This window comes from Terrapene carolina, unplaced genomic scaffold, assembly GCF_002925995.2.
Source record: "Terrapene carolina triunguis isolate 2854851 unplaced genomic scaffold, T_m_triunguis-2.0 Scaffold190, whole genome shotgun sequence".
NCBI classification, from domain to species: domain Eukaryota; kingdom Metazoa; phylum Chordata; order Testudines; family Emydidae; genus Terrapene; species Terrapene triunguis.
The window spans coordinates 2,954,234-3,059,646 of NW_020664541.1; the positions used below are offsets into that span (position 1 = coordinate 2,954,234).

The 105,413-nt window shown below is 43.4% G+C and overlaps 2 protein-coding genes across 4 annotated transcripts; one reads left to right on the forward strand and one right to left on the reverse strand.

Moving 5' to 3' along the window:
* Nucleotides 1–33: 33 nt before the first annotated feature.
* On the reverse strand, nucleotides 34–16,390 carry CCDC77 (coiled-coil domain containing 77). Its single transcript, XM_024224489.2, has 12 exons — nucleotides 16,310–16,390; nucleotides 15,558–15,612; nucleotides 12,554–12,770; nucleotides 10,718–10,860; nucleotides 9,309–9,405; nucleotides 7,734–7,806; nucleotides 7,331–7,428; nucleotides 5,121–5,269; nucleotides 4,548–4,794; nucleotides 3,309–3,434; nucleotides 3,027–3,179; nucleotides 34–1,712 (listed from the first exon to the last, which is right to left on the reverse strand). Exons 2-12 carry the CDS (start codon nucleotides 15,593–15,595, stop codon nucleotides 1,566–1,568), a joined length of 1,488 nt encoding a protein of 495 aa, XP_024080257.1. The 5' UTR covers nucleotides 15,596–15,612; nucleotides 16,310–16,390; the 3' UTR covers nucleotides 34–1,565.
* A 10,960-nt stretch (nucleotides 16,391–27,350) lies between these two features.
* Nucleotides 27,351–99,123, forward strand: KDM5A (lysine demethylase 5A). Of its 3 annotated transcripts, none has more exons than XM_024224490.2 (28): nucleotides 27,351–27,933; nucleotides 30,971–31,048; nucleotides 33,247–33,369; nucleotides 36,118–36,288; nucleotides 36,771–36,905; nucleotides 43,860–43,965; nucleotides 45,436–45,524; nucleotides 49,694–49,852; nucleotides 51,010–51,129; nucleotides 55,275–55,433; nucleotides 57,353–57,534; nucleotides 60,776–60,938; nucleotides 62,494–62,613; nucleotides 63,444–63,638; nucleotides 63,768–63,949; nucleotides 64,211–64,335; nucleotides 64,613–64,763; nucleotides 70,254–70,371; nucleotides 76,891–77,246; nucleotides 77,798–77,936; nucleotides 78,917–79,096; nucleotides 79,469–79,624; nucleotides 82,757–83,308; nucleotides 84,042–84,185; nucleotides 87,837–87,996; nucleotides 88,321–88,541; nucleotides 91,263–91,673; nucleotides 97,250–99,123. In XM_024224490.2, exons 1-28 carry the CDS (start codon nucleotides 27,769–27,771, stop codon nucleotides 97,460–97,462), a joined length of 5,073 nt encoding a protein of 1,690 aa, XP_024080258.1. In that variant the 5' UTR covers nucleotides 27,351–27,768; the 3' UTR covers nucleotides 97,463–99,123. The 3 variants fall into 3 exon arrangements, with proteins under 3 accessions (XP_024080258.1, XP_024080260.1, XP_024080259.1); XM_024224492.2 differs by having other exon boundaries at nucleotides 83,081–83,308; XM_024224491.2 differs by lacking the exon at nucleotides 36,771–36,905.
* The last annotated feature ends 6,290 nt before the right edge of the window (nucleotides 99,124–105,413 follow it).

A 105,413-nucleotide genomic window follows, 5' to 3' on the forward strand; every position in this document is an offset into this window, starting at 1 on the left:
TCCAACTTCATTTTTAATTTTAAAAGTCTGGATTACAAAAATTAAAATCACAAAAATTGATTCTTTGTCCAGTAAAAAAATAAAATTAATTAAAAAAAAATCAGGAGCCCTGGTGGAGTATGCCAGAGATCCCAGAAAGGGATCAGCTTTCTGACATCACATTTGGCAAGAATGGTATAGGGTTACAGCAAGAAACTCCATCAAGGCACTGAGACATCTTTATAAACACGGTAAGTCTTCTTCCCTTAGTTTGTGCGTAGGAGGTAAGGTGGGGAGTTCAAGTTGCAATATGCTGCATTACAAGTAAAGGACAATATACCCTGCAAATACAACTAGGCTTTAGACTAGTTACAAACCACTGCCAAGGTCTAGCCTATGCTCCAAACTGAAATCATCTTGCTACTTGGTTTGGGGACAAGGGTAATGCAACCAGGGTTGTATTTATAGTATAGACAAGCTCTTTGGCCTCATCTGCTCTAGCCTTTATGCTCCTTCAAAAGTTTTCCACCATTGTTACTGCCCATTTATATCCAGCAGCAGTCAGAGGTGCCAGTGGCTGCTAGTAGTTTAACTATCGTGTTGTTCAGAGCTGTAGGGTTAGACAACATTGGCAGTTAAAAAGGCAATGGCTGGTCTATATCAGGACTTCCGCCACTGGTGGAGATGAACTGATGGTGCCTTCAGTGGGATCTTTCAGTGAAAAAAGTGTTAGAGGGAACACAGCTTTGGAGTGGGGGGTAAGAGAAGGTTGTGGAGGTTTGAGATGAAAATCTCACAAAAGAAGGAGCTTTATAATGTGACTGTTTCTCTTTCTGGCCTGTCCAGGCTGGCAGAGAATCATGCGAACAGAAGCAATTTGAAAACACGCTTATGCTGCCCAGGATATATAGGATTTCAGAGTGTTTAGGCAGAATTAAATAGACACTTTCTAGATGAAGTAGGGATCTAGTTTAGAAAATGCAAATTATGTCCTGGGTGCATTAGACATCATAATAATGTTTAGTCTTTGTTTAAAAACGGCTTCTCTTAATACAGTTCCCATGACTGTAGAACAGGGCTTTATACAGTCCCTCGCTTCTTGAACAGCATCAGGAGAAAATATTTGAGTCCTGGAGGATTAGTTCCTCTCCATGATTATCAGTTACACATGTAGCTTTTGTTGTGTTCAGCTGCATTCTGGACAGCAGTACATTTTGCCCTGTGCTAATAGTAGGTGAAGGTGCCTAGAGGCTGTAAACATGTCCTATGGAAACACTATAGAAGTTACAAGATGACTTTGATACAGTCTACAAATGATCTCATCTACTAGGAAAGGGCAGTAGAGCAAGGCATGCTAAGATGAAAGGAATTTCCCCCCCACACACAACCTAGCATTGATTTCCACAAACTATCCAAGCCCCACAGCACACTGATATACCCTTGATTCACAGCAGGTTACGTGTTCTTAAGTTTCTGTCACAGGATGCCGGAAAGCAGATTTATGAAAGTTTTTCTTGAAAATGTGACCTTCCTAGCCTAGCACTGGCCATGTTCCGTGCACCATTGTGCTGGGTGATGCATCTGTGTCAGCAAATCCGTAGCTCGTTCTCCAAGCCGTAGATTTTTGCCTTCAGGTTTCTTAGCTCCCCTTGAATTTTCCGGGTTCGTCTGTTCCCTTGGCGGACCTCATGCAGAATTGCGAGGTCCTGGTCTGGTCCAATGTTCATGGTCACCTAGCGAGAGAGAGAGAGAAAAAAAAATAAAACCAGAAAGACTTAGTCTATGGTGTATGATCTGGAGAAAGTTATGAAGAGAGCAATCCTGTCCAAGGAGATTCATTGTGCCTAGCAAGGGGGAACTACAACCACAGTGTGTCTGAGCTGCCCTGACATCATACATGGAAAGGAGCCCCAGGATGGAGTGTAGATAATGTAGGTGTCTTGTTAGTACCATGTGGGTGTCCTGCAAGTGCAATGGAAGAGGGATTTCTAAAGTGTAATTGGAAATGTATCAGTAAATGGTCAGTTGTTTAACAAATCATTTCCAGTACGATTTAAAAGGACTCATTAAAATGTGACAAATTATATGTTTCTTATTACCCAGCTTTTTTGTACTTAAGTCTCAATTGTAGTCCCAGGAGACATCCTCTACAGGTGGTACTGAAAAGCATATCTTGCCTTGGTAGAAGACTGCATTTGGTTATCGAATAGTTCTTTTTGATCTAAAATAACCAGAATGATTTAGGATCATGGTTGTTATGTCTAGCTTGTATGTTGTATTTTACTCATGCACCCCCTTGTGGTCAAGTATGTAATTTGAACAGGACAATACAATTAGGCTGAAATAATTAACTAGGTATTGACATGGATTTGATTAACCATTTCCTTTTCTTTTCTTAATTTCTGCAAATTAACCATTCCTTGTGGTATCATGTGAATAACCCTTCCTATGCAGGATATTCCAGAAGTCATTATATCCTATACACGACCACCTGAACTTACTTCTGCACTTTGAGCCCTAATTCTTTGCACCAAGTACTCAGGTCTGCTCACACGGAAGTTGATGACAAAGCTCTCATTGACTTCACTGAGAGCAGAATCAATATCTAGAACCATCAGGAGAAAAGCCAAACAGGTCTGCAACACTCCATACAGAATATACTTCTGCAGTTAATACTTGCTTCACAGTGGCATTGGGAGAATCAGATTTTGTAAAGTGCTTGGAGATATCAGATGAAAAGCATTAAAGAAGTAGCATAACTCAGTGCCCTAACTACATCCACTGTATAATCACACCAATCCCTAGCAATCTGGATGCCTATTCAATTAACAGCTATGAATATTTTTCTCTTCACAATATACATATAACCTGTAACTTTCCATAACACTGAAAGGTACCATATGTTACAAGTATCTAAAGGCCCAAGTGAGGAAACACAGGAATTTCCAATAACTTAAGCTCCAAAGATCCGAAAATTCAACCCTCCCCTCACCCGCCCACAGGCCAATTCCATCTCAGCCCTTGCCCCAAAGGTGATCAATTATTACCTTGAAGAGCTGTTTCTCTATGTCCTTCAACCTCTGCCGAAGTTGCTTGATGTCATTCTTGAAGCCCTCCACCTCCATGCTACGCCGTTTCTCCAGGGCCTCATATCGTTGGGTCATTAGCTGCAAACGCTTCCCCATCTTCTCTGAGCGCTCCTGGGGATAGGAAAGCACAATAGAATTTGTAGGGAAGGGCACCATCGACAACACAAATATGGAGAAGGGGAAATCAGACAACTCCAAGAGGCTGCAAACCCATCCTGCAGCAGCAGACAGAAGATTTACCTTGAAAAGCTCTCGGCCAACATCTCCTTCTTCACGAATTCTAGCCAACTCACCCTCCAGAGCAACACACTGTTCTCGGTACATATCTGCCAATCGGTGCGCCTGTGTTAGCTGCTCCTGTAAGGACTGGAGCCCAAGAGAAAGGATTAGGATTAATAGATGCTGGAGGCAGGTAGCCAGTACACACAGCATCTCCCTCCCTAAAGAACAAAGGTGGGACGCAAGGCAATTGTCACAACTCTGTGAGTGCTCTTTGGTGGAGATATCATGACAGAAAATAACCAAATGAGTAGCCCTAGAAATTGGAGTTGGTGCAGGTAGCCAGACAAGAAAGATTAGAGATCTAAGAATGCAAAAACTCCTTCAAATTACAGGAGCAACTCTGTTCAGATGAGACATTAAAGTACAAAACAAGCCTGGTTCTATCCACCGTGTAGTCATCAGAACCCACAACACTTTTTTTAAAAAATAGCAAGAGTTGGTCCCACTGTCCTCAGTCAAAAATTCCCCATCTCACATCTGTTTGGTTGCTGCTCTCCATCTCAGGGGTGGCTGCATTTCAATGGTGGATAAAGCAATTCCTTTAGGTATATACTGTGGTTAGTAAACTATTATGGGTACATGTAATATGAGGGCAGTACAAGTTCCCATGGTTCTCCCTGCAAGTACATTAGTTGCTGAAGAAAAAAAACCATACTGCTGGATGGGAGCAGCAGAACTGTGAGCGACATTATTCCCAAAAAAGCAGTGTTCTCACAACAGCAGGCAAAACACAGAGTGTGTTCTTCCTACCAGTAGTCAAGAGAATTTGTTCCAAAGGATGGCTGCCCATTTCATGCTTGGAAATACCTAGTCCTAATAAAGAGCTTGAGAGCTGTGCAACGATATGTCACTTGGCAGGTGGAACAAGCTGAGGAGCGACATGCTTGTTTTGGATGTGGAAGGAGTGGGGGATATTAGTCTTGTGAGACAAAACCCCGTGGAGCGCTATTCTAAACTAATAGAGTTCTAGCTACATAGCATTTTATCTTTAAAGTCAATAAGCAACAACATCCCCTGTAAAGTGAATCTTTCTATGCCTCAGACAGCATAACAAATGTATCCCGGTAGGAGAATTCCCGCTCTAAAACAGGGAACACCAGTTTCTCAGTAAAGCACCATGGTGAGATCCAATCCTAGACTCTCTCAAACCTCCATCCATAAACAGGTGGATTTCTTTTCAAAGGGAACAGCAATTACCTTGAGTTCTCCACTCTGTGCTTTCCAAATTTCACTCTCTGCTTGAGAAATTGGCTTGATGTCTCTCTCCTTCTTCTTCTCTCTCTCTGGCTCCCTGCTGATGATAAGCTGATCCCTGCTTACATCAAGCTTCCTCAGCAGACAGTCCTTCTCTGCCATCCATGATTTCTCATTGGCTCGTGCATCGAACTTCAGCTGAAGGAAGTCACGCGTACTCTCATACAGCAGGTTTTGAGTCTGATGGAGCCTGAAGACAGGGATTGCACTAGAGTAATAATATCACTGCCTTCCCCAATTCCCTTCATCTTTCACCTATATTCTCACTGGGAATTTGGGTGGGCATGGGATGAGAGGGGCCAGGAGCTTCCCTCACATATTTTCAAGGGCCAAGCTCTCCAGGGATGAAAAAGGATTTTTAGTTAGTAATTTATTCAATCAATCAATCTCCAATTACATCCCAAGCAACTGATCAAATACTCTGCTTTTCTGCCTATTAGGTTGTAAACCTGTAGGTGATTTTTATATTCTGGGTTTCCTGCCATGATTAAACCAGAACCATTTTCTTGCACTCACTTATCTGTTAGGGTTTTGATCCTGTCCTGGTCCCTCTGATGCTGGACCTGCACTTCCTCTATGTGAATCCGCCTGTCCTCTAGCAGTGCATCAAGCTGCTCTTTGGATAACCGGGTCTGCTCTTCCATCTGAGCCTGCAGGGCCTCCACCTGGATTGGCACACAGGGAAGGCATAGAGTGAGATCCTGCACCAGGAATGCTGCCCTGCTTGAGAGCAGGGCCGGCTTTAGGGCGATTCAGCCAATTCCCCGGAATCGGGCCCCGCGCCCCTAAGAGCGCCCCGCAATGTCCCAAAGAGCTGCCGCTGAAGTCCCGCCACTGTCTTCGGCGGCAGCTCAATCGCTGCCGCTGTCTTCGGTGGCATTTCGGCGGAGGGTCCTTCCTCCGCGGCAGCAATTGAGCTGCCGCCGAAGACAGCGGCGGGACTTCGGCGGCAGCTCCTTCGAATCGGGCCCCGCAGTGCCTAAAGCCGGCCCTGCTTGAGAGTCCTGTTTAAATTCCAGGTTAGGCACAGACACAGTGAGAAAACACCCCCTGCCCTAAAATGCTTTATTATACAGGTCTAATTTCTCTGCAGGACTTGAAGTTAGGAGCAATCTGCTTTGGCGCTCTAGAAGTTTCCTGTAACAGATTTCCCTACCTGGTGTGAGAGAGACACTTTACAAAAGGTGGGTCAGATTCTTCATTCATTTCCTGCATTGGGCACAGGAAGGAAAGTGGAAGGGCAAAGGTGAATTTAAGTCACTTTTGTGCATCACTAATTCTGACCACTGTTGCAATTTAGAGCAGCCCTAGGGCTCTCATCATCCAAATGCTTTTCTTGTTTCATGCCAACCTTACCCCCCTTGTAAGTCCACCGCAGAGAGAGCTAAATAGATTGGGAGTAAGTGGGAGGCACTGCCAGGATAGCATAGAGTGGAGATGGGCAAGCCCAATGTAGGGATAGAGGGGATAGGCAAGCAGTATGTTTGGCTGTCGTATAAACCCCTGTGTGACACTGTATGGAATATGTGGACCACCATATGTGGGCACCAATATTATAAAATTGCAAGGAATCTGATCAGATATGTTGTGTGAGGTATCTGCAAAAATGTTACAATTTGCCAAGTATGATAATCTGGTTTATGTTTGTATCACCTTTGTATTAGGAGTTATAGATATGTACGGTATATCTGTATTTCAAACTGGTGCTATGCATCTGGGTGACATCCCCAGACAGATTGGCATCAGCACCACCTAGCCTGCTTGATGGCCCACCAAGGGACATCAGCTGTACAATAAACCAATTAAAAGATCGGGGACCACACCTGATGAGTCAGCAAGTCATGTATGGGCATGCCTATGGACAGAGAACTCTAAGGTTTTTCCATGTGCTGTGAAGCTTGTGTTTGGAATACAGGAAGTGCAAGCCTTATGGCAAAAGAATATAAAAGGCAGCTGCATCTTCTCCATTTTGTCTTCAATCCTGCTTCCTACCTCTAGAGTAACTTTTCTATAACTGAAGCTCTGAACAAAGGACTGAATGACCCATCCAAGCTGTGGATGTGTTCCAGAGTGACTTTCAAGCCAGCCAACTCACCAGCACTGCTAAGAACCTGATACAACATGGACTTTGTAGTCTGATGTATGTACCAAATTGCTTTACCATTTAACAACTCTCATCTTATTCTTTCTTTTATAATAAATCTTTAGTTTTAGACACTAAAGGATTTGCTGGTAGTGTGGTATTTTGGGTAAGAGCCAAACCTATACTGACCTAGTAAGGCGACAGGTTTCAGTGGTAGCTGTGTTAGACTGTATCAGCAAAAAAAAACGAGGAGTCCTTGTGGTGTCTCTAAGGTGCCACAAGGATGCCTCGTGGTTTTTTTTGACCTAGTAAGGTGGCTGTCTCTTTGGGTCAGAAGAACATTTTGTATATGTGAGCAGAGTTTTGAAATAACTCCTCATTGTATTGGACCGAGGTGCTGATTGGGAGCCAGAGAACTGGAATGCAGTAAGAGGGCTGTGTGATTCCTCCCCCCCCCCCTTGATAACTAATGTGGGGGATCAATCAGAAGCACAGTTTGTGACTGATTGGTGAGTGTTAACCACCAGTCTTTGGGAGAATCTGCTCTGACCTTGCCATTTCCAGTGAAGGCACCCCATGTCACCACAGGTCACACCATGCACAGGCAGAAGTTGCATCTGTTGATCAGTAAATGCTCTTTTACCTGCAGTAAGAGTGTTTGATTGTCTCTGTGATATCTCTCGGGACTTTCTGGTTTCTCTCCTTTTGCTGCTGGCTTTGATGTGCTTCTTTTAGTGCCGGCTGCAGAGAACAAGATTAATTGAGATAACTACTCTACTCCTTTCTTCTAGCCTGTGTGTGAGACTTTGCCCAGCAGGGAATATTGTAGGTGTGCTGGCTGGCCTGAAGGAAAAGGAAAGGAAGAGCTTGCAGCTACTGCACCACAGCATCTTCCGGCAGGAGTCACTGCAGAAAACATTCTAGCACTGGCTTTGGGGAGCTCATGGCGACTGCACCCTTTTTACACATCCAGCACTATTGTGATATTTAGCCACCCTCCAGGTACTTGTCTTCTTGGGTGGTATGGAAAGTCACTTTTGGGGTACCTGTTCTGGAAGTGTAAGTATCGCTCCGTTCATGTGGATCCCTGGATTTGACTGGTTTTTGAGGAACGGTGACCTAGAGGAGCAAAAACAGATCTGTTACCTGAGCCCAGTCATCAAGAATGAACACTAGAGTGTGTGAAAAAAGACTTAAAAGAGCAGCATGCCCATCGGTGCAGCAGGAGCAAGGTAAAGACATTTGCAAAAGAAATACCAGCATTGAGAGCAGATGTCCGCTACGATGGGGCTGCTTGAACGTTACATTTCCCACCTCTTACACCACTGTATAGTTCTCAATGATTGGGGATTGGTGACTTCAATGGGAACAGGATTAGGCCTTTAGCAGAAGATCCAGCATTCAGACGTGTGAGGGAAAGGAGAAGCAACAGTGTGCTTTGTTCTCCACTTACCCTCTTGCCAGCTGGCGCACTTAGAAACATATGTGCAACAAATCTATGTATACCCATCCACTTAAACCCAGGAAGAAATCAAAGGCAAGAACTAACTGCTTGGTGCAGCTATGGATCCTGATCAAACTTGTGTGCGGAGATCCACTCAATGCAAGAAAAAGCGGCCATTAGGGAGCTGACACAGTTCCCTCATTCTCATGGCACTTCTGCAATGGCTCCAGCTTCAGTGTTTACACCAGCTGGCCACAATCCCCAAGACACTGTATGCCAGTAAGGAATTAGCTCTGGACATGTCCCTTCCCCACTCCCTCTGCCAGGGAGTTAAACTATCAGAACCAACTGAGAGCTCCCGCACACCAAAGAAAATTCAGGGCTGCTTTCAAGGACTTTTGCAAAACCTGAGCAGTGCAGATGGCAGCAAGCAACCTTTTAAAGCAGATTACGCATCTGGGAGCCAATCACGCTCTCCGGCGGAAAATTAAAACAAAAAACAAACAAAAAAAAGCAGAAGCCCAGCCCCCATGGGCAAGCCCCAAAACAAGCAACACAACACACTACTTAAAGAAATGAATAGGCAATTACATACACAAAAGAAGCCTATATAGGCTTGCTGGGCGCCACTTGGCAGCCTGCAGGAGGGACTAGACAACAGCAGAGAACGTGGCCCATTATTTCAAGTCTCACTCTGCACCCTCACATCACAGGATGCCCTGTTTTTGCCCCCCCTTCATGCCCTGAATCACAGTCGTGACCTTTCTGGTCAAACAGGACTTGTGTATGGGACTTCAGATCCATATACATACTGCTGCTGAGAGTCACCACTCTTGAAATCTGTCACACTTACTCTCCTGGAGAACAACATACTTCCTTTGCAGCTCTCCTGCGCAGGAAATGAAACCCGGATTTCTCAGCACTAACTACCAAGACAGAGGGAAGGCCTCACTCTTTGTCTTGAGTCCCAGCACTAGTTTATTACAGCACATATCAGACCAACACAGAGCCAGCTGAATTTCAAACATCTACGTTTTCTGGCAATACTCTCCATAGTTCTGTTTTGTCTCTTTGGCTCCTCAGTGGCAACTCACTGTGTAGAGCTTCTAGGGACTGAACCCAAAGCAAAATCTGCCAGAGAAGTGGCAAACAGGCTATTCCCAATGAATGGTCTTACCTTGTGTGGAGGCTCCTTATGAAAATACGTAATTTCTCCTGTGTCTGTTCCCACCAAAGCCAAGAGATGCTGAATCTTTTTTCTGTCTTCCAGCTCCCTGGAATTCATGGAGAAGCATCAGCACATTTCTATTCCAAAATGCATCAAGCCTGTACTCTCTCTAGAGGTTGTTACTGTAGTTAAAGGAGCAGCTCTAACCTGTTCTTCAGATTGTCACAGCCCATGAGGCAATGTTGTCCTTAAGCCAGACTGCTAGAGACCCAGTTAACACTGAAGATGCATGGGAGGAGTTTCCATTTCTGCTGGTGCAGTGAGGAATTCCCCTTTTAGTACAGCCTGATAGTGGTACATGGGCTTATATAGGGATGGCAGATGCTGAAAGGACAGGGTCTGTGAATTTATTAATAAAAGCTCATAGTCCAGGGGGAATATGACCTAGTTAGGAAGATTCAGAAGACTGAGAACCTCCTTTGCCTTAGAAGCCCATGTATTCCACCACAATGTCGAACTCGATGGATATACAGGGTTTTAGGCACCCCTTTGAGGGTACACAAGAACACTACCCACCACACATAAAAGGAGACCCCATCAAGCCAACCAAAAACTGCTGAGATTAATTCCCAGCCAGAGTTCAGTAGCATCTTAGGGAGGCATGTGCTACTGAGAGCTAATTTGGTGCAGCTGAGCCTATTCAGGCTCATTACCTTAAGAAAGACAAACAGGGGGTGTTGACCAGAAGACAAAACAGGTAGCTCTAGGGAAAACAGAGGAGTTACCCTCTTAGAAAACACAGACCAATGAGTTTCCTGCTTCTAAAACTGCAGAGGAAATGCAGCTAAAGAATTATGCCAAGCTCATGTTAAATAGATAATTTTGTGATCGAACCTGACCCTTTGGTAAACTTTTGCTCTTTGTTATACCCCAGCCCTGTTTTGTGGGCCTATATTCTGCAGCAAGATCCTTGGATCCTCAGTTTCTCAGGTACAGCAGACTAGGAGTCCTGCAGCACAGTCATTTCACTTTTTTTTAAAAAGGAAGTTTGTAATAATTGAATAATGGTCAGTACAGTAGATCTGCATAGAAGGGAGAAGCAACAGCAGCATTTCTTTTGTTCAGTTCAGCATTTGGGAAGATTTTATAGGGCCTGATCCTCAGAAGTGTGGCACACCTGCAATTTCCACTGACTTTAGACCCATAGTGAGAATAACAACAACTTGTATTATAGTGCCTAGGTGCTCCAATTACAGAGCAGGACACTGTGGAATGTGCTGTACAGACACAGAACAAAAAGCTTTCAAGATGGCTCTACTAATTCATGTGGCTTCCAGAAACACTACCTGCCCATGAGAAACAGCTAAGAAAACTCTTCCCCCCACCATCTCCATCCCTATCCCCTCCCAGCTCCGCACCTGATTTTCAGCCGGTCATTCTCAGCATAGAGGCGCAGCACATGTTCCCTCTCCTGGAAGAGGTAAACTTGCATGTCACTCAAAGCCTTCTGTAACTCTGCAATCTCCTGTTCCCGTTGACGCATTTCCCACTGTAGTTTGTGCTATGGAGAGAAAACAGGGCATGTGAAATGATACTAAGCATCTGACAACAGAGACAAAGAGCAGCTTTTGCCTCAGATGATCCTAGCCTGCATCTAAAACTAGCAGCTGTTTGTGTCAAATTACTAGGATTGGCAGAATTTGCCTTTTTTTTTTTTTTATAATTGATGAATACTACTGAATTTTATTTTTATCAATTTAAGTTTTCACGGTTGAGCAAAATTATGTTTTAAAGCATTTTTTCAATTTTTATCACTTTTAAATTTTCACAGTTGCAGGAGCTTATGGGGATGGGGCAGGTCAGACAATAAGTTGATGACAGTAGACATTGAGATTCGAAACATTCAAGCTTTATAACCATTAAAACATCAATGATCATCATATGTCAAAACATACAAAGTAAACAGCCTTAAATCAAACTAACAAGTTCTCAAGTGGCATTTTTCTTACTTTGCCTATCTGTAAATTTTGATCATTGATGGAAATATTTTTTTCATCGGTTTGTGTGTGTACCCTGAAATAGATTTATCAATATTTACTGATAAAAACCCAATTCTTCCAAGTTCACAAATGCCTGACTTAAATTGGACCACCAAACTTTAACCAGCAGAGGGCAGTATTGGCAGCTTGTCTGGAGAAGATTTTTCAACACTGAGCGACTCCCACCATGCAATGCTCTGCCTTGATGCTTGATGGAGCAACCTATCCTAGATGTTATTCTCAAAAACCTCCCCTGGGTTAAGGTTGGAGTACTGCAGGGTTTAATAATAAGCGTTCTGACCAATTACAAAATTGGCTCAGCGATCATGGTTTTCATGGGGGAGAAGTAACTAACTCATCAGAAGAGCATTCCTGTAGGAGAGGGACATGGGAGACCTGCAATGTTTGGCGCCTTTCCCCACTTTGACCCAGATGTGCAGCTGAGATATTTCCTACATCTCCTGAGGGTTCTCAGTCTATTTCAGAGATGGCGGATTCACGAGCAGCTCAGTGTATAATGTTTTAAAAGGTGGTCACTCCTCTCCCAGCTACCTCCTCAGTAGAAAAAGTGCCAATTTTACAGGACACAGCAACACAACCACTCTGTGACTGATGTAGTGAAGCATTAGGAGATCATCCTGCTTGTTAGAAGAGGCTCCATTTTGTAGTATAGTTTTTACTTAGATTATAAACTCTTTGGGCCAGGAACCACTTTTATTTTGTTTTTACAGCACCTAGCACAATGAGGTCATGGTCCATGACTGGGGCTTCCAGGTGCTACTACAATATAAATAAAGTCTGTCCCAATAAAATGCTCATTAATTTTGGCCAAATGACCATTCACAGGTCCACTGTGGAGTGCAGGGCAAAGGAAAAGGGTAGTGCAACAGACCAGGTGAACATCTTAAGAAAACTCCAAACAGCGTAAAGGCTTCCCACAAGTAGAGCCCAATAAACTAAAACAAAAGGACTTCTCTCAGTAAGCATTTCTCCTCCACTGGCTCTTAAACTGGGAGACCAGATGGCAAGAATTCACCCACTTCTAGTGGCTCAAGACATAGTGATTCCCCTTCAGCTCAGTCCTGCCACATTCCCCAGCAATTCCCTTCATGAATTATGTCAGCGATGTTAAATCTTCAACTAAAGGAGAGTATTAACCCTTTCTCTGCCAACCAATGGTGTATATATATAGTCCATCACCAGTAAGCTATTTACCTGCTCATCATATGTTCCTTTGTATCTCTCTAGCCTTCTCAAAAGGTCCTCGTGTTCTTCATCAAACTCAGCGATCTTCTTGCGATAGTATTCCAGCAGCTCCCGGGAGGGACGGAGGAAGGCCAGGCGCTCACTGATGGAAGGGAGAGGAGTAGAATCCCCCTGACTTGGAGTTGGAGAATTGGTATATCTGGAGGAGACACGGGGGGCTGCCAATCTGGACAGAATGGTGGAACACACACACACGAAAATAGGTTTCAGAGTGATAGCAGTGTTAATCTGTATCAGCAAAAACAACAAGGAGTCCTTGTGGCACCTTAGAGACTAGGGTTTTAGCCCACAAAAGCTTATGCCCAAATACATTTGTTAGTCTCTAAGGTGCCACAAGGACACAAAAAAATGCTGCTAAAATAATGAAGATGAAGGAACCAATGGCCATTCATTCATACAAGCTCACAGTACCTTACAATGGTGACTGTTCTTGTAGCAGAACTACTTTCTCAGACAAAGTTTGAACTCCACACAATAACTGCACTAGGATAATGTTAAAAATCTGATTTCAAGGAAATAACCTTTTTTTTTTAAAAACAAAACAAAACTGTATTTAGCTTTAGTACTACAATACATTTAGTTCACATCTTCTCTGCCTCCAACAGTCTGAGCTCAACATTACTAAAACAGGATGTGTGGCATTTTGGAGATACAAAAGCTTATGCCCAAATAAATCTGTTAGTCTTCAAGATGCCACCGGACTCCTTGTTGTTTTTGTGGATTCAGACTAACATGGCTACCCCTGATACTTAATGTGGAGCTATGCAGTGTTGTTGTAGCAGTGTTGGATATTAGAGACAAAGGTGGGTGAGGTAATATTTTTTATTGGACCAATTTCTGTTGGAGAGAGAGAGAGAGAGAGAGAGAGAGAGAGACAAGCTTTCGAGCTCCATAGAACTCTTCCTCAGGTGTGGAAAAGGTACTCAGGATTTATGGTTTATTACAATAATCTGTAAACGACTAACCCCCCTTTCTGTGTTATGGCTACAGGGGTGTTAACAGGCTGCTTCACCTTGAACGGTCCCTTAGAATATGTGTTAACTTCTTATGCTAAATTATCAGTTTGATCTTGTATTTAGTTGTGAAGCTCTTAGTACCTTTCCCAGACATGAAAAAAAGACCTCGGTGTAGCTCAAAGGCTTGTCTCTCTCACCAACAGAAGTTGGTCCAAAAAAAGATATTACCTCACCTACCTTGTCTCTTTAGGCCTTGGCTACACTTGCAAGTTACAGCGCTGTAAAGCCTCTCCCAGCACTGTAACTCACTCCCCGTCCACACTGGCAGGGCACTTACAGCGCTGTATCTCCCTGGGTACACCGCTGCAGGTACTCCACCTCCCCGAGAGGAATAACAGCTGCAGCGGAGTGGCTACCACTCACGGGTGTGAGTGTAAACGGCTTGCAGCGCTGCACTAATCACCTTGTCAAGTGGCCAATCCTCTCCATTGTTGTGACTGGCTGCAGGAATGCGGAAGTGCCGGTTTCAAAGCTCGTACCACAGAGAAAAGTAAACAGATTGCAGCTTGCTTTGAGTGAGTGAGTGAATGAATGAGCAGGGGGCCGGGAGTTGGGAACTTGCAAAATAGAGAGATGACATGCTCCAAAAAGCACACTCTCTCCCCCCACACTCCGTCACAATCCACCCCACCCGTTTTGAAAAGCACGTTGCAGCCACATGAATGCTAGGATAGCTGCCCATAATGCACCGCTCCCAACACAGCTGCAAATGTTACAAGTGTGGCCACACCACTGCGCTGGCAGCTGTCAGTGTGGACAGACTGCAGCGCTTTTCCCTACTCAGCTGTACGAAGACAGGTTTACCTTACAGCGCTGTACAGCTGCAAGTGTAGCCAAGGCCTTTGTACATTCTCAGGGTCCTACTGGATTATCACTGCTCCTTGACACAACAGCAGCTAGAAATGGCTTTACAAGTTCCAGTTCAACAGGAGACTGCATCCTTTCTTTTAAGCTGCACAGAAATAAAACTCTCACACTCTGACAGCGTGGGAAAGAGAGAAACTTTTAAATGTGTGTATTTGGCACCTAAATAGGATATTTAGGGATACACTAACATCACATATATATATATATATATATATATATATGTCGGCATGCAAAATCCACCTGCAATTGTGATTCTAAATTTTGGCACAAAACCTGAGCTTTGTGAATCATTAATTTGTAAATTTGGAATGTGTTTGAGCAAGTGCAAGTGTAGATGTGCATCTATACACAAACCTCAGGCTTCGCTCTGAAAACTTGGCCCTTAGTAGCCATATTGAGTAGACTGCCTTGGTTTTCAGATGTCAACTCTAAAAGGACTAAGAATAAGAAAGCAGCTTAACTAAGTAATTATTTGCTAAACAAATCCATTGCCAGAACCTGGCTGGATGCTTAGACCTCAAGAGCCGGCCAGATGCCTCATGAATGCATGAGACCAAAGTGATGGTGACGCTAATGGGAACATCTAGAGACCTGTTATCACTATTGCTGCTCACATCAGGTTTTTGATATATTAGAAACCTGAGGAATTCAAGACCTTTAATCTCCAGACATCGTAGGTGAGTGCTGAAGATACATTAATACAACCATTTTGTATAGCAGCTTTCACACCAACTGTATATGAAATTGCTTTAGAGTTAAATAATAGTTATAGACAAACAATAGCAAAGGGAGAAAATAAATATAATTATGGGTAAAAAAAATGGCTTTAAATTATTTGAATTAGAGTACTGTTGAGGAGTTGCAGAGGAGAAGACTCTCACAGCAACAGTGATAACACTATGGGATAGCAGAGATTGGACGCTGGCGTTAGACCAGTGTAACGAGTGGAAAAGGAAGATTGGAGCTATGCAATATGACGGAGGTTAGAGCTAGTCCCAGGAGAGCAATTTAGAAGCTAAATGAATGGGGAGGCAATGGAGCTGTTTGAGGATAGCAGCAGTCATACTCACCTTTTGGAGGTGGGGGACATTCCTGGAGAGGAATCCATGGTGCTCACTCCACCACCTACAGAAGTGACAACAATGTACATTTTAGGAGCAGAGAGCATATGGCCAGCTAGGCCGGAAAAACATATTAACACCTCTCTAGTGACCTGTATGGAATCGGGGTCCCTGGTAGAACAATGACTAAGACTGGGCCAAACATGCCCAGTGATGTTTAAAAACCACTGACTGGGCAGGATTTTTGCAGTTCCTTCCCAATTGCATGAAACTGGTCCCTAGATTCCTGAGGGGAGGGAGGGAGAAACCCCAAACACCTCTGAAACAGTTAGGATTTTCACTCAAAAAAAGAAAAAAAAAAAAAAACCCTATAGCTATATTGAGAGCAAACACCTAGCACTTTCTAGAGTTCTGAACTTTCCTATATTTCAAATTGCCCTGTGCTGCCCGGCCAGCCGGTCCCTGCCCCGCACCCCCAGCCAGTCAGTCAGTCCCTACCCCGCGCCCCCAGCAGCGCCCTGCCAGCCGGTCCCTGCCCCGCGCCCCCAGCCAGCCAGTCCCTACCCCACCCCGCAGGCCCAGCCAGTCAGTCCCTACCCCGCGCCCCCCAGCAGCGCCCTGCCAGCCAGTCTGTGCCCCGCGCCACAACAGCGCCCCCTGCTGCTCCACCAGCCGGGACGGGTCTACAGGAGCCAGGCCCCCGCTCCCCCCGCCCCTTTGCCGCCTCCCAGCAACGATCCCAGAGCGGCGCTCTCGCCTACCGAAGCGCGAACCCAAGCGCCAGCCGCTGCTCAACGGAAAAGAGCCCAACCAAACAGCGCGGCAGCGCCAGCCAACCACAAGCTGCTGCCGCGTTTGGGTCCGCTCCGGCCCGCTGGCCGCGCGGCGGGGCCAGCTCTGCGCAAGGCTCTCTGGGAAGCGTAGTTCTCAGAGCACTCCCTGGGTGCGTGCGGGAGACCGGTCCTCACAAGGCAGAACTGGGAGCTGTGTGTGTACTTAGGAATCATATGTTGGGGCTGCGTGCGGACCTTATCTCTATTTGCTATTTGAATGTGTTGGAACGGACAGGAAACGTTGGAAATGAAAACACTGTAGGTGAAAAGAAAAAACCTGGAATTTCTGTTCCCATTAGTGTGTAGAAATTTTGAACTTTTCCAAATTTCCTGATCAGCTCTAATTTATGTTAAAATGTTACCATGTACTGGTCGATGCAGGCTGTGTTGTGATGATGATCTCTCGTGCCTTTACATGCACTCACTTTATTTCTTGAACTGGGGTAGTTCCATTTTTAGAACTAGTTACCAGCCAGCCTTGCACAAAATACATGGTTTCAGAGTAGCAGCCGTGTTAGTCTGTATCCACAAAAAGAACAGGAGTACGTGTGGCACCTTAGAGACTAAGGTCTTAGTCTTAGTCTCTAAGGTGCCACACGTACTCCTGTTCTTTTTACAAAATACATCCTAGCTTTAATATATATTGATTCAGTGTCATATACACTATACTATTAAGTATATTATTATTAATACCATACATGAGTAGTGTTGTCTCTATAAATATTAGTGATTAGGATAAGACCTTCATGAAGAACAGATTATCCCACCTCCACGTATTGGGGGCTTTTTTAAATACTTTTCTCTTTCCTTTTATACTTTCATGGGTCTGATCCAGTATGGCAATTCCTAGCAAAGCCTTCCAGTTCCTAACAAAGCCATCAGTTGTTTAAATAGAAAATATTACTTGTGTACATGAGCAGGATAAATCACAATGTACACTTACTGTAGCATAATGTATCTCACCTACTATTTCTTTCAAAGTGATAAGATGTTAATTATTAAGGCTGCAGAATTGGATTCTTACTGTCTCTTGACAGAAAAAGCTGATCAGTTGCATGGGCACTAGAACAATTTGTACAGTGGGGATGCTGGAAGCCCATGTACCAAACTGTAATCCCTGTATATGATGGAAACCATTTCAAGCCAGGAGGTGCAGCAGCACTCCTAGTTCCAGCACCTGTGGTCAGTTGGTAAAAGAGAAAAGAAGATTGTAATATCCTGGCAACATTTGTCTAAATGATGCATCTCTGTATGCACTAGCAAAACCCAGTGTATTTTAAACTTTGTGTATTAGAGGCCCTAGACTCTGGAGGTTTTCGAAGCTTCTTCTGAAAGCCCCCCAAATATTCTACACGTAGTTTTCTAAAAATCAATCTTGTTGTCAGTTGGAGGCCCTGGTCCATTTTGCTAGGAGGGAATCTGAGGTGCTGGATGCTCCCATGATGGAGTATAAACTTAGGATAGAGACTGACAGGGGAAGAGTTAACCTCTCCTTCTGGGTAGAGGCAGGACCACAGTGGCCTGTCATGAGCAGAGGGTTTTACATGGTAGCAAGGCTCAGCCTTCTGAGGGGAATTAATGAATACAAGAACCATGATGGAAAATCCTCACCTAATCACTAGCAAACAAATTATATAGTTTAAATTCAACTCAAAGAGGAAAGGTTCATGATTTCATTGTCAGAGATCCCAAGTTCAAATGTCATAGTTTATGGATTGTTTAGGTCATTAGTTCTCAACTTTTGTACTGTGACCCTTTTCACATAGGAAGCCTCTGAGTGCAACCCCCCCTTATAAATTAAAAACACTTTTTTATATATTTAACACTATTATAAATGCTGGAGGTAAAGTGGGGTTTGGGGTGGAGACTGACAGCTTGTGACACCCCATATAATACCCTCAGGGGGGTTGAATCCTGACCCCCAGTTTGAGAACTCCTGATTTAGGTGTTACTCTTGCACCCCACAACCAGTGCTTTGTGTTATTTTCACAGTCTGAGGCTCACTTCATATAAAATATTTAACCTTCTAATGTAAGTATGCAGGAAAAATTGCAAGTTTCCAAACCAGCTTTGTTTCTTAACACCTTTCTTAAATATTACAATCAAAACTTTCTTAATGTACTTACAAAACTGAGTTTTGTCAGATCACTTTCCCCCACCAAAACCCAGACTGACAAACATAAACAAGAAGACAGGAAAGTGGAAGAGGAAGAAAGAACAGATGCTTTTTTTAACGGTCCACTATTAGCTGGCTAGTGATTGTTGCCAGCTGCAGGCTGGAGTTGTGGCTGTCCCTCGGATATGCAGAGTTCTCTAGGTCATCGGAGGTCAGGTTGGAAAGGCTAGATCAGAGATGAAATCCTACAGCATGACAGTTTCCTCTTCTCTCCCAGGGGAAGGAGACAATGCAGGTAGCCTCACATGAGCAAAAAACAAACAAAAAAGCCCACAAATGTATCACTGGCTTGTGTGCATTGATATTTGATCAACACCATGGCCTAAGGTTCAATAAGTTAAACACACTAAATTGGAGGAGAAAGTTAGGGGAAGCAAAATTAAAAGAGAGACAAGGCAAACAAAATATAAGACAAACTGCCCTTTCCAAGTTATTCTGGGGTTCATACATCTCAGTCCATCAATTTAGAACTGCTATGCTGCTCACAGCAGTCTTTTCCAGAGAGCTCCACTAGTCTTTTAACCCAAACATTTTAAAATCAAAACCAAAAACAACCTTGAGCAGTCTCAAAACATATCCACTAGAAACCAGCTCTCAAAACAAGGTTCTCAAACATATTGGGTCCTATCTAGCATGATTTTTAGTTAAGTGATTTTAGACTTTTCCCCAAGTGTCCCAAGGGCCTTTCATCTATTATATTCTCTCTGTGAGGTCAGCTATGTTGGTTGGTCCGTTGACACAACAGACCCCCGGGGGAGTAGAGAATGATTCATCTATACACCCACCTCCCAAGAAAGCATCTAGTGTAGCTCCTGAGGGACAGCTAAGAAGCTCAACAGAAGCACCTGCACCCCCCTCCCCATGGAACGGTTTACTGGGGTGGGATGGGGTTGTTTCTCTCTCTCGAGAGAGACAGCTGATGGTGGGTGTCATATACACAGCCAAACTCATCAGAAGTTGGGGCAGCCTTGTGAACGGGGGAGGGGGGGGGGGGAGGGAGATGGGAAACAACCCTCTGCAAAAATATTATAGGTAGGTAGCAATGCCTGTAGTTAAGATTGCCTAACATTTTCTATTATAAGATCTTTATCCAGTTTAACTGTTTGGACTTAAATTTTCTGTCCCTGTGGAAAAAACACCTATACCCCGACATAACGCAACCCGATATAACATGAATTCAGATATTACACGGTAAAGCAGTGCTTGGGGGTGGGGGCGGCGCGCGCTGCTGACTCTGGCGGATCAAAGTAATTTCGATATAACGCGGTTTCACCTATAACGTGGTAAGATTTTTTTGGCTCCCGAGGACAGTGTTATATCGGGGTAGAGATGTATAGGTGTTTTTTCACAGGGACAGCAAAAAAACACATTCCTGGTATAAGCCTTTCAAGGTATAAGCCTTTCAAAAAAGTCTCCATATGGACATATTCAGTAGAGACCTGTTAGAATTTGGCAGCTAAATTCTGTGAAGATTCCGTCTCAGAATTCCATCTGTACTGAGCATGCTCCAGCCCAGGATGTAGGAGGCTGAGTAGGACTACGTCTTAAATTGCTGTTCCTGGCTGCAAGGTGACTGGGACCCAGTGTGGGGAGACAGATTGGATGAAGAGCGGGAATAGTGTTGTGGGGGAGACTGGGACTGGCTAGGTGAGGACCCCTGCCTTATTCAGTGCACAGGATGGATGGTACTCTGGGTAGGCATCAGGATTGTGTAGTGAAGAAAGTTGTCTATAGGACCTTGCCTCCTGTGTTGCAGAAGTCAGTAAGTATATAGTCAGGGCCGGCTTTAGGCCGATTCGCCCGATACCCCAGAATTGGGCCCCGCGCCTTAGGTGCCTTTTAATTTTTTTTTTTTTTTTTTTTTTAAAATACACTCACCCCAGTGGCGGTCCGCTCTGGGGTCGTCGTCGGCCCCGCTCCCCTGGCCAGAGCGCCGGCCGGAGCGCGGCAGGCCTGTGGCCCCACGACCCTGCCCGAAGCACGGTTGCCCCACGGCCCCAGCCAAAGCGCTGCAAGCCCTGCGGCCCCACTCTCCCGGCTGGAGCGCGGCAGCCCCACGACCCCGGCTGGAGCTCGGCAAGCCCCGCTCTCCCGGCTGGAGCGCGGCGGCCCCACGACCCATGAGAATAAAACAAAATACTGAACTGCTCATTCAATGGGCACTCTCAGTCCTGTGCTCTAAACGAAGCAGGGAACTGACTGGTGGAAAAAAATAGTATGTGATCACGCAATTAAAATTCTTTATCATGCATATGCATAAGGGAGCCAAATTAAAGTTGGAAAGGCAATCTTAATTCTGGCACATCCTAGCTTTTGAGCAATTGATAGAATCCCATGAAATTTGTTATTTTAAAACTATTCATTCATTCTTGAATTTCATATTATTTTGTTTTACCCTGCCCATAGGGGGCCAGGTGGCTCTGGAGGTGGGAGGTAGGGTGACCAGATAGCAAGTGTGAAAAATCAGCAGATGGCGTGGAGGTAACAGGTGCCTATATAAGTGCCAGCAAGTTAAAAAGTATGGATTGGATGAATGGACTATAAGGTGGATAGAAAGTTGGCTAGATTGTCAGGCTCAACGGGTAGTGATCAACGGCTCCATGTCTAGTTGGCAGCCGGTATCAAGCGGAGTGTCCCAGGGGTCAGTCCTGGGGTCGGTTTTGTTCAATATCTTTATTAATGATCTGGATGGTGGGATTATTTGCACCCTCAGCAAGTTTTCAGATGACACTAAGCTGGGAGGAGAGGTAGATACGATGGAGGGTAGGGATAGGGTCCAGAGTGACCTAGACAAATTGGAGGACTGGGCCAAAAGAAATCTGATGAGGTTCAGCAAGGACAAGTGCAGAGTTCTGCTCTTAGGAAGGAAGAATCCCATGCACCGCTACAGACTGGGGACCAACTGGCTAAACAGCAGTTCTGCAGAAAAGGACCTGAGGATTACAGTGGACGAGAAGCTGCATATGAGTCAGCAGTGTGCCCTTGTTGCCAAAAAGGCTAATGGCATATTGGGCTGTATTAGTAGGAGCATTGCCAGCAGATCAAGGGAAGTGATTATTCCCCTCTATTCGGCACTGGTGAGGCCACACCTGGAGTATTGCATCCAATTTTGGTCCCACTACAGAAGGGATGTGAACCAGTTGGAGAGAGTCCAGCGGAGGGCAACGAAAATGATTAGGCGGCTGGGGCACATGACTTATGAGGAGAGGCTGAGGGAACTGGGGTTATTTAGTCTGCAGAAGAGAAGAGTGAGGGGGGATTTGATAGCAGCCTTCAATTACCTGATGGGGGGTTCCAAAGAGGATGGAGCTAGGCTGTTCTCAGTGGTGGCAGAGGACAGAAAAGAAGCAATGTCTCAAGTTGCAGTGTGGGAGGTCTAGGTTGGATTTTAGGAAACACTATTTCACTAGGAGGGTGGTGAAGCATGGGAATGGGTTACCTAGGGAGGTGGTGGAATCTCCATCCTTAAAGGTTTTTAAAGCCCAGCCTGACAAAGCCCTGGCTGGGATGATTTAGTTGGTGTTGGTCCTTGTGACAGGGTTCGGACTGACCACTGTGGCGCCTCCTGCTGGTCATCCTCAGGAATTAGCTCAGTCCAGTGGAGCGCCCCTTGCTGGTGGTGTCCCATCCATCATCTGTTCCTTGCTGGTATCTGGACCCGTGTTGCTCCCCGCTCGGTAGTGTCCTCTTCAGGCCACTGCCCTCCAGCAGTGCCCCCTAGTCCATCCTCACCCCCTTCTGGGGGGGGTTGTTCAGCAGTCCTTGCACTGGCCTCAGTGGCCAACCACAACCTCCAAAGTCTAGCCCCTTGTCTCAAGGGCCAGTTGCAATTTGTCTCAGCCACCCTACTGCATGGCCAGGTGCAGTACAAGAGGGGGGAGAGACCCAGGCCCACCCACTACTCTGGGTCCCAACCCAGGGACCCTCTAGTGGCAGCCTCCCTACCCTCCTTCTCTCCCCTTATCCAGCTGTCCCTAGGCCACTTCCCCTCTGGCCCCTTGCACCCTCTAGGCCCTTTCTCTCCAGGCCCACAGTCTGGCAGGTTTTGGGCCAGAGCCCTACTGTGCTCCCCCTTAGCCTGCCCAGCACTGCTCTGTCTGAAGTGCTAGTCTCCTGCTCTGGAGACAGACCTTCCCCCAGGAAGGTCTGGGACAGACTACCTGCTGCTCTTCTGGGCAGCCTTTATATAGGGCCTAGCCTAGCCCTGATTGGCTGGCTCTAAGGTCGGCCCTGATTGGCTCTCAGTAAGCCCTTTCCAGATTGGCTGCCAGCCTGCGCAGCCGCTCTGGCCTACTCTAGCCCCCTTCACATGGAGTTGGGGCACTCGCCCCGCCACAGTCCTCCTGAGGTCTCTTCCAACCCTAATATTCTATGATTCTAAAACAAAGCCCCGAATATTGGGACTGTCCCTATACAACTGGGACATCTGGTCACCCTAGTGGGAGGCCTGGGAGCCCTGTAGGACAGGAGCGGTAGGAGCCACAGTTGTACGATGAGTTTTTCATTTTATGAGTTCTCTTTCATTTTATGTCACATTTGCAAAAAACATGATGCTCTAGTGATTGATTTAGCAACCTTACCGTTCTCTAATGTAGCTTTTTGTGTTTAATGGGATAGAGGACAAGGGACTATGTGTGACATACTGCAGGTGAGCTCAGATGGTTAGTCATCTACTAGAACTCTTGAGGTCTCTACTTGCTTGTTGGATTGAGAGCTACTAGCAGTCCTACTTTGCTCCCCACTTGGCATCCTTTGATCTACACTGAAGGGAAGGAGAGAGGAGATGGGGCCTGTGAGTGTCCCCTTATCCGCCAGGACCTCTCTCTCTTCTAGGCTGATCTTACTCTGGGAGAGGACTTGGGGGTGGGAACACTCAAAGGATTTGTCCCTTCTACTCTCAAGATCAAAGGGCAACCAGAAGGGGAGTGCAGCGGGGCTGTGGTGGCTCAGACAGGAAGTAGTGGGAAGGGCAGGGAGCTCAGCATTCAAGGTCAAGGTTGGTATAGCTGCCAATAGACCTGGCATATTGACTGAAACATCAGTTACCTGATATAGGTTTTAAAAATCCAAGACTATGCTGGCCAAAGCAGGGCAGTTGGCAGCTATGGCCACAGACAACCGCTGTTCTTTGGCATCAGAAAGATCCTCTGGGTATTGCAAATGTGGAATAATTGTCCATTGGGATGTGCAGGCAATGGGCATAGCCTAGAGGAATAAGTTGGAGTTGCAGACCCAGGCTATGTCTACACTACCACTTATGTCAGTATAAGTTATGTCGCTCAGGGGTGTGAATAAGCCACCTCCCTGAGCAATGTAAGTTACACCGACCTAAGTGCTAGTGTGAACAATGCTATGTTGGGGGGTGGATTAATGAAATCAAGGGGAGAGCTCTCTCCCATTGGCTTAGAGCAGCTGCATGAGAGAGTTTACAGCAGCGCAGCTGCATCGGTTCATCTGTGATGCTGTAAGCTCTCTATTGTAGCCATAGCCCCAGGAAATCCTGATTCTATTACTTGCTCTGCCATGAACTTGTGTGGCCTTGGCAAGTCATTTAACATCTCTGTGCCTTTGTTTCCTCATCTGTATAATGGGAGTAATTTTTCCTTATCTCGCAGTACTGCTGTGACATTTAGTAAATGTTTGTACAGCACTTTGAATATATAAAACACAAGTTCCTTAATATGGATGCATGTACTTGGGACTGGTGGCCTGGGTTGGGCAGGCAGTGGCACCTAATGGCCGATGTCCTGAATTCCAGACAGAAAAGAGTGAGGCTATGGTTACACTAGAGAGTTTACAGCGGTGCAGCTGCACCAATGCAGCTATGCTGCTGTTAGCTCTCTAATGTAGCCGCTCTAAGACAACAGGAGAGAGCTCCCCATCGGCTTAACTACTCCAGGCCACGTGAGCGAAGCGCTGCCCACACCAATGCTTATGTCGGTGTAACTTATGTAGCTGAGGGGGGTGGTTTATTCACACCCCTGAGCAACATAAGTCACGCCGACATAAGCTGTAGTGTACATATGCCCTTAGTAGCCCATAAGCACCCTTACAACCTAGCGAATATCTTAGAAGAGGCGCAGGAAGTATAAAACAGGAAAATAGATTAAGAATATGTAGAGAAGAGAAGGAACACTAGTTGTTATAAAGGCCTAGGCATACTGTTGCTGGTGTAGTATTTGGGGATAGAGTGAAAATTAGAAACAGGTGTGTTTATACATATTTTAAAGAGATGCACAGAGTTTCAGATCAGTTTTTGTCACTTGCGAGGACTGCAGAGTTAGTGTTAGTTGATAATAATCTCTTCACCAGTTTTTGAATTTTCAGAGTTGCACACATTTACGTTTTCAGCTTTAAAAATAACTTAAGGCTTGTCTGTGCATGGCAAACTCGAATACCTGAACTTTAAAAACTGAAACTTTCTCTGTGGTTACTCACTGCTGAAGACTAGTTTCCTGACATTTTTAGTGGAAATATGGACTAAATTAAAAAAATTATAAACTACTGAAAAATTCCTTCTGCTGTGTGCAGTACAGAACTTCTAATTTAAGGGATATTTTATTATTTAAATGACTGACACACTGTAATAGAATACTGGCCTTTTAAGGCCAGAGGAGGTAGTTATCCTGTTCCATGTGTCCAGGGAGGCCTTGAAGTCATCATTTGGAGAGAGGAAGTTGGTTCTGGGGAAGTCACTTTCTGAGAGAGGGAAGGTATAGGAAAAAAGTCCAGATTACCATTCCTTTAACAGTCTTTGGACCAGGAGTCTTGTAGAGTGGGCGAGACAAGGCTTCTCTTTCTTCCAATTGGCACAGGTGTTTGGGGTAACCTGGGAAGGGTCAAGGAGTGGTCAGGTGATTGGGGATGCAGGTGACTCAAAAAACAGCGTCCAAGCCCAGTCAGGGAAAGAGCCATTGAAGCTAGTTGCTAAGGAAAAAGCTCAGCCTCAGTGCCCAGCCTGAAGGAGAACTGCAGAAGGGAAGGTTAGGGTTGAAAGCAAAACACCCAGCACCAGGAAGAGGGGGAGGCTGTGAAAGCCCCTGAACTTAAGGGGACAAGAGTTGGAAGCTAGGGAGGCCAGGACTTAAAGGACACAGTCCCTTGAGGGAGGGCTGTGAAATCCTGGACTGTGAGAAGGGCGAAAAGCGGCTCTTTAGAGAGGTGGATGGTGCTTTTTGCTAGAAGCTGGGAATGAGCAACAGGAATGGATCACCTGTTCTGTTCATTCCCTCTGGGGCACCTGGCATTAGCCAGTGCCGGAAGACAGGATACTGACCCAGTATGGCCATTCTTATGTTCTTCTTAATAAATTAGACCCTGGGAGAATGGGTATATTACCCTAAATACTTCTTGCTATGAGTAAATTATTTCTGGGGACCACAGAGGGAAACTGAGGCAGTGCCTCTGCAACACCACCCCAGGCCACGAATGGGCACCTGGGAATGACACCCATTTATATATACAACCACTACAATAGGATTGTTGGATAATGACATATATGCAGTTTTTGATGTTTTACTGCATAATTTAATAGGTGCATGTGCTTAATGTACTTTTTGAAAGCATATGAGAAATCAGTAGAGAGAGAGGAGTAATGGTTGCCTTTTGTTTTTCTTAAGTATCTACAAAATTAGGTAACTAAAGTCACTAAAAGGTTATGAAATGAAAAAGTTCTAGGAATTTAAGATTGTTCAGATTACACCTATAGGGCCAAATTGCAGCTTGGTGCAGGCAGATGTAGCTCCTATTGTCTTCAGTGGGAGATGCCGCCGCTGCTGATGGTGGTGCTGAATGGTCAGTTGCTTGTTTCCAGTTAGTCTGTTAATTACACCTTGCTGTTTATAAAGGTTTCTAACTTTTGTTTTTCTTTGACTACTAGCTACCTTTGCAACTTTACTTTTTTTGTTGAATTGGTTTATACCCATTTTATAGATGGGTACACTGAGCTACAGGGAGGGTGACCTGTTACTAGCTCCCTGTCACCCTGGGCAAAGCTGGAACTAGAATCCAGCATTCTTGACTCCCCTCCCCCTAGCGAATACTCTTTAGTTTATAGCTAAGAATGAAGTATGAGTGGGAGCTACTTGGATACCTTTGGTAAGAGGCACAGTATAAGACACTCAAGAGTGAAGCAGCACCAAGTGGACCTCACTCCCCACCTTGCAAAACTAAAAGGTGCCTAGAACACCACTGAGACTTCAGGCCCCATTTTGGATCAGTACAATCATCATGGGATAATCCCAAGGAGCAAGAGCAGGTAAAAGTCTGAGCAGAGACATTACTCTCGGGGGCAGGAGGCAACTAGAGTTGCCAATTTTGATTGGACGTTTTCCTGGAGATTCCATCACATGAGATACTCTTTAATTAAAGAGTATTCTTTAATTCCTGGAGACTCCAGGACAATCCTGGAGCGTTGGCAACCCTAGAGGCAACTCTGTTTTCAACCAGCCTGGATGACGCTGGCCCCCTCTCAGCCCTTCCAGCCACACTCTGCCGGGAGCGAGGAGAAGGGGCTCTGGCCGGGGGGGAGGGTTGGGTCGAGTTTGGGGCGGGGCTGCGGGCGGTACTAGAGGGGAGGGGCTCTGTGGGGGGAGGGGGAGGGGAGAGGTCATTCGCTCCCTTGCATTCGTCCAGACAATGGGGGAAATGGAATGTCGCCACCGGAAGTGAACCCTTCCAGCCTCTTCACACATTCCTCCGCGCCGGAAGTGGATGCGGCTGCCGCCGTGGCCGGTCTCAAGGGCAGGGAGCAGACTCTAGACCGGGTTTGTCCGGATCTCTGCGCCCCGGAAAGGGTGTGAGGTGTAAGGTTCCGAGCGTCCTGCTGGGGTCAGGGACTCTTTTCCGGGTTGGAGGCGGAGGGGCACCGTGTCCTTCGCTTCCGGCGGAGGGATTTTCTCGGTACACGTAACTTCCGGCCGAGCCAGAGTCAGAGAGGAGGAGGGGAAAAAAAAAAACCCGAAGGGGAAACAAAAACAAACGGGAGGAGCCGCCGCGGCGGGCACCCGAGACCCGGTCTGGCCAGCGAGACCGGGCCCCTCCCCAGCTTCCTGCCCGGCTGCAGCCGGGCCCCGTAGGATGCGCCTCAGCCCCCGGCCCGGCCGGCCCTGGCTGTGACCCGTCCCCGGTGGCGGAGGAGAAGGAGCCCGTAGCCCCCGTCCCCGGCTGTTCCTGCGGAGCCGGTGCCCACCGCCCCCCCCCCAGCGCCGCCATGTCGGGGGGCGGCGGGTCGCGCTACGCGGCGGAGTTCGTGCCCCCGCCCGAGTGCCCCGTGTTCGAGCCCAGCTGGGAGGAGTTCAGTGACCCGCTCAGCTTCATCGGCCGGATCCGCGGCCTGGCCGAGAAAACCGGCATCTGCAAGATCCGGCCCCCCAAGGTACCGTGCGGAGGGGGGGCGGGTCACGCCCACGAGCAGAAGGGGCTTGAGGTGACTGTGGAGGGAGCCGGGCCCCCAGGGGTCCCGTTTCCTATGATCTCCCCCAGTGGGTGTGATAGGCCCCGAGGGCACCTCCCCGTCGCCCCGGGGCTTTGCTCAGCCTCTGGAGGCGGCTCCCGTTCTCTGGCTTCGTGAGGCCGGGAGCAGCCACGGACGCTCCGGCATTTGCACTGCGGCCGGGGCGAAGCTGGCCTTTGGGTGCCCGGCAACCCCGCAGGTGATACTTGGGAGAGCCTTTCGCCGCTGTGTGCGATGTAAAAAGCAGTTGAAGTAATATGCCTGATAATGATGTAAAACTGTTCTTCATCCCCCGCCCCGGAAAAAAACATGGCTGGGATTTAAAGCCCTTCCGCTTGTGTTGCCTTTCGGGTAACAGATCAGTAAACCATGGTGTCTGTGTCAGGGACACGCAGTTTCTATGTATTTTTTGAGCCTCAGAAACAGGGTTGTGACAAGCCCGTGGACTCATTAATACTGGTGAATAATTGTACTCACTGCTGATGTCTGATACTTCATTGATCTGGTACTCTTCAAAACATCATTTGTTTGGATCTTAAACTTGCAAAGGTGGCTCACATGAAAACTATAGTTTATTCTTTAGGGGGAAGAAGGATTTTCCATTCTAACATACTACTGTGTATCAACATATTTCTGTAATTATCATTAGAACTGTCAGTGATCTGTTTTCAAACAGGAAAATTGGTATTTGTGAATTGTAGTTTAAAAAATAAAAGCCTAAAAACTAGGTCAGAGTAGCCAGATTATGTCTGCAGCATTATTTTATGACAACTTGCTCTGCAGAGGCTTCTGGTAAATGCAGCAGCTTCTCAGTAGAATGCACTTGGAACAATTTCACATTACAACACAATTCCTAGGTGCAGACAAGAATAAATCAACTTTAAAATAGAGTAGCAAAAATAAAAAGATTAAAATAGTTGAGGGAGGAAGGAGAGGAGAACCCACAGAGCTGGTGTAGCAGTGAAGGTAATAGTGGCAGAAGCTATTGCTTACATTTTGTGTTCCTCAGGTTTTTTCCTTCTGTTCTCTCTGATTTGCTCGAATCTGCTTAGTTGGCTTTGTGACATGGTGAAAGCTAGACTTCCAAGGAGTTACCCTTTCTAAACTAAGCAGAATCCTTTGGCTTGATTATGGAATCCAGGAGATCTGAAGAAACCATTCAAGATTCTGTCCAGTAAAACAGCTTGTGATTTTTTTGTTTTTGTTTTTTTGTTTTTGTAGCTGAACTCTTGGTTTTGTCTTTGTATGATTGATTAGCAGGTTGCATTGCAGTGATCTTCAAGTTGAACAGTCAGGTTCAGTTTAAAATCTGCAGTAATGAATAGATGAAACACTTTACGCTAATCTTACTTATTCATTATTCCTCTCTGTTATTTGAAGTTGCACATATTTTATAGCCCTGATCAGGGGCCTTTAAGTGCTACTGTACTACAAATAATGAACAATTTTTAGTTTGTCAGCTGGAATATCTTATTCTCATTTTATTGTAGATATGTTGTATAATTTCTTAAATGTTTCTTAAAGTACTAGAAAACATATTTTGTTTCCTTGGAAGTTAACACCAAATTTGAGTAACAAAGTTGGGTTGCACTGATTTTTTTTCTGCCTGTTTGACTTTTTTGGCCTGTGATGCTCTAAGATCCCATTTATGAGGGTTAAAATTCTCATCTTTATTACATGTCTAGCTCCCTTCACGTCCATATGTGCCAACATCCCTGCCTCAAGCGCTGTAGTTTATTTGAAGTTAGTTGCTTTTATTAGTTAGACTTTGAAATATCCAGGGTTTACAGACCTTTTTTAAAAGTCCTACAAAGTGGTAGCCCTACCATATGGTTCTGTCCTTGAAAGCCTCCCCTATGTTCTAACTCAGTCTAAGGCAGTGGTTCCCAAACTGGGGTTTGTGAGCCCCTGGGGGTTCACGAAATGTTACAGGAGGTTCTTGGGGGAGAAAAATCCATAATGGTGGATAGAGCTGTCCCTAGGAACCCCGGGCAGCATGGGGCCAGCAGCCCGGAGCCCCTGGACTTCCAAGAGCTAAGCAGATCAAAACAAGCATATCTATCACACCGAGGAGATTTAAACTTCAAGACTCCTTATAAGAAATGGAAAGGGAGGTGGATATTTTTTGCTGTTTTTAAAATTAAATAGGCAGCTAGTATTGTTTTTAAAATTGTTTTGAAGAACAAGTTTAAGCTTTGTTGTAATGTGTGTTGTTTGCCTGGACTGCTCAAGACCTGAATGCTTGTGTAGGAGGAACTCTTTGAGTTGGCTTCTTAAATACCTTCGTGCTGTTTCACATTTGATACTCCTTGATGAAACATAAGAGTCTTGTCTTATAACAGGCTTATTCAAAGTGATACAAGCTACGAAAGTGAGATCTTGGAAGAGTGTTGCCGTTTTCATAATGTAATAAAAATACTGTAATGGTAAATAATTAGTAGTGTGTAATAAGCATGTCATAAAAACAAATTTTATATTTCCAAGATCACTGCTTTTATAACTTACACTTGGGTAAAGGAGAAGAATATCTGGAAATATTCATTTTTAGGAGGGGGTTCGTGAGACTTGACATTTTAGTGAAAGGGGTTCATGGGCTGTTAAAGTTTGGAAACCACTGGTCTAAGGTAATATCAATCTAAATATTTTAAGCTATGATATAGTTTATATTTCTACTTTCGTGGGTTCCGTATTGAGGCAACTCAATAGCTTTTCCTTACTCCTAACTCAAATATTGGGAGAAGCTCATTAATTATGAAGTTGTTGTGCTTTTCTAAAATGGAAAATTCTCAGACAGATTAGAATACTAAAAAATCCTTGATTTGCTCTTTCTGTGATCAGCTGCTGATTTGCATTGTTTTGAAATTCTCAGGAGACTTTTTTGCATTTGTGGGAGAAGTTATGGCACAGTCCTTATATCTTTGAAGCAGTAAAATCTGTCTGTCTGTCTCTCTCTGTTTAGGACTGGCAGCCTCCATTTGCATGTGAAGTACAAAGTTTTCGTTTTACCCCACGAGTCCAGCGCTTGAATGAACTGGAGGTGAGCTTTTGCACCATTGACATAATTCTGTATTCACACACAAAGCAATAGGTCTCCTTGCTTGAGTTTTGCATCTTGACTGGTTTCTGGATTGGTAGACTTTAATATCCCACAGACCACATGAGTGCTTACAATTGGCACTAGCAGAGTTTGGATAAAGTAACTCTCAAAGACTTTGAGAAGTCTGGTTTTTATTTTATTATTCAAAATAACCACAAGAAATTTTTTATCCTCAGCTGGAAACGTCTAAAATGAATGCTAAGGACCATGTTGTGTAGTAAGAGTAGCTAGTGTTCAGAACTCCCCACTGTTTTTTCATAAGGTATTTACTGCTGTTCTTAATCCCCAAATTGCCTAATATTTAACCACTTTGATAATACCTCTTAAATCTTTAAAAACAAACAACAAAAACACCACCACTAATAGTTCCTTTTATAGGTCTAGCCAGGTTAATTTTTAGGACTAAAAATTAACAGAAGTCTTTTTAAAAATTAGTACAAGTTCCTTTCTGTCCAGATTTTTCCAAAGGTATCTCTCCTTTCCCCACACTAGTTTTTAAATCCCTGTCCTATTCAGATACCAAACCATCATGAGCTAGGTTCCCAAAAGGACATAGGGGCCTTATTGCCACTTTAGTCGCCTGAGTTCCAGAGTCAGGCCCCACTGGCATTCACAAAATCCCTGCTCAGCTACCGCCAAACCTTATAGGTTGGTAAACTGGTTTGGTGCCTATGTTTTTGCAGTAAAAGTTCCCTAGGTGCCTATGTTTTTGCCTCTGTGTATGTGCACTGCAGCCTCACTCTAGGCGTCTGGATGCCTAAGCCCCAGAGTGATACATGAATCGGGAAGATAGGCATTCCTCTGCCTAACATGCTTGCAGGGCCATATCAAGGTAGAAGAGGACCTCCCTCATAATTTTGAGCCTGATGGATAGGGTACTCACTTGGGATGTGGGATACCCCCAGTTCAAGTCCTCCCACCACCTGAGTGGGAGAAGGGATTTGAACAGGGATCGGCCACCTCTCAGGTATGTGCCCTAACCACTGGCCTATAGGATATTCTGATGTGGGACTCCCTCAGTATCTGGGATAAAAGTTAAGGGAGGTCCTGACTCCCTCCCGTCCTCCTCCTTCAAGCTCCCCTTCCCCCCCCCCCCCCTCCTCGCAAAAAAAAAAAAAACCAACCAACCAACCAAAAAACAATGTAGGTGCCTAATGCCAAAAGAGGGTTTGCAGCTGAGAATCCCAAACAAATTGGGGTGCCTCCCTGTAACTGGAATTAGGTGCTGAACTCCTGGAGAGTGGTAGGGCTGAGGACATATCTCCCGTTGGCTAGCTTGGGCAAGGAGCCACTCAGAGTGTTCGCTTTTGTGAATCCAGTTCTGACGTGCCTATCTCCCTTCATATTTAAACCTCTCACTGCCATATGCTGGGACTGCTTGACAGGGGATGGATCACTTGATAATTGCCCTGTTCTGTTCATTCCCTTTGAAGCATCTGGCGTTGGCCATTATTGGAAGACGGTACTGGGGTAAGTGGACCACTGGTCTGACCCGGGATGGCATTCTTATGTACTTCTTTGTTGTATGGGAAGTCTGAGTACCTAACCCAGGCTTTGTGAATCCCAGTGATTTTCTAGACACCTAAAAGTTAGGCAAGGTGATGTTGAGCATCACCTTGCTTAAGTTCTTTTGTGAATCAAGCCTCATTTGTCTCTTGGCTTGTGAGTGAGTTTCCTTGTGCAACAAAGGACACAGAGTGCTCCAGAAACGCTCCAGGGGACCTTCTGGCACAGCCCAAGGCATGTAGTAGGTCTGCTGTTCCTCAATTTTTTTTTTTTTAGTATTAACAAGTAATTTAATAGATGATCTTACATTCCTGCCTAGAATGTTTGTTTGTTTTTTCACGAGTTTACATCTTGGCTTTAAAAAGAAAAATTGTTCTGGGTAGGAAATTGTCTCCTAAGATACCAACAAGAGTGCAAAGTTTAAAACAAAAGTTTATGAAGATTTTCTCCATTATTGACATTTCTGCCTCCAGTTGTTTTACAGGGCAAATGAATAGTAAATTGTCACATTCATAGTTGTATTATGAACATGTAAATACTGTTGTCCTTTGAGTCCTTTCTGTCTAGATTCTAAGCATGTCTTTCATGTCTGACTAGGGTCAGACCCATCTGTATTCTTGTTGTGATTATAGGCAATGACCAGAGTGAAACTGGACTTCTTGGATCAGTTAGCAAAATTTTGGGAACTTCAAGGTTCCACTTTAAAAATTCCTGTGGTGGAGAGAAAAATCTTGGATCTGTATTCTCTGAGCAAGGTGAGTAAGATTCTTCGGGATTTGGGGAAGCAGGGGACTACCTGGGGTGATAGTAGCAGTTTTGTGCAGATTGTGTGCTGGATATACCGTGAAAACAAGGAGATACTTAAAATATTTGTAACCAGAATGATTATAAGGAAATGGCGGACAATTACAAGTACAGATAACAATTACATTTGTGTTGGTGGCTCAATGTGAAAGTCCTGCAAAATTAACCAGTAGCTTTATTGGCCAGTTCTTCTCTTAGTTGCTCTCTACACATTGTAGGGCAGAGCTGTAGGAGTGTAGAGCTCTTTGCAAGATTAAGGGCATGTCTATACTTGGAAATTTAACAAAATAGCTACTCTGGAATAATTATTTCATCGGGGGCAATGTGTGCCAGCATAATAGGTGCCAGCCTCGAATCGGAAGGAGAGCCTAGAACAGCTATGTTGGTATAAGTTGGAATAAGAGTGCCTTTTTCCAATTTAGCTGTTAAAAGCAGTATTTTGCCAATATAAACTGCATCTACACCAGAAAGGTTTTGCCTATATAGCTGTAGCAACAAACCTTTTTTAGTGTAGATTAGGCCTACAAATGTGTGGTGGTACTAGCACTGCTAGATCAAAGATCCAGTTTCCACTTACTCATCAAAATGTACTTGTCTCAGGTGAGTGGAAATTTGTAGGGTGTGCAGTAGGGTAAGTGGCGTTGAACAATTTGTAGAGTGAGGGTGCTGAAAGCCATTGAATAAAACTTGTAAACCCTGTATATGATGGAAACTACTTCAAGCTGCAGGTGCTGCTGCATTCCTCGTTCTGGCACCCTTGGGTAGGGTACCTTGCTTTAAAAGATTATGCTTTAGAAGAATTTGTTTTTCATACACATTGCCCATAAGGCTGTCTATGTTTAACTTTGCTTAGCTGTCTTTGGAAAGCATTGAAGGTTTATTTCCATGTCTGCCATGGTTTGTTAGGAAATGATACAATAGTATTTGCATAATGCCAGTGGGAATGATATTTGGGACACTGGCATGAGTTAGAGCAGGGACCTCAGTTCTGTATGAGTTAAAACTTTAGTTGTCTACCTAGTTGATGGCACAAATTACTTGCTTTGTTTAGTGGAAACTCACTGTCCTATGATTGCGAAGATTGTTTTTATTTTGTTAGTGTCTAGGTAATTGGCCATTACTGTTCAGAATGAGTGGGTATAAATTTTGGTTGCTTTCACTATGTTGCTCATCTTAGGGCTGGTCCACACTGGGGCGGGGGATCGATATAGGAAACGCAACTTCAGCTACGAGAATAGCATAGCTGAAGTCGACGTTTCCTATATCGAACTAAAAGTACCTACTTCGGGTCCACGCGGCGCAGGCAGGCTCCCCCGTCGACAGCGCTTCCTCCTCTCGGCGAGCAGGAGTTCCGCAGTCGACGGGGGAGCGCTTCTGGGATCGATCTATCGCGTCCAGATGAGACGCGATAAATCGATCCCAGAAGATCGATCTCTACCCTCCGAATTAGGCGGGTAGTGTGGACCAGCCCTTAGAGTGAGTCACAGCTGCATTAACTCATTATGGGCACTCCATAAAGCTTGGTTATTCTAAGCTAAGGTGTAATCCTAGCTTTACATAATGGATTCTCTAATTATTTTTAAAAACTGAACTGGAGAATACCTTGTAATGTGAAAAAACAAAGGAAATAGAGGAAAGTGTGATTTTAATTTTTACTTGTGTTAAACGATTATAAAAACTGATTATTTAAAATCTAAATTACTTTTCACTTAGGCTGTTACACTTTTGTACTTACTCAGTTTAGAAGCTAAATTGATAAGGTTTTCACTTTTTAGTTCCACTGCAGTAATAATGCTTTGGTGTCTGCGTTTCCATCAGTCCCTGCAGTGTTAGGCATATAACTTGGGCTCTTTGAGGAGGGAAAAAGTTTACCACCAAACTTAAGATGTGTAGAAATGTTTAGAATCTTTACAAAATTTAAATGAAACCAGGATTGGTCTATTTTGGTTTTAAACTGTTTCTCAGTGACCCTTAAAAGGGGGAGAGAGGGTAGAAATGTGGTCAGTGTTCAGAGGAAGCATTCCCTGTGCCACTATGACCTTCATTTGGAGACAAATGGACTGTTTTTCAGGTTAAATAAATTAGTCATATGTAGCCAAAGAGGACTTTGTATGTGAACTGATAGACTCAATGGCTATTGAAATAGTGTTGCTGCGGCAGTACTAATCTAGTTGGAAGGTGAAGTCAGTGTCTCCACTTTTGACAGTAGTTTCTGTTTCATCCAGGGTTCTCTGAGAATTTTGTAATTCTGGAGTCCTGAGCTTCAACGCTTCCTTGTGTATTGGGTCTGTTAGAATTGACTCTGCTTCTGGCCAGACTCTTGTGTTTTTCATCAGACTGCACATCTGATGAGAGCTGACTTTTTATTTTGTTCTGACAGTGGGTTTGTATTCTTTCCAACATGTCTGAGAAGTGTTGCTTGTTTATACTCTGCCACGCAGAAAGAGACACACTTTTTATTCATTTCTGAGCAACGCAGCTCTAATAAATGCATCAGGTGACAGAGACAGAGATGCGTTTGTTAAAGTACTGCCTCGGCAGGAAAAATCCCCATATCATAACTGTGGGTCTCTGAGTTTCACAGAACCTTTGAAGGTTTGGTCTGTATAGTCATGTATGGTTCATACACAATGGTTAAAGGAACCCAATCTTCCTTTAAAAAGTTTCTAAAAAAAAAAAAAAAATGTGTTTTGTTTCAGATTGTTGCCAGCAAAGGAGGCTTTGAGGTGGTCACTAAAGAGAAGAAATGGTCCAAAGTAGCTAGTCGGCTAGGCTACCTGCCAGGAAAAGGCACTGGATCACTGCTGAAGTCTCACTATGAACGGATACTGTACCCCTATGAACTCTTCCAGTCTGGGGTTAGCCTTATGGTGAGAGACTTGTTCCCTTTCATGATAGAAAGATTCAAACTGCGTCCGTTTATTGCTATATACTAAACTGTCACATGTGGTTCTGTGCTCCTGAAAGCAGCAACTACTTTCATCAAAGCAGCACCTCTTCACATTTGGAAGAATAGAATTAGAAGTTGCATTGTGATCTGGAGTAGTGATTGTACTTTTAGGTTTCTTTTATAGGTGTGAGATCAGTTTTGTCGGGAATGGGAAACAGGGCAAAGAGTGATGTACCTGTTTGGGAAGGTGTCTTTATTACTCTTTGTTAGGCAGCTGTCAAGATTCAATCTTCTTATTTCAGACTGCATGCAGTGATTTCTGTCTTGTCCAAATGGCATGTGTACTGCAGTATGACTTCACTGGTAGCCCTATTCCTCAACAAACAGGATGATTCACAGACCATAGAGAGTCTGATCCCCTGATCAATCAACCCAGTGTCCTTCTGTGCTCTGATCCTTTAGGGCATCCAAAAGCCAAACTTGGACCTTAAGGAAAAAGTGGAGGCAGAGGACCTCGGCTCTGATGCCCAGGCTTCCCCAAAGCAGGGCACAAGAATGAACGTTGTGCTGAAGAGAACCAGACGCATCAAATCCCAGGTACCCACATTACTTGGCCACTATAGACAGAGTGCATTTATTTTTTGCACCAGTGCAATAGCACTGAGAGTGCAACAGCCTTTGTCTGGCCATGGGAGCCCACTCAAACGTGCCACGAGGAAGCAGTCCTTTTGTTAAACTCCAGAGACATGTATCTCTTAGGCCTGGTCTATTCACAGAAATCATATCAGCTTAACTAAAGTTTGCTTTTATAAACAGATATAGTTAAACTATTTTCATATTTTCAACTGGTTTATATTGTGTTGGTTTGCATCAGTGAATGCACCAATGCAAGCGAAACGGATATAAGCTAGTTGTAAATTGATATAAAAGTGTGTCGACATGGGGCTTGCATCCATTTAACTAAATTTTGATTTTAGACACACCTTTAGCTAAGCAGATGTAAGCGTGTGTGCAGCTAAGGCTTTGCAGTCAGTCGAAAACTGTGGAAATGGGACCAATTATCACAAGATTGACGGACAGTTTTTTGTGAAGAGCTTGCAGCTGGGAGGGAAAATGCAGAGTGATGGCTGGGAAATCTGTTCCAGTTCCACAGCTTTTCTCCTGAAAATAAGCGGTCTCTTTTGTGTGGGTTAAGGCTATTATTGCTACAGCAACATCTGATATTTTACTAGGCAATATCGAAATTCCACAAAGACGGCCAGTAACTTTCCCTTCAAACTGAAACAGCATCACTTCACATGTCAGTACATCAAAAAAGACCTTGCAGTCTTGGCCTGATTTTCCTCCTCTTTGTTTCTTTCCCTGCAGTCTTGTTTAAGCAGGCCATCTCTGTTTCTTATAAAATAACATGCTCATTGTGAAAAGAGAATCTCTGAAAGTTTTTGGATGGGTCCATGTGGCACGTTCTAGTGGCTTCTTGCTGGCCAGTCAGTGGGACGTGGCTGAAAGCTGGGTTTTAATTTAATCTTTTTTACTATTTGCGCCATGCCATTCTGGACATATTTTAAGCACAATGAAATTTCTTTTCCATATCTAATGCTATCAAAAACATGTCTGTCTTTTTCTAAAGTGCACATCTCATGCCACTCGGGTTTCTCCTCACTTTTGCTGAGTATCCCTCCGCTTTAGTAAATAGTGTGTTTTGTTTCTCTTAGGTTATGGTTCATTTAGACAGGGTTGTCTTTTATCTGATCTCCTCACTTTCTGGCAGACTTTCTACATTTATTTGTATAATGTAACCATATTCAAAAACATCACAGCAATAGTCCTAGGCTGTGATCATGTGAGATCTCTCAAACTATGTTGTCTTGGGTGTGATCAGTACATGGACGGGAGATACCTACCCAAGAAAAATCCAGCACGTTACAGAAACTGCTGCTCCTCACTAAGTATGTGGAACTCTTCTGAGTTGGTATTGAGCCATTGTCTAGGGGGCACTATGCTATTGTGTCTTTTTCAGATGAGGTATAAAAGAGACACTACATCATTAAGATCTCATCGCTCTTTTTACAAGACTGCTTTCAGTAGTTTCAGTAAAACAATGGTATTCCTCACTCTCCCTTCTAAAAACTGTTCGTAGTGTTCCTGTCACAGAACAGCTGCTGCATTTCATTGGTGGGTGAGTTATCTTTACACATATAGTCTGCAAAGCTCTTTATTGTTGACTTATACAAAAATGATTTATAAAATCTAAGCATGCTTTCAATTATTTTAGCACTTAATAAAAGAAATGAAAGAAGTGAATTCTCCAACCTATGAGAAACTCAGCTCACTCACTTCGCTTAATCAGGAAAAGCCCAAATATTTTTTATGATGCATTCAGAAGGTCTAATAAACTTGTTGGACTAACTGGGGAACTGAATTCAAAACAGAGACCTGTCCCTTATTCTCCTGTTGAGAATGCCCTGCTGCCACCTGCAGATAGCATGACTGCAAATCTACGGACTGTTTGCAAAATGTTCCAGGTTTTAGTTGCAGGGCAGGTGCTTATGGGGAGAAGCAGTCTCTACTGTAGGCAGGAATCCAAACCACCTAGCCCTTTGTAGATTAAAGTGAACACCTTGATTTGTATCTAAACCAGCTGGGGAGCCTCCAGAACCTTCATATTTAATATGCCTCAGATGTGAATATCCATCAGATCAGGGATAGGCAACCTATGGCACGCGTGCCAAAGGCGGCATGCGAGCTGATTTTCAGTGGCACTCACACTGCCCGGGTCTTGGCCGCCGGTCCGGGGGGGGCTCTGCATTTTAATTTAATTTTAAATGAAGCTTCTTAAACATTTAAAAAACCTTATTTACTTTACATACAACAATAGTTTAGTTATATATTATAGATTTATAGAAAGAGACCTTCTAAAAACATTAAAATGTATTACTGGCACGCGAAACCTTAAATTAGAGTGAATAAATGAAGACTCGGCACACCACTTCTGAAAGGTTGCCAACCCCTGCATCAGGTAAACATGCTCCTGTATTCTGCAACAGATGAAGATGACCTATGTAGAGTATGTTGCCAGTAATCCAACTGCAGGTAACAGTTATGGTTAACTGATGATCTCTTTATCTGAGAAGAGTTTCTAAGTGAGAGGCAATATTACATTCTAAAAAGCAGAGAAAGCATTGTGGTCCTGTTACTTACAGATCAATTAGCTAAGAATGAGACTAGCAACAGTTTTGAACTAGCGACTGCAAGTTACTTGAATTAAGTATGGTACTGCTGCATTTGTGAAAGAAAGGTACTAGATTTCAGGAAAGCCAGATTTTAAGAAATTTAATAGAGATGTGAGAGAAGGATATTTTAAAATTCTCCATTGTAAAAGAAGGCTGGGAATCTTTAGATACTATAATTAAACCAGAACTGGCTACAAACCCTCTGGAAAAATAACTGAAGGAACAAGTAGAGGAAGATTGGTTTTGGAAAGACTTCTCAAAGATGTTTTAACCAGTCCTATTATTTTTCCCATTATCCCAAAATAAAACTCTTGTAAATGGGAATGGTGGGGAAGGCAAGCAATAACTTAGTAAAGGCGTGCAAGGAAAGGAAGAGAAGTAGAAAAGATTAACACTAGAAAATAAGGATGGCTTTACAAATGTTGGAAAGCAGGTCACTTAGATGAGGAGTGATATTAATAACTGAAAAATGGCTTAGATACATTTTTCTTTTACTACTTAATTTAACAAAGTTTTAAGGGAAATCCTGTTTAAAAACAAAAAGCAGATTGGGAATACTGGAAATTATGGAGTAAAGACAAATAAGACATAAGGATGCATTCTGGACTGTTAAGGGATTTGACTAATGAGCTTACTGAACCGCTGATAATTTATTTCTAAAAAAATCATTGAACTGGAAGGAAAGAAAAGCCAATGTTGCTCTAATCTTTTAAAAGGTGATACTATTAAAGTGACACGAACAGCTTCAAATCTAGAGAAGTTTTTAGAAAAGTTAAAAGTTGCAGGCAACACATTTGCCCCGAGTTCCTGTACCAATTTTTGTGGTTTGACAATCCCACTTTAATATTTTGAAAACATTTCTGTGTTAGTGTGGGAGATAATTGCAGTGGAAACTGTTAAAAAAAACCAATTTGACGTACTATATAAAAAGTGCTGGGAAATGCACGAAGTAATAAAAAAAAAGTTACGTTATCAATTATAATAATCTTAGGTGCTACTTGTAATAATAGAAGTTTAAAAATACACCTCTACCCCGATATAACGTGACCCGACATAACACGAATTCGGATATAATGTGGTAAAGCAGTGCTCCGGTGGGGCGGGGCTGCGCACTCCGGCGGATCAAAGCAAGTTTGATATAACGCGGTTTCACCTATAACGCGGTAAGATTTTTTGGCTCCTGAGGACAGCGTTATATCAGGGTAGAGGTGTATCTCATAGAAGTGACTTTTCAAGTTGATGGTGTCCCTTGAAAGGATGAAGTACTTAAACCCATAATTGGATCCTGTTACAGTGTTTTCCGATATGAAAGAAAAAATACTTGATTTTTCAGTTTAGCAATTGTGGGATGATGGATTAAATAGAGATCTGTTAAAATAGTAGAGGAAAAAGATGGTGATGACAAGTCTACTTCATTGCATGCTCAGTCTCAAACCCTAGTTAGGAATAATAACGTGCACTTATTAAACCACAATGTTAAGGCAGAATAACGTCATTAAAAACTTGTATTGTGTGACTGTTGATAGAAGTGTGTCTGAGGTTGTGTTTTTTTTTTTTTTTGTCTTGAGTGCAAGTTTGAAGTTGTGATATATATGGCTTTTTGGTATCTGTTGGAGATGGAAGTGAAAGCCTCATGGAAAGTTGGAGCACGTTCCGCTGTAAAAGTGGCATGAGACTTTTCCTGTCCTATCCCTTTAATTCCATGCTTTCACAATTTTGAGTTTGGAAGTGTCTTGATGCAACCTTAAGCGTCACTAAATGAAGTGTGGGTTTTAATAATCTTGAGTGTTTTTGATATTTATAGGTTAGTCTGTTTGTAAACAAGTGTTATTTGTTCTATAGGCATTTATTAGATTTTTTTTTTTTTTTTTTTGTATTTTTCCTTCTGGTCACATAACTTGTACTTTTGATATATGTGGTGTTTCCTTTACCTGATGAGAGGAATTAGTGGTTATAGATGAACTCATCATTACCTTTTAAAATTGTGTTCACTTAGAAGTATAATGGAATTAGAAGGAATAAGAATTGAGAAACATGGTTTATATTAAAAAAAAAAATAAACTAGGCAGATAAGCTTGATTTAATTTTATAATTCTATCAAAAAGCAATATGAGAAGAGAACTTGATAAATGTAATTTATGGATTTTAGTAAAGAATGATATTCAAATTAATTTTTCAAATGAAAGTAAGGATTGGGATTACGACAGGCAAATGGACTAAAAATTGCCTGAAAATCTGTAAATAAAGAGTGAAGATTTAATGAGAACATTGTGTTGTTTGGGGGAAGGAGGTAATCTGATACCACTGGGATCTCTCATAAATCCCATTTTATCTGTTTTCATTAATCATATGGAGTAGTGGGAAAACAGTGTTCCCATAAAATTAAAGGGACGCCAACTTGAAAAATCACATTTGTCTGAATGGTGTACCTGTATACTAAAATGGTGTACCTGATTGCTATCTTTTGGTTTATGTGCTTTGCATATTCTCATGGACATCAAGATCAGTTACACCATTGTCCAATGTCAATCAGTTTTTCACTTGCTAGAAAGATTTCTATAAAAATAAAGAGGTGAACAGAAAAACCCTTTAAAACGTAAGGAATTAAAAAAAAAAATCAGGACGTATTACTTAGAGTGCTGTATCAAACTGGATTTTAAAGTCAATTTTTAAAAATTCAGGTTTATAGTGTCCCTTTAGATTATAAGGCATTGCCATTACTAGTGGGAACAGAGGCATAACACAGATGATCTATAGATATTCGAACATGAATAGAAAATAACTGATATTCAGAATGGAAAGTTACAAGTTAATATATTGGTGACAAAACAAGCTCAAACACAGAATCCAGTCGGAGGGAAATATCTGGATAGCAGTAGTGCTTAAAACAAACAAAAAAACCCATGGTGACTAGCAAATGAGACTTGCATTTCAGTCCATTTTGGCATCCAACTAAAAGAACAAATGAAAGTTGACACGAATACATGGAAATTATATTATCTGTTTATAGCAATATTGTCACTGCAGATGGAGTTTCTCATTCAGTTTTGAGCACCGCTTACCAGAAAGCTTATTTTTTGTTGTTGTTGACGTCACCGAGGATTGTGATAGGTGCCTTGCAGTACCAGCAGAGACCTGATTCATACCCCCAAGGAGCTAACAAACTTATCTCAGACATAGTACAATAAGAGTAATAAGTTTGTAAAGGGGAGCAAGAGAAGGAAGTGCAGGGTAACATCAGTAAGATACTGCAGTTTCTCAGTGAGCATTAGTGGGCAGCGTGATGGATTAAAAATGTTTTAGTTGACTGGCTTGAAGGCTTTGTAGGAGCAGCAGGTCTTTAGGAGAGACTGGAATGAAGAAAAGGTACTTTCCTTCCTGAGCTGGTACACCAGGCCATTCCAAGAGTAGGAGGTAGCATAAAAGAAAGTTTGTGGACTAAGTGAGAGAGTTTTTGAGAAGTAAGTGGACAAAAGATGTATTGAGGTTCCCATCTCTGGTGGAGTGGCGGCAATGATGGAATAAAACAAGGTTGGATAAGCCTATAGCACCTAGTACAATGGAATCTGGGTTCATGACTAGGACTCCTAGGCACTATGGTAATACAAAAATAATGAGAGGCTCGGAGTTATGTAGGACTGTAAATGAATGGTCAGAAAGGGACAAAACATTAAAATAGAACAACCCTGCATTGTCAGGGGGATGGCCTGGATGACCTAATAAGTATTTTTCATTGCTTAATTCACATGATTTGAAGCACACCATGTGTAGGCAGGGGCTGTGGGGAATAGTAATTCTGCCATTGCATCTGAAAATCCAAGCCCAGTCAAGGATTCAAGAAGACCTGTGAACATCATTAATAGTTTGTGGATATAGCCACCCACTCAAGGGAGCAGATGAAAGGTGCCACATAAATAATGTATTTATTAATATCAAACTTTTCCTGATCCATAGTAACTTGGAAAGTGTTGCATTGGTGATTAATTGTTTTTGCCAGAAGTCAAACCTAGTTCTCTGTGATCACTTGTTGTATAGATCAACCTTTGTAACAAAACTCTTTAATGCTAAACGTGGAGACATCTGTTTGGAGAATTGGAAGAGAAGTTCCAGTCTGTTTCATTGCATTCCCGTTCCTGCATCTGGATACTGGGTTTGGGGATGAAAAATCAGGCCTTCCATCTTCTAATGGGTAAAATGGATGTTGTGATTGTGAATGGGGCAATGAGAGGAAGAGAGTAGAGATACATGTGTACAGTGAGTAGTGGAGACCTGGAAGGTAAATGCTGATGGTGTTGTGTTGATATGGTCTTGTTTTCAGGCAGAGGCAGGAGAGATGAGTAGAAATACTGAGCTGAAGAAGCTGCAGATCTTTGGAGCTGGACCTAAGATGGTGGGACTGGCATTGGGATCAAAGGATAAAGAAGGTAAATAAGACTCTGGCTTATCCTGTGGGTAGGGGTGGGAAGGACACAGTAGCCTGTCTCTAGACTCTAAAACAGTCTTTTGAACCAAACCTCGCTGCTCTCTCTGGAGACAAGTGGGAAGAGGTAAAAATGAGCCACTATGATGTGAAAAAGTTAAACATTTTGGGATTTAATTCATGGGGAGGTTGACAGAACTCATGGTGGCTAACCACATTGGGTGGACTCTCTTAATTTGATAGTCATATTTCTTTATTATTTAGGAAACATACTGTACCAGTTGAGAATTACTGGACTTGAAAAAAGGGTTGATAAATGTTGACACCAATCATGCTAGATAAGCACCCAAATTATGAGGGTAATCCACTTTGCTTCATGATGTTCCTGGATCTGCTGTGACGATCAGGAAGGGAGGGTTTACTCTTTCCCCAGTCATATACAGCTTGATACAACTGGCAGTTTACTTCTGGGGAAATTCTGTGCCAAAAATTAAAAATTATGCGCACATTATTTTAAAATTCTGCATATTTTATTTGTCAAAATAACACAATATAATCACTCCAGTTTCAATTATTTATTTCAAATTTATTTCAAAATACCTGTCAACAAGTATGTGGTCAATACAGACAACAGCAAAAAAGATTCCCCCATGAGTAAAGAATTAAAGAAACCCCTACAGCAGCCCAGTTCCAGTTGGGAGGTGCTGGAGGGGGGCTGTGTGGGGCCTCCAGAGCCTAGACACCTGTACTTCCATTCGCTCAGAGCCCAGCTGCGGGGCACCCCCCTGGCCCAGACACCCACACCCTCTTCCTCCCAGAGCTCAGCCACAAGGCACCGCCCCGCCCAGACACCAGCATCCCACCTCCCCCACAGAGCCCAGCCACAGGGCACCCTCTGGCCCAGAAACCTATACACCCCTCCCCACGGATCCCAGCCACGGGGCAGCCTCCGGCCCAGAACCTGTTTCCCCCCCTCCGCCCCCCCGAGAGCTCAGCCGTGAGGCAGCCCCCAACTCACACACCAGCACCCCCTTTATTCCCCCCAACTTCTTTACTGTCCCACCAGGGGTGTGGTGCAGCCCTGCCCTTCCTCACCCTTTGCCAGAGCTGGCTGGGTCTCCCAGGCCTCTCCTGTCCCAGGAGAATGAGGATCCAAGAGCGTGCAGCCTCAAGCCCTTCCAGGCTGGGCACTCCACTCACTGCAAGCTGGGCTCTGCAGAGTCCAGTGACCCCCTAGTGGCGGCCAGAAATTCTCTGGGGGAAACAGGGAATTCTGTGAAATTCTGCAGTGGCGCAGAATTCCCCCAGGAGTAAACTGGTCAGGTACACCAAAGAGTTCTGGCTTTCTCTACAGCATTAAGTAGTAGTTGCTGCCAAAGGCAGGGTAGCAGGCTGGTCTCTACATGGTCCTTGTATGTGGGATCTTTCTTTATGCTATATTAATGAAATGTATGTAACTTTATTTTACTTCAAGACGAGGTCTCTCGAAGACGCAAAGGCACCAAGTCAGAAGCATTTGGCATGCAGATGAGGCAGCGCAAAGGGACAATTTCTGTCAACTTTGTAAGTGTGATTTCTTTGCTCTGGAACACATGAGCATAGGAAATGAAGCTGTCAGCTTGGGTTACTTTTTGATGTATTTGTGCCATTGGGAAAATAGGGCACTGTAACAGATATTACATTATCTGCTGTAAGGTCAAAATTTGAATTAATCACAGTAAAAATGTTCCATTCTAGGTTGCAATTCCCCCCTAGTTTATCAGAAAAGGCTCATAAAGCCTGAAGAGACTGGCCTGAGACTCAAGAGATCTAGGTTCAATTCTCTGCTCTGCCACACGTGTTCTGTATGCTCTTGGGCAAATTGCTTAGTCTCTCTGTGCTTCAATTCTCCATCAGTAAAATGGAAATAGCAGTACTTTCCTTCCTTAGTGGTATTATAAGGAAAAATACATTAGATTATGAGTGCTCATATACTACAGTAATGGAGGCCATATAAGTATCTAAGATAGTCTAAACTTTTTGATACAAGGGACTGGCTTGCTGCCACCCTAAGCTGTGTCTGGGAAATCTCTGGAACCAGTGCCAGTCCATGGACTGTTCGTTGAGAAATACTGGTTTAAACTACAGAAAACCAGACTAATTTTGTCTCAAACTCTGTCTTGAGTTGAAACATCTAATTTTTATTAGTCTACCAGGGAGAAAAATAAAGGAAAGAAATAAAATCTATGTAGCTGTTTGATACTTGAGCATGGAAAAACAGGGTATAGTTTCTTTTATTTTATTGGTTAACTCAAATGGCTTTATTTAAACTGTCATACTTGGTACATGTACAGAGTCCTGAATAAGGATTAATACTTCTAGCATGTTTGAAGAAATTAAGTTCTGTGCACTTCAAAAACAGCATACCGAGCATGCAGAATGCATTATTTTCCCTTAGCTTCAGAAAGTCTTCCCAAAACTTGTGGTGGTTATTTGAAATGTTAGTTATTCCCAGTTCCAGGAGGGGCCGTGGGACTTTAACAAAAACTCAAATGAAATCTTTTAGATGAAGAAATGGTTTCTGAGTTAAATTATGGGGGTCATAAACTGCAATTTAAAGCAGCAGCAGCTAGGTGCTTGGAAGCAGATGGTGTTACCAGTGTGAATAGGCCCAAGCTTGTCTCATTTTCAAAACTAAAAGCATTGGATCCCTTTAGTACTTAGATGAGTTACTTGCTGAGAGCACATGGTATTTCTAGGCTTGATGTTTCTCCGTGACAGGAATGGCTGCTATTAGTGATTTTCATTTTTTAAATAAGATTTTAATTGGAAACATTTTCTTACCTAGTCAGTTTTCACTCATCAGGACACCCGAGTTTGATTCCTGTTTGTGTTATCTCTCACTTGTGGCAAGGGTTCAAATAAGGTAGCAATAAAACCAGAAGCTTGCAGCTATATTGCCTTGGCTGTGGTTTTGTAGAACCTCTATAAATGAATGCTCGTTGAGCATGGATAGTACTTGAATGAGAGACCTTCAAGGAAATGAGTCTCTGAAACATACACATCTTGTACATCAGTCTACAGTTGTCATCTGAAGAATATACTACTGTAGTTCTGGTTGTCCTTCTTCCCCACCCATTTATTATTTTACCTTTGTGTAAAATGGTAATTCTGTGCAAAATATGCACAAATGCAAAAACGTTGAGGATTTAATTGCAAAAAAGTCACAAGATTTGAGATTCCCACAGCAACCATAAATCTGCTTTTGTATGTTTGCTTTACAGTATGGCTTTGATATTTAATCACATGTTAACTGTGCTGTAATATAAAATGTTGCATGTGTTTATGGAAAAAGGGCAGTACCTTAGGATCATAGTGATTGCTTGGTGACAGTTGCTATAGTAAATGTGGTAAACCAGTTTCAATTGTAATCCCCTATTTCTACACACTGTGTTTCTGAAAGTAACCTGTCTGGGTGATGCCTTCCATCTAGAGCCTCTGCCATATCGTTTTCTTGAGTTTGTTTGAGATGAGGGTGTATTTTTCCTCCCCCCGCCCCTTCTCTGTGTTTATAAAATAAATCCCCAAAACAAAATCCCACCACATTTTTAGACATTGTTAGAACACAAATAGCTTAAGTTTGAAACTTGGTCTGGATGTGATCTTCCATGAGGACGACTAGTGTTTTCACTAAATCTGGAAAATGGTGGACTTTTGCAGAATTTTGATGAATTGAACATTTCCTGTCAAGCGTGTGTAATTGAAAATGGTGAGATTTTAAGGCGCATTGCATGTTTGCACACCTAGGGGGTGCATACTCTCCTAAACAGGGTGAAATAACAGTAGGGCTTTGCCTTACGTGATGCATTCCTATTGTGTTTCAGTCACTTAAAAGACTTAATATTGTAGTGACAGCCTGACTTAGTTAAAACTAGTGTCATCCTGTCTTGCTTTTTGGGCTACATAATAAAAAGTTACAATCTGGGTTCTCTCTCATCTGCTGGGAATAATGGGGGAATTTGGATCAAGTAATGTATTAAATTTGAGTGCTTCCAATAAGTGATTATCATTCTTCAGATATAGTAAGTGAGTAACGGACTAACGTATTTAGATTGTATCACAGCTCGGTAGTTTTCTAAAACAAACATTTTAGGGGCTTCAGCTATTTTTCTCCCTAAAATATACTCATCTTTACTGATACTGGAGCTATACTTCTGTGACAAGCTCTAGCACAGGGGTGGGCAAACTTTTTGGCCCGAGGGCCCCATCTGGGTATGAAAATTGTATGGCGGGCCACGAATGCTCATGAAATTGGGGGTTGGGGTGCGGGAGGGGTTGAGGGCTCTGGCTGGGGGTGCGGGCTCTGGGCTGGGGATGAGGGGTGGGGGTGCAGGAGGTTGCTGCGGGCTGAGACCAAGGGGTTTGGAGGGTGGGAGGGGGATCAGGGCAGGGTTAAGGGGTTCGGGCGTGGGAGGGCGTCGGGGTGCAGGCTCCAGACGGCACTTACCTCAAGCAGCTTCCAGAAGCAGCAGCATGTCCCTCCTCCAGCTCCTGCGCGGAGGCGCAGCCAGGCGTCTCGGCGTGCTGTCCCATCTGCAGGCGCCGCCCCTGCAGCTCCCATTGGCCCTGGTTCCTGGCCAATGGGAACTGCGGAGCCCCTTGGCTGACCCTATGCATAGGAGCCAGAGGGCGGACATGCTGCTGCTTCCGGGATCCGCGCGGAGCCATAGCACGCGCAGAGCGGGGCAAGCCCCTGGCTGGAGAGCCGGAGCAGGGCAAGCCCTGGACCCTGCTCCCTGGCAGGAGCTCGAGGACTGGATTAAAACGTCTGAAGGGCCGGATGTGGCCTCTGGGCTGTAGTTTGCCAACCCCTTGCTCTAGCAGGAGGGAATTTGTGACCTTGATTGTGCAGTAATCTCCTTGGTTTTTGAGACAGTTCTTCAAGTCAGTGCTTTTCTGGTTGGGCAGACAGTGAATGAGGAAGTGGTGTGCTGGAGCATGAATTCTTACACTTTGCTACTTGGAATCCTTACCTTCGTGTAATCAAAGAAGAGTAAAGATCAAGGGGAAGGACTGTTAGCACTAGTACATGTAGCTTTTGCCTTTGGATTCTCAGCTTGTAATTTGCAATGTTTCTCTGTTCCTGGCCTGGTCTGTTTTTTGTCCCTGCATTTGAGAACAGCTTCAGATATAATTACACTTGTATCATGGATACTGATGCAGTGCCTATTTTTGATCCAGCCATGGGGGCTCTTGCAGAGTGCACTGTGCAGAGATCTAATTTGAATTAACCTTCATCATTGGGGTTCAGAGAGTGGAGAAAGCATTCATACTGAGGATATAGCAAGGATGGAGCCTCATCTTCTCAAATTAAAATTAATGTAAATTAGTTCTAGTTAGAGTAAATGTAAATGAGTTCTTCAAGTTATCTATCTGGAAGATACTTGATCATGTTCTTCCTCCCCCTATAGCTCAGCTGGATGGATATTCCCTAGCTCCCTACCATCTTGTGTTTTTTCAGATTCTCAGATGTGTGGCTGCCTTGGGAAGCAGGAGCTCAGTGGAGGTTTATCAGTGCTTCTCTTGTGGGGTAAGGGGGTGGGAGGGAGAGGATTACCTAATGTCAAAGTATCAGATTTCAGCACTGTGTTATATAGTTAGTAAGACTCTAGCAAGGGAGCTTATGGAAGGCAGCATCTGGGTAATGGAGACTGATCATAACATTACACTGACTTTTTTTTTTTTCTCCACAGGTTGATCTGTATGTTTGCTTGTTTTGTGGCCGGGGAAACAATGAGGACAAACTGCTACTGTGTGATGGATGTGATGATAGCTACCACACTTTTTGCTTGATTCCCCCTTTGCCTGATGTGCCCAAGGGTGACTGGAGATGCCCGAAATGTGTTGCTGAGGTACAAGAACTACTCAACTCTCTGCATCTATTCATGTTATTAGGAAGAGCCATTTACAATGGTAGCTCAGCCCTTTGAGCTCTGTCCTCTTCCTCTTGTCATTGGAGCAGAATGTGTAATTTTATATTTAGTTTGGGATATTGTCAAGATGTGACCTGTGACTGCTGCTGTGACTGAGTCTCCAGAAGCCCTTTGTTGAGCAAACAAAGCTGTTGAGCAGCATAAGAAGGAAGAGCGTCTGCCAGAGGAAGCCTAAAACTCTCTGGGCAGCTGAACTCTGCATATTAAGAGCTGGGATTGAATTTGAGTTATTAGAGGGTGTTAATAAAAAAGTACTAGCCATCAGCTGTCTGGCATGTTTGCATGTTGAGATATACCTCTGTATACATAAATACGGTCAGAGGGCTCTATTGGTGTTGAAAGGGGCGTTGTGGAAATAGGCAAGGTGGAATAGCCTGTGATGTGACCCCCTCTCTGTGGATAAGACAGTGAAAGAAACTCCTCTGAATCTGTGCATGTCAGATGACTGAAGTTACTAACCAATTAGCATAAAACTATTATACCAAAGCAGTTATCTGAATAAACCCTCTTACCCTTCCCTCCCTCTCTCCACATAAGCTTATCTTCTCCACAGCTAAACCAGCTACTGACTTACTAAGACATGGTGGGTGAGGTAATATCTTTTATTGGACCAGCTTCTGTTGGTTACCTCTCCCACCTTGTCTCTCTAATATCCTGGGACTGACATGGCTACAATTACTCTGCATTACTAAGACTAAGGCAGTTATACGTTTTGGTCTAGTGCAGTTCTGCTACAGCTGCTTGTCTTAGTGCCCAAATCTCACATAATCCCCTTTTAGCTTAAGGCTGTCTCAGTATCTTTGCTGTCCCTTGTTGTTCTGCCTACTTCAGCAAGTGCTGAGATGGTGCCTTTGGTAGTGCAGGTGAAGCTGCATGGCAGTCGGCTTGAACACGTTAGTTTGGCTGCCCAACTGGTAGTTGTGTGGTAGGAGCTGCCCCATCTGGAGAAAGCAGTTGAAACCAGTATTTTGCGTTTGTATTAGCCAAGGAAACTGACTTCGACACTGACTTCCTCCAGTAAGAGCCTGGCTGCTTGTCATCAGCTGCAGGAGTAATATTTGTATTGCCTCTCCTAGGAATGTAACAAACCGCGTGAGGCCTTTGGATTTGAGCAGGCTGTCAGGGAGTACACCCTCCAGAGCTTTGGAGAGATGGCAGATAACTTCAAATCTGATTATTTCAACATGCCAGTCCACGTAAGTATCCCTATTTGTCAGGATTTGTTACTGGGGAAGGCACTGAAGTTTTAGCTGACACACACAGTTTTTGATGGGCATCTCATGATTGACAATATCAGTTTGAAATATGTAAACAAATGGTTTAGCTCTCTGGCATCTGGTCACGTCTCCTTCAGTTTCCCATCTTTCTGCTGGTGGTCTGCTGTTTCCTTCTGATGGATGGGTGACTTAGGCCTATACCCCAGCAAAGTATTTTGGTCAAACTATTAAATTCCTTCCTTTTTCAGGGTTCAGCAAACCAGACAGTCCAAATAATGTATTTATTCTTCCTTGTTGGCCCAGGGTTCTTCCTCCAGCCCTTCACCTTGTATAATCCTTTTGACTCAGGCATGGTTCAAGTCTTTTGACCCCTGTTACAAACGTGGCCGAGTGTCCTCCTCACCCCCTCCATGGACGGTCACCAGACTGCTGTATTGGAACCAATATTTGAATTGCACATGCTTCCATATCCATTGGGTTTGAGCAGCATCCAGACACACATTCTAGTTCTTGCTTCTTTGGCACGCTCCTGGGGTGCAGACTCCCTGTCTGGCACCCTCCCCCTTAGGATGTGGGATCCTGCAGTCCAGCTGCCTTGGGCTCAAAGTCAAGTGTTGAGCCCCCCCCCCCCCCCAATCCTCCCACTTAAGTCTCCCCACCAGCTAATGCACATTTTTCCCTAGCGATCAGCTCTCACGGACATTCTGGTATTCAGTTCAGCTCTTTGGGGATGCATGGCAGATAAAGTAAGGTACACCAGTTTTGTAAAGGAACTTTTTAACCACACACAGACACAGACCCCTTTACTCTTAGACGGTACAGGGAATATACATCTCTATGCGTAAACAACAAAGAGCTGAATGCATTTCCCTCCTTTGGTCCTCTACTTCTGAGACCCTTTTAGGGTTTAGTCTGCCTCCTTCAGGGGAACCAGGTCCCTCTGACCCTCCACTTCTTCTGCTCAGTCTTCTGGTTCTGGTGAAGGACTTCCCTCCTCTTGTCAGAGTGTGTGTGTCCCTTTTAAAAGCAAGGTCTGACACTTCTTCCTGCTTCTTTTGTCATACTGGGATTTTCCCTTCTCCCAGCTTTCAGGTAGGGTTGCTTAGAGAGGGTCAATAAAATCAGTGCCACAGACTGTTGCCCCCACGGTACCATCTGGGAACGGCTCTTCAGTTGTTGATGGTCCTGTTTCAGATTCTCAGACCTGGTCTATCTTCTACCATAAAATGGAACAGATTAGTCATATAGAGTTCATAAAATCAAATGGAATTCACACCTTTCTTGAGTTCAATCAGTGGTCTTCACTAGGATTAACCAGCTGATGCAAGGCATAAGGAGGACGTTGTCCCTCGCTGGAAGCCCCCAAGCAAAAACCAATCCCACCGGGTCTTGAGCTCCTACTAGTGATGTGCTGCCTCAAGCCTTTCCTCCTTATTTCACCCCATCCTGAGACCATTCTATGAACTCTGTTCTTGTTTACAGCCCACTTTCTGGACTTGGTGTTCTCTTGATGGAGAGCCCTTCAGTTTTCACTTCCTGGTCTCTGCAGTCACCTTCTGCTCCTTGCAGATATTTGGACTCTGGATAGCCTTCCTCCAAGTCCTACCCTCCCTCTTCTTAACTGAGCCATAGGCTTCTTGTATAGTTCAGTCATTTGACTCCCCACCCTCCTGATCACATGAGCCTCTGGGACTACATTGCTCATCAATCCCTCCTGGGGACTACCTCCCAGCATGTTCTTCTTTAAAGGGCTGAGCTCTATAAGATTGGTATTAGTGGCACTTGCTCTTAAAGGGCCCAGTATACTCTGTTACCCTAGCCGGTTTAACAAGTTTCAGATACCTCTGCCCTCAGCTCCTCACCAAGTTTTATTTTTAAAAACTACTTTTTCTTGTTTATAAAAATGTCTCCGATGTTGTGTGTGAGAACCATACAAACTGGAGAAACAGACTATGGTCTGATTATACAGAAAGATCTGTCAAATGTGTAATGCACAATGTATAAGCCCTCAAATGAGAGAGAGGTTTCCCCAGTAGGCTTTTTTGCTGTAATAATCTTGGGATGGAGTTGTGATTCAGTAACAGGACTGAAATGGAAGCTCTAGGTTCTGTTACTGGTTCTGCTGTAGATTTCCCGTAGCATGACACTTTTTGAACAAGACACATAGGCTTGGTCTACACTTACCCCCCAAGTCGACGTAAGGTACGCAGATTCAGCTACGTGAATAACGTAGCTGAATTCGACATACCTTACTTCGAACTTACCGCGGTTCAGACGCGGTCCACACGCGGCAGGCAGGCTCCCCGTCGACTCCGCGGTACTCCTCTCGTTGAGCTGGAGTACCGCAGTCGACGGCGAGCACTTCCTGGTTCGATTTATCGCGTCCAGACCAGACGCGATAAATCGAACCAGGAAGTTCGATTTCCAGCCGCCGAACTAGCGGCTAAGTATAGACCAGCCCATAATCTCTCTGCTTTGTTTCTTCCATCTGTAAAAAGGAGATAGTACTTCCTTAGCTGATAGGTTATGTGCAGCTAAATTGTTTGTGAAATACTGTGGTGATAAGCACCGTAGAAAAGCCAATATAAAAAATAACTTCAGTGTTACTTTCAGCAATGATAGATTTAAAAAAGTTTCAGACAAATGTGATTAAGTTTATGGTGTCCCATTAACACTCCAGAATTAGTGAATAGTTTCCTTTTTGGAAAGGAGCACCCTTGCTGAAGTAGAAACAAAGAATCGTTCTGCCTCTTGTATTTCTTATAAATCTGTGGGTGGCTGAGAATTTAGGGGTTGGGGGAAGAGGACATTGGTCTGCTTGACCCAAATGGGCAGCTGTTATCCAATTTTTGTGATAGATGCACAGTTTGGTTCTTTGTTCAGTGAGTATCAGTCTGTTCTGAAGATCCGATTGAATTATTGGATATGTCATGGTTGCTGTCTTCCTTTCTGATGGGTATGTGCATAACCTGGCCTGGTGATAAAATTACATAAGAACAGCTGTACTGGGTCAGACCAAAGGTCCATCTAGCCCAGGATCCTGTCTTCCAACAGTGGCCAGTGCCAGGTGCCCCAGAGGGACTGAACAGAACAGGTAATCATCAAGTGATCCATCCCTTGTCGCCCACTCCCAGCTTCTGGCAAAACAGAGGCTAAGGACACCATCCCTGTCCATCCTGGCTAATAGCCATTGTTGGACCTATCCTCCATGAACTTATCTAGTTCTTTTTTAAACCCTGTTATAGTCTTGGCCTTCACAACATCCTCTGGCAAGGAGTTCCACAGGTTTACTGTGTGTTGTGTAAAAAATTACCCCATAGCATGATGTAGTAGTCCTTAATGGACACATTTGGAGTACAGGGCATTTGCTCACTTTTTTTATTCTTACAGATTTATGGGGCTATTTGTTTTTATTAGTTTTTCTAACTAGAACTATATCTGGGCACTTTGCCTCTAATCATCCTAGCTTTCTTTTCCACCTACTCCTTCCCACACAATGTGACATCCTGCTTCTAAAGCCTGGTTTACACTACAGAGGTCAATGTAAGGCTCCTTACCTTGTCCTAACTCTGTAAGCATCTACATTACAATGTTGCTCCTGCTGATATAAGTTGCACACTACACCGACCTAACAACTCCACCTCAGCAAGAGGAATAGTGCTTAGGTCGATGTAGTTAGGGTGACGCAGTGTCCGTGTAGACACTGCATTACTTACATTGCCTGTTGATTATCAGCCTCCAGGGCTGACAGCTGGAGCTCTCCTGGCCTGGGGGTGACAACTGTCAGCCCCTCCACACTATCCCACTTAAGTCAGTGCAGGCACGCACTACCTGCAGGAGGAAGGTAGTGTGGACATGAAAAAATCCAGTAATTACTGTGGTGGCTGTATGTCGACCTAAATTAGGTCGATTTAATTTTGTGTAGAAAGGTGTAAGGAATGGCAAAAAAAAAAAATCATATGATTTCCATGGAATTTGATTCTTGTGTGTGGTGTGGGAGGAGACTGGATTTAATGTCTGATCTGTGAGGTGTTGGGGAAGGTACATTACCAGTTTTGGGTGGGTTTTTTTTTTTTTTACCCTGGGATAATGCTGTATGCCCTGGAATGCCTTTGTCTTTACAGATGGTTCCCACTGAGCTGGTGGAGAAGGAGTTCTGGCGGCTGGTGAGCAGCATTGAGGAGGATGTCATTGTGGAATACGGGGCTGATATCTCATCCAAGGACTTTGGAAGTGGTTTCCCTGTGAAGGATGGCCGTCGAAAGATGATGCCAGAAGAGGAGGTGTGAACGGGGAAATGTTAACTGACCCAAACTTTGCAGAACAGGAAGTTGCACTTCATTTAGGACTGAAATTGATGTGGATTTTTGCAGTTTTGTGAAGAAAAATGGTGATCGCTTTTACATGTGCCAACATTTCTTTAAGGCAAATGTGATGTGGAGGCTAAAGCAGGGGGATTAGAGTCAAGACACCTAGGTTTCATTCCTGGCACAGTCACTGATTTACTATGACTGACAAATTATTTTTCCTTGCTGCATGGCTGTTCCAAGGGTTAATCTTTGTAAAGTGCTTAGATCTTCAGGTGAAGGTTGTGATAGAAATGCAAGGTATTAAGGCAGTACTCAGCATGCATTTCTGAACCGTTCTCAGCATAAGGAGACTGATAAGATTTTTTCCTGAACTCTTCAACCTTCTGTTAACTACCAGAACATCAGCTTTCTCATCCAGATGTCCTATATTTAGAATCTATTGCAGATAAGTTAAACGGATTGGTTTTCAGTTGTTCTCCTTACCTGTATCTTCTCATACTCACAACATACAGCATATGCCATGCTATCAAAAGAAGTAGAAAGGGAAAAGAACCACTAAATCTTGTCCATCTTTCCCAGACATGCCTAAAATAACTATTACTAGGACTCAAGTTATCTCAGTACCCTTTCATGGCTTCTGCTCTGTTTAAATTAATTTAGCCAATATGAGTTGCTGAGGCCTGCAATACATTTGCCATCCTGGAATGTGGTCTGGTGTGAAGGAACTATGATGAGCATTTGAGGCATGTTATATATGAACACAGTTCTTAACTTTGTCTTTCTGGTGGAGGCATGTTGAGGTGTCTGTAGTTAGAGGTGAATTTGGGATCATCTGAGTGGTGACTTGCTATTATTCTTTTGCCTCTATACTTCTTTACTATTGCAAGTGTTATTTACTCTATTCCATAATACAAAAACTAGGGCCGCCTGATAAAATTAATAGGCAGCAGGCTTAATTCAAACCACAGGAAATAATTTTTCCACACAATGTACAGTTAACCTGTGGAACTCATTGCCATGGGGTGTTGTGATGGCCAAAAGTATAACTGGGTTCAAAAACGAACTAGATAAGTTCATGGAGGATAGGACCATCAATGACTGTTAGCCAAGATGGTCAGGGATGCAACCCCAAGCTCGGGGTTACTAAACCGCTGACTGCCAGAAGCTGGAAGGGAATGATGGTTGGATCACTCCAACTGCCCTATTCTGTACACTCCCTCTGTAGCTCTGGCATTGGCAATGTCGGAGACAGGATACTGGGCTAGATGGACCATTGGTCTGACCAGGTATGGCAGTTTTTATGATCTTAGCAAGGACAGTGAGGGAGTTCTCCTGTTTTAAGTATGTACCCTTAAAGCAGTTTTTGTAAAGAAGGTTAAGATCAGTTATTCTGCAGTAAAATGGGCCTTTGAGTAACTGATTTCCCAGAACATGGTTCATAAAGATGTGGTAAGGCTTGGGTTTCATGATTTCTTTGAAGTGCGTTCCAGGCTTGAGTTTTGCCTTCAGGATATCATGCTGATGTCATTTGCCACCCACTTTGTAGGGACCAGTGCTTTACTTGGAGCAAAAGAACAGGGAAAAGTGAAAGTCTCTTAAGCATGTTTAGGTTTCTATCTAAACCAATATCTAGTGAGAGAATTACTTCAATGCAGTCCTACAGGATTGGCTGCTAGATTAAGGTCTAAGGAGTAGTTGGAAGACTTGATTAAGTGCTTGATATAAAGAAATACTTCCCACTTCTGAAGCTTCAGCGTGGCAGAATACCAATCAAAGGCTAATATGTAAATTAATAGGCTGCTCCATTTATCCTGAGGGCTACCTTCTCCTTAGGCTTGTTAGAGTATTTGAATGGTCTTCTGACTTCACAGCTTTCTCCCTTTCTTTGGCAGGAGTATGCACTTTCTGGTTGGAACCTGAATAACATGCCAGTGTTGGAACAGTCAGTCCTCGCTCATATCAATGCAGATATCTCTGGCATGAAGGTGCCCTGGCTGTACGTAGGGATGTGTTTCTCCTCTTTCTGCTGGCACATTGAGGACCACTGGAGCTATTCCATCAATTACCTGCACTGGTATGGTCTCTGTTCCTGTCACCCTCTTTCCTTGCACTGCCCTGATTGCTCTTAAACTGATGCAGTTCTTCATTTAATACCTGTACTTGGTGATGTCCATTCTTATTGTTTGGCTGAGACCAAAGGCCCATACGAGAGATAAGCAGTTCATTTCCTTAGAATGAGACTGACACTAATAGGAGAGATGGATGCAGATATCACTGTATAAGGCACCTCAGTGTTAACCCTTTGGTTAAATGTAGATGTTTAAACACCATCACCAGTAACAATGGAAAATTCTGTTCTACAGACATCCTTTCTTAGCAAGACTTGGTGCACTCATCTAATCAAGCAATCCTATTGGCTGAATGATAAGCTACTTTATAATGCAGTTTAGAAGTTAGTACTCGTTCATAAGCCAAATATTTTTGGTAAAAAAGTGACGCATCAAAGAGCAGGGGTCGGCTTATAAATGGGTCTACACCAAAATTTGATGATTTTAAACTCTATGGAATCATTGAATTGAATAGCTAACACTTTGTCGTTTTGTTTGCCTGGAGCGTCTGCAGGCATGGAGCCCCTCAACTCCCAATGTTTGCGGTTTGCTGTTCCCAGCCAATGGGAGCTGTGGGAAGTGGTTGGGAACAGCAAACCGCGGACACTGGGAGCTGAGGGGCTCCGTGCCTGTGAATGCTCCAGGTAAACAAAACGTCCAGGCCCGCTAGAGGCTTACCCTAACGGGCCAGGAGCTAAAGTTTGCCAACCCCTGAAATATAGGGTCAGCTTATGAAAGGGTCATACAGTTTTTGCTATTTTTACCTAACCATCTTGGGGAGTCGGCTTCTAAACGAACAGGCTAATGAACGAGTATATACGGTATGTTACATGATAGCAAATAGCTGAACAGCTCTATATTGATGTAGTGGTGCTTACACTACTTCCAGTTAGGAATCTCACAGTGACGTTAACTTGATGTTTGGCTCTCCCAAAATGTTTTGGTGGTTGGGTTTTTATTTAAAAAACAACCACCAAATTCACTGCAAACAGACCACTCATACTGCAATTTTCCCATGTCCAGGCTCAGTAATAATGGAGCAGTTTTTGGGGGTAAGCTGTGGGAAGCACCCCTATTCAAAATGAAAAGTGTGTGCTTGTGTGTACATCTTCTAACAGTCAACTTGCCTTTGAACTGTGATTGTAGTTTTCTGGAGAAGTATGTTTCTTAATAACTAAGAGCCCAGAGTATGTTTTGTTTAGAGTTCGGTTATTGACTTCAGCATGCCATGAGCCAGATCATTGTGCTGGGCTTTGGTGCCAGCTGGTGAGTTTCAAGAGTCCAGACAGATGTAAGGGGAAGGTTTGCTTAGTGGGATTGGACTCGTTGTGTCCTACTAGCAGGTGTCACTGAAGACTTCAGGAATCAGATGAGGTGTTGGTGTGAACAAAATTAGACTCTTGAGTGCAATATTATTTTTCTTAGCTTTTTGGCTGGCTTCTGAATAATTTTGCAATGTATTTAGACAGTGAATGCTAGACAGACGTTGAGGTATTTAGACAGAGTTGCTTGCACTTCTGAATTAGTAGATAATTTGAGTAGCAGAAAACTGTTGACAAATTCTTGGGCTCATAGGCCAGTACAGAGCATTGTGGTGCTAAGACTTAACTGGAAAGATTGGAGTAATTTGTTTGGCAGTTACTCGTTTTTATCAGTGGATTTCACTCTTGTTTGTCCCAATCCCCGTTCATATTTAACATATTAGGCACATTACCTGTCACTAGGTGTATAAATCTCGCCACAGGTATCCCAGTCAGCTGTCTTTCTCTTGTGGTTCAGAACAGTGGTTTCCAGTAATTGGTTATGTGTAGCAAAGTGGTGGCTGCATCTCCTTGCTGGAATGCTGAGTTTGTGTGCTGTTGTCATCACTTCTGATGCAGTTGTGCACTCTTCTGCTGGTGTCAGAGTTTGGACTGTTCCACACCCATCCTAAACTCTGTTCTGGGTAAGTGCGTGGTGTTAGGAAGTGGCTTTGCAGTTAAGATCTTAGTCTGATAAAACCCAGTCAGTTGTCTGGAGGAAAAATAGGAACGCTTTCCTTGGAGAACATGGTATTTGGCATCTGTCTTCTCACTTAGGCCTCTCGTGGCAAAGTGCCTGCTGGTACTCTGTCAGATAATGGTAGAAAATGCAGCTATGGATTGTGTTCTGGAGGTAATTCACTTAATTGTCAAGTTAGAACACTATGTTCATTTTAGCCCAAGAAGAAAGTGAGTTTGAGAATGTTGTTTCTTGCCACATGAAAAGCGTCTCAGGGAGAGTGGTGGGAGGCTCTGTGAAATCACTGGAGTATACCTTGTGTGACACTGACAGTATCCTAAATGGACTTTATTGAATTAGGTTTAATACCTTTTGGGGTCCCTTGTATTAAAAATGCAATTGTGTGTGTTATGGAATTGTATGTATATAACTTCTCTAGGAGACTGACTAATGAAATCTCTGGAAGGTATTAGGAACTTCAGAAGGCTTTTTGGAACAATCCCTGTGAAGTGGATTTCCTAGGAAGTACCTGGGGGAAGGGGGATGCAAATGTGATCCACTTGAATGCATCCTTTTGAAGCTATGCTCTGGGGAAGAAAACCCATTGTCTTCTAATTACCTGCTCCTGGAAACTCCAGATCTGAGACCCCCTGAGATGTATAAAGGGTGGACTAAACATTATGAATGTGCTTGTTCTGAGCTGAAGCTGTGATGAACTTGTGAACACAAAAGAAACCCCTTGGGTGGAGTTTGGAAGACTGCTCCAGCCAGAGCCCATGTTAGGGTTGGGGTGATCTCTGGTAAGCTTATTAGCATGTGTATAGGCTCTTTTATTGTTTTTAATGTGTTCTCTGTGGTGCTTCCACCTTTAGAATAAAATAGGTTTGCAGAGAAAGAACTGTGTGGTAACTTATAAGTGTTGCCAATCACTGTTATAAATCTCTGAAGAGAAAGTGAGCAGGTGTGCTTAAATAGCCTGCCTTGGCTTGGAATAACAGTAAAGTGCGGCAGGGAACTGTGCTACCTGAAAATACCTTGATCAAAACGGAGCGAGACGCACATCTACACCCAAGAAAGGCAACGTCTGGGGAGTTGGAAGCCTGAGAGTGGGTGCCATTGCTGAGGGGAAATACAGGTGCAGTTGTCCTTAACTGACACACCTTGCATTAGGATGACATCCTCACTTTCCTTTAGGTAATGTGTATTGTGGGCTATGTTTTCTGCCAGGGGAGAGCCGAAGACCTGGTATGGAGTGCCCTCTCATGCAGCAGAACAACTGGAGGAGGTGATGAGAGAGTTGGCTCCTGAACTGTTTGAGTCACAGCCTGATCTCCTGCATCAGCTTGTCACCATCATGAACCCCAATGTGCTGATGGAACATGGTGTGCCTGTGAGTAGTACATGAGAATTTCTTCTATACCTCTGTAACTCACTGCTTTTTTATATACCTTTCGCTTTGTGACAGATTTTCCTTATGATGTGTTGGAATAGCATTTAAGAACTCTTATGGTGATCCCTCGGATCCAGTTAATCAGTTAAGGGGTAGTCTTTCATCTAATTCTCTAGCATGCTGCAGTAGAAGGAGGTAATGTTTTGCTGAAGGACTTCAGTCTGAAATTGAAGTCAGTGTAGATGTAGCAGAATTCAGTTAGTGAGACCCCACTAGGGGCAACCTATTAAATGATCTTAAGTGGCTCACCTGATCAAGAGAGAAACCTCTTGCAAAAAGACCCCAAAAAGCTGTAAATAAAATAAAATATGATATAGAACAAATATATTCACTGCATATCACAATTATTTGATTTTTGTTCCTGTGTTTATCAGCTGTTAAAGAACCAGATATCTGAATTCAATATGTTAATTAAATAGTAATTAACCACTGGGCTTTGGTTAAATATCACCATTAACATAGTCCAGTATTTGAGGGTGGCCAGCAACAGATGCTTCAAAGGAAAGTGTAAAAAACCCTGTTATAGGCAGATGTGAGGTAACCGGCACCCACATTAGGTCTCCTCATGATCTCTAACAGTTTGAGATTGATTTAAGTCTTGAAGCATGAGGTTTAGTATCTCTTTGAAAATTTTTGTTAGCATGAATTATAACTGTGGCTATTCTTGATAGCAATATATATGTCCATTCCCTTTTTAATCTGGAATTAAGAAAATCTCGTACTACGAACCAAATTAATGGAACATTGTCAATTTAAAATGTTGTGTAAACAGATTTCGTTTCCTTTGTTACTATTGATATTGTAGCTTATTAAAACTAAAATCTTTAAAATGTCATGTACACGGCTTTTGCTGTTTGCTTTTTAGTTAGCTTGGCCAGTGAAAATCAGTGAAGTCGGATTCATAGATTCACTTTTGTTTTAAATATTTTCATTTTCAGGTTCTCTACAATGCAAAATTGTAGCAATGGCTACAAGGTAGTTAAATTCCTTTGGAATTTAAAAATATAATGAAAACATTTCTATTTTTCAGGTTTAGTAAAATCTACATTTCTGTAAAATATGAATTGTGTCCCTTTAAGTCACGACCAATCACTTTCAGTAGGCTAAATTGCATCTCTGGCAGATGTCCAAACAAAGCAAAGTATACTCTTTCCCAGAGGCTTTTAAACTTTGTGGTGTGAAGGGTTAAGTGAGGATCCACTAACTGATAGTAGAGAAACTTCCTACCTGAATCCCAAAAGGGACAAGCCCTGTGATGGGCCTTAACTGCTGATTTATTTATTTAACCTTTTTTAGTAAGGTTGTCAAAGAGGATTTAATTTTCAAAAGGTTAAACACCCTCCTAATCTATCCTGCCCTAGCTAAATTCCCTATTGTCTCCTATAGGTGAAGGGAGATGGTTTCACAGTGTCCTTTTTTATGAATTATTTTAACTTTCTGTCTGCTGCCAATCTCAGTTTTCTCCTTCCTTTCCCCCACCCTGATTTGTATTTAGGTGTACAGGACCAATCAGTGCGCTGGTGAGTTTGTTGTGACTTTTCCTCGTGCTTATCACTCCGGATTTAACCAGGGCTACAACTTTGCTGAGGCCGTGAACTTCTGCACTGCAGACTGGGTGCGTTCTGTTGCACATGTCTGTCCATATCTCTGCTAGCTGGCCTTTATTAAGAGAATGTTAGTAACTTGTTTATCTGGATAGTAATCTCATATGTTACAGCAGTACCTGGCACTGCTATAGTTAAGTCATTCGAGTTTCCATCACAAAAAATGCATTTTGAAGGTCTTACAAATCAATTCTAAATAGCTTCTAGTTGACAACTATGAATATTGGCTTTCTTTTAAGCATGTGTCTGAACTAATCCTGACAATTCACACTTCAGTTAACTGCTAGGGCTACCGAGGTGCTGTCTGATGCAGTTGTCCTTTCTGCACTTCTGTAGAATAGATAACCCACTGTGCTAAACCCCAAAGAAAAATGCTTGCAGCTGTGTTCTCCCTTTCCCTTGCTGTGACCAGTTACTGCAGTTCTTAGTGGTATAAGCATTAGCTCAAGACCCCTATTGTACCATGACACTGCATAGCTAGAAACAGATGCAGGGCTCACTTTGGTAACTAGCTATGTAAGATTCCTTTTGCTTAGTCTAAAATATGAACTCATTGGGTTCCAGTAATCCATATACCTAACTCCACTAGCTTTTTGTATATTTAAAAAAGATGCAAAACATGGCGCTCATTCTGTAGGTTCTGGAGACCTTGTCTTTGATAACTGACGCAATTTATCCATTATAATTGGTTACCTCCATAAAGACACTGTTCTTTAGTTGATGTATTTCTAAGTCTGCCTTTTCCCAACTCTTGTTGAGGGAGGCAAAATGGGGAGATGTGGGACAGCCCCTTGGAACATGCCCCCAAATAATGACTTTGTTGTTGCTTGGCATTTCCTAGCTTCCCATTGGACGTCAGTGTGTGAATCATTACCGACGGCTAAGGCGTCATTGCGTCTTCTCCCATGAGGAGCTGATCTTCAAGATGGCTGCAGATCCAGAGTGTTTGGATGTGGGGCTTGCTGCCATGGTCTGCAAGGAAATGACTCTCATGACAGAGGAGGAAACGCGCTTAAGGGATTCAGTTGTGCAGATGGTGAGTACCGTGAGTGCAGCTCCTGCTTTTCATCCTATTGGTGCGGTGCAGGGTTAATATAAGACTTCTTGAAAGGAAGTGTGCTGTTTCTCTGACTCATGTCTTTATCAAGTGTCAAATTTTTGTCAGGGAGTGCTGATGTCAGAAGAGGAGGTGTTTGAACTGGTTCCAGATGATGAGCGTCAGTGTGCAGCCTGCAGGACCACGTGCTTCTTGTCTGCTCTTACTTGCTCTTGTAATCCTGAGCGGCTCGTATGCCTGTATCATCCGACTGACTTGTGTCCCTGTCCCATGCAGAAAAAGTGTCTCAGGTACACAAGTTTCCCCATCTCTCCTTTCCCATGTGCAGTCTGTCCTGTTACCCAGAAACTTATGGTGAAATATAGTTGTTGTTTTCACCTACCTCTTTCTAACCAGCAGGGATAGCCTCCTCATTTCCCATGAGGCCAAGGAATCTTGGTGTAATACAGAGCTTCTTAACCCTCATCTGTTGATCTCTATGAATAGAAATGGGTGTCCTATGTATTACAGGAGGTTTAATGCTTTTGCTCTTTCCCCCTGTTTATCTACAGGTACCGGTATCCATTAGAGGACCTCCCTTCTCTTCTGTATGGAGTGAAAGTTAGAGCACAGTCCTACGACACTTGGGTCAGTAGAGTTACAGAGGCACTGGCTGCCAACCTCAACCACAAGAAAGGTCAGACTTCCATTGTTGCACACTGTAGCAGTTTGGGGGAATCCCCCCTTTGTTCAGCCCATTTTCCCAGTGATTCCGGCTATGTGAAAGGAGGGATGTTCTTAGTGGAAGTGGAGAGATGGATCTAATTGAAAGTGACACAAATACTAGATGCTTTTCATTGCTGCTGTGCATTTCAGATCTAGGTAGCATGTTGGGAACTTGTTTGGGGACTAGAGAAACAGACTAAGATGGCGTTAATTTTTGCGCACAGACTACTTGTATCTTATTATTGCAGATGTGATTGAGTTGAGAGTGATGTTGGAGGATGCTGAAGACAGGAAGTATCCGGAGAATGATCTCTTCCGCAGGCTCAGAGATGCTGTGAAAGAGGCAGAGACCTGTGCTTCGGTAGCACAGCTGCTTCTGAGCAAAAAGCAAAAACACAGGTAAGGCCAGGAGCTTTTCAATCTTTTCTATGTATGTCATCTTATACCCTCCTCCTGTCACTCGGATGCTGAAGTGGAAGGCCCCTGAGGCTTCCAGCATGACTGGGTAGAAGCCCACCATCTTCTTTCTCCAGTGGTGGGGTGGCAGGGTAGTGGCAGGAATGCTGCGGTAGGGGACCGTACTTTCACAGATCTGAGATGTTTTCAGCATCTTGTTTGTCAGCAGAACTTTGTACTGAACTATGGAAGCATGAGGGAGGGAGACGGGGTGTGTGGGTGCGGGTGCTGATTAGGGATTCAATGACCATGGATAAGGCTACATTTTAGTCACAGGTATTTTTAGTAAAAGTCATGGACAGGTAACGGGCAATAACAGTTGTGACCTGTCCATGATTTTTACTAAAAATACCTGTGACTAAATCTTACCTGCTGGGAGGGGGCACTCCTGAAGACTACTGCTGCGTGTGGGGGGACAGCCCGGGGCCCCACTGCAGCTGGGGGCAGCCCAGGGCCCCCTGTCATTGGGGGGGGAAGGGAGAGGCGGTGACCTGTGTTCCCAACGCCGATCTGGGCAGGGGGTAGCGAGGGCCAGGCCCGCGGCCCCACTGCCGCTGGTCCCAGATCACTGCTCCAGGGCAGCGCTGGGGACCAGCTGCCTGGGGCTGCCAGAGCAGCAGCCAGTGCGCCTGGCCCCTGGGCTTCCCCAGCTGCTGGGGTGGTCCTGGGGTCAGCCGCACTAGCACTGCAAAATTCACGGAGGTCATGGAAGCCGTGACCTCTGTGAATGATTCACAGCCTTAACCATGGAAGGGGTTGCAGGGAAAGAGACAGATCAACAAAAATGTAAAAGTAATGAAAATTTAGGGTTAAACAACATAAAAGTGTAAGTGCAAATTAGTGTGGGTCAAGTACACCAGTGGAAATAGGAAACAGCCCTCTGCTGATTTGCAGCATCAGAGATACTGTATTGACCTATCCTGCCCCCCACAAGCCTACCTCTTCCGGCAGTACCCAGGTGTTCCCTGTATGTTCCGACCTTGCTAGTGCTGTGATGGTGATATCAGCCTGAGTTATTAATTTGGCAGACCATTGAATTTTTCTGAGGAATGCAAGGGAGGGAAGGGAAATGTTAACTTTCAGCAGTTTGTCTTAGCCAAAGCTGAAAGGAGTTTCAAGGAAAAAGAAAAGGGCTTCTGTAGCTTGAGGACTGATGTCCTCAATATCAGAGGTTTCCTGCAAACAATTCAGGTGAGAGAGACTCTCAAGAAAAGTCTCAAGAATCCTTTCTAATGGCAACCTAAATATAGTGGTCACTACCAGTTCTCCCTTTAATACATACACACACACACATATTTTAAAGTAGTTTAAAAAAGTAAGAGACAGAGATAAAAATAGCTAAAGCAGAGCAAATCTGCTATTTTAATACTTTCAAGGAAAATGTGGCAGTCAGGCACCAGGTTTTTTTTCTATTCACTTTTTATTAATTTTTAAAAGTATGTACAGAAAAAGCAAACATAGCTATAGATAAACTTCTCCTAATCTATTAACCATTTCTTACATAACCTTAGCTTGAAACATTTAATTATATATAATGTGAATGGTTAAAATATAAATCAAATACACCTCTACCCCGATATAATGCGACCTGATATAACACAAATTTGAATATAACGCGGTAAAGCAGTGCTCTGGAGGGGCGGGGCTGCGCACTCCAGCGGATCAAAGCAAGTTCGATATAATGCGGTTTCACCTATAATGTGGTAAGATTTTTTTGGCTCCCGAGGACAGCGTTATATCGGGGTAGAGGTGTATTTGTATTACCCAATTTACAATCAAACAAAATTTGTTTATAAAAATCCAACTGCTGACAAACAAGATGCTGAAATGATAAGGATGATAAACATATTCACACAACTGGGCTTACAAATCAACATTCAGAAATTGACCTTGAGTCCCGTACAGTGCTTGAAGTTTATAGGAGTCTATCTTGATGGAGCGAGAGCATTCCTCCTGTCGCACAGATTTCACACTCTGCCCACTCTAATAGAGACAGTTAAAGCCAGCCCACAAATGACAGCCTGATATTGCCTCCAGCTTCTCGGACACATGGCGGCACGCACATTTTGATCTCTCATGCCAGACTGCACATGACATGTCTACAGGCATGGCTCAGGTCTGTCTACATACCAATCAGGGACAGGCTAGACAAACCAGTGTCAATACCCTCCAGGGTCAAGCACTCCCTGGAATGGTGGAAAGACTCAATGAACGTCTGTGCAGAGGTCCCATTCACACAACCCCCAACATTTCTTCTAAAAATGGATGCATTCTTAATAGGTTGGGGAGCCCACCTGAACAACCTCAAGATTGAGGGCAAATGGTCCCCCCAAAATGGACTCTCCATATCAACTGCTTAGAACTAAGCTGTTAGAAATACTTGCACACACTTTTTTCCACTAATCAAAGACACCACACAAAAATCACGACAGACAACATAACATGCGTGTTCTATATAAATTGACAATGGGGCACCAGATCATTCTCCCTGTACACGGAAGCACTATATGGTAAATGCACCAATTCCATAGTTAATGTTGTCATATCAGCTGCTTACCTGCCAGGAAGATAACAGCCGGCAGTCTCAGCTGCAAGTTCTTACAGGACCATGAATGGGAAATGAACCCAATTGTGCTCCACCGCATATTCTCTCACCGGGGAGCTCCAGCAATTGACTGGTTTGCCATTTACCTGAACAGGAAATGCCCACTCTATTGCTCCAGAGCCAGTTTCGGGAAATGCTCTCCTTCTCCCATGGGATAAAGTCCTTCTATCTATACACCTTTCCTCCATTCCTTCTGCTGACGAAGGTCCTGATAAAAATGAAGAGAGAAAAAGCAAAAGTTATACTGACTACTCCCAGCTGGCGGAGACAAACGTGGTACCTGTATCTGGCACAGCTAGTAATGTATCTACTAATCCCTCTCCAACTCACTCCTCTTCCTCTCCCAGAACAACGGGCAAACCCTTTATCCCAACCTACGGATCTTTTGGCTCAAGGCCTGGCTTCTTCATGGTTCCAACATGTAGAGCTGCTTCTCTGAGGAGGTGAAAGAAGTATTATTACACGGTAGAAAATTGGCTACTCATCGCACTTACCTGCAAAAATGGAGAAGATTCCAGGTCTGGTGTAATTCCAGACATAGCCCCGATAGCTTCCTCCCTCCCCTTTGAGATGTGTGTCCCTATGGGTGCTCCGCAACCCACCCTTCTCCCCTCTACTTTGGATACTCAATAGGGGCTCTGCAGTGGAGAAGAAACTGAACGTGGTTCACCCATGCAGCGCTAGTTAGCCTCGAGGTAGAGCACAAGGGAGGGAGAGCACTTGTGTGGGCCACTGCTATCTAAAATCTCCAATCAGAGTTGCAGGCACACAGATACACCTATCATGGAGGACCCATAGGGGGACACATCTCAAAGAACCAGCTTTACTGCACAAGGAGAGTAACTTCCTCTTTCCCATGGTGGCCAGGCTTACAAAATCAGTGCTCCCATCTTCAATTGGTTGCTTTTTGGATTTCTGTTTTTGTAGTTCTAATCTTTTAGTAATTAGTGCTCTGCTTAGCCAAAGTCTTCAGATTTATTCAGCTTCCAGTTAACATCCATTAGATTTTAAAATTGCATGTTATCTTGTAGCACAATTTTATTTGATAAGAAAAAATAACTCTTCAATTAAGTTCTGCTCAAAGCATACAGGTTTAGGAGCATTCCCAGAGCACATGGAATCACAGTGCCAAAATTTGTCTGTCTTAATGGTATCTGTTTGAACAGATGAAGAGGAATCAGGTTATTTAAAAACAAATGAACTACTAACCAGATGTGTGCCCATTGCTCTGTTCATTTTTTTGTAAGGTGTCCTTTTTAAAATAAAAGACGTAAGTTCTTAGGGCAGGGACTATCTTATGTGTTTGTGTAGCATCTGACATAGTGGCAGCCCAATCTTTGCTGGGACCATTGGGCAGTGAGAGGCTGGAACTAACATAAAGTAGAGTCCTTCAAGCATTTATCTATACAGATCCTGCTTTAGGCGCATGCATGCAAGCCCAGAATCTTTTAGTCGGCAGTGTCCATTGAGGCTCCCTGTGCACCCTCGCGCCCCCCTAAAGAGAGGGTATAAAAGGCAGAGCAGTCCCAACGGCCTCTCTTCCTTCTTGCCACACGTGGCAGCGAGTCAGCAGGGTGAACAAAATTCAGGATTTGGCTGGCCCTCCGTATACTGTGATTCATAAGGGCAGAGTTACACTCAGGCTATGTCCACAATTTTTACCAGAAGTAGTTTGACTTTATTTTAAACCAATTTAATGGCTTACAGTATTTTTACCTAAGCTTCATAATTCTCCTGCAGAAACTAAGCTCCACACACTGGACGGTCTCAGGACTACGATCTTTTAACTTTCCAGAACAAAGCATTTTTTAAAATCTGCTAGACTTCTTGTACCTTTTGGTAATAAGTATAAGGGGCAGGCTGTATCCTCTGACTTTCTAAATGGGATGCAGACTGCATGAAAATTCACTAGTTGAGTAAACTACCTGTTCCCTCACAAGTTAGGGTATGCTCTTCAAAGTTGACATCTATGCCTTGTTTCAGAAGGGGGTCCTTATTTCTAAAATTGTAGAGCAGCTACTTGGAGTTCAGTTAATACATTTATCAATCACTACTCCACTGTGATAGCTTGTAGATCACATGTGCAGCTTGGCAGGGCAGTTCTACAGTCATTATTTAGATAGGATTCCAATCACCTACCTTGTAAAGAAAAGCGGTTATTTACCTTACAATTACTGAAGTTCTTCAAGATGCTTTTGTCCACACACATCTAGGACCCACCCTTCTTCACCAGTGATAAGGAGCCCTTATCGGGATTTCTGTATTAGTGAAGGAATTGAGTGCTGTTTGTGGCAGCTTCCTCTTAACCTCTCACTGTGGGGGCATGAGGGTGCACAGGACACACATTCAGCCCCAAAGGACACACTTCTGGCTAAAAGTTGCTAGGCTTGCACACGCATACAGTGGGATCTGTGTGAACAAAACTATCTCAAAGAGCTCCAATTTCTGTAAGGTAAGTAACTTCTGTTTGCCACATCCGCTACTCCTAACCTATTGCCAGTTGTGGCTCCTCCTAGGTATGTTCCTGATGTAATGGTACATTGTGTTCACTTCAATAGAAACTGTTTGCCATTGAATTACAGTGCGCCTGTTGGGGAGATGATGGAGATTTTACTGGCTCCTTGTTAATAACACTTGGGAACTCTGTGGTGCCTGTGAATAGAATTGACCGGAGATTCAATGTATGGTCCCATGAACACTGAAGTGATGAGACTTTTAAACTTCTTGATAGTTGTGAAACTCTCTACTGGTGGGAGCTCACTCAAGTGAGTGTTGCCCACTGTTTCATCTAATCTTGTTTGTAACTTTGCATCTCTTTGCTCATACAGCAGGCTGAGCCCAGATAGCGGGAGGACTCGGACCAAGCTGACGGTGGAGGAGCTGAAAGCATTTGTCCAACAACTATTCAGCCTTCCATGTGTTATTAGCCAGGCCCGACAAGTAAAGGTAGGTTTTGCATCCATTGTTTGGTGTATTGGGTTTTGTGACACCTGGTGAAGTTTCCCAGTATGGAGTGCAGGGTAATTTTGCCTCCCCTGTAGTTTGGCCCTTTCTGATTTTTCTTTGCTGTCCCTCTCCCCCCTCCCCCCCCTTCTGTCCCAGAAGTATACTATTCTCCAGGCTTCTTCTTTCTTAGCTGATAAGAAGGTTTTCTGACTTCCATCAATCTGCTTTGGTGCAATTGAGCAGAGTATGGGCATTGTTACTGTGCTTTGGCTGACTGGGTGACAAAGGTCATGAAAAATGATCTTAACTCAGATAGCAAAAACTTTCTTTCATTCTGCATTTTTTTCCATCTCCTTTTTTATCACTTGGAATGTGATATCACCCCATTTAATCCCAAGGGGATGGGAAGCTGTCTGGCACTTTTATATGTATGCATCACCTGGTATGGGGTACAAATAGAGTTACAGTACTTGCCTGTACTGTTTTCAGTTCTAGGCACCACATTACCAGGAAAACGCTGACTAAGTGGAAGAGGTTGGGAAAGAGAAAAATGTAAAGGGCTAGAGAGCATTGATTAGAGGAAATGTTGAAACTGCCAAGTGTGCCGAGCTTTGTTAAGAGAGAAAACAAAAATCTACAAATATTTGAAGGGTGTAAACACCAAGAAAAGGAGGGGAACTATTTAGAATGGTTTGAGGGGACCTAGCTAGGAGTAAAGAGAAGATATTAAAGGGAAACTTAAATAGAATTTCAGGGAAAACTTATTCCAAGAAGGCGGTGGAATAGTCTCTCAACAGAAATGATGGAAATCTCATCATCTGGGATGATTTAAAACTAGATTTAGATTTAAAACAGTAAAGTGCATTAACAGTTCTTCAGTGGCAGGGTAATGGACTGAATGGAATTTTTCATCGTTTAATTTCTAATTTAAGACAAGTAGATATTTGCCATGACACTCCTGGGCCTGAGGAGTAGACTCAAAAGTGCTGACTCAAACTTGGGATTCTTCAAGTGCTTTCACATGTCCATTCCAGTATAGGGTGCACAGCTGCTGAAATTTTTTTCCCTCAGTGGCATCTGTCGGGTCAGCTCTGATATGCTCTGGAATCGCATGCTCAGAGCACCTGTATGAAGCCCCCTGCCGACCCGCGCGCTCTCAGTTCCTTCTTACCACCCATGATGATCACTGGAACTACTGTTCTTGCTTTACAAGTACTTTTCTCAGTGGGCTTTTCTGTCTATTATTGTATATAGTTAAGTTTCTGTTAGTAGTTAGTTAGCATTTCTCCATTTTATTCTCCACCCCAGGGCATGTCTTGGTCACTGGGCTTCAAGACTTGTGCCTCTTGTAACAAGGCTATGCCTTTGAGCAACCCCTCATTCCAGCTGCCTTTAGTGCCTGGGGGAAGCTCACGTGTGGGAGTGCTGTAAGAGCTGTAGGGACTTGAAGCCCTCCACCAAAAAAGATTGAGACGTTAGGCTGAAGTCCATCTTAATGGAGGCAGCGCTAAGACCTCCTTTGGTGCTGAGACATTGAGACTCTGGCTTCAATCTTTCGACCTGCCTCATGAGGTCCAACAGACTCTGCAGGACCTTCCCTTTGAGGGCACTTCACTCTGTCAGTTTGGAGTCTTTTCCAAGCAACAAGACCTAAATGACTCCAGGGCTAATTTGAAGTTCCTAGGTCTTTATACCCAGGCACCCATGAGGAAGCATTATAAACCTCATCCAGCCTCTCGAATCTTTTTGCCAGCTGACAGGACTCTCACAGGAAGAGGAGCAGGGACTTCAGATGAAGGCCTCCCCAATCTTTGTCTGAGTCTATGCTCCTCTTCCCCCCCGACACTCTGGGGGTTCCAAGCAGGCCTTTTGATGGGACGCTCAGGGACGACGTACCAGCACAGAACTTGGATCCAAGCTCTCCTTTATTTGCGGACCGTTTATCCCATTCCTGTTGGGTATGGGCCCGTATCAAGACAGACCTCTGGGTGCTAAGCAAGATAGAAATGGAATATACCCTTTAGTTCAGTTCTTCCCTGTCCCTATTCAGGCACTATTCTCATGAGCAACTTCTAGCCCAAGACGTGCTGTTGCTCCTTAGGGTGGGAGCCGTGGAAGACGTTCCTCTGGAATTAAGGGGCCCCAGGGGTCTACAACCGCTATTTCCTAATCTCAAGAGCCAACAGTGATCTCAGATTAATTCTGGACCTTCAAAAGCTCAGCACATACATGTATAAGCTAAAGTTGCGCATGGTCTCCTTGGCTTCCATCATCCCCTCCCTGGATCCAGGGGTCTGGTATGCCACCCTTGATTTGAAGGACGCTTACTTCCACATTTCGATTTTTTTTTTTTTTTTTTCCGGGACACAGAAAGTTCCTCAAGTTTGTCATGAATCATGTGCACTACCAATTCGCAGTTTTCCCATTTGGCCTGTTGGTGGCCCTGCAGGTGTTTACCAAGTGCATTGGACCAGGATCCAGGTGGAGTCCAATATAAAGTTAATCCATTCAACATTCCAGGACTTAGGTCTGCTGATAAATATGCAGAAATCTACCTTCTTCCCCGGCTCAGAGGATAGAGTTTATCAGGGCTATCCTCGATTCTGTTCAAGACCGAGCCTTCCTCCAAGAAGGCCAGTTCCAGGTAATAGTAATGCTTATAGAGAGCCTTAGAGTTCACGCCATCATGACAGCAAGCAATTGCTTGACGCACGTGGGCTACATGTCCTCATGCACCTATGTGGTGCAGCATGCAAGACTTTGACTCGGACCTCTCCAAGCGTGGCTGGTGTTCGTATACTCACCAAGCAGACACTATTTGGACACAGTCATCGCAGCTCCCCTGTCAGTGATAGTCTCACTCAGCTGGTGGCTAGACCTACTGACTGTGCACTTGGGAGTCCCGTTCTCAAGATCGCAACCATCTATATCTGTCGTTACAGATGCTTCAGTGATGGGCTGGGGTGCTCACTTGGGTTCCCTCAGAACTCAGGGCTTCTGGTCTCTGAAAGAGCGCTCTCTACACATCAGCGTCAGGGAGCTCAGGCAGTTCTCTTGGCTTGCCAGATGTTGCAGCAAGAAAGTGTCAGTTTTGACAGACAACATGATGGTGGTGTTTTATATCAACAGGCAGGGAGGCGCTTGCTCCTTTCCCCTGCGTCAGGAAGTGCTTTGCTTGTGGGAATTTTTCATAGCATACTTGATCCACCTCAGGACCGCCTATCTTCTGGGCTCACAGAATGAACTATTGGATCACCTCAGCAGATCCTTCTCCAACCACCACGACTGGTCCATTCTCCCAGATATTGTGAAAGCCATTTTCCAGAGGTGGAGAACTCCCTAGATAGGTCTGTTCATCACAAAGCACAACAGGAAGTGTCTCCAGTTCTTCTCTCTCGTAGGCATAGTCCTGGATCTCTGTCTCCTTTCTCCTTCCTTGGACAACTCATCTCTTCTACACGTTTCCTCCTATTCCTTTCATACACAAGGTCCTGCTGAGGATCAAACGAGACAGAGTGTAAGTCACCTTGATAGTGCTTTGAGAAATCTTTATCTGAATGTATCAAGAAACGAGGTCCAGGTTGCTTTGAATTCATATAATCGTTTTCTATGTTGATAAGCTATTTCTTTTGCTGCTAATTCAGACAGGTTCAAATACCACTCCTCTATTCTGGGCAGAAGTCTACTCCTCTGTTTTTGTAAAATCATTCGCTTAGTAATAATTGTGGCCCTCGAGTCAATATCTGTGTGGTGGAGTTAAACCCAGCATAGTAGGTACAATTACCTAGGATATAATTTTCAGCTGAGGCTAGGTTGCTGAAGCAGAGTCCTATTTTCACTCTTGTATCCCCCTCTTTCTGCAGCTGCCTGATTGTTGGACAGTCTCACAACACATGCATCAGAGTTCCTTTTTCTTTATTAAAGCACCAACAAATATCTGAGGACAAGGCCCCCATCTTGCACAACCTCTGTGACACCCAGTAGATTTGGAATAGAATCAGTCATAGCCTGAAATCCACAGAAGCATTTTTAACATGCCGTAACATGCTCTGCCATTGGGGTTCTTTTAATGGCTTGATAACTTCCCTTCCAATGCTTTCACAAAACTCCAAACCAATGCAGTTCCTCTTCGTTGTGGATGTGGGCCTGGGAGTTTATGAAGCTGTTCCCAGTAGCTCTGGGGCCTATGGCAGTCTTAGGACATCCAGACCAAATTGATACATTAGTAAGGGTTTTAGCTGTAAGTACTGCCGCTCCACTGAAGGTGGCAAATGATATAGTTGTTTTAGTGTTAGAAAAGAGAGACTGCCCTCATCCGTGAGGGATTGGGAAATCCATATAATTCCCTTGCTCAGCTAGTTCTTCCAAATTATATTTTTTCCCCTAAATTTGCAAGACTGGGTTACCCCAGATATATGCTGTTGTATGACGGTGAGGATGAAATTGGTACCTCTTAGTTAGGATAGCCCAGACTCTTCTCACGGTTGCTACTGTAGGCACCTTGTTTTTCTCCATCAGATATAAAGAGGAACCCAGCAGACCTGCAAGGGGAATTGGATGCATCAGTACCCACCCATGTGGGTATAAGAGTGTCTGCATTTTGGAACCAGTTTACACCTGTAACACGATAAAAGCATAGTAATAATTTGGGGTGTCTGGGAACCCCATCCCCTTAGCTATAGGGAGTTGGAATTTAAGTGTTAGTAGTGGGCATTGACCAGGACCCCGCAGAAAGACTCTAATAATGTTGTTGTTAACGTCCCTAAAATAAGATGGAGGGGAATATACAAGTGGGCCACTTAGAATACAGGGGAGCCTTGGCAGAATATTATTTTTTATTGTATTTACTCCTTCTCCAGAGGCTCAGGGAAAGAGGATGCCACCAATTTGTATCATTAGTTACTTGAGAGAGTACAGGATTTAAATTTACCTTTACTAGTTCTTAATATTTCTTGGTACTTTTATATCTAGGTATTTGATTGCATCTGTGACAGTTCCATTGAGAAAAAGCCTTGCCAGATGACAACCAGGAGATTGCCTTAAATTTTTAACAGTGAGGGTAATTAACCATTGGAACAATTAACCAAGTGTTGTGGTGGATTCTCCCATTACTGGCAAATTTTAAATCAAGATTGGATGTTTTTCTAAAAGATGGATGAAATGTTTTGGGGAAATAACATGGCCTGTGTTACACAGGAGGTCAGACTAGATGATCACAATGATCCTTAAATAAAAATAATTAAATAAATAAATGGAGATATCCTATCTCCTAGAACTGGAAGGGACCTTGAAAGGTCATCGAGTCCAGCCCCCTGCCTTCACTAGCAGGACCAAGTACTGATTTTGCCCCAGATCCCTAAGTGGCCCCCTCAAGGATTGAGCTCACAACCCTGGGTTTAGGAGACCAATGCTCAAACCACTGAGCTATCCTTCCCCCCTTCTGGCTTTGGACTTTATGAATCTATGAACCTCCCTAGAATAGATGCAGTTATACCAGTATAAATGTGCTTGACTGGTAGAGCTTCCACCTGTATGAGTAGAGGAGTAAGCTATACCAAAATAAACACATTTATACTGGCATAACTATGTCCACCTTCAGGGTTGTTCCGATATAGCTATCTCAGAGGGTTAATTTTTCATCAAAATAGTTGTAACAGTACAAAAACTGTTATAGGCCAGGCCTAAGTGTCCCATTCAATAAAGCTCATGATATAAAGTCATTAACTTGCAAATTTGGGGTGTCACATAGCAGAAGCTTGTTGGCTCTCTGAAGATTAGAGGGCTCTGAAACAATGAGATTATTTGCAACGGCAGGTGTTCCCCTTAAGTAAGTGGTGGACATTGGTATTAATGTTACTCATTGTTAGGTATTGGATGAAAGGGACAGTGATCACCCATCCACACAATCCCACCACCAATGGATTTGCAAAATAAAACTATTTCCCCCCCTCTGTATTTTCCACTTGATTCATAGTTTAAAGCTGGAAGATACTATTAGATCATCAAGTCAGACCTTCTGTGTATCACAAGCCCTTACATTTCACCCAGTCACTCCTGTGCTGAAGCCAATAACTTGTGCTAGTGTTTGGCTAAAGCATATCTTCCTTAAAGGCATCCAGTCTTAATATGAAGAGCCCAAGAGATAGAGAATCGACCTCTTCCCTTGCTATTTTGTTACAATGGTAAATCATTCTTATTGTTAAAAATATGTGCCTGATTTCTAACTTTCTAATTTGACTGTGTCTGGCTTCAGCTTCCAGCTATTGGTTCTTTTCCCACCATCCTTAGTTGGTTAGCAAACACTGATGTGTTTAGTTTAGATCATCTGTTACCTGCAGCTATGGGTGTTGATGATTTAATAGTCCAGATGGCATATAGCTGGAATAGCTCTGAACCTTTACGTGGCTTGTCATTTTAAGTTGAAACAGCTGGTTGACCAGCTAGACAGCTCTTGCTTTGATTCTACTGTGCATATTTGTAGCTGAATGGCTGCCTATGCTTGCTGTACATCTGTTTCAGAATCTTTTGGATGACGTGGAGGAGTTTCACGAGCGTGCTCAAGAAGCCATGATGGATGAGATCCCAGACTCTTCCAAGCTGCAAATGTTGATAGACATGGGCTCTGGCCTCTATGTGGAACTTCCGGAACTGCCCCGGCTGAAGCAAGAGCTGCAGCAGGCACGTTGGCTGGATGAGGTGAGGTTGACTCTCTCGGACCCTCAGAGGGTCACTCTGGATGTGATGAAGAAGCTGATTGACTCAGGTGTGGGGCTGGCACCACATCATGCTGTAGAAAAGGCCATGGCTGAGCTGCAGGAGCTACTTACAGTGTCCGAGAGATGGGAAGAGAAGGCCAAGGTCTGCCTGCAGGCAAGGTGAGCATTCCCTTGGTAGCTATGCTATGTCATAGACGTCCTCTTAGTTGGAAGGAGAATGTCCCCTTAAGTAAATATCCTGTCTGTCTTAGGAACGTAGTGATGAGCGGGGCTGTGAAAATCAAGCCAGTTTCTTCACTGTTTGATGCTGTCTGTCTCACTAAGTTTTTAAACTGCGAGTAGTGAACTGTTGTAGTAGAGATTATGCCCTGTTGGGGTTGGCAATGGCCTGGGGAGGAGACCTAAGCATTCCCAGAATGACTTTCCTGTTGTTTCTTTACTCTCGTGAGATTGTCACCACCACCAGCTTCCTGTCAAGGTCATAAGATTGAATTTGAGGTCAGTTGCTGATGCAGTGTCCTCTGACCTTGGTGGTGAATAGGCCATAAACTTCCTCATCTCTGCTGGCATCTAGTAGTGAACAGCCCCCTCCAAGACCAGCGCTGTGGTATCCTGCACTGCAGTGCAGTGATACAGCTGACCTGCCACCTGACTTCACTTCACTGGCACTTTGTTGAGATAAGGCTGGAATCAAGTTTTTCTCATGCTAGACCACGACAAAGTATGATGGCCCTGGAAAGCATTGTGAATGAAGCAAAGAACATCCCCGCTTACCTGCCCAATGTATTGGCACTGAGAGAAGCCCTGCAACGAGCTAGAGACTGGACAGCCAAAGTGGAGGCCATTCAGGTAGGACTAATAGCAGGCAGTGAAATCTGTTGGCATGTGCTCCTTTCTCTGTCCTTGAAGGAGGTCAAAGGGATGGGAAGCTTATTTGAACTTTTAAACTTGCTTACCTTGTTCTTTCCATGTTTTAACTCTTTGCTTTGTTCTGGGCTGCCATCTGTTCCCCCAGGGGAAACCTATTCCTTTCTTTTTCCCTTTCCTATGGGCATCCCACCATGAACCACAAAGGCCATCAATTTTCTCCATTGCCCCAAATGCAACTCTGTAAAGGCCCTTATTTGGTCTTAATACTGTTTGGTCTACAAATTGCCACTGGAGATGTGTAGCTGTGATGCAAGACTCGGTACATCCAGGTGTCCAAGTCATTGAGCTGACTGTGCAAAGGATTTTTTTTTTTATTTTGATTATTCCACATGTATTTAGTGCTTTCATTAGGTGCCAGATTTAACAGTCCTGGAGACAGAAGTCTTCTATCTACAGAATAGGTACAACATGAGCAACAGTAGTCCAAGTGTCCCCTTGGCACTACCCTACTGATGTACCTCAGCCTTGGCTAAGAGGGTCACCTTTAGGGAAGAGAGGGGAGTTGTCTCCATGGTCCATGCAGTTCTTGACATTTGGGCTGAGTCTGCCATTGGTGGGGGTGCTGTGTTTTTGATGCAGTCACATGTTTACTGGGAGGTAGACTGAGAACTATCAACTCATTTCACATGGGCTCCTGAGCAACCATCAGCTAGTAACTTTGGGTTACTCTTAACCTGGTTGCATTTGAACAAGCAACCGAGGTGAAATGCTATCTGATTACTAGTTCCCTGAGCCAGCCAGTTCCATCAGAGATTGTCCGTTAAATGGTAAGTTTATATTACACAGGAATAGCTATCAAAATATCAGTCAGATGGGGGGTGGGTTTCAGGACAAAGTTTGGTCAATGATTAAGTTCAGTGCTGGAGTTCCGTGGTTCAGAGTATTGTGTTCTACCCCAGAACTGTAGCAACTACGCCTATCTGGAGCAGCTGGAGAACTTGTCTGCAAAAGGCCGTCCGATACCAGTACGTCTTGATGCCCTGCCACAGGTGGAGTCACAGGTTGCAGCAGCCCGTGCCTGGAGGGAGCGCACGGCAAGGACTTTCTTGAAGAAGAACTCAAGCTACACCCTGTTACAGGTGAGCAGCAGTCAGTTATGTATCAGAGCCAGGATATTGGCCTTGATGTTCCTCTGCAACCTTGGAAGTGGGCATATGAGTTATAGGTTACCCCTCCATATGATGGTAGGGTCAAACATAAATTTCAGTTCCGTGTCAAGGAGGGACATGGTCATGTTAGTCTCCTTTGGGTGAGTTTGTGTACTGAGTGTTTTTGCCATTACTGCTAAGGAGGTGGAGTAGAACTTGTGCTTTGTGGAAAAAGGAAAAAGAATTTCTACTATGATGTGTAATCATTCCATAGTATATTGTTCTCATCTGTGCTTCAATGCCTTGTATCGGTTCATCTGACTAGTGTCCTTGGGTTTTACATTGTTGCCTTTGTGTTTAAAGGTTCTGAGCCCCCGGAATGATATTGGGATTTATGGAAGCAGTAAGAATAGACGGAAGAGGGTGAAGGAGTTAATGGAGAAGGACAAAGACCTTGATCTGGAATCCCTGAGTGAACTGGAGGATGGTCTGGAGGAAGCCAGGGACACTGCATCTGTGGTGAGGAGCTATGTAGAAGGGCTGGTGTCTTCTGCGGCTTGGGGGCTTTTGAGAGATTCTATCGGTTTTAACCACTAATATCTCACTTGCATTTAAAGTCCAGCCTGCTAAGTGTTCTTGTCCTTGTGGAAATCGTGAGGACCATTAAATGAATCCCACTAAAATGAATATCTCAGTAATAGGCCTGATAAAAGCAGTTCAGGTGTTTTTAGGGATGTTTTAAACACATTTGGACGGTGGGAGGAAAGGGAAGTACAATTCAGAAAGAAAATGCATTGGGCTAGAATGGGAGTTTGCTGAGGAAAGCTTTAATTGAACAAGGGTTAATAAATGTGCACTCTTCCATTCACCATTTATGTACATAAACTGAAACCCTTGCGAAATACCTGAAAAGAATGAGCTGCCACCACCCACAAAAAGCAATGTGAAAAAGATGTGATTAGATTTCACCCTGCTATGCGCGAAACTGAACTAAGTTCTACCCAAACAATGTAGCCTTCAGAAATTTACAGTTAAAGAAATAGACCTGTTTAAAGCAAAATGTTGGTGCAAGCAGATGAAGTATTTGAGAAGTTTTTTCCCCCGTTTTGGTAGGGGTGTGCAAAATTTTCCCTACTAAGGGCTGTGTAGCCACTTACCAGTAGATGAGGTCATCACATTATTGATATAAGGAGACGGTTACAGTTTCTCCCAGAGCTTTAATGCAGATAGCAGCTGTTAGTTTCTAAAAACCCTCTTATGTATGAAGCTATTCCATCCCCCTCCCACACAAACTGCAAAAATAGGGTTGAATCACTTGTTGCCTGGTACTATTCTTTTCTTGGGGGGGGGGGGAGTTGGTGGGGTGTTTTTTTGTTTGTTTGTTTTTAATCGAGAAAAATGTTACATAAGACTACTCCATAGTGACTGGATGATACCAGAAATTAAAGTAAGGGCCCAATAGACATCATCTAGATTTCCTTCCTAAAGGAGTGAGGAAAACTGACACAGGCTGAGAGCCTGCAGTTATGACACTTTGTGTGTGATCATTAAGGCTAAGATTTAATCATGGGTAATTTTAGTGAAAGTCATTGACAGGTCACGGCCATGTGACCTGTCCATGACTTGTACTATATTCCCCTGACTAAATCTTGAGTGTTCTGTGGGGCTCCGGGGGTGCAGCTACTGCTCTGGAGGGGGGACTCTGGGGCGCCCACTGGTGCTCTGGGGGGGTGGGGCGGCCCAGGACTGCCACTGCTGGTGGGGGGGCCAGTGCAGCTTGCCCCAGGCCGCCCGAGCTGCTCCGGCAGCCCTCGGATCAGTCGCACCTGCTAGCTGCAGAAGTCACGGTGGTCACGGAATCAGTGTCCTCCATGACAGACAGCAGCCTTAGTGATGATCCATCAAATCTCAAGTTCAGCATGGTTAGACCATGTCTTTACTTCGATGAGAGACACTAAGGAATACCCAGGTGCTACAGGGAAGGATGGTGGTGATTCAGTAGGTGATGCTCTGCTTTCTGAATTGGTGTTAAACCTATGCCTAATTATATTGCATAGGGAGGGTGAGGTGGGGCACTGTACTGTTGGTGACTTGTCTTAGATCCAAGCCCCTGTCTCCTTGTGGTCATTAAAGAGCCCATTGTCTTTCACGTGGGATACTCCTGGGGCAATTCTGCGCCCAAAAATTAAGTTCTGCACACAATATTTGAAAATTCTGCAAAATTCTGCATATTTTATTTGTCAAAATAACACAATATAATCATGCCAGTTACAATTATTTTGGTAATTTATTTCAAAATATCTTTCAGCAAGTATGTCTGTAACAATACAGACCAAAAAAGATTCTGGTAAGATTTTTTTTGACAAATAGATTCCTTAAGAGGCATATTAATACAGAACTTTGTGTAATTCATTTAAATTACAATACAGAGCTGTTTCCTGCACCTGTCAGAAGCAGTGCAAAGGCTTTGGGGAGTCAGCAGTAAAGGAGGAGCTGAGGGAGAGGGAAGGAGCCTGGAGTGAACCTGGAGGGTGTTGGGTGTAGGTGGGGGGTTTTCCTTGGGTTGGGGGAGAGGCCGGGGTGTGTGTGAGATTGTTAGGGTGTTGGGGAGCTTCCCCCATGCAGACCCTGGCTGACCCCAAGCCTCTCCCATTCAGTCAGGCACATCTGCCCCTGTCCCTGCACCCCTCATCCCCATGGGTCTCTGCAGGCCGCCCTCCTCTTCCCCCTCCCCCCCCCCGCTCAACGCTGTAACCTCACTAGCGCCTGAGACCATGCGCCAGTCTGTCCCCCCCACCTAGCCATTCTGAACCCCAGTCTGTGACCTCCCCACCCCCAGCAGCCCGGTGTGCCCCACTCTGTCCTAACCTGGGTTTGCAGACAGGGTGCTGTGATGAACTCTACTCCTGGGGGAATTCTGCAGCACTGGGCATAGAATTTTGTATTTTCCCGCATAAAATGCATTTTGCCTACGTGCTGCAATTCTGCTTTTTGCACACAAGAGGCCACTGTGGCACTAGAACAGCGGCATGAAATCAGCTGGCTGTTCTGGAGCCACAGTGGCCTGTGGTGGGCAAAAGGCAGAACTGCAGCACTTCTTAGGCAAAATGTTTTTTATGAGGGGAAATACAAAATTATGTGAGACAGATGAATTCTGTGCGTCCACAGATGCGCAGAATTCCCCCAGGAGTAATGGAAATAGGGGGCATTAGTATGGGTTTCTGATCCAAACTTCAATTTGAGTAAGTACATTTTGGCCCCTAGTTTCCCCCTGCAATTTAAATTTGGAAAACGTGGCATTGCAGTAACTCTTAGACCAGTGCTTCACTTGAGAGGTGGCTGAATTTCAGTGGAAAGTGTTTCCTGGTACAGCTTGGGTCTCTGTTTAAGTTTGCAGAGTGCTTTGTAAGCTTTTGGGAAGACCGGTACTGTATAAATGTTAGGTGCTGATCATATGTCAGAAAGTCAGGGAATAGCAGGGTTCTGGGGAGGAAATTGTAACTAGAATTGCATTTTCTTCTGGTTTTTGAGTCACTGTGCTTAGGAGATTCTTGATATGTCCTTGCCTTTCAGTGTTGTTTACTCTGGTAGCAAAACCTTGTGTCCATTTGCTGTGAAGGGTTATCGGCTATCACTCTCTGTGCTGTGCAGGTGGCTGTATTCAAGGACCGGGAGCAGAAGGAGATCGAAGCCATGCACGCCCTCAGGGCAGCTAACCTGGCTAAGATGACCATGGTGGACCATATAGAGGAAGTCAAGTTCTGCATCTGTCGCAAAACGGCTAGTGGGTTCATGCTACAGTGTGAGCTCTGCAAAGATTGGTTTCATAGCAGCTGTGTTCCCCTTCCCAAAACCAGTTCCCAGAAGAAGGGCTCCAGTTGGCAGGCCAAAGAAGTCAAATTCCTGTGTCCACTCTGCATGCGTTCTCGAAGGCCCCGACTTGAAACCATCTTGTCTCTGCTGGTATCCCTGCAGAAGCTACCTGTCCGGCTGCCTGAGGGGGAGGCATTGCAGTGCCTGACCGAACGTGCCATGAGCTGGCAGGACCGAGCACGGCAGGCTCTGGCCACTGATGAACTGTCCTCTGCTTTGGCCAAGCTTTCTGTTCTCAGCCAGCGCATGGTGGAGCAGGCAGCTAGGGAGAAAACAGAGAAGATAATCAGTGCAGAACTACAGAAAGCAGCAGCTAACCCTGACCTACAGGTAGGGCGTGCGGGGGTATCTTACGCTTTACCTCTTCACTATGATTCGCCAGTCTTCTATGGGCACTTTGGGAAGGAAGCAGTTATGTGTCGAGCATTAGGTGTCAGTCATTTAGGTCATTGATTTGATTGTAGCTCCCAGGTAATGACAAGAAGTCATCAGTAGGCTTAGGTATTTATAAGACACTTGAGGCATCTAAATGCCAGTACTATCTGGCAAGTTGAGTGGCCTGTATGAAATGTTGGCCTTAGTACTGTTCCCAGTAGATAGTTGTCTGTAAAGCAGTTGATGCCTTTTTGGCAATTTCAGGGAGAACTGCAAGTGTTCTACTACAACTGCTAAAGCTGTTTCCTCCATGTCAAGATTGGGGCTTACTGAGATGATGTGGTGGTGAGGAAGAAGCTTGTGTTACCACTGACCCTGCTTTGACAGCTCTGGATAAAATGAGGAGTCAGTAGGGCTGTCAGCCAGTATTTCTCAAAAGGATTGGAGAAGATAAAAAATTAATCCCCCGTGGCTTATTTCTTAGACATCATCCCAGGTTTTTGCCCAGACCTTAAGATATGGTGACAGTTTTGCCTGGGTTCTGCTATGCATGTACAAACTATTTTTGAAGCCAAAGGAGGGCAACTAGCCTTCGTATAATCATTCTTTCCAGCAGTGATTTTTGCTGCAGCTTCTTACTGTAACCATTTATTTACTGTTTCATTCATATTTTCCTTTTGTCATTTAGGGTCACCTGACTAGTTTCCAGCAATCCGCTTTTAACCGTGTGATAGGGAGTGTGTCATCATCCCCACGGCAGACCATGGACTATGATGATGAAGAAACAGATTCTGATGAAGACATCAGGGAGACATATGGCTATGATATAAAGGTAATAACCTAGCATGGGTACTAAGGGCTTGTCTGTACATGGATTTATTTCCACATGTGAACATTGCCCTTCTGGAATAAGAGTACCTTTTTCCAAGTTAGTTTAATCCCCTTTGGAAGTGGATTAAGCTAAACCAGGAAAAAGCATTCTTATTCCAAAACAAGAGTCCATACATGCAGTTTACCCAGAGCAGCTGTTTCATTTAAAAATCAGACCCTACCTTATTCCCGAATAATTTCTATTTGTAGACAAGACATAAGATACATAGTGTGTGGCCTTGCGCCTGTCATTAGAGGTTTTTGATGGGTTTCATCTGTACATAATAGATTTGGAGTGCTGAACGTTTTTGGTCATAGCATTCTTACTTAAAACTCCATAACATATCATGTGACTAGATTTAAAACAACACTTCTCTAGTACTAAATTCTAGATACTTGCACTTTTCGGGGATTTGGAGCCACAAGTAGACGAGGAATTGTATTTTATGCTATGTAGATCAGGGTGGGGGCCATGTTCTGATTTTGTACTTTTTCACAGACATTATATACTTGTCACAGGTTAAATTAGTGCCTAAAACAGGAGCTTTTCACCAAGCTACAGTGTAGCAGAAAGTGGGATTTGAAAACTTGGGAAGTTTTCTGGTGCTCCATCTCCTTCGGCATTTTGCTATCCATCTGTTCCCTGCCCCACTTGTGCATGCGGAGGAAGTCAGGACTACAGCTCTGGATCTATATGTAAACTAAGCTCCTGGAACTGACTCAGAAACTAAAACTGCTCTTATCCTTAGGCTTCAGAAATAGTTTTGCTGCAGAAGAATTTTCATGAGAAAACTGCAGAGATTAGTCATAGCACCTTAGGTAGTTAAGTGTGTTTTCAGTGAGACTATATTGAAATGAAAAGTAAAACTGTTCTCCGAGATGCTGCTCACTGTTTTCAGTGAAGAATGTGAGACAGTGTTCTCCTAGTGCAGGTGGTCCACCTTAGTGATGCAGCATTGTATTTCCTTCATGAGGCATAATGCTGAGAAAATTTGAGGTTCCATTAGATTACTTTAAAAGGCAAAGAAATCTTTGCAGAATCATAAAATTAGACATGGAAAGACCTGTTAGATAACCTGGTACTTCCCCTCGTTAATGCAGGATTATTGCCATCAAAATACTTAACTTGTATTGTAACCAGTCTTGTTCTACATGCCCCGGGCAATGGGACTGAGGCTATTTCACAGCTAGATAAACAGACCAATTCTCCAATTTATTACAGTCATTTTGAGTTTTAATCCTGTTCTCCAAACTCCTGCCATCTTGGGGTCATCATTAATTTTATAATTGAAATGTTGAATGGTACTGGGCCCAGCACAGACCCTTACAGCACCCCTCCAAATACTTCCTCCCAGTTTGACAGCAAATATTGATAACTTTTCTTTGATTACAGTCTTCCAGCCAATTGTGGTTCACCCCATCACATCTAGTTTTACACTTTCCACTGCATCTTTGGTTGTTAACTCCATAAATATTTGATTACTGTATTCATAAGAGGCCCTTAATTACTCTTTTCTGGACTTCCTGCAAGCTTGATAATTTGGTGTCCAGGACAGGACACAGTATTCCCGTGGCGGTTTCACCAGACTTGTAGATGCGGGTGGACTCTTGCTTTCAGCTTTGATGAGCCCAAAATTGCTTTGACTTGTTTGTCCTGTAATGCAAACTCGTATTTGATTTAATCTCTACTTTCACCTCTTTGAGCATTAGTTTTCCAGTTTTCTCTCTCTCATTGAATGTTTCAGAGTTTTTACCCAGACATATTAATGTTGTCCCCAAGCTGAAGATCACTACTTCTTCCCATGTTTCTCACTTCTCTGGGGCTATTTGTATTTTTCTTCTGATGTTCCTGCTTCTCAACTCTAGAGTTTTCTGCAGGTTGCATTAATGTGTAGTTTACTCCCTCTTAAATGCTTACGTGGAATGAAAAACTCAGTTTTAAGACTAATATTTGAGCTCTTGATCCCCCCCCTTTTTTTTCCCCAGTCACTATGGGCAACACAGTTCTTTGTCACTCAGCACTATAATCTGTGTCCTCTTCAATGCTGTCCTTTCTAGACTCTCACAACCAACCCATATCTAAATCTTGCCACTTACTCCTGCATAATGTCTCTCTAAGATCTGGCCTTTCCTGTGTCCATGCTGCTAACCTTCAGTATATCTGTTTATTTTGTCTCCAGCTTTCTCCTCTTTGGTCTTAATAAATGCCATCCTGCCACCTTAAAATCTGTTGTTAAAGCTACTGCAAATACCTTAAATTATTGCTTAGACCATGTCGCCCCCTCCTGCTTACATCCTCCTGCCAATCCTTCCCCTTTTTCACTGCAGCAAGCACAAACCTATTTTTTCTTCATTTCTAAATTCCTTCATGACTTCTCTGTGCAGTACCTTTTATCCATTCTCTCATATAGAACTGTATACCCCTGCTCTGCCAAAGATGCCAGCTTTTGTTGTTCACTAGTCGTATTTTCCTACAAGCATCTCCTTGCATAAAGGATGGCATGGGATTTACTCCCTGTTAAAAATCTGCAGTCACTACATTATTCTCTAAATATCTCCTTAAAATTCACTTATGCCATGAGTCCAATAAAATGCTTTGATATTAGCCAGGCAGCTGGTGTTTTGTGACTCCTGCTTATTGCACTGATCATAATTGTCTCATAGTTACCTTACACTCCCCACATCTTTGTATCCATTTGTTTCTCATCCTCTTCATAAACTGTAAGCATTTTGGGGCTGGGACCATGGATTTTTGTTTGTGTGTATAGTGCCTAGTAGACCGAAGCCCTTAGCTGCTACTGCACAAACTACCTGTGTCTAAGTAGGCATATAGTAGCTGATTCTCTGTCACCTGTTTCATGTTGGTTTCTTCACACATGATGTGGAGTCATGAATATATTGTTCATGAATGCCTAATGAGCCCTAATTAAAAGCATGAACAAAACAGTCCACTAATTTGTCATTTAATCTGGAGTCTAACTTTGTATAGAAGATGTCAACTGTGAATAGAAGTCATTGGTTCCACACTAATAGGTGTAATGGCCCTAATTTAGCCACTGAGTGTTTTTTCAAAATCCTGGGCCAGATGACAAGAAATTCATGGCATTTCTGATTTAAAATTTGCCTTAGGATTCTATTCCCTAATGAATTTCTCTCTATCCATAGACAGATGCCAAATTTGACAGCCCTTGCCAGGGACACAACCTGACCTGAAATTCTTCCAGAAGTGCGAAGAGTACATGTGCATATGTCTATAAGCCCCTAGTTCCTAGACCTCAAAAGCAGGGACCTCCATGGTATATCATTCTGTTGACAATGGAGTTCACACCTGGGGACTAATCTGTGGGGAACGTTGGGAAATCACTCATTTTCCACTGCACTCAATCAGTGTATATGGAACACAATCTCTCTCTAGCGCTGCTGCCATCTCATTACTTAAATAGATAAGTTAATTGCACAATACGCTGGCACTATCAATTTCTGTGGCAGGGTAGCTCTGAGCAGGTTCTAGAAGCATTGGGCTTTTGAGGATTCTGATAGGATCTGCTCCGAAGTAGATAAATTCCAGCTGTAACAGCTTGTGTGTGTTTTTCTCGCTATGTGACTTCTTCAGGATAATGCCAGTGTGAAATCTTCAAGCAGCCTGGAACCCAACCTGTTCTGTGATGAAGAGATCCCCATCAAATCAGAGGAAGTGGTGACACACATGTGGACAGCTCCCTCGTTCTGTGCTGAACATGCATATTCATCTGCTTCCAAAAGCTGTCCTCAAGGTATTGCCTTTTCTATGCATTAGCCATTGGGAGGGGTCTGAGCTGGTGGTTGGGAACCCCAGCCAGTGAATGATAATGCTAATCACCTCAGGTAAGCCCAGAGGGCATCATGTCTATATGTGGGACAGGCAACTAGTGATCAGGGAATATGCAGTAGAAATATACCAAAATTCTTATTTGCTCATGCTCAGTGGCTGTGCCAATGCCCAAAGTTTCTGTTTGAGCCTTCTCCACCCTCAAACTGTTACTGAAAAATAATGCACTATTGTCTTGTTTCTGACCACCTTCCTGTCTGACCTATGTGATTTGCCTTCTGTTTGAAAGGTCCTAGCACCCCAAGGAAGCAGCCCCGGAAAAGTCCCTTGGTGCCTCGCAGTTTGGAACCTCCAGTGCTAGAGCTGTCACCTGGTGCCAAATCTCAACTAGAAGATCTAATGATGATAGGAGATCTACTGGAGGTATCTTTGGATGAGACCCAACATATTTGGCGGATTTTACAGGCCACGCATCCACCCTGTGAAGACAGATTCCTTCACATCATGGAGGTATAGATGTGAAGAAAAATTGTAGCATAGAATGAAATTGGGTCAGTGTTGTAGGTTTTTGTTGTTGTTGTTTTTGTTTTTTTTAATGGAATTTCAGATCATTTTTCAGTGGATTTTCCCCTGGCATCTTGCATCTTTTTGCAAAGAAATAGCCTCAGATCCAAAAAACCTCAGACCTCACTCACCACAATGTTTAACTTGGTCTAAATAAATAATTAGCTCTTGTAAGTTCTTCCATTGTTCTTTTCAGCTCAGCATTCCTTTGAGGGGGACATCTCAGAGCAGGTCTTTGTCATCTTCCATATTCTATAGCAAGAACTCCTGCCTCATTGATTGTGCTTACTGTACAGTAAAAAACATTCCACTGCTGTCCAGAAGTTAGTGGAATTGCTTTTATTAAAAAACCTGCCTAAAAAATTAGGCAATTCCATACACCGAACCATAAAGTTAAAATTGCAGAGCAAAGCATTCAGAAGTAATGAATGAATGGTTCAGAATCTGAACCAGTTGGAAAGGACAGTGGGAAGACACTTATTTTGAAATAATTATCACTTTACCCCTACTGTCTAGCTTTGTATCCAGTTATTACAGGTGTGCAATATTTTACTGGTCGGAAAGGAAATTGTGTATATACACATGCTTGTCCATATTTTAATACGTTTTTCTGGGGGGGGAAACGAGAAAAAAAACCTGTGCAACTTAAACTCCTGCTTCCATTTGCATATGTATTACAGAACCAATTGTTACTTAAGGTGAGAAATACAAAACAGCAAGAGGTGAACTCTAAAAACAGCTTTTTTTTCAAGAAGATGCCTTGGTACTCAAAGCGAGGGTAGAGAGAAATACAGGATGCATATCTAGAATTGATTCTAAATTGAAATACATTCTAAGTGCCACAGGTGGCACCAGTGTCTCTTTAGAACAATGTAACGGTCTGATTCAGATCAGAGGTAAGGGTTGGTGGGGGGAAAAAACAGGCAACCATTGCCACTACAGTTAACATCCTTAGCATCAAGCCCTATGTTTACATCCAAAGGGTTCACAAAATAAACCGTCTCCTTTGCATGAGGAGCACAGGAGCCTTGTATCTGCAGTCAAACCATGTGCTAAAACCCTAGTTACATTGACAGAGACTAACTACATGCCTCAAATCATTTATAAAGCAAGATTCCCTTTATTTATTATCAAACTTTCAATGCAGTTATTCAGCCTAAAACAAATTCACTACAAATTTCCATTTTAACCCCCCCCCCCCCCAACTAGAACCTATGCAAACTAAATGAGCATATAAAGATTTTCCATTTAAAATTAGTCGTTTTGGCCAAAACAAGCTTTCCCAAAGGTTAATCTAAAACTCACCTGCTTTGTAGACAGCTGTGGTCTGTGTCTACCGAAGAAATTATTTTGCTTGGAGGTGCAATGACAGCCATTTGCTGGCACTCAGGCCATTTTTTCAAAATCATTCCACATTAAAACAATATTAAAGGAATATTAAGGTTACAGAGCAAAGCACTCAAGTCAGAAAAAGATTAAGGAAGCTCTTTAGGGGCACAGACTCTTTTTCTGTTTGTACAGCACCTAGCTCAATGGGGACTTCATCCATGAGAGATTGCTGGGTGCTATGACAATACAAACGATAATAAATTTATGGCTGCACACAAAACCTTAACTGTGCCCTTTTGTGTGCAGGCATTACACTACAGTCTTATTAGATGACATGCTATGTTTTCCTGCAAGAACCATACCTTACTCAGCATACAAGATAGATGTGCTCAGGGAATGAGGCAGTTATTCAATATTTCTTTCTGTCCTCATTGTTCAGTATGTAACCCCATTCCTCATTTACTGCATACCATTGAAAACTTGAAGTGAATAAGGAATTCTCTAATCTATAAACTTGTCTGTGGAGCTCATCAATGTGCCTTAAATAATTTTATCCTCCACATCTACATGAAGTCAGAAATCATCAGTATCCCCATTTTACAGATGCAGAAAAGAGGCAGAAAGATTAAGTGACCTGCCTGAGGTCCCTTAGAAAGTCTATAGGTATCCTGAGTTCCAGTTCAGTTTAACCACAAGTGCTTGCTTTCTCTCCCAGAAGATGTATAACTTATTCATGCACACTATGCAATTTCTGGAATGAATGAGGCAAGGGGCTCTGGAGTGGACCTCAGACCAGTTCACACAACCCTGACTCATTCTCTGTCCAACATGTGAAATGAATGAGGCTGGCGTTGTAAGGGAAAAAAACAGTATGTGATTATGTAATAAGAGTTTTGGTGAAAATAATTATCACAAGCAAGATCAACCTAGGATTGGGAATAACAAGAACAGACCAATGCTTAAGGAACAAATGATTAGTCTTCCTACAAATATCTTTTACATAAGTCAACAAAGAAGTATAGAAACTGCTTATTCAGAATCCTTTCTCTTAGATTATTTTGCTTTTCCATAGGCCATCATTGATTCTTAACCCTTTCTCTTCTTACACAGTTGAATCTGATTTCATTCATCACTTTACTCTGGCAAGCTGAAAGCTAGGAAAGAGTCCCCTTTGTTCAGACTCTGCCATCCTGCCTGGTGGTCAGGCAGGGTCCTTTCTGCACCCAAAACGTGGGGAATGGGAGGTGAAGGTGGGAGGATGTCTCCAACAGACCATAGGAATGTAGCATGTGGAATTCTCTTGAGATATATCGTTTTAATCTCCTCCTTTTTACGAAGGATGACAGCCTGGATGAGAAACCATTGAAAATGAGAGCGAGAGATTCTTCTGAGCGGAAACGGAAGCGGAAACTGGAGAGGGTAGAGCAGTTCTTTGGAGAAGTGAAGCAGAAGTCTAAAGAGCTGAAGAAACTAGAGAAACCCAAAAAGAAAAAGTTGAAACTAACCTTGGACAAGACAAAGGAGTTGAATAAGTTGGCCAAGAAGCTGGCCAAAGAAGAGGAGCGGAAGAAAAAGCGAGAGAAGGCAGCTGCAGCAAAAGTGGAGCTGGCAAAGGAGAGCACAGAGAAAAAGAGAGAGAAAAAGGTGCTGGATATCCCATCTAAGTATGATTGGTCAGGAGCTGAGGAGTCTGATGATGAGAATGCTGTGTGTGCTGCACAGAACTGCCAAAGGCCCTGCAAGGATAAGGTGGGTCCTAGCTTAGTTTTTTCTTAAGCAACTGGGGGAGGGTAATGAAAACCCTTTTAAGAATTATTTAAGGTTAACAAACTTGGAGCAGCAGTGAGGGATGTAGTTAATATGCTAGACATAATGAAGGCTGGTAGGCAGGTGTGACTTCTAGAATACTGAGCAGTCAGGCCAAAGAAGCTCATAGAATACGGACCTGCCATCTGTTCCAAGCCCGAGGAATTGAATTCTGCGCATCAGCATGCTGCATAGAGACTATGAACTAAACCCAACATTCTCTGTTGCCTCAAGCTGTTTGAGTAGGGTGGGTGGGGAGGTAGAATCTGGGAGTAATTCTTCCATCTGAATGGAAATGTTATGCCACCCACAAGCCACCTTCTATATCAGTGCCGCAGGTTGCCCACTACTGTTCTATATCCTTTGTTGCTGATAATGTGGAAGACATGCTGACTTCACTCCCAGGGGTTAATTCTGTGTTTTAGCTAGAACTGTTTCCTGGCCCTGGTCTGTTTCTGAACGAAAGTCTAAAATGGACATGCAGTCCCATAAATGAAAATTAATCTTTCAAAGCTCTTAAATAAAGCCTGTGTGCCATGAAGCTGTGGGTTGAATGAAACCACAGGCTGTACTGCCCCACTTTTCTTGTCCGAGGTAAATCTGCAGTGATTTGGGAATTGATCGGATTATAGCAAAAGAAATCTTATCCGCCTTCCGAGGTCGTTCCCAGTTGTGGTCTTGGCTCTCCTAAGCAGCTGCTTTTAGCTCAGAGTAACTGATGGAGGTGATCAAACTTCATTCAAAATATTTTTTTTTTAGATAAAATGAATTTTGCCACAGGAAAACCCTAATAGAAGCTATGAAATTGTTGTTGTGGAATTCAGTGAGGGGTACAGGACTACATGAATATGATTTTGAGACGGGTTGTGGAGTTAGTGTCCTGATTGAAGTGGTAAAGGCTAATTACTTGGAACTTTTAAAAAACTATAAACTGAGCAAAACGCTAGAAAATATACTGTAGACAAAAATCCTCCACTGATGGGATCTAGTTCTTTCTCATCTATCTTATAAATGATATTGCAGAATTAGTACATTTTGACTGGAAGTGAGGTTCCTAGTAGAAGAGAAGTGTCTGAGTTTACGTTCTGATCAAGTACGTATTAATTTAAATAGATCAACTTGATATAAGCTATACTAACAAGCGAATTCTTAGCATTATGTTTAGCATTCTAAAACTAGTCAGAACATTCCTTAGAATTGTTATTTTCTGTAGGATAGACAGACATGTTTTTGTATATGTATGTATACAAAAACAAGCTTAAAAAAATGCGCTAGCCCTGTGAATAGAAGATGACCAACACTGGAATATAATTCCTTACTTTTGGGGGAATTCTGTGTCACTGTACGTGCGCAGAATTCATGTTCTCAGCAGATTTCTTTGCTTTCCTGCAGAAAAATTACTTCTGACGGGGGAGCAAAGGGAAGCCACAAGAGCAGTCATGCGCCTCTCCCCGGCAGCACAGACAGGTCGGTTCAGGTGCCCAGAGTAGCCAATAGATATGTAAATCACCACCAGGGGTATGTGAAGGGGTAGGCAGTCGTGTGTATGAGAGAGAAACACTCTGTCCCTCTAGCTCACTATTGCAGCATGGTCGGCCTGGAGGGGCAGGGCTTCAGGGTGTGTCTGAGGAGGTAGGTGTGGCGCAGGCTGTCTCCCCAGGAAGAGCAGAATGTTGCAGCCTGCCCACTTAGTGAATTGTTCCCATTGTCTTTGTAAATTCCCCCAAGAGTATAAAACAGGTGTAAAAGTGTTAAGGCTCCTTTACATTGCCAGAGTGGTGTAAAGGACAGTATGGCCTTATAAATGGTTTTGGTGCTTTAGTGATTAGAACTGGTCTATATTTTTGGACTGAAAAAATTTCTTCTCAAAATGTGCTCCATGAACTGTTTGCTACTGACCTTTCTGGATATGGTCAGTAGCCAATATAAATTGAGTTTGATTCCCCAGCCCTCATTTGCTCTCCAGTTGCCTATGATGTAACACTGAGCTTGTGGCTGCATATATTTGTTGACTAATAACTAGAAATAAAGAGTCAAACCTAGCTACATAACTATTAGGCAAGGGGGTTTGGGGATTTCCTCCAATGCTCCCCACTCCCATTCTCCATCTATTGTATTGTAGTTTAAATAAATTACCTAAATAATTGAAACCAGATTGATTATATTGCATTATTTTGACATATAAAATATACAGAATTTTTAATTTTTTGGCGCAAAATTCCCCTGGGAGTAAATTCCTGGAACTGCAGGCATTAATGTCTATTATCAGTCACTTTTTCAACTGATACAGATATAGTTTGATTATAAACTAAAGTAAAACCTTCAGTTAGTTTTGATCATTAATTGTTGCTTTGCTTCAAAAATGTTACAATTTCAGTTATTTTCCAGTATATCTTGAGTTCAGTTTCATGTGGTCCTATAAGCAGAGGTCCAGCAGTTAATGGCTTTGAGAAATGTACCAGTAAGTTGTTTTTTATTAATATGGCAGTTCCTTAATCTTCTGATTTCAGTTTCTTCTTATCGCATTCAAATTAAAATATGCTTTTACTCAGAAAATGGTTGACCATCTGGTGCCTTTGGGCTTTTAAAAGAGTTTTAATTTACTTTTGTTTCTCTTGAACAGATTTGTTTGTTTTGTTCTACAGCAAATTCATCTAAAAGTTTAGGGTATTTTTCCCTGAAACGTTCGGCAACATCAGAGTTGTAAGTAAGTCAGGTAACTTTGTCAGCCACTGGCTACCAGCTCAATAGTTTTGGACTCTTACATGGTCTAAGGTTATTGGAGGCAGTAGTGCAACTAAGTTCATATGGGCCTGTCTTGCCCAAATGCAATAATTAGATTCCTTTGTTTTCTGCAGCAGAAGAATTTCAGAATCCACACAGCTACAGAATTTGGCCACAGAATCTAAACTTTCATTTAAGTCTTTAGTGTTTATGGTTGCAAAAATCACCTTCCAAATGTAAATCTCTGCAATGTTGTATTATTCATTTTTGTATTTAATTGAATTAAAATGTCTATTTTGGCATTTACATGAAGCTGCTGCAAAAAATTCAATGTGCTGCAGAAATTGAGGGCTTTGTTGTAGAATTTAAGTTCAGTGTGCTGAAAGACTCCATGAGGCCGTGAAAGTATATATCCACTTCTAACAGCCTCCTTCATGTGCTATTGCAGTTTTCTATATGCATTAGGTGTTGGGGGAGGAAGAACATAAGATAAAGAATAAAGGAAGGATTTAAGGCAAAATTAAAGAAGTGACTTGGTAGCTGAGGGGAGGCAGAGAAGAATTTCAGCTAAATAGGATAGCACCAGTGAATGAGCTCCCTAGTTGTGGACAGAAATTGAGGGAGGTCAGAAAGTCCAGAGTGAGAAAGTAGCTAAATAAATAGATCTGAGCTCAGTTAGGGTAGACCAACTCCATGAAGTGTTTGGAATACTAAAGAGCAGTTCGAAATGGATCCTGATATGCAGAGCAAGTTGGTGGAACCAGGAAGATGGGAGTAATGTTGTTCTGTTTCCTGGAGCGAGACTAGCCTAACAGCCACATTCTAGACCCCCGCCCTCCCAGGTCTAAGAATAAAAATTTATGAAAACTGTAGGGAGAAGATGGCAATTGGCAGTGAGTAAGGATGTCATCCGAGACAGGGTCAAAGGAAGGGGGGATGAATTCTGGCAGGGTTCCTCAGATTGCAAGTCTGCCTATTACTGCCTGTGCAATGTGAGAACAAAGAAAACTTAGGTCAAGTCAAAGATGATTGGTTGTCCAACTTGGGCCTGGAAGCGAAGGTAGGGCTATGTTAGGGGGAATGATAGAAGATAGTCATGGGACAAAGGTTTTTTCCCCTAGAAAAGGGCTTCATTATTTGGAGTTAAGCTTTAATGTCAAACTTAACTGGTAGATGGTACATGTGGCTTGATCAGCTGGATCAAAATATTAATGGTTGAATCCAGCAATGAAAAGTCTAGGAGGGAGAAAAGAAATACGTTGAGATGAGCTCTAGCGAAAGGGTGAGGGAACAGCAAAGCCATTAGTTTCTTCTTGTACCAAGCGAAGATCATTGGCTCCTTGCTGAAGGTCCTCAGGGAAGAGTGACTGATGGTTCTGAAATCTTACATATGCGAGGAGACAAACCGAACAGTTTTAGTACTTGGAAAATCAAAAGGAGGATGGTCTAGGTAAAGTGGTAAGTGAAACCCTCTTATTCCAGAATATTGCTGAGGCTAGGGAGCATGGTCACGAGTGAGGGAGGATCAGGTAAAGCAAGGAGGTGCTTTTGTTCAGAAAAGTTGAGGTAAATAGTGGCTTTGACGAATGATGTTTGAGATGGCGTTATGTTGAAGATTCACGAGCGGAGACAGAAGTGGGGCTTAATTGCCATTTTTCAAAATAAAAATCAGAAAACACCTCATGGTGTAAAGTGATCAGGTAGTTGAAGTCGGGAGTCTGGAATGGCACTGTGAGTATCCTGACCTAGGATAGGAGAAGAACTGGGTCTTTGTAGTAGACAGGGGTTTGGTAGATAAGAAATTATGATTTATGCATTTCTCAGGAGGCACATTGAGTCCCAGTTGGTACCATCCTCTCCGTCTATTTAGGTGAAGGCAACTGGACTGAAATTCATGGAGGTGACCTGGATGGGAGAAAGGGGGGTGGGATTGAAGAAGGGGAGAGTAGAGAAATGGGTAAATTAGTTGGGGTTAATTAGTATGTTTTAAATGAGAAACTGTCAGTAATCTGTGTGGGACTCTGCTGGGAGGGGGGATACTTACAGCAAAAAAATGAAAATAAATACAGTATTTTTGTCTGAAAATAGGCACTGTAGTTGCTCTTTTCCAAGGGCTGGTCATATGTCCTTGCCCTCTGGTAACATGTATTCTAGGCTTTCCTGGATTTCAAAAGGCGTTTTCACCCTAACATTTCCATTGTAATTGATCCTTAGGAATCAGGATAGTGCTAATTAATTCCCTTTGTGTGTATTAATAGTGCTCTTTGTTTTCCCTGTGCAACTGACTAAACTTGTGTGTTTCTGCTTTCTTGGGTACTTAAGGAGATATTGACATAAATACAACAGATTATCTTGGAGGAACATTCCTGAATGTTTAGGCTGGGTATTGTGCAGGTAGCTTTGGGCAAGTTGGACTTATAAAATTCCCCACATCTGATTGAGAAGAGAGTCATCATATTATAGGATGTGATCCTTTATCAGGGTCTATTGATACTACTCAACTGTACTGAAATCGTACCTAAACTATAGGCCACACTGAAACCATGCAGCTTCTGCAGCTTCAGGACAATACAGGTTGTGTGTGAAGCGATGCAGCTGTACAAGGCGATGCCAAGTTTGTCTAACCATCTTCCTTGGTTTGGTCCTAGCAATGAACTGTAATGACTTTAGCTGCCATTGACTGTTTACCCAAGCAGAGTCCCAGGCTTATTTTCTGACACTGGTCTGGAGAGTTGAATCTGACATCTTTCTCTCTTGTAGTGTTCTTCATGTGTTGTTGATCTTGTCTCTTGCAGGTAGATTGGGTGCAGTGTGATGGTGGCTGTGACGAGTGGTTTCATCAAGTTTGTGTTGGCGTCTCTCCAGAAATGGCAGAGAATGAGGATTACATCTGTATGAACTGCGCAAAGAAACCGATGCAGGGCCCAAGTAGTCCAGCTCATGCACCACCTCCCCCGTTCTTACTGAGCTACAAGCTACCAATGGAAGATCTCAAGGAGACAAGTTAGCAGCTACTCAGTCTCTCTGGGACTTGGGGAAAATGGACCACCGAGACCCTACTGAAAGAGGGTGTTTGAAGCTAATGTAGCCACTCAGCCTCACTACCAAGGATGTACAGCCCTGCAGCAGAGATGGTCCCTTATTGCTGGCTTCCTCTGTACAACGGGGATGTCAGAGGCACAGTGGTTCCAACCCATCAATGCAGACACCACCTCTGTGGGAGTTCCAGCCAATATTTTAAATGAAAGTGTTCCCATCTGAGTGTGGGTGCTGCCTTCAGAGACTGAGCAGACATGGGGCTGTTAGATTAGACACTTGGGTGTGTTAGAAGTGCATCTGTGAAACGGGAAGTGGGGTTGGCCTGGAATTGGTGGCCATTGGCTGGAGCTCTCAGCCGTACCTGGTTGCCCCATGGAGTCATATTGTCCATGCAGAGATTTGGAAGTTACCTTCAGCCCAGTGGTCTCTCCATACCAACTGAGCCAACAGGGAAGTGTATGGGAATAATGAACCTGCCTCAATGGCCAGGCAGCTCACACTACATTATAGGGATGGAAGGGGGTGGCTGAATAGCTCTTAGTGTCTATTTTGTAGTTAGAGGGCAAAGGAGCTCAAGGCCTCAGAAATCAGCACTGGTTCTGTTTACCAAAAAGACACCCAGCCCCGCCCCACCATGTATATTTCCCTGACGGGGAAAGTCAATCTCCCCGTCCTGAGGAGGGCCACAAAGCATCAGTTAAGATGTCAGTCTATGCCAGAGCTTGGAAAGCAAAGAGCACTTTCCCTCTCTACAGGGGTCATCTCTCCTGTTCTAGGCATTGTTAGTGTTCCCTGCTCCTGTATATTACAGTTGTTTGACACAGGCTGGAGCTGGTGGAGAGATACAGCAGCGTGATCTGTGCCCAGGGATGGGGAGGAACGAGGACAGCCCACTTACCTCACGGGTTACCCTGACATGTGCTTCTGTGAAAACTTCCATTCACAAGTATTTCCAGTATCACGAGGCTACAGGCATGGCCTTGAGCGATACCAGCAAGCAGTCTGCAGATACTGATCACAGCGCAGATCCCCTCCCTGCTGGCTTTGCCTACAATCAGCAGCAGATCCTGTTGGAAGTTGCCCCCGGCTTTGCCGGTGGACAGAGGGCGTGGGGTAATCCTGGGTGACAGTTGTTTTAGTAAATCCATTTTTTAAAAAGGACTTGTTTTTACTTTTTTCTAAATGTCTCAGACTACTGACTTGTTCTATAAATAGATTATTTTTCTTTGATTTTTTTATACTTACCACTGTTACCAGCAGCACAGAGACAGAGGTTCACAAAGCAAAAACCCTGCCCACGGGCTTGGTTTTTTTTACTTCATTCCTTCCTTGTAGTACAAGGAATTAGCAGTTATCTTCCCCATCCTAGCCTAACCAGCTGCCTGTGTTTAAATAGGTAAATACATTTCATGTGCTACCTTCGTGTTTGGGATTGTTCCTGTTAGCGGGGCACCTGGGCCTTGCTGACTCCAGTCTTTGCTGGCTTTATGTATGTGAGTGTCTGAAGCTGGCCACTGTGCTGTCTTGCCCCCCTTTCCCTGTTGTGTTTCCATTCTTCTACAGTTCTAGGAGTGTTGTAAGTAGTGTCCAGTCTTAGTAGAAGCTGGGCTGGGATTTAAAAAAAAATTGACAAAAACAAGTGTTCTGTCTTGACTGTTCTGTGTCCCTTTTTTTTTTTTGTACTTCAATTTTTGGAGGGTTTTTTAGCTGGCTGAGATACCAGCCAACATTTTCCAGGAAAAAAAGTAACTAGAAATTCAGCTCAGTCTGCTTCATCTAGATTAACTTCACCCGACTGCTTGTCTGTTCCTGATACCTGGGAAGTGGTGGTGGTGGCAGGCCTGGGCCTTTGGCAGAAGAAATAATGAGTTTAGACACCGGGGGATAGGGCAGACATTTTAGGGCATTGAGTGCCTTGGGGTGAGAAATTGATGTGGTCATAGCCAAAGGTCCATCTAGCCCAGTATCCTGTCTTCCAACAGTGGCCAATCCCAGGTGCCCCAGATGGAATGAACAGAACAGGTAATCATCAAGTGATCCATCCCGTTGCCCAGTCCCACTTTCTGGCAAACAGGGGCTAGGGACACCATCCCTGCCCATCCTGGCTAATAGCCATTGATGGACCTATCCTCCATGAATTTATCTAGTTCTTTTTTGAACCGTGTTATAGTCTTGGCCTTCACAACATCCTCTGGCAAAGAGTGCCACAGGTTGATTGCGTGGTGTGAAGAAATACTTCCTTTTGTTTGATTTTAAACTTGCCTCTTTCATTTAGTGACCCCTAGTTCTTGTGTTATGAGAAGGAGTAAATAACACGTCCTTATTTACTTTCTCCACACCAGTCATGATTTTATAGACTGCTATCATATCTCCCCTTAGTCTTCTCTTTTCCAAGCTGAAAAGTCCCAGTTTTATTAATCTCTTCTCATAACGGAAGCTGTTCCATACTCCTAATCATTTTTGTTGCCCTTTTCTGAACCTTTTCCAATTCCAATATATCTTTTTTGAGACGGGGCGATCAGATTTGCATGCAGTATTCAAGATATGGGCATACCATGGATTTATATAGAGGCAATATGATATTTTCTGTCTTATTATCTATCCCTTTCTTAATGATTCCCAACGTTCTATTTGCTTTTTTGACTGCCACTGCACATTGAGTGGATGTTTTCAAAGAACTACCCACAATGACTCCATGATCTGTCTCTTGAGTGGTAACAGCTAATTTAGACCCCATCATTTTATATGGATAGTTGAGATTGTTTTCCAATGTGCATTATTTTGCATTTATCAACATTGGGCAACAAAATGGCAGATGAAATTCAGTCACCCAGTTTTGTAAGACCCTTCGTAGCTCTTCGCAGTTTGCATTGGACTTAACTATCATGAATAGTTTTGTATTGTTGCAAATTTTGCCACATCACTGTTTACCCCTTTTTCCAGATCATTTATGAATATGTTAAATAGTACTGGTCCTAGTATAGACCCCTGTGGGACACCACTATTTACCTCTTTCCATTCGGAAAACTGACCATTTTTACTAATCTTTGTTTCCTATCTATGTGTCTGACAATTCTGTTCTTTACTATAGTTTCAACCAGTTTGCCCGGTACTGAAGTCAGTCTTACCAGTCTGTAATTGCGGGATCACTTCTGGAGCCCTTTTTAAAAATTGGCATCACATTAGCTGTCCTCCAGTCATTTGGTACAGAAGCTGATATAAATGATAAACCACAGTTAGTAGTTCTGCAGTTTCACATTTGAGTTCTTCAGAACTCATGGGTGAATACTATCTGGACTTATTACTGTTTAGTTTATAAATTGGTTCCAAAACCACCTCTAATGACATCTCAATCTGGGACAGTTTCTCAGATTTGTCACCTAAAAAGAATGGCTCAGGTTTCGGAATCTCCATGAAGACCGAAGCAAAGAATTAATTTAGTTTCTCCACAGTCTCTTATCGTACTTATCGTTGAGTACTCAAAAATTTTTTTGCTATTACTTTTTGGGTCTTCGGCAAGTTGTTCTTCAAAATTCTTTTGGCCTTCCTAATTATATTTTTACACTTGCTTGAGTTTATGCTCCTTTCTATTTTCCTCACTAGGATTTAACTTCCACTTTTTAAAGGATGCCTTTTTGCCTCTCACTGCTTCTTGTATTTTGTTGTTTAGCCATGGTGGTACTTTTTTGGTTCTCTTACTGTGTTTTTTAATTTGGGGTCAACATTTAAGTTGAGCCTCTCTTACGGTGTCTTTAAAATGTTTCCATGCAGCTTGCAGGGATTTCACTTTTGGCGCTGTACCTTTTAGTTTTACTAACTTCTTCATTTTTGTGCAGTTCCCGTTTCTGAAATTAAATGCTACCATGTTGGGCTGCTGTGGTGTTTTCCCTGCCACAGGAATGTTAAATTTAATTATATTATGGTCACTATTACCAAGCAGTCCAGCTGTATTCACCTCTTGGACCACATCCTGTGCTCCACTTAGGACTAAATCAGGAATCGCCTCTCCTCTCATGGGTTCCAGGACTAGCTTCTCCATGAAGCAGTCATTTAAGGTGTCAAGAAACTTTTTCTGTATCCTGTCCTGAAGTGACATGTACTCACTCAACGGGGATAGTTGCAATCCCATATTATTATTGAGTTTTTTATTTTTATAGCCTCTCTAATCTCCCTGAGCATTTCAGTCTCTATCACCATCTTGGTCAGGTGGTCGGTCATATATCCCTACTGCTATATTCTTATTATTAGTGCATGAAATTACTATCCATAGAGATTCTATGGTAGCTTGGTTCATTTAAGATTTTCCTTCATTTGATTCTACGCTTTCTTTCACATATAGTGCCACTCCCCCACCAGCATGACCTGTTCTGTCCTTCCAATATATTTTGTACCCTGGTGTTACTGTGTCCCATTGATTATTCTCATTCCACCAAGTTTCTGTGATGCCTATTATATTGATATTGTCATTTAATATGAGGCACTCTAGTTCACCCATCTTATTATTTAGACTTTTAGCATTTGTATATAAGCACTTTAAGAACTTGTCACTTTTTAGCTGTCTGCCATTACATGATGTAATTGAATGGGACTCTTTTTCATTTGACTGTTTCTCATCAAATCCTACCCATACTTTATCATCTTCCATCCTCTCCTCCTTACTAGGGCATAGAGAATCTCCATTAATAGATCTTCCCGTACAGGATGTGTCTGTCTGAACCATGTGCTCCTCTGCACCTGTTGGCTTTCCCCCAGCCCTTAGTTTAAAAACTGCTCTATGGCCTTTTTAAGTGCCAGCAATCTGGTTCCATTTTGGTTTAGGTGGAGCCCATCCTTCCTGTACAAGCTCCCTGATTTCCAAAGGGTTCCCCAGTTCCTAATAAATCTGAACCCCTCCTCGCTACACCATCATCTGATCCATGCATTGACGCACTGCAGTTCTGCCTAACTGGCCCTGCGCATGGAACTGGAAGCATTTCAGACAATGCTACCATGGTAGTACAGTAACTGCATCAGCTAAGAAATTTGTGGCATAGGAGTGGTGTGTGATGCCATAGCAACTGAACAGGAACTCCCATTCCTATTTACATCCTTTGCATCCCATCATAACCTCTTGTTAACCCACTATTTTGGTAAATCAGTTAAGGCAAGTCTCACTTTCCTTTACATTCTAAAAAGGTTGGTACTTTGCCTTCTTTTAATCAGGACTGAATTAGTGTCTCCATTTAGAAGGACCTGTCACCAGTGAGTGAACACTTCAGTAAGTAGAATTATTCAGTTTAAGAAATCTTATAAAAAAAAAAAAAAATCCAAGCTCTCTTAGATTCTTTCATAACTCCTAAAATCCATGATCGTGGGGAAAATATGGTTAGCATCTCCTTTAGACCAATGATTTGAACATACTTTCTCTTGGTGGAGGCAATACTGTATGTGATTATACTGCAAAGAGAACCCTGAAGAGTTTCCCTTAGCAAACAGGGTGAATGTTCATGTTCCTCCGAGCCAGGATATGGAGAATCTTCATCCTGGTGCGTTTCAAAGAACAAATGAGCCAACAGGGGAAGAATAACCAGCCAGAGGATGGAGTGTTCAGTTGCTTTGCCCGTTCCTTGCAGGCTTAGAGAACTGTAAACAAAAAGCCAATGGGTAACTCCTGGAATTGGACACACTGTTGGTTGCTGCTTTTTCAGGTTAACATCCCTTTGAAATGCTAGATGTACTTACTTTCTCAGGAATGAGGGCGTGTGCCTAATCTATTTGATGCGCTTTCAGGTTTTCAGGACCAAGACAAAAGGCCATAGCTACCCTACATTGTAGGTGTAACTTGGTTTAAAAAAAAAAAAAGGGCAAAATGGCTCTCAAAGGGTAAGCGATAGTATAACTACCCTGATCAAATAACTCTCTTGGAAAGTTTATTAAAAAAACTAGTAGTGGTAGAAGCACCTTTCAGAACCATAAAATTATGCTTCGCATTACATTCACAAATCCCTAATTGTTTAGTAATTTGGATTTTGTCTTTTGTGAGACCAAAAAAAAACCAACAACAAAAAACCCACATAATCTAAAGCTAAATTGTGGAAAACACTTCCTTAAATGTCTACATTTTTTTCAGACATAGTAAACAACCTCACCTGCAGTAGCCAGAACTAAAATACATACTAAAATCGTGTGTTCTGGTGCATACAGATGACACCATAATAGTTTAGTAAAGTAGTTAACTCTTAGTGAGAGAGCTTCGCTTAATGAGGATAATTTTTTCATTGAACCTGAGAGGGGAACATCCATTGCACAATTACCATGTGGAACATACTGCCACAATCCTGAGACCAAGGGTTTAGCAGGATTTAAAGAAGGATTAGGCATTTATGTGGTTAATGAGAACACCCACAATTAAGTTAAATGGGATGTGTGATGTGATTGATATATATCAGTGTGTGTGTGTATGTGTAAGCCCTTTATGCTTCAGGGTGCAGATTACGTAACTGACATATTAGGAAGAAGTTCTCTCTGCAGGTTATTCCAGAATTGTTCATTAGAGATTCTTGCCCTTTCTTCTATACTAACTACTGATTGCAGAAGACTGGGATTGCTTTGTCCATCGCTGAAATGTAGCCATATATGGGCTCAAATAAAACAGCTGCTTAACAGTGCATGGCAACCCTATGCAGCTATTCAGCTCAGAAAGTGAAGAATGTTATCCTATTGAAACTGTAGCATGTATTTACCTATCTAGAATGCAGTCACCCAGACAGGAATTTCCTTAGGTCAGTAGGGCTTAATATTTTATGAAAATTGCCATGGAATCTTTAGAAATCAAAAATGGGCAGGGCTTTGGTTGTAGCTCTCATCCAAAGATTGTACCTCCAGCACTGTATAGCCCTCTAATGCTAGGCATTGGTTCTGCATTAACAGAGAGAAAAAGCCATCTGTTGAACTACAAGTACAGTTTCTTGCAGCAAAGTCGTCTTAAGAAGTCTCACCTAAATGTTGACAGCCCGAATCTGCTTAGTTATGAGAGCCCAGCCTGAGCTGACGTGGCTCTCAACAGCTTTCTGAGATAGTTGTCTATTACACCTATTATTATAGATAGGCGCACTAATGCGGAGTGAAGATAAGTTGACTTGACTATGGTCTCAGTGACTGGGAATAGAAATGAGGACTCTGATCTCCCATTCTCCTGTCTAACCACAAGATTACAATGAAGACTACATAGGTGTTTCTAGCATTCACAGAAGAGCTTGGGACATTAGGTGAACAGGAAAATGATGGACCCTAAAGGGTTAATAGAAATACTGCAAAAAGCTATTTCCTGGCCTGCATTCCCCATTATGGTACACTGAGGCAGATAAGATAAAATGGCTCCTAGAATGCAGCGAGGAGTATAGGAAACTCCAAATGGCAGATTCAAGGTCCAAAAGATGCTGCTGTACCTTCAGCTAATGTGGACTAGTAAACACGAACACTTGACCCAGCTGATAAGACATACTGCATGTACCAACTTGCTCTAGCTGGTGCAGCCTTAATGGTGGGTAATCCTTGCATACACAGCTGTTTACACAGAGAAGTTGTTACACATTAACCTGGACAGAGTCATCTAGTCAGCTCTTGCCCTAGGTTTTTTCCCTGCTCTAAGTGAACTAGAAAATGTCCAACCCTTTTGTCCACTGACACAAGTAGTTTCTGCCCTAGAGTAATGGTCTACTTTGCCCTGTGCAATAGGTGATTGCCAATTGTGGCTATGGTAGAACCATCTCTTGTCACCAGGTAAGTTAATAAAACAAAGGTTGCTAAAAAATGGACACAGTAGGAAGACCAAAGAAACCTAAGAGTTGCTGTTTACAGGAGTTGCTGGTTTCTCCTTCCATGTGTGTAGTGATTTGGGTGTTCCGGTCTTCAGCTCTTGCAGACAAGTTCACTCATCTT

What these genes read in the sequence shown, in the direction of transcription:
- CCDC77 (XM_024224489.2), bottom strand. Translation starts at nt 15,595, where the DNA reads ATGGATTCCTCTCCAGGAATGTCCCCCACCTCCAAAAG. An exon ending in AAGGAACATATGATGAGCAG is followed by an intron (nt 10,861 to 12,553) that starts GTAAATAGCTTA and finishes TTCTCTCCATAG; the next exon opens with CACAAACTACAGTGGGAAAT. An exon ending in AATGACCGGCTGAAAATCAG is followed by an intron (nt 9,406 to 10,717) that starts GTGCGGAGCTGG and finishes CATGAATTCCAG; the next exon opens with GGAGCTGGAAGACAGAAAAA.
- KDM5A (XM_024224490.2), top strand. Translation starts at nt 27,769, where the DNA reads ATGTCGGGGGGCGGCGGGTCGCGCTACGCGGCGGAGTTCGTGCCCCCG. An exon ending in GCAAGATCCGGCCCCCCAAG is followed by an intron (nt 27,934 to 30,970) that starts GTACCGTGCGGA and finishes CTCTCTGTTTAG; the next exon opens with GACTGGCAGCCTCCATTTGC. An exon ending in AGTCTGGGGTTAGCCTTATG is followed by an intron (nt 36,289 to 36,770) that starts GTGAGAGACTTG and finishes CTGATCCTTTAG; the next exon opens with GGCATCCAAAAGCCAAACTT.